This window comes from Oncorhynchus mykiss, chromosome 13, assembly GCF_013265735.2.
Source record: "Oncorhynchus mykiss isolate Arlee chromosome 13, USDA_OmykA_1.1, whole genome shotgun sequence".
NCBI lineage: Eukaryota > Metazoa > Chordata > Actinopteri > Salmoniformes > Salmonidae > Oncorhynchus > Oncorhynchus mykiss.
This window is the reverse complement of record NC_048577.1, coordinates 527,754-671,932: the sequence shown is the minus strand read 5'-3', so window position 1 is coordinate 671,932 and position 144,179 is coordinate 527,754. Positions and strand designations below refer to the sequence as shown.

The 144,179-nt window shown below is 43.3% G+C and overlaps 8 protein-coding genes, 1 long non-coding RNA gene and 1 pseudogene across 12 annotated transcripts in view; all 10 read left to right on the top strand.

Moving 5' to 3' along the window:
• Nucleotides 1-9,429: 9,429 nt before the first annotated feature.
• On the top strand, nt 9,430-10,860 carry LOC118938492 (zinc finger protein 239-like; the record flags this gene model as incomplete). Its single annotated transcript, XM_036942531.1, has 1 exon — nt 9,430-10,860. A coding segment is annotated over one exon (1,173 nt), but the record flags the coding sequence as incomplete, so codon positions are not given.
• A 16,059-nt stretch (nt 10,861-26,919) lies between these two features.
• LOC110511980 (zinc finger protein 239) lies at nt 26,920-33,680 on the top strand. Of its 2 annotated transcripts, XM_036939819.1 has the most exons (3): nt 26,920-27,554; nt 31,736-32,410; nt 33,603-33,680. In XM_036939819.1, the coding sequence occupies exons 1-3, from the start codon at nt 27,212-27,214 to the stop codon at nt 33,611-33,613; spliced, it is 1,029 nt and encodes a 342-aa protein (XP_036795714.1). In that variant the 5' UTR covers nt 26,920-27,211; the 3' UTR covers nt 33,614-33,680. The 2 variants fall into 2 exon arrangements, with proteins under 2 accessions (XP_036795714.1, XP_021448305.2); XM_021592630.2 differs by lacking the exon at nt 33,603-33,680 and having other exon boundaries at nt 26,926-27,554; nt 31,736-32,715.
• Nucleotides 33,681-34,118: 438 nt separating this feature from the next.
• On the top strand, nt 34,119-34,584 carry LOC118938531. The gene is made up of 2 exons (XR_005035753.1): nt 34,119-34,230; nt 34,469-34,584. It is a non-coding gene; the product is annotated as an uncharacterized LOC118938531 (long non-coding RNA).
• A 2,069-nt stretch (nt 34,585-36,653) lies between these two features.
• Nucleotides 36,654-43,954, top strand: LOC118938113 (gastrula zinc finger protein XlCGF17.1-like). Its single transcript, XM_036939818.1, has 2 exons — nt 36,654-37,184; nt 42,153-43,954. The coding sequence occupies exons 1-2, from the start codon at nt 36,884-36,886 to the stop codon at nt 42,902-42,904; spliced, it is 1,053 nt and encodes a 350-aa protein (XP_036795713.1). The 5' UTR covers nt 36,654-36,883; the 3' UTR covers nt 42,905-43,954.
• A 4,586-nt stretch (nt 43,955-48,540) lies between these two features.
• On the top strand, nt 48,541-57,570 carry LOC110511977 (gastrula zinc finger protein XlCGF57.1). 3 transcript variants are annotated; one of them, XM_036939817.1, is made up of 3 exons: nt 48,541-49,241; nt 55,166-55,264; nt 57,006-57,570. In XM_036939817.1, coding segments are annotated over exons 1-3 (300 nt in total). In that variant the 5' UTR covers nt 48,541-49,042; the 3' UTR covers nt 57,008-57,570. The 3 variants fall into 3 exon arrangements, with proteins under 3 accessions (XP_036795712.1, XP_036795710.1, XP_036795711.1); XM_036939816.1 differs by lacking the exon at nt 57,006-57,570 and adding an exon at nt 50,753-51,574 and having other exon boundaries at nt 49,183-49,241; nt 55,166-56,996; XM_036939815.1 differs by lacking the exon at nt 57,006-57,570 and having other exon boundaries at nt 48,547-49,241; nt 55,166-56,996.
• Nucleotides 57,571-64,704: 7,134 nt separating this feature from the next.
• On the top strand, nt 64,705-79,670 carry LOC110511976 (annotated as a pseudogene).
• A 1,860-nt stretch (nt 79,671-81,530) lies between these two features.
• Nucleotides 81,531-99,729, top strand: LOC118938112 (oocyte zinc finger protein XlCOF6-like). Its single transcript, XM_036939814.1, has 2 exons — nt 81,531-82,377; nt 97,631-99,729. Exons 1-2 carry the CDS (start codon nt 81,987-81,989, stop codon nt 99,319-99,321), a joined length of 2,082 nt encoding a protein of 693 aa, XP_036795709.1. The 5' UTR covers nt 81,531-81,986; the 3' UTR covers nt 99,322-99,729.
• A 7,323-nt stretch (nt 99,730-107,052) lies between these two features.
• Nucleotides 107,053-114,339, top strand: LOC118938111 (zinc finger protein 501-like). Its single transcript, XM_036939813.1, has 2 exons — nt 107,053-107,645; nt 111,713-114,339. Exons 1-2 carry the CDS (start codon nt 107,312-107,314, stop codon nt 112,804-112,806), a joined length of 1,428 nt encoding a protein of 475 aa, XP_036795708.1. The 5' UTR covers nt 107,053-107,311; the 3' UTR covers nt 112,807-114,339.
• A 6,927-nt stretch (nt 114,340-121,266) lies between these two features.
• On the top strand, nt 121,267-138,248 carry LOC110513237. The gene is made up of 9 exons (XM_036942530.1): nt 121,267-121,420; nt 129,626-129,795; nt 130,740-130,830; nt 131,128-131,958; nt 134,448-134,622; nt 134,955-135,223; nt 136,628-136,794; nt 136,901-137,149; nt 137,282-138,248. Exons 1-9 carry the CDS (start codon nt 121,267-121,269, stop codon nt 137,600-137,602), a joined length of 2,427 nt encoding a protein of 808 aa, XP_036798425.1. The 3' UTR covers nt 137,603-138,248.
• Nucleotides 138,249-143,201: 4,953 nt separating this feature from the next.
• The window catches only part of LOC118938110 (zinc finger protein 883-like), a 12,857-nt gene continuing 11,879 nt past the window's right edge, over nt 143,202-144,179 (top strand). Inside the window, exon 1 of the mRNA XM_036939812.1 lies at nt 143,202-143,816. Within this exon, the coding sequence (XP_036795707.1) occupies nt 143,450-143,816 (367 nt within the window). The 5' untranslated portion in view covers nt 143,202-143,449. The remainder of the gene's footprint in view (nt 143,817-144,179) is intronic.

Genomic DNA, 144,179 nt, shown 5'->3' with positions numbered 1-144,179 from the left:
GAGTCAATGTGGAGGCTATATGCAAGGGGTACCGGTACAGAGTCAATGTGGAGGCTATATACAGGGGGTACCGGTACAGAGTCAATGTGGAGGCTATATACAGGGGGTACCGGTACAGAGTCAATGTGGAGGCTATATACAGGGGGTACCGGTACAGAGTCAATGTGGAGGCTATATACAGGGGGTACCGGTACAGAGTCAGTGTGGAGGCTATATGCAAGGGGTACCGGTACAGAGTCAATGTGGAGGCTATATACAGGGGGTACCGGTACAGAGTCAATGTGGAGGCTATATACAGGGGGTACCAGTACAGAGTCAGTGTGGAGGCTATATGCAAGGGGTACCGGTACAGAGTCAATGTGGAGGCTATATACAGGGGGTACCGGTACAGAGTCAATGTGGAGGCTATATACAGGGGGTACCGGTACAGAGTCAATGTGGAGGCTACATACAGGGGGTACCGGTACAGAGTCAATGTGGAGGCTCTATACAGGGGGTACCAGTACAGAGTCAATGTGGAGGCTATATACAGGAGGTACCGGTACAGAGTCAATGTGGAGGCTATAACAGGGGGTACCGGTACAGAGTCAATGTGGAGGCTATATACAGGGTATTACGGTACAGAGTCAATGTGGAGGCTATATACAGGGTATTACGGTACAGAGTCAATGTGGAGGCTATATACAGGGTATTACGGTACAGAGTCAATGTGGAGGCTATATACAGGGTATTACGGTACAGAGTCAATGTGGAGGCTACATACAGGGGGTACCAGTACAGAGTCAATGTGGAGGCTATATACAGGGGGTACCAGTACAGAGTCAATGTGGAGGCTATATACAGGGGGTACCAGTACAGAGTCAATGTGGAGGCTATATACAGGGGGTACCGGTACAGAGTCAATGTGGAGGCTATATACAGGGGGTACCGGTACAGAGTCAGTGTGGAGGCTATATGCAAGGGGTACCGGTACAGAGTCAATGTGGAGGCTATATACAGGGGGTACCGGTACAGAGTCAATGTGGAGGCTATATACAGGGGGTACCAGTACAGAGTCAATGTGGAGGCTACATACAGGGGGTACCAGTACAGAGTCAATGTGGAGGCTATATACAGGGGGTACCGGTACAGAGTCAATGTGGAGGCTATATACAGGGGGTACCGGTACAGAGTCAATGTGGAGGCTACATACAGGGGGTACCGGTACAGAGTCAATGTGGAGGCTCTATACAGGGGGTACCAGTACAGAGTCAATGTGGAGGCTATATACAGGAGGTACCGGTACAGAGTCAATGTGGAGGCTATAACAGGGGGTACCGGTACAGAGTCAATGTGGAGGCTATATACAGGGTATTACGGTACAGAGTCAATGTGGAGGCTATATACAGGGTATTACGGTACAGAGTCAATGTGGAGGCTATATACAGGGTATTACGGTACAGAGTCAATGTGGAGGCTATATACAGGGTATTACGGTACAGAGTCAATGTGGAGGCTACATACAGGGGGTACCAGTACAGAGTCAATGTGGAGGCTATATACAGGGGGTACCAGTACAGAGTCAATGTGGAGGCTATATACAGGGGGTACCAGTACAGAGTCAATGTGGAGGCTATATACAGGGGGTACCGGTACAGAGTCAATGTGGAGGCTATATACAGGGGGTACCAGTACAGAGTCAATGTGGAGGCTATATACAGGGGGTACCAGTACAGAGTCAATGTGGAGGCTATATACAGGGGGTACCAGTACAGAGTCAATGTGGAGGCTATATACAGGGGGTACCGGTACAGAGTCAATGTGGAGGCTATATACAGGGGGTACCGGTACAGAGTCAATGTGGAGGCTATATACAGGGGGTACCAGTACAGAGTCAATGTGGAGGCTATATACAGGGGGTACCAGTACAGAGTCAATGTGGAGGCTATATACAGGGGGTACCAGTACAGAGTCAATGTGGAGGCTATATACAGGGGGTACCAGTACAGAGTCAATGTGGAGGCTATATACAGGGGGTACCAGTACAGAGTCAATGTGGAGGCTATATACAGGGGGTACAGAGTCAATGTGGAGGCTATATACAGGGAGTACCAGTACAGAGTCAATGTGGAGGCTATATACAGGGGGTACCGGTACAGAGTCAATGTGGAGGCTATATACAGGGGGTTCCAGTACAGAGTCAATGTGGAGGCTATATGCAAGGGGTACCGGTACAGAGTCAATGTGGAGGCTATATACAGGAGGTACCGGTACAGAGTCAATGTGGAGGCTATAACAGGGGGTACCGGTACAGAGTCAATGTGGAGGCTATATACAGGGTATTACGGTACAGAGTCAATGTGGAGGCTATATACAGGGTATTACGGTACAGAGTCAATGTGGAGGCTATATACAGGGTATTACGGTACAGAGTCAATGTGGAGGCTATATACAGGGTATTACGGTACAGAGTCAATGTGGAGGCTACATACAGGGGGTACCAGTACAGAGTCAATGTGGAGGCTATATACAGGGGGTACCAGTACAGAGTCAATGTGGAGGCTATATACAGGGGGTACCAGTACAGAGTCAATGTGGAGGCTATATACAGGGGGTACCGGTACAGAGTCAATGTGGAGGCTATATACAGGGGGTACCAGTACAGAGTCAATGTGGAGGCTATATACAGGGGGTACCAGTACAGAGTCAATGTGGAGGCTATATACAGGGGGTACCAGTACAGAGTCAATGTGGAGGCTATATACAGGGGGTACCGGTACAGAGTCAATGTGGAGGCTATATACAGGGGGTACCGGTACAGAGTCAATGTGGAGGCTATATACAGGGGGTACCAGTACAGAGTCAATGTGGAGGCTATATACAGGGGGTACCAGTACAGAGTCAATGTGGAGGCTATATACAGGGGGTACCAGTACAGAGTCAATGTGGAGGCTATATACAGGGGGTACCAGTACAGAGTCAATGTGGAGGCTATATACAGGGGGTACCAGTACAGAGTCAATGTGGAGGCTATATACAGGGGGTACAGAGTCAATGTGGAGGCTATATACAGGGAGTACCAGTACAGAGTCAATGTGGAGGCTATATACAGGGGGTACCGGTACAGAGTCAATGTGGAGGCTATATACAGGGGGTTCCAGTACAGAGTCAATGTGGAGGCTATATACAGGGGGTACCAGTACAGAGTCAATGTGGAGGCTATATACAGGGGGTACCAGTACAGAGTCAATGTGGAGGCTATATACAGGGGGTACCAGTACAGAGTCAATGTGGAGGCTATATACAGGGGGTACCAGTACAGAGTCAATGTGGAGGCTATATACAGGGGGTACCAGTACAGAGTCAATGTGGAGGCTATATACAGGGGGTACCAGTACAGAGTCAATGTGGAGGCTATATACAGGGGGTACAGAGTCAATGTGGAGGCTATATACAGGGAGTACCAGTACAGAGTCAATGTGGAGGCTATATACAGGGGGTACCGGTACAGAGTCAATGTGGAGGCTATATACAGGGGGTACCGGTACAGAGTCAATGTGGAGGCTATATACAGGGGGTACCGGTACAGAGTCAATGTGGAAGCTATATACAGGGGGTACCAGTACAGAGTCAATGTGGAGGCTATATACAGGGGGTACCAGTACAGAGTCAATGTGGAGGCTATATACAGGGGGTACTGGTACAGAGTCAACGTGGAGGCTATATACAGGGGGTACCGGTACAGAGTCAATGTGGAGGCTATATACAGGGGGTACTGGTACAGAGTCAATGTGGAGGCTATATACAGGGGTACCAGTACAGAGTCAATGTGGAGGCTATATACAGGGGGTACCAGTACAGAGTCAATGTGGAGGCTATATACAGGGGTACCAGTACAGAGTCAATGTGGAGGCTATATACAGGGGGTACCGGTACAGAGTCAATGTGGAGGCTATATACAGGGGGTACCAGTACAGAGTCAATGTGGAGGCTATATACAGGGGGTACCAGTACAGAGTCAATGTGGAGGCTATATACAGGGGGTACCAGTACAGAGTCAATGTGGAGGCTATATACAGGGGGTACCAGTACAGAGTCAATGTGGAGGCTATATACAGGGGGTACCAGTACAGAGTCAATGTGGAGGCTATATACAGGGGGTACCAGTACAGAGTCAATGTGGAGGCTATATACAGGGGGTACTGGTACAGAGTCAATGTGGAGGCTATATACAGGGGGTACCGGTACAGAGTCAATGTGGAGGCTATATACAGGGGGTACCAGTACAGAGTCAATGTGGAGGCTATATACAGGGGGTACCGGTACAGAGTCAATGTGGAGGCTATATACAGGGGGTACCAGTACAGAGTCAATGTGGAGGCTATATACAGGGGGTACCGGTACAGAGTCAATGTGGAGGCTATATACAGGGGGTACCAGTACAGAGTCAATGTGGAGGCTATATACAGGGGGTACCGGTACAGAGTCAATGTGGAGACTATATACAGGGTATTACGGTACAGAGTCAATGTGGAGTCTATATACAGGGGGTACCGGTACAGAGTCAATGTGGAGGCTATATACAGGGGGGGTACCAGTACAGAGTCAATGTGCTGGGGCACCGGTTAGTCGAGGTAATATGTACATGTAGGTAGAGATACAGTGACTATGCAATAATAAACTGAGAGTAGCAGCAGTGTAGAGGGGGGGGGTCAATATAAATAGTCTGGGTAGCCATCTGATTAGCTGTTCAGGAGTCTTACGGAGGTCCTAGATGGCAGGAAGCTTGGCCCCAGTGATGTACTGGGCCATTCGTACCACTCTCTGTAGTGCTGTACTAAACCCTAAACTGTCATTGTCAAAACATGTTGATACAAGATGGTGAGAAGTCTGTCCATATTAAAGCTCTGCTTTGCCTTCTTAACAATACTGTCAACCAGGCAGGTCCTACAGGCCTTTGTTTTTGTCGCACCTGGACTACTGTTCAGTCGTGTGGTCAGGTGCCACAAAAAAAGGAATTTCAATTGGCTCAGAACAGAGCAGCACGGCTCTTAAATGTAGACAGAGAGCTAACATTAATAATATGCATGTCAATCTCTCCTGCCTCAAAGTGGAGGAGAGATTGACTTCATCACAACTTGTATTTATGAGAGGTATTGACATGTTGAATGCACCAAGCTGTCTGTCTGAACTACTAGCACACAGCTCAGAGACACCAATTCATACCCTACAATACATGCCACCAGTGGTCTCTTCACAATCCCCAAGTCCAGAACAGACTATGGGAGGCACACAGTACTACATAGAGCCATGACTACATGGAACTCCATTCCACAGTACTACATAGAGCCATGACTACATGGAACTCCATTCCACAGTACTACATAGAGCCATGACTACATGGAACTCTATTCCACAGTACTACATAGAGCCATGACTACATGGAACTCCATTCCACAGTACTACATAGAGCCATGACTACATGGAACTCCATTCCACAGTACTACATAGAGCCATGACTACATGGAACTCTATTCCACAGTACTACAATAGAGCCATGACTACATGGAACTCTATTCCACAGTACTACATAGAGCCATGACTACATGGAACTCCATTCCACAGTACTACAATAGAGCCATGACTACATGGAACTCCATTCCACAGTACTACATAGAGACATGACTACATGGAACTCCATTCCACAGTACTACATAGAGCCATGACTACATGGAACTCCATTCCACAGTACTACATAGAGCCATGACTACATGGAACTCCATTCCACAGTACTACATAGAGCCATGACTACATGGAACTCTATTCCACAGTACTACAATAGAGCCATGACTACATGGAACTCCATTCCACAGTACTACATAGAGCCATGACTACATGGAACTCCATTCCACAGTACTACAATAGAGCCATGACTACATGGAACTCTATTCCACAGTACTACAATAGAGCCATGACTACATGGAACTCCATTCCACAGTACTACATAGAGCCATGACTACATGGAACTCCATTCCACAGTACTACAATAGAGCCATGACTACATGGAACTCCATTCCACAGTACTACAATAGAGCCATGACTACATGGAACTCCATTCCACAGTACTACATAGAGCCATGACTACATGGAACTCCATTCCACAGTACTACATAGAGCCATGACTACATGGAACTCCATTCCACAGTACTACATAGAGCCATGACTACATGGAACTCCATTCCACAGTACTACATAGAGCCATGACTACATGGAACTCCATTCCACAGTGCTACATAGAGCCATGACTACATGGAACTCCATTCCACAGTACTACATAGAGCCATGACTACATGGAACTCCATTCCACAGTACTACAATAGAGCCATGACTACATGGAACTCCATTCCACAGTACTACAATAGAGCCATGACTACATGGAACTCCATTCCACAGTACTACATAGAGCCATGACTACATGGAACTCCATTCCACAGTACTACAATAGAGCCATGACTACATGGAACTCCATTCCACAGTACTACAATAGAGCCATGACTACATGGAACTCCATTCCACAGTGCTACATAGAGCCATGACTACATGGAACTCCATTCCACAGTACTACAATAGAGCCATGACTACATGGAACTCCATTCCACAGTACTACATAGAGCCATGACTACATGGAACTCTATTCCACAGTACTACATAGAGCCATGACTACATGGAACTCCATTCCACAGTACTACATAGAGCCATGACTACATGGAACTCCATTCCACAGTACTACATAGAGCCATGACTACATGGAACTCTATTCCACAGTACTACAATAGAGCCATGACTACATGGAACTCTATTCCACAGTACTACATAGAGCCATGACTACATGGAACTCCATTCCACAGTACTACAATAGAGCCATGACTACATGGAACTCCATTCCACAGTACTACATAGAGACATGACTACATGGAACTCCATTCCACAGTACTACATAGAGCCATGACTACATGGAACTCCATTCCACAGTACTACATAGAGCCATGACTACATGGAACTCCATTCCACAGTACTACATAGAGCCATGACTACATGGAACTCTATTCCACAGTACTACAATAGAGCCATGACTACATGGAACTCCATTCCACAGTACTACATAGAGCCATGACTACATGGAACTCCATTCCACAGTACTACAATAGAGCCATGACTACATGGAACTCTATTCCACAGTACTACAATAGAGCCATGACTACATGGAACTCCATTCCACAGTACTACATAGAGCCATGACTACATGGAACTCCATTCCACAGTACTACAATAGAGCCATGACTACATGGAACTCCATTCCACAGTACTACAATAGAGCCATGACTACATGGAACTCCATTCCACAGTACTACATAGAGCCATGACTACATGGAACTCCATTCCACAGTACTACATAGAGCCATGACTACATGGAACTCCATTCCACAGTACTACATAGAGCCATGACTACATGGAACTCCATTCCACAGTACTACATAGAGCCATGACTACATGGAACTCCATTCCACAGTGCTACATAGAGCCATGACTACATGGAACTCCATTCCACAGTACTACATAGAGCCATGACTACATGGAACTCCATTCCACAGTACTACAATAGAGCCATGACTACATGGAACTCCATTCCATATCAAGTAACTGATGGAAGCAGTAACATTTGATTTAAGCAAACAGCTAGAATACACCTTCTGGAACAGCGGGGCTGTTAAGAGACACAAACATAAACGCACCATAACATACGCACTATACACACAAATACACATGGATTTTGTGTATATAGATAAGTGGTAGAGTAGAAGCCTGAGGGCTTAACACTTAATGTGTTGTGAAATCTGTTATGTATTGTAATGTTGTTTTTTTAAATGTATTAACTCCCTTAATTTAGCTGGACCCCAGGAAGAGTAGCTGCTGCCTTGGCAGGAACTAATGGGGATCCATAATGAACCCCAGGAAGAGTAGCTGCTGGCTTGGCAGGAACTAATGGGGATCCATAATAAACCCCAGGAAGAGTAGCTGCTACCTTGACAGGAACTAATGGGGATCCATAATAAACCCCAGGAAGAGTAGTTGCTGCCTTGGCAGGAACTGATGGGGATTCATAATAAACCCCAGGAAGAGTAGCTGCTGCCTTGACAGGAACTAATGGGGATTCATAATAAACCCCAGGAAGAGTAGCTGCTGCCTTGGCAGGAACTAATGGGGATCCATAATAAACCCCAGGAAGAGTAGCTGCTGCCTTGGCAGGAACTGATGGGGATCCATAAATACAAATTGTCCCCTTTATTCGTAGAAAGTCCTATTTATATAATAAAGTCCAAAAATAGACCCTTCCTGGATCACCCCTTTAAATTTGCTTTTAAAGGGGCGTTCTACAGATTTGACGGGTCAAAGTTCATAAGGTCAGGAAGTCTGATCCTGTATTATTGACTAATTGATCCATATTTCCTGTGGTTTTATTGTCTGTGGTTTTTATTGGCTGTGGTTTTATTTCCTCTGGTTTTATTGGCTGTGGTTTTTATTGGCTGTGGTTATATTGGCTGTGGTTTTATTTCCTGTGGTTTTATTGGCTGTGGTTTTATTGGCTGTGGTTTTATTGGCTGTGGTTTTATTGGCTGTGGTTTTATTTTCTGTGGTTTTATTGGCTGTGGTTTTATTGGCTGTGGTTTTTATTGGCTGTGGTTTTATTTCCTCTGGTTTTATTGGCTGTGGTTTTTATTGGCTGTGGATTTTATTGGCTGTGGTTTTTATTGGCTGTGGTTTTATTTCCTCTGGTTTTATTGGCTGTGGTTTTATTGGTTGTGGTTTTATTGGCTGTGGTTTTTATAGGCTGTGTTTTTATTGGCTGTGGTTTTATTGGCTGTGGTTTTATTGGCTGTGGTTTTATTGTCTGTGGTTTTATTTCCTCTGGTTTTATTGGCTGTGGTTTTTATTGGCTGTGGTTTTTATTGGCTATGGTTTTATTGGCTGTGGTTTTTATTTCCCGTGGTTTTATTGGCTGTGGTTTTATTTCCTCTGGTTTTATTGGCTGTGGTTTTATTGGCTGTGGTTTTATTGGCTGTGGTTTTATTTCCTCTGGTTTTATTGGCTGTGGTTTTATTGGCTGTGGTTTTATTGGCTGTGGTTTTTATTGGCTGTGGTTTACCTGATAATCAGTAAAGCTGATAATAAAATAATACCATTAATAATATTGGTGATCTAAAGTCGTCTGGATCGCTGCTGAAGGTTTCAACAACTTTAATAACTTATTGTCAGACTGACATCTACTTTACTCCTGTGAAAAATGAAGACAAAATCTGACTATTGTTCTTCACTTGACCATCTTATTGTTAGAAGACAATTGTCAAAAAAAGGTTTGTAAAAGCATTTAAACATTCACTACATTGACTGTCTGACTTTGTCGTTCACACAGGAGAGAGACGTGACTGTCGTGGATCCTCTGGGGAGCCTCAACAACATCGTGATGCTGACGAGGCTGAGAAGAGTCTCTCCAGATCAGAACACCTCAAGAAACCCCAGCGGAGATCCACAGGGAAGAAACCTCACCACTGCTCTGACTGTGGGAAGAGTTTCACCTCTTCAACAGAACTTAAAATACACCACAGAATCCATACAGGAGAGAAACCTTATAGCTGCACTGACTGTTTGAAGAGATTTTCTCAACTAGGGAACCTGACAAAACACCAGTTGACACACACAGGAGAGAAGCATCACCACTGCTCTGACTGTGAGAGGGCCTTTTCAACATCACAGCGTTTAAAGCTGCACCAGCGAACACACACTGGAGAGAAGCCTTACCACTGCTCAGACTGTGGGAAAAGCTTAACCTCCTCAAGTGAACTGATTATACACCAGAGAACACATACAGGAGAAAGGCCTTATGGCTGTGATCAATGCGGGAAGCGATTCACTCAGTCATCAAACCTGACTGTACACAAGAGAATACACACTGGAGAGAAGCCTTATCGCTGCACCAACTGTGGAATGAGCTTTACTACCTCAAGCTATCTGATAACACACCGGAGAACACATACAGGAGAGAAACCTTATAGCTGTGATCAATGTGGGAAGAGTTTTACTCAGCCAAGTCACCTGATTGTACACCAGAGAATACACACGGGAGAAAAACCTTACCACTGCTCTGACTGTGGGAAGGGTTTTGTTAGATCATCACATTTAAAATCTCACCAGAGAACACACACAGGAGAGAAGCCTCACCACTGCTCTGAATGTGGGAAGCGTTTTGCTTTATTAGACATACTGATAGTACATCAGAGAACCCACACTGGTGAAAAGCCTTACCACTGCCCAGACTGTGGGAAGAGATGTACTACCTCAAGTAACCTGATATCACACAAGAGAACCCACACTGGAGAGAAACCTTACCACTGCTCTGACTGCGGGACGAGTTGTTCTACCTCAAGCAACCTGGCAGTACACCAGAGAACACACACAGGAGAGAAGCCTTATGGCTGTGATCAGTGTGACAAGAGATACTCTCATTCAAGTTCTCTGATTAAACATCAGAAAATACACTCAGGAGATCCACAGAGTGTAGAATGATCTCCAACACCAGACCTGGGTAGTAGAACACAGAGTGTAGAATGATCTCCAACACCAGACCTGGGTAGTAGAACACAGAGTGTGGAATGATCTCCAACACCAGACCTGGATAGTAGAACACAGAGTGTAGAATGAGCTCCAACACCAGACCTGGGTAGTAGAACACAGAGTGTAGAATGAGCTCCAACAGCAGTCCTGGGTAGTAGAACACAGAGTGTAGAATGACCTCCAACACCAGACCTGGGTAGTAGAACACAGAGTGTGGAATGACCTCCAACACCAGACCTGGGTAGTAGAACACAGAGTGTAGAATGATCTCCAACACCAGACCTGGGTAGTAGAACACAGAGTGTAGAATGATCTCCAACACCAGACCTGGGTAGTAGAACACAGAGTGTGGAATGATCTCCAACACCAGACCTGGGTAGTAGAACACAGAGTGTAGAATGATCTCCAACACCAGACCTGGGTAGTAGAACACAGAGTGTAGAATGACCTCCAACACCAGACCTGGGTAGTAGAACACAGAGTGTAGAATGATCTCCAACACCAGACCTGGGTAGTAGAACACAGAGTGTAGAATGACCTCCAACACCAGACCTGGGTAGTAGAACACAGAGTGTGGAATGATCTCCAACACCAGACCTGGGTAGTAGAACACAGAGTGTGGAATGATCTCCAACACCAGACCTGGGTAGTAGAACACAGAGTGTGGAATGATCTCCAACACCAGACCTGGGTAGTAGAACACAGAGTGTAGAATGATCTCCAACACCAGACCTGGGTAGTAGAACACAGAGTGTGGAATGATCTCCAACACCAGACCTGGGTAGGAGAGGCCACTCTGTGTTCTATCTTGTAAAAAAACATATTTAGGAAGCTGTGGAAATTCATTTATTAATGTTAATATTCATTAAAACACGTGTATTCTCTTATACACCTTAATACTTAATATTTTCAAATTATAACATAAAAATAATAAAAAATATAAAAATGTTTAAAGTATAGTTTTTTTTTTAAAGTACTTTACCTAACAAGCAAAATACTTAAAATACATGTAATTATGTTAAATTATGTTAAATATATGGAATTATGTTAAATACATGTAATTATGTTAAATATATGGAATTATGTTAAATACATGTAATTTTGTCCTTGGAAACATTTAACTGAACTACTGGTGAATACCATTCATTCCTCTGGATGACGTCACGGTATCCAGGAGTTTAATATATAAACATTTAACTGAACTACTGGTGAATACCATTCATTCCTCTGGATGACGTCACGGTATCCAGGGTTTAATATATAAACATTTAACTGAACTACTGGTGAATACCATTCATTCCTCTGGATGACGTCACGGTATCCAGGAGTTTAATATATAAACATTTAACTGAACTACTGGTGAATACCATTCATTCCTCTGGATGACGTCACGGTATCCAGGAGTTTAATATATAAACATTTAACTGAACTACTGGTGAATACCATTCATTCCTCTGGATGACGTCACGGTATCCAGGAGTTTAATATATAAACATTTAACTGAACTACTGGTGAATACCATTCATTCCTCTGGATGACGTCACGGTATCCAGGAGTTTAATATATAAACATTTAACTGAACTACTGGTGAATACCATTCATTCCTCTGGATGACGTCACGGTATCCAGGAGTTTAATATATAAACATTTAACTGAACTACTGGTGAATACCATTCATTCCTCTGGATGACGTCACGGTATCCAGGAGTTTAATATATAAACATTTAACTGAACTACTGGTGAATACCATTCATTCCTCTGGATGACGTCACGGTATCCAGGAGTTTAATATATAAACATTTAACTGAACTACTGGTGAATACCATTCATTCCTCTGGATGACGTCACGGTATCCAGGAGTTTAATATATAAACATTTAACTGAACTACTGGTGAATACCATTCATTCCTCTGGATGACGTCACGGTATCCAGGAGTTTAATATATAAACATTTAACTGAACTACTGGTGAATACCATTCATTCCTCTGGATGACGTCACGGTATCCAGGAGTTTAATATATAAACATTTAACTGAACTACTGGTGAATACCATTCATTCCTCTGGATGACGTCACGGTATCCAGGGTTTAATGTATAAACTGTTGGTCCTCAGTCTCATGGTACAGCGTAAAGTATTCACCCCCCATGGCATTTTTCCTATTTTGTTGCATTACAACCTGTAATTTAAATTGATTTTTATTTGGATTTCATGTAATGGACATAGACACAAAATAGTCCAAATTGGTGAAGTGAAATGAAACAATATATTTATTTCAAAAAATTATTTCAAAAAAATATAAAAACTGAATAGTGGTGTGTGCATATGTATTCAGCCCTTTGCTATGAAGCCCCTAAATAAGATCTGGTGCAACCAGTTACCTTCAGAAGTCACATAATTAGTTATATTATACACAGGTAGACTTTATTTAAGTGTCACATGATCTCAGTGTATATACATACACCTGTTCTGAAAGGCCCCAGAGTCTGCAACACCACCAAGCAAGCGACACCATGAAGATAAAGGAGCTCTCCCAACAGGTCAGGGACAAAGTTGTGGAGAAGTACAGATCAGGGTTGGGTTATAAAAAATATCAGAAACTTTGAACATCCCATTATTATTATTATTAAAAAATGTAAAGAATATGGAACCACAACAAACCTGCCAAGAGAGGGCCGCCCACCAAAACTCACGGACCAGTTAAGGAGGGCATTAATCAGAGAGGCAACAAAGAGACCAAAGATAACCCTGAAGGAGCTGCAAAGCTCCACAGCGGAGATTGGAGTATCTGTCCGTAGGACCACTTTAAGCCGTACACTCCCCAGAGCTGGGCTTTATGGAAGAGTGTCCAGAAAAAAGCAATTTCTTAAAGAAAAAAGTAAGCAATCATGTTTGGTGTTTGCCAAAGGGCATGTGGGAAACTCCCAAAACATATGGAAGAAGGTACTCTGGTCAGATGAGACTAAAATTGGGCTTTTTGGCCATCAAGGAAAACGCTATGTCTGGCGCAAACCCAACACCTCTCATCACCCCAAGAACACCATCCCAGTGAAGCATGGTGGAGGCAGCATCATGCTGTGGGGATGTTTTTCATCGGCAGGGACTGGGAAACTGGTCAGAATTGAAGGAATGATGGATGGCGCTAAATACAGGGTAATTCTTGAGGGGAAACCTGTTTCAATCTTCCGGAGATTTGAGACTGGACGGAGGTTCACCTTCCAGCAGGACAATGACCCTAGGCATACTGCTAAAGCAACACTTGAGTGGTTTAAGGGGAAACATTTAAATGTATTGGAATGGCCTAGTCAAAGCCCAGACCTCAATCCAATTGAGAATATGTGGTATTGCCTAAAGAAGGTGGCTCTACAAAGTATTGACTTTTGGGGGGGGGGGGGGGGGGGGGGGGGTGAATAGTTATGCACGCTCAAGTCTTCAGTTGTTTTGCCTTATTTCTTGTTTGTTTCACAATAAAAAATATTTAGAATCTTCAAAGTGGTAGGCATGTTGTGTTAATCAAGTGATACAATCCCCCCCAAAAATCTATTTTAATTCCAGGTTGGAAGGCAACAAAATAGGGAAAATGCCGAGGGGGGTGAATACCTTCGCAAGCCACTGTAGCTTGCATCTTATTTCATGACTGACAACTGAATAATGTTGAATGTTTCTATCAATGTTTCATTTGTTTTTCATCAATAAACTGATTGATTTATAGATTCATGATTTTTTTCGGGGGGGGGGGGGTGAAATCGACCTCACGTCTTGTTGGGGGGAGGGGGGGGAATATATGCAATGGTGTTTTTATCAGGTCTCATTAGTTGACCTTTTCTGTCTCTGTTCACTGGTAAAACACTTTTTTCCACTTTTAGAGAGAGGGTGGACCTACTCGCTGTGAGTCATTGCTCTGGATAAGAGCATCTGCAGGAAGAGGTTAGATTGAGGACTATGTGGTAAATGGGGGAGGGGAGATGAGAAACAGGAAGAGGTTCGATTGAGGCCTATATGGTAAATGGGGGAGGGGAGATGAGAAACAGGAAGAGGTTAGATTGAGGACTTGATGGTAAATGTGGGAGATGAGAAACAGGAAGAGGTTAGATTGATGTGAATGATTACCATCAAGTTGAAAAATGTTATCAATTTCCCTTTCAGGCTAAAAAAACGAAAGGAGGGTGGATGGTCAGGGTGGGGGGTCAGGGTGGATGGTCAGGGTGGGTGGTCAGGGTGCATGGTCAGGGTCAGGGTGGGTGGTCAGGGTGGATGGTCAGGGTGGGTGGTCAGGGTGGATGGTCAGGGTGGTCAGGGTGGATGGTTAGGGTGGATGGTCAGGGTGGGTGGTCAGGGTGGGTGGTCAGGGTTGTTGATCAGGGTTGATTGTCAGGGTGGTTGGTCAGGATGAATGGTCAGGGTCAGGGTGTTTGGTCAGGGTGTTTGGTCAGAGTGGTCAGGGTGGATGGTCAGGGTGGTTGATCAGGGTGGATGGTCAGGGTCAGGGTGGTCAGGGTGGATGGTCAGGGTGGGTGGTCAGGGTGGGTGGTCAGGGTGGGTGGTCAGGGTGGATGGTCAGGGTGTTTGGTCAGAGTGGTCAGGGTGGATGGTCAGGGTGGTTGGTCAGGGTGGATGGTCAGGGTCAGGGTGGGTGGTCAGGGTGTTTGATCAGAGTGGTCAGGGTGGATGGTCAGGGTGGATGGTCAGGGTCAGGGTGGGTGGTCAGGGTGTTTGGTCAGAGTGGTTGGTCAGGGTGGATGGTTAGAGTGGTCAGGGTGGATGTTCACGGTGGTTGGTCAGGGTGGTTGGTCAGGGTCAGGGTGGTCAGGGTGGTTGGTCAGGATGAATGGTCAGGGTCAGGGTGTTTGGTCAGGGTGTTTGGTCAGAGTGGTCAGGGTGGATGGTCAGGGTGGTTGATCAGGGTGGATGGTCAGGGTCAGGGTGGTCAGGGTGGATGGTCAGGGTGGGTGGTCAGGGTGGGTGGTCAGGGTGGGTGGTCAGGGTGGATGGTCAGGGTGTTTGGTCAGAGTGGTCAGGGTGGATGGTCAGGGTGGTTGGTCAGGGTGGATGGTCAGGGTCAGGGTGGGTGGTCAGGGTGTTTGATCAGAGTGGTCAGGGTGGATGGTCAGGGTGGATGGTCAGGGTCAGGGTGGGTGGTCAGGGTGTTTGGTCAGAGTGGTTGGTCAGGGTGGATGGTTAGAGTGGTCAGGGTGGATGTTCACGGTGGTTGGTCAGGGTGGTTGGTCAGGGTGGATGGTCAGGGTGGGTGGTCAGGGTGGGTGGTCAGGGTGGATGGTCAGGGTGGGTGGTCAGGGTGGATGGTCAGGGTGGTCAGGGTGGATGGTTAGGGTGGATGGTTAGGGTGGATGGTCAGGGTGGGTGGTCAGGGTGGATGGTCAGGGTGGGTGGTCAGGGTGTTTGGTCAGGGTGGATGGTCAGGGTGGTTGGTCAGGGTGGATGGTCAGGGTCAGGGTGGGTGGTCAGGGTGGATGGTCAGGGTGGAAGGTCAGGGTGGATGGTCAGGGTGGTTGATCAGGGTGGATGGTCAGGGTGGTAGGTCAGGGTGGAGGGTCAGGGTGGTTGATCAGGTTGGATGGTCAGGGTGGTAGATCAGGGTGGATGGTCAGGGTGGTTGATCAGGGTGGACGGTCAGGGTGGTTGATCAGGGTGGACGGTCAGGGTGGATGGTCAGGGTGGTTGGTCAGGGTGGATGGTCAGGGTAAGGATGGAAGGTCAGGGTGGATGGTCAGGGTGGTTGGTCAGGGTGGATGGTCAGGGTGGATGGTCAGGGTGGATGGTCAGGGTGGGTGGTCAGGGTTGATGGTCAGGGTGGATGGTCAGGGTGGTTGGTCAGAGTGGTCAGGGTGGATGGTCAGGGTGGATGGTCAGGGATGTTGGTCAGGGTGGATGGTCAGGGTCAGGGTGGATGGTCAGAGTGGTCAGGGTGGATGGTCAGGGTGGTTGGTCAGGGTGGATGGTCAGGGTGGATGGTCAGGGTGGTCAGGGTGGATGGTTAGGGTGGATGGTCAGGGTGGGTGGTCAGGGTGGTCAGGGTGTTTGGTCAGAGTGGTCAGGGTGGATGGTCAGGGTGGTTGATCAGGGTGGATGGTCAGGGTGGTTGGTCAGAGTGGTCAGGGTGGATGGTCAGGGTGGATGGTCAAGGATGTTGGTCAGGGTCAGGGTGGGTGGTCAGGGTGGATGGTCAGGGTGGGTGGTCAGGGTGGATGGTCAGGGTGGGTGGTCAGGGTGGATGGTCAGGGTGGTCAAGGTGGATGGTTAGGGTGGATGGTCAGGGTGGGTGGTCAGGGTGGTCAGGGTGGATGGTCAGGGTGTTTGGTCAGAGTGGTCAGGGTGGATGGTCAGGGTGGTTGATCAGGGTGGATGGTTAGGGTGGATGGTCAGGGTGGGTATTCAGGGTGGTCAGGGTGGGTGGTCAGGGTGGGTGGTCAGGGTGGATGGTCAGGGTGGGTGGTCAGGGTGGATGGTCAGGGTGGGTGCTCAGGGTGGGTGGTCAGGGTGGATGGTCAGGGTGGTCAGGGTGGATGGTTAGGGTGGATGGTCAGGGTGGGTATTCAGGGTGGTCAGGGTGGGTGGTCAGGGTGGGTGGTCAGGGTTGTTGATCAGGGTTGATTGTCAGAATGAATGGTCAGGGTCAGGGTGTTTGGTCAGGGTGTTTGGTCAGAGTGGTCAGGGTGGATGGTCAGGTGTTTCGTCAGGGTGGATGGTCAGGGTGGTTGATCAGGGTGGATGGTCAGGGTCAGGGTGGGTGGTCAGGGTGGATGGTCAGGGTGGTCAGGGTGGATGGTCAGGGTGGTCAGGGTGGATGGTCAGGGTGGGTGGTCAGGGTGGATGGTCAGGGTGGGTGGTCAGGGTGGGTGGTCAGGGTGGATGGTCAGGGTGTTTGGTCAGAGTGGTCAGGGTGGATGGTCAGGGTGGATGGTCAGGGTGGGTGGTCTGGGTGTTTGGTCAGAGTGGTCAGGGTGGATGGTCAGGGTGGTTGGTCAGGGTGGATGGTTAGAGTGGTCAGGGTGGATGTTCACGGTGGTTGGTCAGGGTGGTTGGTCAGGGTGGATGGTCAGGGTGGATGGTCAGGGTGGGTGGTCAGGGTGGGTGGTCAGGGTGGATGGTCAGGGTGTTTGGTCAGGGTGGATGGTCAGGGTCAGGGTGGGTGGTCAGGGTGGATGGTCAGGGTGGATGGTCAGGGTGGTTGATCAGGGTGGATGGTCAGGGTGGTAGGTCAGGGTGGAGGGTCAAGGTGGTTGATCAGGTTGGATGGTCAGGGTGGTAGATCAGGGTGGATGGTCAGGGTGGTTGATCAGGGTGGACGGTCAGGGTGGTTGATCAGGGTGGACGGTCAGGGTGGATTGTCAGGGTGGTTGGTCAGGGTGGATGGTCAGGGTCAGGATGGAAGGTCAGGGTGGATGGTCAGGGTGGTTGGTCAGGGTGGATGGTCAGGGTCGATGGTCAGGGTGGATGGTCAGGGTGGGTGGTCAGGGTTGATGGTCAGGGTGGATGGTCAGGGTGGTTGGTCAGAGTGGTCAGGGTGGATGGTCAGGGTGGATGGTCAGGGATGTTGGTCAGGGTGGATGGTCAGGGTCAGGGTGGATGGTCAGAGTGGTCAGGGTGGATGGTCAGGGTTGTCAGGGTGGATGGTCAGGGTGGGTGGTCAGGGTTGATGGTCAGGGTGGATGGTCAGGGTGGGTGGTCAGGGTTGATGGTCAGGGTGGATGGTCAGGGTGGTTGGTCAGAGTGGTCAGGGTGGATGGTCAGGGTGGATGGTCAAGGATGTTGGTCAGGGTCAGGGTGGGTGGTCAGGGTGGATGGTCAGGGTGGGTGGTCAGGGTGAATGGTCAGGGTGGGTGGTCAGGGTGGGTGGTCAGGGTGGATGGTCAGGGTGGTCAGGTGGATGGTTAGGGTGGATGGTCAGGGTGGGTGGTCAGGGTGGTCAGGGTGGATGGTCAGGGTGTTTGGTCAGAGTGGTCAGGGTGGATGGTCAGGGTGGTTGATCAGGGTGGATGGTCAGGGTGGATGGTCAGGGTGGGTGGTCAGGGTGCATGGTCAGGGTCAGGGTGGGTGGTCAGGGTGGATGGTCAGGGTGGGTGGTCAGGGTGGATGGTCAGGGTGGGTGCTCAGGGTGGGTGGTCAGGGTGGATGGTCAGGGTGGTCAGGGTGGATGGTTAGGGTGGATGGTCAGGGTGGGTATTCAGGGTGGTCAGGGTGGGTGGTCAGGGTGGGTGGTCAGGATGAATGGTCAGGGTCAGGGTGTTTGGTCAGGGTGTTTGGTCAGAGTGGTCAGGGTGGATGGTCAGGTGTTTGGTCAGGGTGGATGGTCAGGGTGGTTGATCAGGGTGGATGGTCAGGGTCAGGGTGGGTGGTCAGGGTGGATGGTCAGAGTGGTCAGGGTGGATGGTCAGGGTGGTCAGGGTGGATGGTCAGGGTGGGTGGTCAGGGTGGATGGTCAGGGTGGGTGGTCAGGGTGGGTGGTCAGGGTGGATGGTCAGGATGTTTGGTCAGAGTGGTCAGGGTGGATGGTCAGGGTGGTTGGTCAGGGTGGATGGTCAGGGTCAGGGTGGGTGGTCAGGGTGTTTGGTCAGAGTGGTCAGGGTGGATGGTCAGGGTGGTTGGTCAGGGTGGATGGTCAGGGTAGATGGTCAGGGTGGAGGGTCAGGGTGGGTGGTCAGGGTGGATGGTCAGGGTGTTTGGTCAGAGTGGTCAGGGTGGATGGTCAGGGTGGTTGGTCAGGGTGGATGGTCAGTGTCAGGGTGGGTGGTCAGGGTGGATGGTCAGGGTGGAAGGTCAGGGTGGATGGTCAGGGTGGTTGATCAGGGTGGATGGTCAGGGTGGTAGGTCAGGGTGGAGGGTCAGGGTGGTTGATCAGGTTGGATGGTCAGGGTGGTAGGTCAGGGTGGATGGTCAGGGTGGATGGTCAGGGTGGTTGATCAGGGTGGATGGTCAGGGTGGTTGATCAGGGTGGATGGTCAGGGTGGATGGTCAGGGTGGTTGGTCAGGGTGGATGGTCAGGGTCAGGATGGAAGGTCAGGGTGGATGGTCAGGGTGGTTGGTCAGGGTGAATGGTCAGGGTCGATGGTCAGGGTGGATGGTCAGGGTGGTTGGTCAGAGTGGTCAGGGTGGATGGTCAGGGATGTTGGTCAGGGTGGTTGGTCAGGGTCAGGTTGGATGGTCAGGGTGGATGGTCAGGGTGTTTGGTCAGAGTGGTCAGGGTGGATGGTCAGGGTGGATGGTCAGGGTGGTTGGTCAGGGTGGTTGGTCAGGGTGGATGGTCAGGGTGGATGGTCAGGGTGGTTGGTCAGGGTGGATGGTCAGGGTCAGGATGGAAGGTCAGGGTGGATGGTCATGGTGGGTGGTCAGGGTGGATGGTCAGGGTCGATGGTCAGGGTGGCTGGTCAGGGTGGATGGTCAGGGTGGGTGGTCAGGGTCGATGGTCAGGGTGGATGGTCAGGGTGGATGGTCAGGGTGGTTGGTCAGGGTGGATGGTCAGGGTCGATGGTCAGGGTGGATGGTCAGGGTGGATGGTCAGGATGGGTGGTCAGGGTGTGTGGTCAGGGTGGGTGGTCAGGGTTGATGGTCAGGGATGTTGGTCAGGGTGGTTGGTCAGGGTCAGGTTGGCTGGTCAGGGTGGATGGTCAGGGTGTTTGGTCAGAGTGGTCAGGGTGGATGGTCAGGGTGGTTGATCAGGGTGGATGGTCAGGGTGGATGGTCAGGGTGGTTGGTCAGGCTGGATGGTCAGGGTCAGGATGGAAGGTCAGGGTGGATGGTCAGGGTGGTTGGTCAGGGTGGATGGTCAGGGTCGATGGTCAGGGTGGATGGTCAGGGTGGATGGTCAGGGTGGGTGGTCAGGGTTGATGGTCAGGGTGGATGGTCAGGGTGGTTGGTCAGAGTGGTCAGGGTGGATGGTCAGGGTGGATGGTCAGGGATGTTGGTCAGGGTGGTTGGTCAGGGTCAGGTTGGATGGTCAGGGTGGATGGTCAGGGTGTTTGGTCAGAGTGGTCAGGGTGGATGGTCAGGGTGGTTGGTCAGGATGGCTGGTCAGGGTGGGTGGTCAGGGTGGATGGTCAGGGTGCGTGGTCAGGGTTGATGGTCAGGGTGGATGGTCAGGGTGGTTGGTCAGAGTGGTCAGGGTGGATGGTCAGGGTCAGGGTGGGTGGTCAGGGTGGATGGTCAGGGTGGGTGGTCAGGGTGGATGGTCAGGGTGGATGGTCAGGGTGTTTGGTCAGAGTGGTCAGGGTGGGTAGGCATGTAACGTGAACGTCTAGCAACCCAAAGGTTACGTGTTTGAATCTCATCATGGGGTCCCTAAGAGGAAACGAGGAACTGGAGAGGAACGACTGAGTTCGTTTCCAGATGTGAATTTACAGTGGGTGGAGAAGAAATCATGTTACAGGAGAACGTTTGTGTAAAAGCAACACAAGACCGTACAATCTATTTTCTTCGGAGGAAACCACTCTTTATGACCTCACCTCTCTAGAACCTCTTTATGACCTCACCGCTCTAGAACCTCTTTATGACCACATCTCTCTAGAACCTCTTTATGACCTCACGTCTCTAGAACTTATTTTGACCTCACCTCTCTAGAACCTCTCTTGAACCTCTTCATGACCTCACCTCTCTAGAACCTCTTTATGACCTCACCTCTCTAGAACCTCTCTTGAACCTCTTTATGACCTCACCTCTCTAGAACCTCTCTTGCGCTACATCATTCTTTATCAGAAATATTTTTTCATTTGACCAAAAAAACATTTTTCTCCTTCATTAATAAATGGATAGCAGCACCTTACTGCTGGGTCTGAATAGTGTGTCTGTGAGGCTGGTAGACTGCAGGAAAACACTGAGGCTGAGTGGAACTATAAGAAGAGGAGGGAGATTTGACACAAAAGTAAGTTCTGTAGTTTAGTTTGAACAAAATAAAATAGTTCTTCCCCCTGGTGTCTGTTCCCCAGGACAACCTGCTGAGTCCTGTTACGTTGACAATTAAGACACCGTTGCCCCTAGAGCACACAAATAACTATACCTACCTTGGCCTAAACATCAACACCACAGATAACTTATAAGGGCAAGTAGAGATACTGGGGTGCAGTAACAGTATGGGGATGAGGTAGTTGGATGGGCTATTTACAGATGGGCTATGTACAGGTGCAGTGACCTGTGAGCTGTTCTGACAGCTGGTGCTTAAAGATATAATCTACAGTGGGGCAAAAAAGTATTTAGTCAGCCACCAATTGTGCCAGTTCTCACACTTAAAAAGATGAGAGAGGCCTGTAATTTTCATCATAAATGCACTTCCACTATGACAGACAAAATGAATAAAAAAAATCAAGAAAATCACATTGTAGGATTTTTAATGAATTTATTTGCAAATTATGGTGTTAAATAGATATTTGGTCACCTACAAACAAGCAAGACTTCTGGCTCTCACAGACATGTAACTTCTTCTTTAAGAGGCTCCACTGTCCTCCACTCGTTACATGTCTTAATGGCACCTGTTTGAACTTGTTATCAGTATAAAAGACACCTGTCCACAACCTCAAACAGTCACACTCCAAACTCCACTATGGCCAAGACCAAAGAGCTTTCAAAGGACACCAGAAACAAAATGGTAGACCTGCACCAGGCTGGGAAGACTGAATCTGCAATAGGTAAGCAGCTTAGTTTGAAGAAATCAACTGTGGGAGCAATTATTAGGAAATGGAAGACATACAAGACCACTGATAATCTCCCTCGATCTGGGGCTCCACGCAAGATCTCACCCCTCAAAATGATCACAAGAACGGTGAGCAAAAATCCCAGAACCACACGGGGGGGACCTAGTGAATGACCTGCAGATGGCTGGGACCAAAGTAACAAAGCCTAGCATCAGTAACACACTACGCCGCCAGGGACTCAAGTCCTGCAGTGCCAGACGTGTCCCCCTGCTTAAGCCAGTACATGCCCGTCTGAAGTTTGCTAGAGAGCATTCGGATGATCCAGAAGAAGATTGGGAGAATGTCATATGGTCATATGAAACCAAAATATAACTTTTTGGTAAAAACTCAACTCGTCTTGTTTGGAGGACAAAGAATGCTGAGTTGCATCCAAAGAACACCATACCTACTGTGAAGCATGGGGGTGGAAACATCATGCTTTGGGGCTGTTTTTCTGCAAAGGGACCAAGACGACTGATCCGTGTAAAGGAAAGAATGAATGGGGCCATGTATCGTGAGATTTTGAGCGAAAACCTCCTTCCATCAGCAAGGGCATTGAAGATGAAACGTGGCTGGGTCTTTCAGCATGACAATGATCCCAAACACACCGCCCGAGTGGCTAGTATTGAGTATTGAGATAAACTTTTGTTATTGACCAAATACTTATTTTCCACCATAATTTGCAAATAAATTCATTAAGAATCCTACAATGTGATTTTCTGGATTTTCTAATTTTGTCTGTCATAGTTGAAGTGTACCTATGATGAAAATTACAGGCCTCTCTCATCTTTTTAAGTGGGAGAACTTGCACAATTGGTGGCTGACTAAATACTTTTTTGCCCCACTGTATATATATATAAAGACTTCTGTAAGGGCAAGACCCAGATGCAGATGGTTCGAGTCTGATATTTATTATAATCCAAGAGATCATAACCAGGTCACAGTCCAGGAGGTACAGAGTGGCAGGCAGGCTCGAGGTCAGGACAGAGTCCAGGAGGTACAGAGTGGCAGGCAGGCTCGAGGTCAGGACAGGCAAGAGATCATAACCAGGTCAGAGTCCAGGAGGTACAGAGTGGCAGGCAGGCTCAAGGTCAGGCAGACAGGTTCAGTGTCAAGGCAGGCAAGGGTCAAAAGTAGGAGAACTAGAAAAACAGCAATAAGGAAAAACAGGCACACGGAAAACCACGCTGGTTGACAAGACAAGACGAACAGTCAAACAGGGAACACAGGAATAAGTCCTCAGGGACTAATGTGAAAAACAGGTGATACCTGTGACATCACAGAGCCTTCACCTACAGAGAGAGGTGACATCACAGAGCCTTCACCTACAGAGAGATTAACCTGGAGAAGAGTCCCCCCAGCCAGCTGGTTCTAGTGCTCTGTTCACAAACACAAACAGACTCCACAGAGCCCTCACCTAAAGAGAGATGAACCTGGAGAAGAGTCCCCTCAGCCAGCTGGTTCTAGTGCTCTGTTCACAAACACAAACAGACTCCATAGAGCCCTCACCTACAGAGAGATTAACCTGGAGAAGAGTCCTCTACAGAGAGAGGTGACATCACAGAGCCCTCACCTACAGAGAGATGAACCTGGAGAAGAGTCCTCTACAGAGAGAGGTGACATCACAGAGTCCTCTACAGAGAGAGGTGACATCACAGAGTCCTCTACAGAGAGAGGTGACATCACAGAGTCCTCTACTTAGAGAGGTGACATCACAGAGCCCTCTACAGAGAGAGGTGACATCACAGAGCCCCAGGATAGCAGCACATTTAGACCCAACCAAATTATGAGAAAGCGACAAAGATAACTATTTGACACATTGGAAAGAATTAACCAAAAAAGGAAATGTGGTTATTATTTGTCCCTAAACAGAGAGCACACAATTAAGAAAATGTAAAGAAATGAAGGAAATTCTTGACTATGTGCCCACTGCCCACAAACTGAGGTGGAAACCGAGCTGCACTTCCTAAACCACATTAGAGATACATATTTCCCACAAATCACAGTCCCACAAAGATTTTTTTATTAATTTTATTAATCAAACATTGATGAACTCCCATATCTATTAGGTGAAATACCACAGTGTGAAATCACAGCAGCAAGATGTATGGCCCGTTGCCATGAGAACAAGGCAACCAGTGGAGAACAAACAACATTGTAAATACCACCTATATGTATATGTGTATTTATCTACCTACTATTCGTACTACAACTATCGGCACATTGCTAAAACACTGGTAATATAACACTTGACATGTCTTTTGTATTTTTTAAACCTTTTTGAGTATAATAATATTTTTGATGTTGATGTTTTTGTGTCTTCTCTATTTTGTTTATTGGAGAGGAGAGGATGAGACAGCAATAGACAGAGAGAGAGAGAGAAAGTGGTATAGATACAGAGAGGCTGAGAGTGAGTCAGACGGGAAATATATATATATATAAATAGAGAGAGAGAGACATTAGGCAGATTCTGATTGACTCATATATATGTATATATATAGAGAGAGAGACATTAGGCAGATTCTGATTGACTCATATATATGTATATATATAGAGAGACATTAGGTAGATTCTGATTGACTCATATATATATATATAGAGACATTAAGCAGATTCTGATTGACTCATATATATATATATATATAGAGAGAGAGAGACATTAGGCAGATTCTGATTGACTCATATATATGTATATATATAGAGAGAGAGACATTAGGCAGATTCTGATTGACTCATATATATGTATATATATAGAGAGACATTAGGTAGATTCTGATTGACTCATATATATATATAGAGAGACATTAAGCAGATTCTGATTGACTCATATATATATATATATATAGAGAGAGAGAGACATTAGGCAGATTCTGATTGACTCATATATATATATATATATATATAGAGAGAGACATTAGGCAGATTCTGATTGACTCATATATATATAGAGAGAGAGACATTAAGCAGATTCTGATTGACTCATATATATATAGAGAGAGAGACATTAGGTAGATTCTGATTGACTCATATATATATAGAGAGAGAGACATTAAGCAGATTCTGATTGACTCATATATATATATAGAGAGAGAGACATTAGGCAGATTCTGATTGACTCATATATATATAGAGAGAGAGACATTAGGCAGATTCTGATTGACTCATATATATATAGAGAGAGAGACATTAGGTAGATTCTGATTGACTCATATATATATAGAGAGAGAGACATTAGGTAGATTCTGATTGACTCATATATATATAGAGAGAGAGACATTAGGCAGATTCTGATTGACTCATATATATATAGAGAGAGAGACATTAGGCAGATTCTGATTGACTCATATATATATATAGAGAGAGAGACATTAGGCAGATTCTGATTGACTCATATATATATAGAGAGAGAGACATTAGGCAGATTCTGATTGACTCATATATATATATAGAGAGAGAGAGACATTAGGCAGATTCTGATTGACTCATATATATATATATATATATATATATATATAGAGAGAGAGACATTAGGCAGATTCTGATTGACTCATATATATATAGAGAGAGAGACATTAAGCAGATTCTGATTGACTCATATATATATAGAGAGAGAGACATTAGGTAGATTCTGATTGACTCATATATATATAGAGAGAGAGACATTAAGCAGATTCTGATTGACTCATATATATATAGAGAGAGAGACATTAGGCAGATTCTGATTGACTCATATATATAGAGAGAGAGAGACATTAGGCAGATTCTGATTGACTCATATATATATAGAGAGAGAGACATTAGGTAGATTCTGATTGACTCATATATATATAGAGAGAGAGACATTAGGTAGATTCTGATTGACTCATATATATATAGAGAGAGAGACATTAGGCAGATTCTGATTGACTCATATATATATAGAGAGAGAGACATTAGGCAGATTCTGATTGACTCATATATATATAGAGAGAGAGAGACATTAGGCAGATTCTGATTGACTCATATATATATAGAGAGAGAGACATTAGGCAGATTCTGATTGACTCATATATATATAGAGAGAGAGAGACATTAGGCAGATTCTGATTGACTCATATATATATATATATATATATATATATATATAGAGAGAGAGACATTAGGCAGATTCTGATTGACTCATATATATATATAGAGAGAGACATTAAGCAGATTCTGATTGACTCATATATATATAGAGAGAGAGACATTAAGCAGATTCTGATTGACTCATATATATAGAGAGAGAGAGACATTAGGCAGATTCTGATTGACTCATATATATATAGAGAGAGAGAGACATTAAGCAGATTCTGATTGACTCATATATATATATAGAGAGAGACATTAGGCAGATTCTGATTGACTCATATATATATATATATAGAGCAGATTCTCAGCCTAAATGTTTCAAATTATCACTTTGTATTAGCATTAATCAATGCATGGTTCCCTTTATGTACGTTTCATATAGTGTTATAATATTATCATTGAAATATATATACATTTTATTTAAACAAATCGTTAAAAGTGATTCACTTTTTGCCTCTAAATAAAATAAAATGTTTCCCCTCAACTGCGTTACCCAGATGGCTGCTGACTGTGACGTGTTATTTAGTGGACGGAACTCTTCTTTTTCTTTCTTTTTTAACACAACAACAGCTCGTCAGCCATCTCGGAAACCAAAAATAGCTGAAACATTAAAGCTCTCTTTACGCTTTCTGGTATATTAGCCACGGTGGTTGGACACATTTATGTCATCTAGTTAGTTATCCCAATTAATTAAATATTTACGTTGTTGTTTTTGGTCAGCTAGCTGGCTGGTTAAGTTAGCACTAGCATAGCTAGCTAACATCTCCGACCATGAGGTCACTAAGCTACTCTCCTGTTAAAGAAGTGAAAGAGGAGGAGGAAGAGGAGGCTGTTACAGTCAAACAAGAAGAGGAAGACGTTTCAGTGAAAGAAGAGGAAGACGCGTTCAGAGTGAAAGAGGAGGAGGAGGATGTTCCAGTAAAAGAAGAGGATGAAGAGATGGACATTTCAGTGAAAGAAGAGGAAGAAGCGTTCCGAGTGAAAAAGGAGGATGATGTTAAGGTGAAGGAGGAAGAGAATGAGGAGGATACCGTTTTTGTAATGAAGGAGGAAGGAGAGATAACTGTCATATTGGAGGAGGAAGAGGAGGAGATTGGGGATCTGATTAACACCAGTAAGTATTGTCCTAACAGTAGCGCACACTATGAATGCCTCATGAGCTTTAGTTCAACTGTCATAGCCCATCAGAAACCCCAAATATAAGCCTATTTTACTCTGTAAACTAATTAAATGTAAACCAACACTGTATAGCCTCAACGTGGTTAAAGCTATAATGTTGATATCATGGATGGTTTGCATCCATAGGTCTGTCTATGAATTTGAGAGCGGTTACTTAAGTGATAATGCCCACGAAGCTGGTGTTTGTTGTATATTGGCACGGGTGTTGTTCGTCTGGGCCGGCAAACCGTGCCAATATATCCAACAAAACACCGGCTTCAATGGGAATTATCAGGTTTATACAACGGGTTACCAACATATTCAAATAATGATTGACATATTTTCATTAAAAACGTAATTTTGATTAATTTATTCATACTATTTCATCCTTCCACAATTATATAGTCCAGACACAAATCTAGGGTTGCTATAGACGCGACCCAGTCATTAGTTCTTTTTGTTCCATATCTATAGACGCGACCCAGTCGTTCGTTCTTTTTGTTCTATATCTATAGACGCGACCCAGTCGTTAGTTCTTTTTGTTCCATATCTATAGACGCGACCCAGTCGTTAGTTATTTTTGTTCTATATCTATAGACGCGACCCAGTCGTTAGTTATTTTTGTTCTATATCTATAGACGCAACCCAGTCGTTCGTTCTTTTTGTTCTATATCTATAGACGCGACCCAGTCGTTAGTTCTTTTTGTTCTATATCTATAGACGCGACCCAGTCGTTAGTTCTTTTTGTTCTATATCTATAGACGCGACCCAGTCGTTCGTTCTTTTTGTTCTATATCTATAGACGCGACCCAGTCGTTCATTCTTTTTGTTCCATATCTATAGACGCGAACCAGTCGTTCGTTCTTTTTGTTCTATATCTATAGACGCGAACCAGTCGTTCGTTCTAAATGTTCCATTGCCATACTGACTGGTAGCGTTCTTATCCCTCGCTTGCTATCTAGCCAACTACGGCTAATTTACAGTCACGTCAAACAGTACAGCCAGGCAGAATAACAGCAAAGTAGCTGCATTTGTTTAAGCTGTTTTCTAGTAACATTTAACATTTATCCATAACAATGAGATCATGAGGCACGATTTCGCCTGGAATAGAAAATACAAATTCAATTTTTCAATTTACATTGAAAATGGTTATTACGGAAATGTAAATTGAAAAAGGTCTAACGAAACAAAGTGCATTTTGTTTGCAGTCTTTCCAGCTTCAGTTAGCCATAGTTGACCATGCTATATATGATGCCAGGCTGATTCATGATTTCGACTGGATGAGAAACGCTACCTGCCTCTCTCGTCCAGACCCCTACACAAACAATGTTGCAAATGTCAGCGAGACAGACAGCAAGGTTTATACAAATCTCCATTGTTGAAAACTAAATGTTAGTCTAAAAGACATGTGAGATAATGTCTAGATGCTTTTTATAGTGAAGATCAAGTCTATAAATTGCCTGGCTGGGCTGACGACACAGTGGATTGCGCAGTCAGATGGAACAGAGTACATTTTCATTTTAATGTTATAGATTTAGCCGGTGGTAACTTGTGGAATAGACACCAGCTGGAATGCGGTTTTAACCAATCAGCATTCAGGATTAGACCCACCTGTTGTATACATTTCTCCACCCCCATTCTTCAGTTTATTAGCAAGACGCTTTATCGTTTCAGCTGCAGATTCCTATCCAAGATTTAATCAGCAACAAAATGGCCACTCTGATGCAAGGAATGTCCAGAATATTTTGGTGTCTCATTCCCAATGCTGGTGAAAACACTTATGTCGTGCTCCATGTTGGATCTTATATCTCTAGTAATGAGACAGTTATCCTCCATGTTGGATCTAATATCTCTTGTAATAAGACAGGGATCCTCCATGTTGGATCTAATATCTCTAGTAATAAGACAGTTATCCTCCATGTTGGATCTAATATCTCTAGTAACAAGACAGTTATCCTCCATGTTGGATCTAATATCTCTAGTAATGAGACAGTTATCCTCCATGTTGGATCTAATATCTCTAGCAATAAGACACTTATCCTCCATGTTGGATCTAATCTCTCTAGTAATGAGACATTTTTCCTCCATGTTGGATCTAATATCTCTAGTAATGAGACAGTTATCCTCCATGTTGGATCTAATATCTCTAGTAATGAGACAGTTATCCTCCATGTTGGATCTAATATCTCTAGTAATGAGACACTTATCCTCCATGTTGGATCTAATATCCCTAGTAGTAAGACACTTATCCTCCATGTTGGATCTAATATCTTTAGCAATAAGACACTTATCCTCCATGTTGGATCTAATATCTTTAGCAATAAGACAGTTATCCTCCATGTTGGATCTAATATCTCTAGTAATGAGACAGTTATCCTCCATGTTGGATCTAATATCTCTAGTAATGAGACAGTTATCCTCCATGTTGGATCTAATATCTCTAGTAATGAGACAGTTATCCTCCATGTTGGATCTAATATCTAATAATAAGACACTTATCCTCCATGTTGGATCTAATATCTCTAGTAATGAGACAGTTATCCTCCATGTTGGATCTAATATCTCTAGTAATGAGACAGGTATACTCCATGTTGGATCTAATATATTTAGCAATAAGACAGTTATCCTCCATGTTGGATCTAATATCTTTAGCAATAAGACAGTTATCCTCCAGGTTGGATCTAATATCTCTAGTAATGAGACATTTATCCTCCATGTTGGATCTAATATCTCTAGTAATGAGACAGTTATCCTCCATGTTGGATCTAATATCTCTAGTAATGAGACAGTTATCCTCCATGTTGGATCTAATATCTCTAGTAATGAGACAGTTATCCTCCATGTTGGATCTAATATCTTTAGCAATAAGACAGTTATCCTCCATGTTGGATCTAATATCTCTAGTAATGAGACAGTTGTCCTCCATGTTGGATCTAATATCTCTAGTAATGAGACAGTTATCCTCCATGTTGGATCTAATATCTCTAGTAATGAGACAGTTATCCTCCATGTTGGATCTAATATCTAATAATAAGACACTTATCCTCCATGTTGGATCTAATATCTCTAGTAATGAGACACTTATCCTCCATGTTGGATCTAATATCTCTAGTAATGAGACAGTTATCCTCCATGTTGGATCTAATATCTCTAGTAATGAGACAGTTATCCTCCATGTTGGATCTAATATCTCTAGTAATGAGACAGTTATCCTCCATGTTGGATCTAATATCTCTAGTAATGAGACAGTTATCCTCCATGTTGGATCTAATATCTTTAGCAGTAAGACAGTTATCCTCCATGTTGGATCTAATATCTTTAGCAATAAGACAGTTATCCTCCATGTTGGATCTAATATCTCTAGTAATGAGACAGTTATCCTCCATGTTGGATCTAATATCTCTAGTAATAAGACAGTTATCCTCCATGTTGGATCTAATATCTCTAGTAATGAGACAGTTATCCTCCATGTTGGATCTAATCTCTCTAGTAATGAGACAATTATCCTCCATGTTGGATCTAATATCTCTAGTAATGAGACAGTTATCCTCCATGTTGGATCTAATCTCTCTAGTAATGAGACAGTTATCCTCCATGTTGGATCTAATATCTCTAGTAATGAGACAGTTATCCTCCATGTTGGATCTAATATCTCTAGTAATGAGACAGTTATCCTCCATGTTGGATCTAATATCTCTAGTAATGAGACAGTTATCCTCCATGTTGGATCTAATATCTCTAGTAATGAGACAGTTCTCCTCCATGTTGGATCTAATATCTCTAGTAATAAGACAGTTATCCTCCATGTTGGATCTAATATCTCTAGTAATGAGACAGGTATCCTCCATGTTGGATCTAATATCTCTAGTAATAAGACACTTATCCTCCATGTTGGATCTAATATCTTTAGCAATAAGACAGTTATCCTCCATGTTGGATCTAATATCTCTAGTAATGAGACAGTTATCCTCCATGTTGGATCTAATATCTTTAGCAATAAGACAGTTATGCTACTGTACGACTGGAGTTTAACAGCGGTGCCTAAAGACTCCATCTTTCATGTTTTTTCTTCAGAGATGCCTTATTAAAACAGGAGACTGAGGTCACGAGTTAACCGTCTGACTGTCGTTCACACAGGAGAGACACGTGACCGTCGTGGATCCTCTGGGGAGCCTCAACGACATCACGATGCTGACGAGGCAGAGGAGAGTCTCTCCGCATCAGCGCACCTCAAGAAACACCAGCGGAGACCCAAAACGAAAACTCACTGCTGCTCCGACTGTGGGAAAGGTTACAAATATTCATCAGCTCTTAAAAAACACCAGAGGTTCCACACCGGAGAGAAAATATACCACTGCTCAGACTGTGGGAGGAGGTTTACTTCCTCAGTCGGAATGCAATTACATCAGAGAACCCACACTGGAGAGAAACCGTACCACTGCTCAGATTGCGGGATGGGTTTTACTACCTCATGTAGACTGATATCACATCAGAGAATCCACACGGGAGAGAAACCATACATCTGCTCTGACTGTGGGATGAGTTTTACAACCTCCGGTGGAATGATATCACACCAGAGAGTACACACTGAGAAGACTTTTGCTGCCCGGACAGCCCTGGCTACTCACAAACGAATCCACACTAGGGAGAAACCGTTTCACTGCTCCGACTGTGGAATGAGCTATATTACCTTCAGCGGCCTGAAAACACACCAGGCTAAACATACCGGAGAGAAACCGTATAGCTGTGATGTGTGTGGGGATAGTTTTTCTCTCTCCACAACCCTATCTATTCATAAACGAATACACACAGGTGAGAAACCTTACCACTGCCTTGACTGTGGAATTAGCTTTTCTGCCTCAAGTGGCCTGAGAAGACACCAGAGAAAACATACAGGAGAGAAGCCTTATAGCTGTGATCAGTGTGGGAAGGGTTTTCTTCGATCAGACTCCCTGGCAAAACACAAGGCAAGAGCCACAGAGTGTGGAATGATCTCCAACACCAGACCTGGGTAGTAGAACACAGAGTGTAGAATGATCTCCAACACCAGACCTGGGTAGTAGAACACAGAGTGTAGAATGATCTCCCAACACCAGACCTGGGTAGTAGAACACAGAGTGTAGAATGATCTCCAACACCAGACCTGGGTAGTAGAACACAGAGTGTAGAATGATCTCCAACACCAGACCTGGGTAGTAGAACACAGAGTGTAGAATGATCTCCAACACCAGACCTGGGTAGTAGAACACAGAGTGTAGAATGATCTCCCAACACCAGACCTGGGTAGTAGAACACAGAGTGTAGAATGATCTCCAACACCAGACCTGGGTAGTAGAACACAGAGTGTAGAATGATCTCCAATACTAGACCAGGGTAGTAGAACACAGAGTGTAGAATGATCTCCAATACTAGACCAGGGTAGTAGAACACAGAGTGTAGAATGATCTCCAATACTAGACCTGGGTAGTAGAACACAGAGTGTAGAATGATCTCCAATACTAGACCAGGGTAGTAGAACACAGAGTGTGTAGAATGATCTCCAACACCAGACCAGGGTAGTAGAACACAGAGTGTGGAATGATCTATGTGTGATACCTTTTGATGTGGTAGTGTGTGTGTTCAACTTGTATTTAAAAATCCTACCACTTTTGATTGATCGAATGTCAAATGATCACAATTTTAATTTTGTAAAAAATGATGGAACATTTTATAGAAAATGTTATAGATGGAGCATCAGGACAATAAATGTGATGTTTTGGTGTAGTTGAGAGACCCTAGAAGTTTTCACATTCCGGATGGTGCTGCGTATAAACAGAAAAAATGAGTTTCTAATATCATGTAGCCTCGACTCCAGGTTTCACTGACGTTGCTCTCCAAAAGCCTGAGCAAGTTCATGTTGGAAAAGTAGGTATGAAAGCATCCTGATTACCTGTGTGCTGCTGGCTGATTGGCTGAGAGTATATGCCATTTTTCCAAATCAACCATCATTTCCATCCCTCTTCAGAAACAGAGTAAGTTAAGAAAACCCATTTCAGTCTTCTGGGACCCTGGCCCTGGGACCCTAACCCTGGGACCCTAACCCCTTTCCCTGGGACCCTAACCCCTTTCCCTGGGACCCTTTCCCTGGGACCCTAACCCTGGGACCCTAACCCTGGGACCCTGACCCCGGGACCCTAACCCTGGCCCTGGCACCCTAACCCTGGCACCCTGACCCTGGCACCCTGACCCTGGGACCCTAACCCTGGGACCCTGACCCTGGGACCCTGACCCTGGGACCCTGACACCCTAACTCTGGGACCCTGGGACCCTAACCCTGGGACCCTAACCCCTTTCCCTGGGACCCTAACCCTGGGACCCTGACCCTGGGATTGAGTCTTACTTTCCAGTGGGGACAACGACACACATGTTAATGCCAAACGCACACCAGAATGTCTTTCCAAGAAGTGTTGTGTGTTCCTGACTGGTCCAGTCTCAGTCCTGATTTATATCTACCTGAAATATATATATATATAATATATATCTGAAAATCAGAGACATGGTGTTGGATTCTGGGTAAACATCGGAACATTGTTATACGTGTAAGTGAATAAAGGAGTGGAAGAGAGACTGGGTTTTTATGTCCGAGGTTAATGGTTCTCTGTAGAAAGACAGATGCTAGCCTAGCTGGGTAAGTTAGCTTGTTAGACTAGCTGGGTAATGGCTGTGGAATGTGTTGGGTGGACTGGAGGAGATCGCAGGATTGCTATAGGGGAAGCGGATGGACATCTGTGGATTAGGCGACAGAAGGGTTGAGGTCAGGTCAGATCCCCTGAAGGGAGTAATAAGGGTTGTGTCCTCTTACCCTCTTCCTGTCGAACCATAAGATGTAAGGATTGGAGAGGAGTGTCCCAAGTGGTGTGTATATACTGGTGATGGTGGAAACATGTTGTTGTCTGAATTACAGCTGTAACGACCCTTTGGGGAAGAATTAAACTTGCTTAAGCTTCCCTAGTGTCCGTGAGTTATTTACTCTGAAAAATTAGAACCTAACAGATGGTTTGAATATTCCAGTCCATCAATGATTCCCAATCAAAATTTACTACGCTTCAGCAATTGTCACAAAAAAAATGAATATATGAGTTGTGCAAGTTTGGTAAAGTCTTATTCAAAACCCAACCAACCAAATAAGAGACCCAGAAAACCTAAGCTTATGCCAGTGTGGCTATCAAGAATGATGCAGTGACGAAAAGATTATCAGAGGGATTTTCAGGCTGAACTAATGGTGAGTCCATTTCGACGACAGCTGAGAAGTGATGCGATACCATAGATTATTTTTCCCTTCACAACAAAACAGAAGATTCGTAACATTAGTTAGCTTGCTAGCCTAGCTGGGTAAGTTAGCTTGCTAGCCTAGCTGGGTAAGTTAGCTAGCCTGGCTGGGTAAGTTAGCTTGCTAGCCTGGCTGGGTAAGTTAGATTGCTAGCCTAGCTGGGTAAATTAGCTTGCTAGCCTAGCTGGGTAAGTTAGCTTGCTAGCCTGGCTGGGTATTTAGATTGCTAGCCTAGCTGGGTAAGTTAGCTTGCTAGCCTAGCTGGGTAAATTAGCTTGCTAGCCTAGCTGGGTAAGTTAGCTTGCTAGCCTAGCTGGGTAAATTAGCTTGCTAGCCTAGCTGGGTAAGTTAGCTTGCTAGCCTAGCTGGGTAAATTAGCTTGCTAGCCTAGCTGGGTAAGTTAGCTTGCTAGCCTAGCTGGGTAAGTTAGCTTGCTAGCCTAGCTGGTTCTGTATTAAACTCTGATTGCCATTAGCTAAATCATATAGATATTTACACATTGTTAATCAATTTCACTTACGCCACGGTACTGGTAGTCACTGCTAGACTGGTAGCAGCTACCTTCAGCAGAGTAAACATGTTTGTTCATTCTATCTTTGACTGACGTTAGCTAACGTAAGCTAGCTACTGTTAGCCATCTATTCCACCCTCGTCTGGAAAACACTCCGTTACTAAACATATAATTGTCTCTATAGCTACCTCACACTGTGTGTTGGTAGTGATGGGTTCTGACTTAGAAACTTGAAACATCCTTAATCATGTCACATGGTCGTCCCTACTGCCTCTGATCTGACAGACTCACTAAACACAAATGATTTGTTTGTAAATTATGTCTGAGTGTCTGAGTGTGCCCCTGGCTAGCCGCCTGGCTATCGTTAATTAAAATAAAGATGGGGCCATCTGGTTTGTTTAATATAAGGCATTTTAAAGGATTTATATTTTACATTTGAACAATTCCAGTTACTTTTGATTCTTAAGTATATTTCAAACCAAATACTTTTAGAATTTTACTCGAGTAGTATTTTACTGGGTGACTTTCACTTTTACTTGAGTCATTTTCTAGTACTTTTTCCACCACTGTCAAAATATTTGTGGCCCGTTGCCATGAGAACAGGGCAACCAGTGGAACACAAACAACATTGTAAATACCACGTATATTTATTTGTTTATTTATTTACATACTATTCGTACTACATCTATTTGCACATTGCTAAAACACTGGTAATATAACACTTGAAATGTATTTGAGATGTTTCCATTTGTTGTTTGGGTTGTTTTTTTATTTTTTTATTTTTTATTTATTTTATTTCACCTTTATTTAACCAGGTAGGCTAGTTGAGAACAAGTTCTCATTTGCAACTGCGACCTGGCCAAGATAAAGCATAGCAGTGTGAACAGACAACACAGAGTTACACATGGAGTAAACAAGTCAATAATACAGTAGAAAAAAGGAGAGTCTATATACATTGTGTGCAAAGAGGCATATTGTCATCTCAATTTTGTTTCCATGGCAATAAAGTCCATTTGAAATTAATTCCCTTTATGTACGTTTCATATAATGTTATAATATTATGATTGAAATCAAATAAAAACAATCGTTAAAAAGTGATTCACTTTTTGCATCAAATTTTAAATAAACATTTTACTCAACTGCGTTACCCACTCCAGTCAGCAGATGGCGGTCTGGGAATTTAAGGCGATGCTGTTGGTGTGACGTATAATCTAGTGGACGGAACTCTTCTTTCAACAGCAGCAACAGCTCGTCAGACACCTCGGTAGCTTGCTAGACAAATTAGCCGAACCAATATAGCTCTTTCGACGCTTTGGTGTATATTAGCCACTGTGTTTTAAACACACTTCTGTCGTCTAGTTAGTTATCCGATGTAATTTCATATTTACGTTGTTATTGGTAAGCTAGCTGGCTGGTTAAGTTAGCTTTAGCCTAGCTAGCTAACTGTTAGCTAACATCACCGACCATGAGCTCCCTAAACTACTCTCCTGTTGGAGAAGAGGAGGTCTGCTGGACGGAGAAAGAGGGTCGGTGGCTGAACATTGTCGTGAAAGAGGAGGAGGAAGAGGAGGATGTCACAGTAACAAAAGTAGAGGAAGTGGAGGATGTTACAGTAAAACAAGAAGTAGAGTGTGAGGATGTTACAGTGAAAGAAGAGGAAGACGTGTTCAGAGTGAAAGAGGAAGATATTACAGTAAAAGAAGAGGAGGGAGAGATAACTGTCATATTGGAAGAAGAAGAAGAGGTTGGAGAACTGATTAACACCAGTAAGTAACGTCTTAATAACAGAAGCACACACTATGAATGCCTCATGCTCCTGGTACCTACTACAATACCCCGTTTGAAGGCACTTAAATCTTCACCCACCCTCTGAATAGGCACACATACACAATCCATGTCTCAGTTGTCTCAAGGCTTTAAAAAAACGTATTTTAACCTGTCTCTTCCTTTTCCTCTACACTGATTTTGAAGTGGATTTTAACAAGTGACATCAATGAGGGTCAGTCTGTCCTGGTAAGAGACGGTGTTTCCTGATGTTTTGCAAACTCCGTGTATATGAGGCGTTTATCAGTTATATTCTTCAAGAATCAGTTGCTATATATGGATCTTTCTATAACGTCGAGTGCCAGCGAGGATTTCCTGTGGTGGACATCTTGTTACGGCTGTTTAATAAGTCATGAATAATAATGTCCCATTTTGTCATGTGGTTATAATAAGATATAAAGTAGGGATGATATTTCAGAATCGGACAATATTATTAACTAAAAATGCCAACATCGGTATCGGCCCAACGTCTAGTTTATTAAAGCCGATGTGCAAAACCGATGTCAAAGCTGACGTGTATCGAAGGTTACATGACGTAATGACGCCACGTAAAATGTACACGGTCAACACAGCATTCCTAATCTAGCCCACAATGTCTGCTGTGTGGATCTAGCGGTCATTTGAAAGAGTAAGAACATTTCAGCGAGACAACACAAAGGCGAAATACATTAACGCCAAGATAATGGAATTCATTGCCCTTGACAATCAACCGTTCTCCGTCGTGGAGGATGTTGGCTTTCGCCGACTGGTCGAGCACCGGTACACACAGATGTAAATTCCCTACCGGAGTTACACAGTATTAGCGTCACTGCTATTAGCTTCACAACATACTATGGAACGCCGTTTGGGTCTTTGCGTGTCAAAAAAGATACGCGTCAAATAACACTATTCGACGTGTTAAATAAGCTTTTAATTTAACGCGTCAAATAAGCTTCTATTCCCTCGCCCTTTATTTCATGTTTAAAAATCGGTGTCCGAAAATACAGATTACCGATTTGTTATGAAAACTTGAAATCGGCCCTAATTAATTGGCCATTCTGATTCTGATTAATCGGTCAATCTCTACTCCAGTATCCCTGTACATTGTTAATATGGTACTGACCCTGTATATAGTCACCTTACCCCTATACATATCTACCCCCATCACTCCAGTGCCCCTGTCCCCTTCCCCCTATACATATCTACCTCCATCACTCCAGTATCCCTGTCCCCTTATCCCTATACATATCTACCTCCATCACTCCAGTATCCCTGTCTCCTTCCCCCTATACATATCTACCTCCATCACTCCAGTATCCCTGTCCCCTTATCCCTATACATATCTACCTCCATCACTCCAGTATCCCTGTCTCCTTCCCCCTATACATATCTACCTCCATCACTCCAGTATCCCTGTCCCCTTACCCCTCTACATATCTACCTCCATCACTCCAGTATCCCTGTACATTGTTAATATGGTACTGACCCTGTATATAGTCAGTCTCCTTACCCCTATACATATCTACCGCCATCACTCCAGTATCCCTGTCCCCTTCCCCCTATACATATCTACCTCCATCACTCCAGTATCCCTGTACATTGTTAATATGGTACTGACCCTGTATATAGTCAGTCTCCTTCCCCCTATACATATCTACCTCCATCACTCCAGTATCCCTGTCCCCTTACCCCTATACATATCTACCTCCATCACTCCAGTATCCCTGTCACCTTCCCCCTATACATATCTACCTCCATCACTCCAGTATCCCTGTCCCCTTCCCCCTATACATATCTACCTCCATCACTCCAGTATCCCTGTCCCCTTATCCCTATACATATCTACCTCCATCACTCCAGTATCCCTGTCCCCTTCCCCCTATACATATCTACCTCCATCACTCCAGTATCCCTGTCTCCTTCCCCCTATACATATCTACCTCATCACTCCAGTATCCCTGTCTCCTTCCCCCTATACATATCTACCTCCATCACTCCAGTATCCCTGTACATTGTTAATATGGTACTGACCCTGTATATAGTATGATTAGTATGTTTTTGTTCTACATTGTTATTGATTACATTATTGATTATTGTATTGTTATTGATTATTGTTATTGATTATTGTTATTGATGACATTATTGATTATTGTATTGTTATTGATTATTGTATTGTTATTGATTATTGTTATTGATTACATTATTGATTATTGTATTGTTATTGATTATTGTTATTGATTATTGTTATTGATTACATTATTGACTATTGTATTGTTATTGATTATTGTTAATGATCATTGTTATTGATTACATTATTGATTATTGCATTGTTATTGATTATTGTATTGTTATTGATTATTGCATTGTTATTGATTATTGTTAATGATCATTGTTATTGATTACATTATTGATTATTGCATTGTTATTGATTATTGCATTGTTATTGATTATTGATTATTGTTATTGATTATTACATTGTTATTGAATATTACATAGTTATTGATTATTGTTATTGATTATTACATTGTTATTGAATATCACATTGTTGATTATTGTTGTTTATTATTACATTGTTATTGATTATGCATTGATTTGCAACGATGACATAAACATTATATTAAGCAGGACATTCAAATAAGCCTTACAATTGGGGCGACAGGTAGCCTCGTGTTTAGAGTGTTGGTCCAGTGACCGAAAGGTTGCTAGATCGAAATCCCCAAGCTGACAAGGTAAAAAATCTGTCGTTCTGCCCCTGAACAAGGCAGTTAACCCACTGTTCCCCGGTAGGCCGTTGTTGTAAATAAGAATTTGTTCTTAACGGACTTGCCTAGTAAAATAAAGGTTAAATAAATCAATAAAATATTATCCAAAAGTAATGTGAAATGCACTTATAAGCAACCTGTAAATGGAGGCTATTTTTGCTGTCAGTCTATGAGAACTCCCCTGAGTTTCCCCCACGGTGGTGAATTAGTGAATAGACACAGAGCTTAATGTGAGTTTCCTTCAGTAGCATCCTGATCTTGCACTGTAATATTCAGAATACATTGTGAATTAATAGATAATGCACTGTGAATTGGTAGATAATGCACTGCAAATTAGTAGATAATGCACTGCGAATTAGTAGATAATGCACTGCGAATTAGCAGATAATGCACTGTGAAAATGCAGATATAAACTCATCAATAAAACAAGCGTCCTCACTGTCAACTGCGTTTATTTTCAGAAAACAACAAAATAAATTAATATTTTTATGAACATAACAAGATTCAACAACTGAGACATAAACTGAACAGTTTCCACAGACATGTGACTAACAGAAATTGAATAATGTGTCCCTGAACAAAGGGGGGGGGGTCAAAATCAAAAGTAGCAGTCAGTGTGGCCACCAGCTGCATTAAGTACTGCAGTGCATCTCCTCCTCATGGACTCCCCCTAGCCCTCACCCTCCGATCCAACAGGTCCCAGGCGTGCTCAATGGGATTGCGATCCGGGCTCTTCGCTGGCCATGGCAGAACACTGACAGAACCTGTCTTGCAGGAAATCACTCACAGAACGAGCATTATGGGTGGCGGCATTGTAATGCTGGAGGGTCACGTCAGGATGAGCCTGCAAGAAGGGTACCACATGAGGGAGGAGGATGTCTTCCCTGTAACGCACAGCGTTGAGATTGCCTGCAATGACAACAAGCTCAGTCCAATAATGCTGTGACACACCGCCCCAGACCATGACGGACCCTCTACCTCCAAATTGATCTTGCTCCAGAGTACAGGCCTCGGTGTAATGCTCATTCCTTCGACAATAAACGCGACTCGTCACTGGCAAAAAGTGGGTGGGTTTGTGCCCATAGGCGACGTCGTTGCCGGTGATGTCTGGTGAGGACCTGCCTTAACAGGCTTACAAGACCTCAGTCCAGCCTCTCTCAGACTATTACGGACAGTCTGAGCACTGATGGAGGGATTGTGCGTTCCTGGTGTAACTCGGGCAGTTGTTGTTGCCATCCTGTACCTGTCCCGCAGGTGTGATGTTCGGATGTACCGATCCTGTGCAGGTGTTGTTACACGTGGTCTGCCACTGCGAGGACGATCAGCTGCCCGTCCTGTCTCCCTGTAGCGCTGTCTTAGGCGTCTCACAGTACGGACATTGCAATTTATTGCCCTGGCCACATCTGCAGTCCTCATGCCCCCTTGCAGCATGTCTAAGGCACAATCATGCAGATGAGCAGGGACCCTGGGCATCTTTCTTTTGGTGTTTTTTAGAGTCAGTAGAATGGCCTCTTTAGTGTCCTAAGTTTTCATAACTGTGACCTTACTTGCCTGCTGTCTGTAAGCTGAAGCTGTTAGTGTCTTAATTAATGACCGTTCCACAGGTGCATGTTCATTAATTGTTTATGGTTCATTGAACAAGCATGGGAAACGGTGTTTAAACCCTTTACAATGAAGATCTGTGAAGTTATTTGGATTTTTACTTATTATCTTTAAAAAAAAGGGACATTTTATTTTTTTGCTGCGTTTACTACATCCGTAACTAGCGGTTTCCTCATTAGCAGGGAGGAGTTTCTACAACCGAATTGTACATCGTGCCGCAATTTTAGCTTAACACAGAAAGGAGCCTACATTGGTGACCAAAAGTAATCTGGTACACTGCTTAGGATTTCAACAACTTTAATAACTTATTTCTCAATTTCTAGTTACCACTAACTACAATCATCAACTTTACTACTAAGTGGTATTTTTTTTCTAACAAAATATATTATAGCTCGACTCATATTAAGACAATTGTCAAATAAGTTTGTAAAAGCATTTAAACATTATTTTCAGACGTCAGTTGTTGTACAACATCTTGCTCTGGGCATAAACTTTTACCTCAAATAAACAGTGGATTTCTGCTGTTGTGGGCCTTTAACCATCTGTCTGACTTTGTTGTTCACACAGGAGAGAGACAAGACTATCGTGGATCCTCTGGGGAGCCTCAACAACATCATGATCCTGACGAGGCAGAGAAGAGTCTCTCCACATCAGAACTCCTCAAGAAACCCCAGCAGAGACCCACAGGGAAGAAATATCACCACTGCCCGGACTGTGGGAAGAGTTACTCAAGATCAGATTCACTAAAAGTACACCTGAGAATTCATACAGGAGAGAAACCTCACTGCTGCTCTGACTGTGGGAAGAGATTTACATCTTCAGCAGACCTTAAAAGACATGAGAGAATCCATACAGGAGAAAAACCTTATAGCTGTAATCAATGTGGGAAGAGTTTCACAACATCTAGCCAGCTGACTATACACCAGAGAACACACACAGGAGAGAAGCCTTACCACTGCTCTGACTGTGGAAAGCGTTTTCTTAAGTCAGGACATTTAAAATCACACCAGAGAACACACACAGTAGAGAAACCTTATAGCTGTGATCAATGTGGGAAGAGTTTTACTCACTCAAGCTGCCTGATAGTACACCAGAGAACACACACAGGAGAGAAACCTTATAGCTGTGATCAGTGTGAGAAGAGTTTTGTTACTTCTAGCCGTCTGACTATACACCGGAGAACACACACAGGAGAGAAACCTTATGGCTGTGATCAATGTGGGAAGAGTTTTGTTACATCTAGCAGTTTGATTATACACCAGCGGACACACAGGAGAGAAATCAATGTGGCAAGAGATACTCTGGTAAAAAATCTCTGATTAACTATCAGAAAATACAGCCTCCCGAGTGGCGCAGTGGTCTAAGGCATCGTAGTGCTAGCTGTGCCACTAGAGATCCCGGTTCGAGGCTCTGGGCTGGTGGAATAGTTTCCCAGTGTGGAAAGAGGGTTCAGTCAGTTAGGGAACCTAATTGTGGAAAGACATTTTCTAGGACACAGGACCTAGACAATATAGATGCTGTGTTCTGACAAGTTTTTGACTGAGAATGTTGTTGATGCCTGAAAACACATGAGAGGGAACACACAGTAGAAAAACCTTTCCAATGTTCCACTATGATAATGTTGATGCCATGTGAAATCATGTTTGTATGAAAATCTTACTAAAACAAAAATAGGCCTAGTTGAGTTTTTTCCTCTTGAGACATGATCATGTCTGAAATCAGATTAACATTTAAAAAATGTGTATTTTATTTTGATTATGGATTTGATTGAATACAAGTATGAACCCTTTAGATGTTAATGATATGATTTGGAAAGTTGTAGATTTTATTAAATAGATTTAATAAAATGTGTAGTAGTCACGATATACACCCCCAGAGGGCCACGTCGTGACAGTGTAATCGTCACGATATACACCCCCAAAGGGCCACGTCGTGACAGTGTACTAGTCACGATATACACCCCAAAGGGCCACGTCGTGACAGTGTACTAGTCACGATATACACCCCAAAGGGCCACGTCGTGACAGTGTACTAGTCACGATATACACCCCAAAGGGCCACGTCGTGACAGTGTACTAGTCACAATATACACCCCAAAGGGCCACGTCGTGACAGTGTACTAGTCTTCAAACTAAAGGTGTATGAAAATGTCATGACGACGTTCTGATAACATTGATACGAGTTGTTGACATGAAGAAGATTCACTTGCTGCCTCATCGATCTTCCCTAATGTATTAATCCACCCTGTCAGAGGAAGAAAACAGGTGCTGATTGTAAAAAGCATTTGATTGATGCAACATTTATTTTTGCTGAATAAAAATCAAATGTGTAACGGCACTAGTACACGTTCATTACAGTGCATTATAGGGGAGGTGGTTGCTGTATACAGTGCATTATGGGGGAGGTGGTTGCCGTATACAGTGCATTATGGGGGAGGTGGTTGCTGTATACAGTGCATTATGGGGGAGGTGGTTGCTGTATACAGTGCATTATGGGGGAGGTGGTTGCAGTATACAGTGCATTATGGGGGAGGTGGTTGCTGTGTGCAGTGCATTATGGGGGAGGTGGTTGCTGTGTACAGTGCATTATGGGGGAGGTGGTTGCTGTGTACAGTGCATTATGGGGGAGGTGGTTGCCGTGTACAGTGCATTATGGGGGAGGTGGTTGCCGTGTACAGTGTATTATGGGGGAGGTGGTTGCTGTGTACAGTGCATTATGGGGGAGGTGGTTGCTGTGTACAGTGCATTATGGGGGAGAAGGTTGCCGTATACAGTGCATTATGGGGGAGGTGGTTGCTGTGTACAGTGCATTATGGAGGAGGTGGTTGCTGTGTACAGTGCATTATGGGGGAGGTGGTTGCCGTGTACAGCGCATTATGGGGGAGGTGGTTGCCGTGTACAGTGCATTATGGGGGAGGTGGTTGCTGTATATAGTGCATTAGGGGGGAGGTGGTTGCCGTGTACAGTGCATTATGGGGGATGTGGTTGCTGTGTACAGTGCATTATGGGGGAGGTGGTTGCTGTGTACAGTGCATTATGGGGGAGGTGGTTGCTGTGTACAGTGCATTATGGGGGAGGTGGTTGCTGTGTACAGTGCATTATAGGAGAGGTGGTTGCTGTGTACAGTGCATTATAGGAGAGGTGGTTGCTGTGTACAGTGCATTATGGGAGAGGTGGTTGCTGTGTACAGTGCATTATAGGAGAGGTGGTTGCTGTGTACAGTGCATTATAGGAGAGGTGGTTGCTGTGTACAGTGCATTATGGGAGAGGTGGTTGCTGTATACAGTGCATTATGGGAGAGGTGGTTGCTGTGTACAGTGCATTATGGGAGAGGTGGTTGCTGTGTACAGTGCATTATGGGAGAGGTGGTTGCTGTGTACAGTGCATTATAGGAGAGGTGGTTGCTGTGTACAGTGCATTATGGGGGAGGTGGTTGCTGTGTACAGTGCATTATAGGAGAGGTGGTTGCTGTATACAGTGCATTATAGGAGAGGTGGTTGCTGTGTACAGTGCATTATGGGGGAGGTGGTTGCTGTGTACAGTGCATTATAGGAGAGGTGGTTGCTGTATACAGTGCATTATGGGAGAGGTGGTTGCTGTATACAGTGCATTATAGGAGAGGTGGTTGCTGTGTACAGTGCATTATAGGAGAGGTGGTTGCTGTGTACAGTGCATTATAGGAGAGGTGGTTGCAGGGCATTTGGAAATTATTCAGACCCTTTGAGTTTTCCTACATTTTGTTATGTTACAGCCGTTTTCTAAAATCGATTCAATTGTTTTTGTCCATCATCAACCTACACACAATACCCCATAATGACATCACAATACCCCATAATGACATCACAATACCCCATAATGACATCACAATACCCCATAATGACATCACAATAATCCATAATGACATCACAATAACCCATAATGACATCATCACAATACCCCATAATGACAAAGCGATAACAGGTTTTTAGAAATGTTAGCACATTTATTAAAAACAGAAATACCTTATTTACATAAGTATTCAGACCCTTTGCTATGAGACTAAATTGAGCTCAGGTGCATCCTGTATCCACTGATCATCGTTGAGATGTTTCTACAACTTGATTGGAGTCCACCTGTGGTAAATTCAATTGATTGGACATGATTTGGAAAGGCACACACCTGTCTGTATAACGTCCCACAGGTAACCAAGCCACAAGGTCAAATGTAGAGGTCTGTAGAGCTCTGAGACAGGATTATGTCAGGGCACAGATCTGGGGAAGGGTACAAAAACATTTCTGCAGCATTGAAGGTCCCCAAGAACACAGTGGCCTCCATCATTCTTGAATGGAACCACCAAGACTCTTCCTTGACCTCGCCGCCCGGCCAAACTGAGCAATTGTTGGAGAGGGGCCTTGGTCAGGGAGGTGACCAAGAACACGATGGTCACTCTGACAGAGCTCTAGTTCTTCTGTGGAGATGGGAGAACCTTCCAGAAGGACAACCATCTCTGCAGCACTCCCTATAAATCAGGCCTTTATGGTAGAGTCGTCAGTCAAAAGCCACTCCTCAGTAAAAGGCACATCACACCATAATGAATACTTTGTATCCCTCGTTTACTCAAGTGATTCCTTTATTTTGGTAGTTACCAGTATGCCTTACAGTCCGGAAGGCTGTAGTTTGGGCAGCATGTCGCTGCCTGTGATTTCTTAACCCCGCCCTGTGGACACGTTAAAGTATGTTTTGACATTGGGGTATTTATCAAAATGTCTTGTCAAAAGGAAAGCAACAATATCATAATTTTATACTTAAATTTTAGGAATATACATTAAAAAATCCTAACATTAATGTCCAATTGAATTGTACTTAATCAAGTAAAAACCCGCTGAACAAAAGACCTGCTGATATTGATTTATTTTGATGACATCATCAGAAATCATCCAAACGGGTTTTCCCTGTCTCCTGATAATACTCATTCTCCCCTTTACATCAGTAAGGGATCATCAACGAGGGGCCATGCATTCTACGGAAAATAAGGAACGACGAGGGGCTATGCATTCTACGGAAAATAAGGAACAACCAGGAGCTATGCATTCAGACAGAAGCGGGCAGATCGGCTGTACCGACTTCAGAAGAGTCTCCTGACAATTGTTTGTCTCATCGTCTGACTAACACTTCTCTACCTCTGCCGCCTTTCACCGCAGATGCGGAAGTGGGACATATCAAATGCAAAAAAACAACAACATATATGTATCTTAAATTTACAGATTTATTAAGCTAATTAGATTTCCGGGTGCGGACATCGACTTTAGGGATTTTACAGGGGGAGGTTGTGCTTCGGTGCTGAGTAAGGACAGCCGGCGACGAAATCCGGAAGTGAAAGGGGAATTTGAGAAACCAGATAAGATAGTGGGGTTTCTAGATGTGCTGCCATCTCCCCGGCTTTGGAACAGACCATACTGTTTTTTTGTCGCTTGTTCTTGGACATACCAATTAATTTGCTACGTTTTATTAGTGTTTGTAACCAGAACTCGTTCCCCATTTATACGGAATTAATCAGACTCAAATCTACGGTGATCAACCTGAATCCGAATATAGCCTAGTTGTTCTTCCTGTCCAGTTTGTCGCCCAGTGCAACGTGGATAGTATCCATTTCCGGGTCAAAAACAACAAATAACACAATACATTTATAATCAAGACGATAACGTTTTATGGTTGGAAATACAGTGTTTATTTTTTAAGAATCTAGACGTTGAGCCAGCAACTAATAGGCAGACCGGTTGCTGAGTAACCGGATACCAACATGTTCCGTGGAGATAAAGTCATCCTTCCAATATTTGCATAATCGTTGTTATTAATATATATAAATATATATAGTAATAACATGTTAATAACATATAACATATATATTAATAACAACGATTATGAAAATAGTAGAACATTTGAGGTGCCGGTACTCAGCTCTGGTGAGCTCCTGTCCAAGTTAAGCACGGGGGTAAAGGGGGAGTTATCTGGACCTAATTTATTTATGACAGAAAATTGTATTTTGGGGTTCCACTCACCATTTCCAATGAGATTGGTAACGTATAACTTGTGTGCAGTGTTCAGTGCCACTTTGTATGCAGTGTGTTGATATACCAGGGACTGGGGATGCAGTTAGGTTTGTATGCAGTCTGGTGATATACCAGGGCCTGGGGATGCAGTTAGGTTTGTATGCAGTCTGGTGATATACCAGGGCCTGGGGATGCAGTTAGGTTTGTATGCAGTCTGGTGATATACCAGGGACTGGGGATTCAGTTAGGTTTGTATGCAGTCTGGTGATATACCAGGGACTGGGGATTCAGTTAGGTTTGTATGCAGTCTGGTGATATACCAGGGCCTGGGGATGTAGTTAGGTTTGTATGCAGTGTGTTGATATACCAGGGACTGGGGATGCAGTTAGGTTTGTATGCAGTCTGGTGATATACCAGGGCCTGGGGATGCAGTTAGGTTTGTATGCAGTCTGGTGATATACCAGGGCCTGGGAATGCAGTTAGGTTTGTATTCAGTCTGGTGATATACCAGGGCCTGGGGATGCAGTTAGGTTTGTATGCAGTCTGGTGATATACCAGGGACTGGGGATTCAGTTAGGTTTGTATGCAGTCTGGTGATATACCAGGGCCTGGGAATGTAGTTAGGTTTGTATGCAGTGTGTTGATATACCAGGGACTGGGGATGCAGTTAGGTTTGTATGCAGTCTGGTGATATACCAGGGCCTGGGGATGTAGTTAGGTTTGTTTTCCTCCATCATCATTCACCACTCATTTTAAATCAGCACCAATCAATCAACACATGCTTTCCTTTGTACGTCTCAATACAATAATATATTAACGAATTAAATTAAATGATCCACGTTTTGTATGGAAATAAAAAAATAAAAAAAACTTATCTCAACTGCGTTGACCACTCCAGTCAGCAGATGGCGATGTGCGTCTTTTAGGTTCAGGCGACGCTGCCAGAGTGTGACGTATAATCTAGTGGACGGGTCGCGTCATCAACATGAACAGTTCAGCCACCTCGGTAGCTTACTAGCCAACAGAGCCGAAATATTGGAGCTCTTTAGAAGCTTTTAGAAGGTAGTGGGAACGGCTTTCTGGCGTATATATGTGTTTTAAACACCTTTATGTCGTCTAGCTGTTACCCCGTTTAATTTCATATTGACGTTGTTAGACATCTAGCTAGCTGGTTAAGTTAGCAATAAGACTAAGCTAGTCGCTGATGCTAGTTAGGTAGCAAGCTAACACCCCATGACAGGAGGTCACTAAGTTAACTCTCCTCCTGTTAAAGAAGAGGGGGTCTGCTGGACGGAGAAAGACACTCGAGAAAGAAGAGAAGGCTGTCACAGTAATTAAAAACAAGTAGAGGGTGAGGATGTTACAATAAAAGAGGAAGAGGTTACAGTGAAAGAAGAGGAAGACGCTTTCAGAGTGAAAGAGGAGGAGGATGTTGGCTACCTTGAAAGAAGAAGAGGAGGAAGAGAAAGAGGAGGATGCAGTTTTTGGAATGAAGGAGGAAGGAGACATGACTGTTACAGTGAAAGAAGAGGAAGACGTTTTTGGAGTGAAGGAGGAAGATGAGGAGGAGATTACTGTCACATTGGAGGAGGATGAAGAAGAGAAGACTGGAGAACTGATTAACACCAGTAAATACAGTGAGTACTATCTTATAAAACAGGGACATTGATCTGATTAACACCAGTAAATACAGTGAGTACTATATTATAAAACAGGGACATTGATCTGATTAACACCAGTAAATACAGTGAGTACTATCTTATAAAACAGGGACATTGATCTGATTAACACCAGTAAGTACAGTGAGCACTATCTTATAAAACAGGGACATTGATCTGATTAACACCAGTAAGTACAGTGAGTACTATCTTATAAAACAGGGACACCAACTCTGCAGTTGTTGAACTAGTGTGTGATTTTAATTCTACACTTGGATATGTAGGAATTGGAAAAAGCTAACGTTAATGGTTCAAATGCTTCATTAGATTTTTTCACAACATTTTAAAACTTTGCTGAATATGAATATGAAATATAATGATAATAAATAAATAATATGAATCTTCGTAGTGCTTCGCTCAGTCTCTATACTCGACATCACAGCAAAGTCATTATATATATATTTTAAAACATGATTAAATATCAATGGTGTTATTATTAGCCCCTTCGTTTGTTGTTGTTGTTGTAAGTTAGACAGATTGATCTGACTGAAATTGTCACGTTCGTTGATGAGACCAAGGGATAAGTATACATTCTTCTTTTAATGAAGGAAAAACACTAAACGAACGTGAAGCTACATAACACAAGTGCTGACAGGCAACATAGACAATAACAACCCCAAAAATAACCAAGGAATATGGCTACCTAAATATCGTTCCCAATCAGAGACAACGATAAACAGCTGCCTCTGATTGAGAACCAATCTAGGCAACCATAGACATATAATCACCTAGACTAGAAAATCTCTAGACATACAAAAACCCCTAGACAATACAAAACCCCCTAGACAATACAAAACCCCCTAGACAATACAAAACCCCCTAGACAATACAAAACCCCCTATACAATACAAAACCCCCTAGACAATACAAAACCCCCTAGACAATACAAAACCCCCTAGACAATACAAAACCCCCTAGACAATACAAAACCCCCTAGACAATACAAAAACCCCCTAGACAATACAAAACCCCCTAGACAATACAAAACCCCCTAGACAATACAAAACCCCCTAGACAATACAAAACCCCCTAGACAATACAAAACCCCCTAGACAATACAAAACCCCCTAGACACTACAAAAACTAAACCAACCACCCTCGTCACACCCTGACCTAACCAACATAATAAAGAAAACAAAGATAACTAAGGTCAGGGCGTGACAGAAATATCTTATGATATCATGTATTACAGCCAACTCTGATTTCAAATGATGAAGAGGACAGAATCAAGACAAGGAAGGATAATTTTGATCTGGAATGTTCTAAAATAAAACAAGGCAGGAGAACAGGTTGTAATTGATATTGATATAAAACAGGTTGCAATTGATATTGATGGTAGAAGTGGAGATCAGTTGATGAATTGCCTGGCAGGGCTGTGGGACAGTGGAGATTAGGGATAATTCAAATGGAACTCTTCACAGCCATTACCCAGGGATCATCATGAAGAACTAACAGCATTACCCAGGGATCATCATGAAGAACTAACAGCTATTACCCAGGGATTATCATGAAGAACTAACAGCCATTACCCAGGGATCATCATGAAGAACTAACAGCCATTACCCAGGGATCATCATGAAGAACTAACAGCCATTACCCAGGGATCATCATGAAGAACTAACAGCCATTACCCAGGGATTATCATGAAGAACTAACAGCCATTACCCAGGGATCATCATGAAGAACTAACAGCCATTACCCAGGGATCATCATGAAGAACTAACAGCCATTACCCAGGGATTATCATGAAGAACTAACAGCCATTACCCAGGGATCATCATGAAGAACTAACAGCCATTACCCAGGGATCATCATGAAGAACTAACAGCTATTACCCAGGGATCATCATGAAGAACTAACAGCCATTACCCAGGGATCATCATGAAGAACTAACAGCCATTACCCAGGGATTATCATGAAGAACTAACAGCCATTACCCAGGGATCATCATGAAGAACTAACAGCCATTACCCAGGGATCATCATGAAGAACTAACAGCCATTTCCCAGGGATCATCATGAAGAACTAACAGCCATTACCCAGGGATCATCATGAAGAACTAACAGCCATTACCCAGGGATTATCATGAAGAACTAACAGCCATTACCCAGGGATCATCATGAAGAACTAACAGCCATTACCCAGGGATCATCATGAAGAACTAACAGCCATTACCCAGGGATCATCATGAAGAACTAACAGCCATTTCCCAGGGATCATCATGTGCAAGTGCTGGTTAAGGAGTTGAGTTTCAATTTATTTATTTTTTTTGGGGGGGGGGGGGTAGAGGTGAGGAGGAGGATTATTTAAGATGCTGTTTAAGATGTTTCTGATGTTTTGTGAAGATGGGCAAGGTCTCTGTTGTCCTAGCTTCAGGGGGAAGCGTGTCTCATCATTGGGGTGCCATGACAGAGAAGAGCTTGGACTGGGCTGAGCGGAATCCACACTCCCGTTAGGGTGGGAGGGCCAAGAGACCTGAGGTTGCAGAGCAGAGTGCTCCGGTTGGGGTGTAGGGTTTGAGCATAGCCTGAAAGTAAGGAGGGGCAGTTCCTCTTGCTGCTCTGTAGGCAAGTATTATTACCTGCGCTACTTCCTGTGTGAGGTAAGGTCGTAATCTACAGTTGTTGTAGACCACGACCCTGCAGGAGCGAGTCACTGATTTTACGTTTGCAGAGAACGTCAGGGTGTTGTCAAAGGGTCACGCCAACGTTCTTTGCACTCTGGGAGGAAGACACCGTGTCAACCGTGATGGAGAAGTCTATGAGCGGGCAGGCCTTTCCCTGGAGGAAGAGCAGCTCTGACTTCTCAAGGTTGAGTTTGAGGTGGCCGACATCCAAGTTTCCAGGCACGCAGAGATACATGTCTTTATCTGGGTGTCAGAAGGGGGGAAGGAGAAAAGTAGTTGAGTTTCATCCTCATAGCAGTGATAGGAGAGAACATGTGAGGATATGACAGAGCTGAGTGACTTGGTGTATAGACAGAAGAAGAAAGGGCCTAGAAGCAAGCCCTGGGGGACACCAGTAGCGAGAGTACGTAGTGCAGACACAGATCCTCTGAACGTCACCTGGTATGAGTGGCCTGTCAGGTAGGATTCAAGAGTGTTTCAGAGCCTGAGACGCCCAGTCCTGAGAGAATGGAGAGGAGGATCTGATAGAGCCTGAGACACCCAGTCCTGAGAGGATGGAGAGGAGGATCTGATAGAGACTGAGACACTCAGTCCTGAGAGGATGGAGCGGAGGATCTGATAGAGACTGAGACGCCCAGCCCTAAGAGGACGGAGAGGAGGATCTGATGATTCATAGCGTTGAAAGCAGCAGATAGATCTAGGAGGATGAGAACAGAGAGAGAGTCAACTGCTTTGGTAGTCTCCAGGACACAGAGATGAGCAGTCTCGGTTTATTGACCCGCCTTGCCGTCTGACTGGTTAGAGTCAAGAAGATCGTTCTCGGAGAGAGGATAAAGAAAAAGTTGATCAGTGACAGAACGCTCAAGTGCTTTGGAAAGAAAAGAAAGAAGGGATAGCTGTCTGTAGTTTTTTAACGTCAGATGACTCAAGTTTTTGGTTTCTTGAGGAGGGGGAGCGACTCGGGCCATTTTGAAGTCGGAGGGGACGCGGCCAGTGTTCAGGGATGAGTTGAGGAGGGAAGTGAGGAATGGGAGAAGGTCTCCAGAGCTGGTCTGTAGAAGGGAGGAGGGGATGGGGTCAAGCGGGCAGGTTTTTGGGCAGCCAGATCTCAGTAGTCGCAGGATTTAAAGGGGAGAAAGAGGTCAAGGCGTAGGGTAGTTCTGTGTGAGTGAGACCAGTGGACTCAACAAGCTGAGTGGATGAGACCAGTGGACTCAATAGGCTGAGTGGTGGGGCCAGTGGACTCAATAGGCTGAGTGGATGAGACCAGTAGACTCAATAGGCTTAGTGGATGAGACCACTGGACTCAATAGGCTGAGTGGATGAGACCAGTGGACTCAATAGGCTGAGTGGATGAGACCAGTGGACTCAATAGGCTGAGTGGATGAGACCAGTGGACTCAATAGGCTGAGTGGATGAGACCAGTGGACTCAATAGGCTGAGTGGATGAGACCAGTGGACTCAATAGGCTGAGTGGATGAGACCAGTAAACTCAATAGGCTGAGTGGATGAGATCAGTGGACTCAATAGGCTGAGTGGATGAGACCAGTGGACTCAACAGGCTGAGTGGATGAGACCAGTGGACTCAATAGGCTGAGTGGATGAGACCAGTAAACTCAATAGGCTGAGTGGATGAGACCAGTGGACTCAACAGGCTGAGCGGATGAGTAGTGGATGTTGTCAAAGTGGTTGAGAGAGAGAGAGTTTGCGGTGGTGCATGACCATCTGGGTACGGGCTGAGTGGTTAGGGGTTGGAGGAAAGAGAGACCGAAAAGGAAACAAAGTAGTGATTAGAGACCTGGAGGGGGGATGCAGTGAGATTAGTAGGAGAACAGCCTCTAGTAAAGATGAGGTCCAGCATATTGCCTGTCTTGTGAGTGGGAGGTGACTGTGAAAGTGGGAGGAGACCTTAAAGTGGGAGGGGACTGGGAAAGTGGGAGGGGACTGGGAAAGTGGGAGGGGACTGGGAAAGGGTGTGGTCAAAAGAGACAAGTAGGGGAATGAGAGAGTTGGAAATAAATTAATTGAAGGCAGACGTCGGGAGGTTGAAGTCAAAGAGCGGTGAGCCATCGACAGGAAATTAGCTTATCAAGGTCTCAAGATCATTGAGGAACTCTCCAAGGGCACCTGGTAGATGGCAATGTTAAGCTTGAGTGGAAAAGGGACAGCATGGAATTCAAATGTGGAGATGGACAGGTGAGGGAGAGGGATAAAAGAGAAAATATCCACTTAGGAGAAATGTGTAGCCCTGTACCACCACCGCGATGACCAGTAGCAGTGTTCTCTGGGGTCATCCATGTCTCCATCAGGGCCAAAATGTCAAGGGACTGTAGGGCAGCATATAGGCTGAGATTAACTCAGTGTTCTTGAACAGCAGATCCGCAGTTCCAAACAATGCCAGAAATCCGGAATTCCACGCAGGGAACACTAAACCAGAGATCCGGAATTCCACGCAGGGAACACTAAACCAGAGATCCGGAATTCCACGCAGGGAACACTAAACCAGAGATCCGGAATTCCACGCAGGGAACACCAATCAACTACCGGCAATCAACAGAATCAACCAATCAACTACCGGCAATCAACAGAATCAATCAATCAACTACCGGCAATCAACAGAATCAATCAATCAACTACCGGCAATCAACAGAATCAATCAATCAACTACCGGCAATCAACAGAATCAATCAATCAACTACCGGCAATCAACAAAATCAATCAATCAACTACCAGCAATCAACAGAATCAATCAACTACCGGCAATCAACAAAATCAATCAATCAACTACCGGCAATCAACAGAATCAATCAACTACCGGCAATCAACAAAATCAATCAATCAACTACCGGCAATCAACAGAATCAATCAACTACCGGCAATCAACAAAATCAATCAATCAACTACCGGCAATCAACAAAATCAAAATGTACAGTTGAGACGATGTTGAGACGATCTAGTCCGGAGTAAACAATTTTATGTTGAGACGATCTAGTCCAGAGTAAACAGTTTTATGTTGAGACGATCTAGTCCGGAGTAAACAGTTTTATGTTGAGACGATCTAGTCCGGAGTAAACAGTTTTATGTTGAGACGATCTAGTCCGGAGTAAACAGTTTTATATTGAGACGATCTAGTCCGGAGTAAACAGTTTTATAATTTGGAGCTTTAATTTAGGTCTCTCTGTTTAACCAAATACTCTGTCTTTGGCAGGAGAGAGACCAGACTCTCACTCTGACAGCAGGAAGAGTCCTTCAGAGGAACCAGACTCAGAGACGCCCAAACCAGCGAGACGACACCCCTGCTCCCAGTGTAATAAGAGTTTTAAGTGGTTATGGAAGCTGAAAGAGCATGACAGAACACACACAGGAGAAAAGCCTTACCACTGCTCTCAGTGTGGAAAAGGTTTTACCAACTTAGGGAACCTAAAAAAACATACAAAATTACACACAGGAGAGAAGCCTTTCCAATGCTCCCAGTGTGGGAAGGGTTTTACACGGTTAGGGAACCTGAAGGACCATAAAAGAGTACACACAGGAGAGAAGCCTTTCCAATGCTCCCAGTGTGGAAATGGTTTTACTCAGTTAGGGAACCTGAAAAGGCATGAGAGAATGCACACAGGAGAGAGAACTTTCCAATGTTCCCAGTGTGGAAAGAGTTTCACACGGTTATGGAGCCTGAAAGAACATAAAATAGTTCACACAGGAGAGAAGCCTTTCCAATGTTCCCAGTGTGGAAAGGGTTTTATTCTGTTAGGGAACTTGAAAAAGCATGAGCGAACACACACAGGAGAGAAGCCTTTCCAATGTTCCCAGTGTGGAAAGAGTTTTACACGGCTAGGGAGCCTGAAAGCTCATGAAAGGATACACACAGGGGAGACATCTTACCATTGCTCTCTGTGTGGAAAGAAATTTACCAAGTTAAAGAACCTAAAAAAACATATAAAATTACACACAGGAGAGAAACCTTTCCAATGCACCCAATGTGGAAAGAGTTTTACACGGTTAGGAAACCTGAAGGATCATAAAAGAATACACACAGGAGAGAAGCCTTTCCAATGTTCCCAGTGTGGAAAGAGTTTTACACGGTTAGGGAACCTGAAGGACCATCAAATAATGCACACAGGAGAGAAGCCTTTCCAATGTTCCCAGTGTGGAAGTGGTTTTACCCAGTTAGGAAACTTGAAAAGGCATGAGAGAACCCACACAGGACAGAGAACTTTCCAATGTTCCATGTGTGGAAAGAGTTTTGCACAGTTAGGGAGTCTGAAAGAACATAACATAGTACACACAGGAGAGAAGCCTTTCCAATGCACCCAATGTGGAAAGGTTTTTACCCTGTTAGGGAACTTGAAAAAGCATGAGAGAATACACACAGGAGAGAAGCCGTTCCAATGTTCCCAGTGTGGAAATAGTTTTAAAAGTTTAGGGAGCCTGAAGGAGCATGAAAGAACACACACAGGGGAGACATCTTACCATTGCTCTATGTGTGGAAAAGATTTTACCAAGTTAGGGAACCTAAAAAAACATATACAATTACACACAGGAGAGAAACCTTTCCAATGCTCCCAATGTGGAAAGGGTTTTACACGGTTAGGGAATCTGAAGGACCATAAATTAATACACACAGGCGAGAAGCCTTTCCAATGCTCCCAGTGTGGAAAGGGTTTTACCCAGATAGGGAACCTGAAAAGGCATGAGAGAACCCACACAGTCTTAACAATGACCCCAGGAGTTGGAACCAGTTCAGAAAACAGAACAGAAAACCGCAAAAAAATGTGTTTTATTGAGGAACAGAAACAGAACCGGGAAAGAAAGTGATCTCTTGCGTTCTGGAACAGAAGCATTATTTTAATAGTATGGTAACCGGTTAATAACGTTCTTTTAAAGTAACTGTCCTGTGAAAATCTAACTTTTTAAAGTTAATCCTCTCCTAACTCATATCCAAATAATGTTGTTGACTCGTCCGATTCTCGTATTTGAGGCCAAAGCATAAATTACAGATGAAAAAAAAAAAAAAAAAACTATTTTTAAAAATTACTATTTCCTCATAGAACATCTCCCTGAGGAGGATGAACTGGCCAATCCACGGTCTTGAGGAGAATGAGCTGGCCAATCCACGGTCTACTCGTGTTATTTTTTGTGTGACCGGTATACGCCCACACCATTCTATTAGGAAGGCGTTCTTAATGTTTTGTCCACTCTGTGTTCCTCTGCATGATGTATTGGTAGGAGCAGTATAGACCTAGTCTGTTCATTATATACATCTACATGATGTATTGGTACACCATGTAGGAGCAGTATAGACCTAGTCTGGTCATTATATACATCTACATGATGTATTGGTACACCACATAGGAGCAGTATAGACCTAGTCTGTTCATTATATATTTGTTAATCCGATCTGTTTGTTTGACTGAATTAATTATATTTATTATTAATTAAATATCAAATTAATAAGACGTTGCCTTAAATGCAGATGTGTAGGAGATGTTTGTTTTAAATCATTAGAAATCTGCACTAATCAATCAATCACACGCTTCTCTTTATATGTCTCAATGTAATATTGTTAGCTAATGAATTAAATGAATGAAAAATAAACTTTTTTGTTGTTGTCAACTTCCGGGTCAGTAGCATCAGTCAAACCTTACACACACACAGACACAGACACAGACAGACAGACAGACTGATATACTATCTCTGATAAGCAGGAAAGTGCTAAGAATATATATATATATTAATTATTAATATATGTAGCCTTAGAAATAAGGTTCATGAAATCAATAACTTGTTAACATCGGATAACGTTCATATACTGGCCACCTCTGAAACTCACTTAGATATTTACTTTGATACAGCAGGAGCAATACAGGGATATAACATCTACAGAAAAGACAGGAATGCCAATGGGGGAGGTGTTGCTGTTTACAATGGGGGAGGTGTTGCTGTTTACAATGGGGGAGGTGTTGCTGTTTACAATGGGGGAGGTGTTGCTGTTTACAATGGGGGAGGTGTTGCTGTATACAATGGGGGAGGTGTTGCTGTTTACAATGGGGGATGTGTTGCTGTTTACAATGGGGGAGGTGTTGCTGTTTACAATGGGGGAGGTGTTGCTGTTTACAATGGGGGAGGAGGTGCTGTTTACAATGGGGGAGGTGTTGCTGTTTACAATGGGGGAGTTGTTGCTGTTTACAATGGGGGAGATGTTGCTGTTTACAATGGGGGAGGTGTTGCTGTATACAATGGGGGAGGTGTTGCTGTATGTTCAGAGCCATATTCCTGCTTAGAGAAGATCTCACATTAAATACTGTTGAAGTAATATGACTAGAGGTTCATCAGTTTAGAGAGGATCTCACATTAAATACTGTTGAATTGCTGTGGTTGCAAGTTCACCTGCCTCATATAAAGCCTCTTTTGCTAAAGGTCTATATGGGATATATAGATATACAGTGGGGCAAAAAGTATTTAGTCAGCCACCAATTGTGCAAGTTCTCCAACTTAAAAAGATGAGAGAGGCCTGTAATTTTCATCATAGGTACACTTCAACTATGACAGACAAAATGAGAGAGAAAAAATCCAAAAAATAACATTGTAGGATTTTTAATGAATTTATTTGCAAATTATGGTGGAAAATAAGTATTTGGTCACGTACAAACAAGCAACATTTCTGGCTCTCACAGACCTGTAACTTCTTCTTTAAGAGGCTCCTCTGTCCTCCACTCGTTACCTGTATTCATGGCATCTGTTTGAACTTGTTATCAGTATAAAAGACACCTGTCCACAGCCTCAAACAGTCACACTCCAAACTCCACTATGACCAAGACCAAAGAGCTGTCAAAGGACACCAGAAACAAAATTGTAGACCTGCACCAGGCTGGGAAGACTGAATCTGCAATAGGTAAGCAGCTTGGTTTGAAGAAATCAACTGTGGGAGCAATTATTAGGAAATGGAGGACATACAAGACAACTGATAATCTCCCTCGATCTGGGGCTCCTCGCAAGATCTCACACCGTGGAGTCAAAATTATCACAAGAACGGTGAGCAAAAATCCCAGAACCACACGGGGGGACTTAGTGAATGACCTGCAGAGAGCTGGGACCAAAGTAACAAAGCCTACCACCAGTAACACACTACACCGCCATGGACTCAAATCCTGCAGTGCCAGACGTGTCCCCATGCTTAAGCCAGTACATGTCCAGGCCCGTCTGAAGTTTGCTAGAGAGCATTTGGATGATCCAGAAGTAGATTGGGAGAATATCATATGGTCATATGAAACCAAAATATAACTTTTTGGTAAAAACTCAACTCGTCATGTTTGGAGGACAAAGAATGCTGAGTTGCATCCAAAAAACACCATACCTACTGTGAAGCATGGGGGTGGAAACATCATGCTTTGGGGCTGTTTTTCTGCAAAGGGACCAGGACGACTGATCCGTGTAAAGGAAAGAATGAATGAAGCCATGTATCGTGAAATTTTGAGTGAAAACCTCCTTCCATCAGCAAGGGCATTGAAGATGAAACGTGGCTGGGTCTTTCAGCATGACAATGATCCCAAACACAACGCCCGGGCAATGAAGGAGTGGCTTCGTAAGAAGCATTTCAAGGTCCTGGAGTGGCCTAGCCAGTCTCCAGATCTCAACCCCATAGAAAATCTTTGGAGGAAGCTGAAAGTCCGTGTTGCCCAGTAACAGCCCCAAAACATCATTGCTCTAGAGGAGATCTGCATGGAGGAATGGGCCAAAATACCAGCAACAGTGTGTGAAAACCTTGTGAAGACTTACAGAAAACGTTTGACTTCTGTCATTGCCAACAAAGGGTATATAACAAAGTATTGAGAGAAACTTTTGTTATTGACCAAATACTTATTTTCTGCCATAATTTGCAAATAAATTCATTAAAAATCCTACAATGTGATTTTCTGGATTTTTTTTCTCTAATTTTGTCTGTCATAGTTGAAGTGTACCTATGATGAAAATTACAGGCCTCTCTCATCTTTTTAAGTTGGAGAACTTGCACAATTGGTGGCTGACTAAATACTTTTTTGCCCCACTGTACATATACTCCTGCGTTGTCTTGGCTCTGCGTTTAGGTCGTTGTCCTGTTGGAAGGTGAACCTTCGCCTCCAGTCTGAGGTCCTGAGCTCTCTGGAGCAGGTTTTCATCAAGGATCTATCTGTACTTTGCTTCATTCATCTTTCCCTAGATCCTGACTAGTATCCCAGTCCCTGCCGCTGAAAAACATCCCAACAGCATGATGCTGCCACCACCGTGCTTCACCGTAGGGATGGTGCCAGGTTTCCTCAAGATGTGAAGTTTAGCATTCAGGCCAAAGAGTTGGTTTCATCAGACCAGAGAATCTTATATTTCATGGTCTGAGAATCCTTTAGTGCCTTTTGGCAAACTTCAAGCGGGCTGTCATGTGCCTTTTACTGAGGAGTGGCTTCTGTCTGGCCACTCTACCAAAAACGCTCTGATTGGTGGAGTGCTGCAGAGATGGTTGTACTTCTGGAAGGTTCTCCTGTCTCCACAGAGGAACTCTGGAGCTCTGTCAGAGTGACCTTCAGGGTCTTGGTCATCTCCCTGACCAAGGCCCTTCTCCCCCGATTTCTCAGTTTGGCCGAGCGGCCTCTAGGAAGAGTCTTGGTTTGTTCCAAACTTATTCCCTTTAAGAATGACAGGGGCCGACCTGCAGTGCTGCGGACATGTTTTGGTACCCTTCCCCAGATCTGTGCCTCAACAAAATCCTGTCTCTGAGCTCTACGGACAATTCCTTGGACTTCATGGCTTGGTTTTTGCTCTGACATGAACTGTCAACTGTGGGACCTTATTTAGACAGGTTTACCAGTCCACTCCTTTGCATGGCCTGATGCCCCTAATCTGGGTAACAGTCTCTTTAGGTAACAGTCCACTCCTTGTCATTACCAAAGAGACTGGCCTTTCAGCGATCTCAACTATGAGAGTATACGTGCCTACATACAGATTGTAACATGTAATAATCAACTAACAACTGTTAAGTCAATTCCGCAATAGAGTGAATATTGGAAGAACCGAGCTGCAACAGGAACCGGAAGTGCTGACTGCTAAAGGAACAGAGTGGAGGATTTTAAGGGGACATTTTTGGTACAAACTAAAGGAACATTTCTTTGGAAGACTGTTGTGGAGGGAGAAGAGTAGATAGACACAATGTGTAGCTACAACACAGACTGCTATGGAAGGTTGAGTTAAAAGCTATAGCATGTAGCTATAACGCAGACTGCTATGGGAGGTTGAGTTAAAAGCTATAGCATGTAGCTATAACACAGACTGCTATGGAAGGTTGAGTTAAAAGCTATAGCGTGTAGCTACAACAGACTGCTATGGAGGGTTGAGTTAAAAGGTAGAGAATGAAGCTACAGGACAGACTGCTATGGAGGGTTGAGTTAATGCTAGCATGTAGCTACAACACAGACCTCTATGGAAGGTTGCATGAAAAGCTATAGCATGTAGCTACAACACAGACTGCTATGGAAGGTTGAGTTAAAGCTAGGATGTAGCTACAACAAAGACTGCTATGGAAGGTTGAGTTAAAAGTTATAGCATGTAGCTACAACACTGACTGCTATGGAAGGTTGAGTTAAAAGCTATATAATGTAGCTACAACACAGACTGCTATGGAAGGTTGAGTGAAAGCTAGCATGTAGCTACAACACAGACTGCTCGAGAAGGTTGAGTTAAAAGCTATATAATGTAGCTAAAACACAGACTGCTATGGAAGGTTAAGTTAAAAGCTATATAATGTAGCTACAACACAGACTGCTATGGAAGGTTGAGTTAATGCTAGCATGTAGCTACAACACAGACTGCTATGGAAGGTTGAGTTAATGCTAGCATGTAGCTACAACACAGACTGCTATGGAAGGTTGAGTTAAAAGCTAGAGAATGTAGCTACAACACAGACTGCTAAGGAAGGTTGCGTTAAAAGCTATAGCATGTAGCTACAACACAGACTACTATGGAAGGTTGAGTTAATGCTAGGATGTAACTACAACACAGACTGCTATGGAAGGTTGAGTTAAAAGCTATAGCATGTAGCTACAACACAGACTGATATGGAAGGTTGAGTTAAAAGCTATTGAATGTGTAGCTACAACACAGACTGCTATGGAAGGTTGAGTTAAAAGCTATTGAATGTAGCTACAACACAGACTGCTATGGCAGGTTGAGTGAAAGCTAGGATGTAGCTACCTGTAGAATGACTAGCTAGTGTCGTCCAGGGGATGGATTGGAATGGAAAGTAAGAGGTTGGATATTGTGATGGCATGTTGTTAAAATTGCTTAATTGTTTTGTTGGTTGGTTCAGCGTTGTAATTAGTTGATATTGGTAGATAACTAGCTAATGAACTAACTGTAGCTAGCTATATGGTAACAGCAGCTAGCTAAACTAGCTAGCTAGCTAGATTACATTCAATTTGGCTCCATTGTGGCTAGTTAACTCTGTCTCACTAACGCTAGCTAGCTAGCTGTTTTAGATGCTAACCAGACAGGCCATCTTTTCTTTTCTAGCTAAACTAGGTAGCTAGCTATATAGTGTGAGTGTGGCCCAGCGTCTTTCCCGGCCCATCCCTGTGACCAGCGTCCTCTGGAATCAGCCATGGGTTTACACATCACTGGGACATTGTTATTGCATTATCATTAACAGACAGGTTTACACATCACTGGGATATTGTTATTGCATTATCATTAACAGACAGATATACACATCACTGGGATATTGTTATTGCATTATCATTAACAGACAGGTTTACACATCACTGGGACATTGTAATTACATTATCGTTAACAGGGTGGCAGGTAGCCTCATGGTTAGAGCAGGTAGCCTAGCGGTTAGAGCAGGTAGCCTAGCGGTTAGAGCAGGTAGCCTCGTGGTTAGAGCAGGTAGCCTCGTGGTTAGAGCAGGTAGCCTCGTGGTTAGAGCAGGTAGCCTAGTGGTTAGAGCAGGTAGCCTAGTGGTTAGAGCAGGTAGCCTAGTGGTTAGAGCAGGTAGCCTCGTGGTTAGAGCAGGTAGCCTAGTGGTTAGAGCAGGTAGCCTAGTGGTTAGAGCAGGTAGCCTAGCGGTTAGAGCATTGGACTGGTAAACCCGAAAGGTTGAATCCCCGAGCTGACAAAGTAAAAAATCTGTCGTTCTGCCCCTGAACAGGGCAGTTAAGCCACTGTTCCTAAGCCACAATCGTAAATAAGAATTTGTTTTTAAGTCAAATCAAATTCAAATAAAATGTATTTATATAGCCCTTCGTACATCAGCTGATATCTCAAAGTGCTGTACAGAAACCCAGCCTAAAACCCCAAACAGCAAGCAATGCAGGTGTAGAAGCACAGTGGCTAGGAAAAACTCCCTAGAAAGGCCGGAACCTAGGAAGAAACCTTGAGAGGAACCAGGCTCTGAGGGGTGGCTAGGAAAAACTCCCTAGAAAGGCCGGAACCTAGGAAGAAACCTAGAGAGGAACCAGGCTATGAGGGGTGGCTAGGAAAAACTCCCTAGAAAGGCCGGAACCTAGGAAGAAACCTAGAGAGGAACCAGGCTATGTGGGGTGGCCAGTCCTCTTCTGGCTGTGCCGGGTGGAGATTATAACAGAACATGGCCAAGATGTTCAAATGTTCATAAATGACCAGCAGGGTCAAATAATAATAATCACAGTCGTTGTCGAGGGTGGAGCAAGTCAGCACCTCAGGAGTAAATGTCAGTTGGCTTTTCATAGCCGGATTAACTGACTTGACATAAATAAAGGTTAAAAAAGTATTTATTTTTAAAACAAACATTACAGACTGTTTGTTGTTCCTGCATCGACTGATCACATCCGATATTATTCGGTGTGAACCTCTTTCCAGTGAAATCAACAGTGTCTTTCCAACCTCCAATGATTGACGTTTGTTTCTCCTGTGGTAAAATGGCCGTCATGACGAACTCAGGGGAGGGGGGGGGGGGGGGGGGGGGGATTTTCCATCTTCTTTGAAGCCACCTGTTCTTATGATGTCATCCTCACATCAGATGGCAGTGTATTAATTTGCTGCTACACAGATTACAGACACACAATCAGTCTGTTCATTTAGATGGAACATCTAAAGGTTTTGTACTGAATAATCAGATGTGAGGTAAAATAAAGGTTAAATAAAGGTAAAATAAAAAACCTGTCTGTTAATGTAATTACAATGTCTCAGTGATGTGTAAACCTGTCTGTTAATTGATCATGTAATTACAATGTCTCAGTGATGATGCAATCTCTATTGCACTCCACACTGCCCTTTCTCACCTGGACAAAATGACCAACTATGTTGAGAATGCTGTTCATTGACTACAGCTCAGCGTTCAACACCATAGTGCCCTCAAAGCTCATCACGAAGTTAATAAGGACCCCGGGACTAAACACCTCCCTCAACAACTGGATCCTGGACTTCCTGACGGGCTGCCTCCGGTACAGTAGGGGGCGGTGTTTCCACCTCGGTCCGTTGCGATCCGCCGAGAAAAACTAAAAGAAGAACAACAACAACAGCCATCTCAGCCATCTCGGTAGCTTGCTCGTCAACATAGCGGAAACATTCAAGCTCTTAAAGACTCTTTCTGGTATTTTAGGCACTGTGTTTTGATCACATTTCTGTCGTTTAGCTAATTATCTCATTTAATTTCCTATTTACGTTTTTGTTGTTATTATTTAGCTGACGTGGCTGGTTAAGTTAGCATTAGCATAGTTAGCTAACTGTTAGCTATCATCCTTGACCATGAGTTCACCAAGCTACTCTCCTCCTGATGAAGAGGAGGGGGTCTGCTGGACGGAGAAAGAGGGTCTGTGGCTGAATGTTGTCGTGAAAGAGGAAGAGGAAGAAGAGGATGTCACAGTAACAAAAGTAGAGGAAGAGGAGGCTGTTACAGTAAAACAAGAAGTAGAGGGTGAGGATGTTACAGTGAAAGAAGAGAAAGATGTTTTCAGAGTGAAAGAAGAGGAGGAAGAGGAGGATGTGACTGTGAAAGAAGAGGAGGAAGAGAAAGAGGATGATGCAGTTTTTGGAGTGAAGGAGGAGAAAGAGGAGGGGGAGATGACTGTCACATTGAAAGATGAGGAGACAGGAGATCTGATTAACACCAGTAAGTACTGTCTTAAAAACAGGGGCATTTACTCCGCAGTTCTTGAACTGATGTGACAAATGCTATGAAAAGTACCCAGATTTTTAATTGATAAGAAATAGTCATTTCATATCCACAAAATTTGTCACATGCGCCGAATACAACAATACCATGTGTAACCTATGTGAAACGGCTAGCTTAGTTAGCGGTGCGCGCTAAATAGCGGTTCAATCGGTGACGTCACTTGCTCTGAGACCTTGAAGTACTGGTTCCCCCTTGCTCTGCAAGGGCCGAGGCTTTTGTGGAGCGATGGGTAACGATGCTTCGTGGATGACTGTTGTTGATGTATGCAGAGAGTCCCTGGTTCGCGGGCGAGGGGACGGTAAAAAGTCATACTGTTACACATGAAATGCTTACTTACATTAATTAACCAACATTGAATTTGACCTTTATTTAAGTCAGTTTTAAGTCAGTTAAGAACACATTCTTATTTACAATTACGGCCTAGCTGCCTTGTTCAGGGGCAGAATGACAGACTTTTAACTTGTCAGCTCAGGGATTCGATCCACCAACCGTTCGTTTACTAAGCCTAGTGGTTAGAGCGTCGGACATCTGCCACCCCAATACATTACAGTTCAAGAAGAGTTAAGAAAATATGTAGCAAATAAGCTTAAGTAAAAAGTACAGGGGGTACCGCTATCGAGTCAGTGTGGAGGCTATATACCGGGGGTACCGCTATCGAGTCAGTGTGGAGGCTATATACAGGGGGTACCGCTATCGAGTCAGTGTGGAGGCTATATACAGGGGGTACCGGTATCGAGTCAGTGTGGAGGCTATATACAGGGGGTACCGCTATCGAGTCAGTGTGGAGGCTATATACAGGGGGTACCGCTATCGAGTCAGTGTGGAGGCTATATACAGGGGGTACCGGTACAGAGTCAATGTGGAGGCTATATACAGGGGGTACCGAGTCAATGTGGAGGCTATATACAGGGAGTACCGAGTCAATGTGGAGGCTATATACAGGGGGTACCGATTCAATGTGGAGGCTATATACAGGGGGTACCGGTACAGAGTCAATGTGGAGGCTATATACAGGGGGTACTGGTACAGAGTCAATGTGGAGGCTATATACAGGGGGTACCGGTACAGAGTCAATGTGGAGGCTATATACAGGGGGTACCGGTACAGAGTCAATGTTGAGGCTATATACAGGGGGTACCGAGTCAATGTGGAGGCTATATACAGGGTATTACGGTACAGAGTCAATGTGGAGGCTATATACAGGGGGTACCGGTATCGAGTCAGTGTGGAGGCTATATACAGGGGGTACCGGTACAGAGTCAATGTGGAGGCTATATACAGGGGCTACCGAGTCAATGTGGAGGCTATATACAGGGGGTACCGAGTCAATGTGGAGGCTATATACAGGGTGTTACGGTACAGAGTCAATGTGGAGGCTATATACAGGGTATTACGGTACAGAGTCAATGTGGAGGCTATATACAGGGTATTACGGTACCAGTTAAGTCAGTTAAGAACACATTCTTATTTACAATTACGGCCTAGCTGCCTTGTTCAGGGGCAGAATGACAGACTTTTAACTTGTCAGCTCAGGGATTCGATCCACCAACCGTTCGTTTACTAAGCCTAGTGGTTAGAGCGTCGGACATCTGCCACCCCAATACATTACAGTTCAAGAAGAGTTAAGAAAATATGTAGCAAATAAGCTTAAGTAAAAAGTACAGGGGGTACCGCTATCGAGTCAGTGTGGAGGCTATATACCGGGGGTACCGCTATCGAGTCAGTGTGGAGGCTATATACAGGGGGTACCGCTATCGAGTCAGTGTGGAGGCTATATACAGGGGGTACCGGTATCGAGTCAGTGTGGAGGCTATATACAGGGGGTACCGCTATCGAGTCAGTGTGGAGGCTATATACAGGGGGTACCGCTATCGAGTCAGTGTGGAGGCTATATACAGGGGGTACCGGTACAGAGTCAATGTGGAGGCTATATACAGGGGGTACCGAGTCAATGTGGAGGCTATATACAGGGAGTACCGAGTCAATGTGGAGGCTATATACAGGGGGTACCGATTCAATGTGGAGGCTATATACAGGGGGTACCGGTACAGAGTCAATGTGGAGGCTATATACAGGGGGTACTGGTACAGAGTCAATGTGGAGGCTATATACAGGGGGTACCGGTACAGAGTCAATGTGGAGGCTATATACAGGGGGTACCGGTACAGAGTCAATGTTGAGGCTATATACAGGGGGTACCGAGTCAATGTGGAGGCTATATACAGGGTATTACGGTACAGAGTCAATGTGGAGGCTATATACAGGGGGTACCGGTATCGAGTCAGTGTGGAGGCTATATACAGGGGGTACCGGTACAGAGTCAATGTGGAGGCTATATACAGGGGCTACCGAGTCAATGTGGAGGCTATATACAGGGGGTACCGAGTCAATGTGGAGGCTATATACAGGGTGTTACGGTACAGAGTCAATGTGGAGGCTATATACAGGGTATTACGGTACAGAGTCAATGTGGAGGCTATATACAGGGTATTACGGTACAGAGCCAATGTGGAGGCTATATACAGGGTATTACGGTACAGAGCCAATGTGGAGGCTTTATACAGGGGGTACCGGTACAGAGTCAATGTGGAGGCTATATACAGGGGCTACCGAGTCAATGTGGAGGCTATATACAGGGGGTACCGGTACAGAGTCAATGTGGAGGCTATATACAGGGGGTACTGGTACAGAGTCAATGTGGAGGCTATATACAGGGGGTACCGGTACAGAGTCAATGTGGAGGCTATATACAGGGGCTACCGAGTCAATGTGGAGGCTATATACAGGGTGTTACGGTACAGAGTCAATGTGGAGGCTATATACAGGGGGTACAGGTTAGTTGAGGTAATTTGTACATGTAGGTAGGGGTGAAGTGACTATGCATAGATAGATAATAAACAACAATTAGCAGCAGTGTACAAAACAAATGGAGGATGGGGGGGGGGGGGGGGGGTCAATGTAAATAGTCCGGTGGCCATTTGATTCATTGTTCAGGAGTCTTATGGGTTGGGGGTAGAAGCTGTTGAGGAGCCTTTTGGACTTGGCGCTCCAGCACAGCTCGCCGTGTGGTAGCAGAGAGAAATCAGTCTATGACTTGGGTGACTGGAGTTTCTTTAAAAAATGTTTGGCCTTCCTCTGACACCTCCTGGTATATTGTTCCATTTTACATTAAGAACGATCCCACATCTAGAAAAGGCACTGAAAACATTTGAAAAAAGGTTGTTTTATCTTGACGGTAAAACCTCAACACCAAAGGTTTTTTTTCAGCTTTGAAATAGTTCCCACTAAAGAAGACAATCACAACTCTATCAATAACCTTATAATAGAACAGCTGATTGCGCAGGGTAGCCTAGTGGTTAGAGCATTGGGCTAGAAACCGAAAGGTTGCATGTTCGAATCCCATAGCTGACAAGGTACAAATCTGTCGTTCTGCCCCTGAACAAGGCAGAACCGGTACAGAGAAAGAGGGTCTGAACAAAATATTCCCCTGAACAAGGCAGAACGACAGATTTGTTCCAAGGTCGTCATTGAAAATAATAATTTGTTCTTAACTGACTTGCCTCGTGAAATAAATAAAACCTCTTATGTGTATGCCAACCAGATGTGCTTAATTTGACTCCGAAGAGGGAAGTGGCCATGGGCTTCTTAAAGTGGCCATAATGGGCTTCTTAAAGTGGCTATATGTGGGCTTCTTAAAGTGGCCATACGTGGGCTTCTTAAGTTACGCTGTGTAAACAGTTTTCACAGTTATGAGTTAGCACAATAGATTCGCTTCTAACAGAGCGTGAATTGATTCAGAACACCAAGTCAGTTCTCTCATTAACCTGGCTCTTCAATAAAGAGTCATTTTGAATTGATTCAGAACACCAACATCAATGCTGTCATTAACTCTGCTCTTCAATAAAGAGTCATTTTGAATTGATTTCCGAACACCAACATCAATAATGAGTCATTTTGAATTGATTCAGAACACTAACATCAATACTGTCATTAACCTGACTCTTCAATAAAGAGTCACCTTTAATTGATTCAGAACACCGTCAGTTCTCTCATTAACCTGGCTCTTCAATAAAGAGTCATTTTGAATTGATTCAAAACACCAAGTCAGTTCTCTCATTAACCTGGCTCTTCAATAAAGAGTCACCATGAATTGATTCAGAACACCAAGTCAGTTCTCTCATTAACCTGGCTCTTCAATAAAGAGTCATTTTGAATTGATTCAGAACACCAAGTCAGTTCTCTCATTAACCTGGCTCTTCAATAATTATGACTTAGTTTAAAATATCATCAGCTGATCCAGGAAGTAATTTTCTGAATGACATTTAAGTGATGTTGTGATACAGCACGACATGCAACAACAGCCAAAGTGCTGGAAAAACTGTGTTCACAAAGACACGTTGGCCCTAATATCCCTACATTGATGTTCCTCATATGTTATTGTCTGATTGATTTACAGGAGGGTCTGATTGATTTACAGCAGGGTCTGATTGATTTACAGCAGGGTCTGATTGATTTACAGCAGAGTCTGGTTGATTTACAGTAGGGTCTGGTTGATTTACAGTAGGGTCTGGTTGATTTACAGCAGGGTCTAGTCTGGTTGATTTACAGTAGGGTCTGGTTGATTTACAGTAGGGTCTGATTGATTTACAGCAGAGTCTGGTTGATTTACAGTAGGGTCTGGTTGATTTACAGTAGGGTCTGGTTGATTTACAGCAGGGTCTAGTCTGGTTGATTTACAGTAGGGTCTGGTTGATTTACAGTAGGGTCTAGTCTGGTTGATTTACAGCAGGGTATAGTCTGGTTGATTTACAGTAGGGTCTGGTTGATTTACAGCAGGGTCTGGTTGATTTACAGCAGGGTCTAGTCTGGTTGATTTACAGCAGGGTCTAGTCTGGTTGATTTACAGCAGGGTCTAGTCTGGTTGATTTACAGCAGGGTCTAGTCTGGTTGATTTACAGCAGGGTCTAGTCTGGTTGATTTACAGCAGGGTCTAGTCTGGTTGATTTACAGCAGGGTCTAGTCTGGTTGATTTACAGCAGGGTCTAGTCTGGTTGATTTACAGCAGGGTCTAGTCTGGTTGATTTACAGCAGAGTCTAGTCTGGTTGATTTACAGCAGGGTCTAGTCTGGTTGATTTACAGCAGGGTCTAGTCTGGTTGATTTACAGCAGGGTCTAGTCTGGTTGATTTACAGCAGGGTCTAGTCTGGTTGATTTACAGCAGGGTCTAGTCTGGTTGTACAGCAGGGTCTAGTCTGGTTGATTTACAGCAGGGTCTAGTCTGGTTGATTTACAGCAGGGTCTAGTCTGGTTGATTTACAGCAGGGTCTAGTCTGGTTGATTTACAGCAGAGTCTGGTTGATTTACATCAGGGTCTAGTCTGGTTGATTTACAGCAGGGTCTAGTCTGGTTGATTTACAGCAGAGTCTGGTTGATTTACAGCAGGGTCTGGTTGATTTACAGCAGGGTCTAGTCTGGTTGATTTACAGCAGGGTCTAGTCTGGTTGATTTACAGCAGGGTCTAGTCTGGTTGATTTACAGCAGGGTCTAGTCTGGTTGATTTACAGTAGGGTCTGGTTGATTTACAGCAGGGTCTAGTCTGGTTGATTTACAGCAGTGTCTGGTTGATTTACAGCATGGTCTAGTCTGGTTGATTTACAGCAGGGTCTAGTCTGGTTGATTTACAGCAGGGTCTAGTCTGGTTGATTTACAGCAGGGTCTAGTCTGGTTGATTTACAGTAGGGTCTGGTTGATTTACAGCAGGGTCTAGTCTGGTTGATTTACAGCAGTGTCTGGTTGATTTACAGCAGGGTCTAGTCTGGTTGATTTACAGTAGGGTCTGGTTGATTTACAGTAGGGTCTAGTCTGGTTGATTTGCTAAACGACTAATCTGTACCTCCGCACATTGACTCTGTACTGGTACCCCATGTATATAGCCTCCACATTGACTCTGTACTGGTACCCCCTGTATATAGCCTCCACATTGACTCTGTACTGGTACCCCCTGTATATAGCCTCCACATTGACTCTGTACCGGTACCCCCTGTATATAGCCTCCACATTGACTCTGTACCGGTACCCCCTGTATATAGCCTCCACATTGACTCTGTACCGGTACCCCCTGTATATAGCCTCCACGTTGACTCTGTACCGGTACCCCCTGTATATAGCCTCCACATTGACTCTGTACCGGTACCCCCTGTATATAGCCTCCACATTGACTCTGTACCGGTACCCCCTGTATATAGCCTCCACATTGACTCTGTACCGGTACCCCCTGTATATAGCCTCCACATTGACTCTGTACCGGTACCCCCTGTATATAGCCTCCACATTGACTCTGTACCGGTACCCCCTGTATATAGCCTCCACATTGACTCTGTACCGGTACCCCCTGTATATAGCCTCCACATTGACTCTGTACCGGTACCCCCTGTATATAGCCTCCACATTGACTCTGTACCAGTACCCCCTGTATATAGCCTCCACATTGACTCTGTACCGGTACCCCCTGTATATAGCCTCCACGTTGACTCTGTACCGGTACCCCCCTGTATATAGCCTCCACATTGACTCGGTACCGGTACCCCCTGCATAAAGCCTCCACATTGACTCTGTACTGGTACCCCCTGTATATAGCCTCCACATTGACTCTGTACCGGTACCCCCTGTATATAGCCTCCACATTGACTCTGTACCGGTACCCTCTGTATATAGTCTCCACATTGACTCTGTACCGGTACCCCCTGTATATAGCCTCCACATTGACTCTGTACCAGTACCCCCTGTATATAACCTCCACATTGACTCGGTACCGGTACCTCCTGTATATAGCCTCCACATTGACTCTGTACCGTAATACAGGGCTGGTCAGTCAGCATTTCACCGTGAGGTCTACTACACCTGTTGTATTCATCATTTCACTGTGAGGTCTACTACAACTGTTGTATTCAGCATTTCACTGTGAGGTCTACTACACCTGTTGTATTCAGCATTTCACTGTGAGGTCTACTACACCTGTTGTATTCAGCATTTCACTGTGAGGTCTACTACACCTGTTGTATTCAGCATTTCACTGTGAGGTCTACTACACCTGTTGTATTCAGCATTTCACTGTGAGGTCTACTACACCTGTTGTAGTCAGCATTTCACTGTGAGGTCTACTACACCTGTTGTATTCAGCATTTCACTGTGAGGTCTACTACACCTGTTGTATTCAGCATTTCACTGTCAGGTCTACTACACCTGTTGTATTCAGCATTTCACTGTCAGGTCTACTACACCTGTTGTATTCAGCATTTCACTGTGAGGTCTACTACACCTGTTGTATTCAGCATTTCACTGTGAGGTCTACTACACCTGTTGTATTCAGCATTTCACTGTGAGGTCTACTACACCTGTTGTATTCAGCATTTCACTGTGAGGTCTACTACACCTGTTGTATTCATCATGTGACAAATAACATTTGATTTGATTTACAGCAGGTCTAGTTAGATTTAACTGAGAAAGCATCAAGGTAATGTGTTTTCAAATGTTTCTGTGTCAGTTTGGACACACAGAGATACTTTGCTCATAATGTGTAGAGAACTGTTCCTTGATGGATAGGCTATTATACAACACACAGAGATATTTTCCTTTATTCAGGACATTTAGAATGACAACACATTACAGAGTAGCCTAGTGGGATTATTCACAAAATTATCTGGTGATCAGGTTATGAAATGTCATGACAAAGACATTTTAGTTTCCATGTTTCACCTGAAATATTAAATGATTTATAGTCCTCGGTCTGTTGTAAGGGTCCTACTGTAGGTCTGTGTTGTAAGTTATGGGTTCTACAGTAGGTCTGTGTTGTAAGTTAGGGATCCTACAGTAGGTCTATGTTGTATGTTATGGGTCCTACAGTAGGTCTGTGTTGTAAGGGTCCTACTGTAGGTCTGTGTTGTAAGTTATGGGTCCTACAGTAGGTATATGTTGTATGTTATGGGTCCTACAGTAGGTCTATGTTGTATGTTATGGGTCCTACAGTAGGTCTATGTTGTATGTTATGGGTCCTACAGTAGGTCTATGTTGTATGTTATGGGTCCTACAGTAGGTCTATGTTGTTGCGGTTAGGTGAAGTCATGGGTCCTACAGTAGGTCTATGTTGTTAGGTGAATTTATGGGTCCTACAGTAGGTCTATGTTGTCATCTGAGACCATTCAACAGTCTAGATTTACCAGGTTATTACTGCTAAACAATAAACCGTTTTTGTTGTTTTGATTATTTCTTACATTCTCTAAGAGACTATTTGGTTGTGATAATTGCAAAATATGTATTTTGGATGCAGCAGTTGTTAGCTTAAATGCTAATGCTAGGCTGGAAGCGTAGCTGTTAGCTAGAATGCTAAAGCTTATTGACATAGGCTGGTAGCAAAGCTGTTAGCTTGAATGCTAATGCTAGGCTGTTAGCAAAGCCGTTAGCTAGAATGCTAACGCGTATTGACATAGGCTGGTAGCAAAGAGGTTAGCTTGAATGCTAATGCTAGGCTGTTAGCAAAGCTGTTAGCTGGAATGCTAACGCTTATTGACATAGACTGGTAGCAAAGCTGTTAGCTGGAATGCTAACGCTTATTGACATAGGCTGGTAGCATAGCTGTTAGCTAGAATGCTAACGCTTATTGACATAGACTTGTAGCAAAGCTGTTAGCTAGAATGTTAATGCTAGGCTGGTGGCAAAGCTGTTAGCTGAAATGCTAACGCTTATTGACATAGACTGGTAGCAAAGCTGTTAGCTAGAATGCTAATGCTAGGCTAGTAGCAAAGCTGTTAGCTGGAATGCTAGCGCTTATTGACATAGACTGGTTGCAAAGCTAGCCAAAGAGCTTTTTACTGGTTGAAATTAAAGTTGTTGTTTTTTAAGTATAAAGCAGTTGATTTGAAACAATGGCACAAACAAGCCTTTACAATTATAATCCAAAAGTAGTGTGAAATTCACTCACAAGCAACCTGTAAATGGAGGCTATTTTTGCTGTCAGTCTATGAGAACTCCCCTGGGTTTTCCCCCACGGTGGTGAATTAGTACCTATGGTTTTTACAGCTGTGTTAACTAGAATCATCCACTACACTACTGTGAGAAAGAAATCAAGACAATATGGCTGTTTTTGCTCACTTGAATGTCCTTAAGACAGTTTTCAAGTAAGTTTGTAAAAGCATTTTTAAACATTTCATTACAGACTTAAATTGTTATAAAACATCACGGGCAATCACCTTTTACCTCAAATAAACAGTGGATTACCGCTGTTGTGGGCCTTTAATCATCTGTCTGACTTTGTTGTTCACACAGGAGAGAGACGGGACTATAGTGGATCCTCTGGGGATCCTCAACAACCTCATGATGCTGACGAGGCAGAGCAGAGTCTCTCCGCATCGGAACAACCCAAGAAACACCAGCGGAGAATCACAGGAAAGACACCTCACTGCTGCGCTGACTGTGGGAAGAGTTACTCAAGATCAGATTCACTAAAACTACACCAGAGAATTCACACAGATGATAAATCTCACTGCTGCTCTGACTGTGGGAAGAGACTTACCTCTTCGGCAGACCTTATAAGACACCAGAGAATCCATACAGGAGAGAAACCGTATAGCTGTGATCAGTGTGGGAAGAGTTTTAATGTTCCAAGCAGCCTGAAAACACACCAGAGAATTCACACAGGAGAGAAACCTTATAACTGCTCTCAATGTGGGAAGAGTTTTTCTTCATCAAGCCGCCTGACTACACACCAGAGAATACACACAGGAGAGAATCCTTATATCTGTGATCAATGTGGGATGAATTTTACTACATCTAGCCAGCTGACTTTACACCAGAGAACACACACAGGAGATAAGCCTTATAGCTGTAATCAATGTGGGAAGAGTTTTGCTCACTCACGCAGCATGACAGCACACCTGAGAATACACACTGGAGAGAAACCTCACTGTTGCTCTGACTGTGGGAAGGGATTCCACTCTTCAGCAGACCTTAAAATACATCACAGAATCCATACAGGAGAGAAACCTTATAGCTGCTCTGACTGTGGGAAGAGCTTTTCAAAATCATCTACATTACAATCACACCAGAGAATTCACACCGGAGAGAAACCTTATAGCTGCCCTGACTGTGGGAAGACCTTTTCAAAATCATCTACATTACAATCACACCAGAGAATTCACACTGGAGAGAAACCTTATAGCTGTTTTCAATGTGGGAAGAGTTTTACTGAATCTAGACGGCTAACTACACACCAGAGAACACACACCGGAGTGAAACCTTACCACTGCTCTGACTGTGGAAAGAGATTTGTTTCGTCAGGACATTTAAAATCACACCAGAGAACACACACAGGAGAGAAGCCTTATAGCTGTGATCAATGTGGGAAGAGCTTTACTCACTCAAGCAGCCTGACTATACACCAGAGAAAACACACAGGAGAGAAACCTTATAGCTGTGATCAATGTGTGAAGAGTTTTGTTACATCTAGCCAGCTGACTATACATCAGAGAACACACACAGGAGAGAAATCTCATAGCTGTGATCAATGTGGGAAGTGTTTTGTTACATCTAGCCGTTTGACAATACACCAGAGAACACACACAGGAGAGAAACCTTACAGCTGTGATCAATGTGGGAAGAGTTTTGTTACATCTAGCAGTCTGACTATACACCAGAGAACACACACAGGAGAGAAACCTTACAGATGTGCTCAATGTGGGAAGTGTTTTACTACATCGAGCCATCTGACTATACACCAGAGAACACACACAGGACAGAATCCTTATAGTTGAAATCAATCTGGGAAGAATTTTGCTCAGCCAAACTAGCTGATATCACACCAGAGAACACGCACAGGAAATAAATATTGTAGCTGTGATCAATGTGACAAGAGATACTCTGGTAAAAAGATATCTGATTAAACATCAGAAAATACATGAAGGAGTTGTTTCACGATATCAATTAATTAATGTCACAATGTAGAATGTTGTAGAAGGGGTATTTTAATGATGTCATAATGTAGAATGTTGTAGAAGGGGTATTTTAATGATGTCATAATGTAGAATGTTGTAGAAGGCGTATTTTAATTGTCATAATGTAGAATGTTGTAGATGGGGTATTTTAATGATGTCATAATGTAGAATGTGTATTTTAATGATGTCATAATGTAGAATGTTGTAGTAGGAGTATTTTAGTTAATCATGTCACAATGTAAAATATATATTGAGTGAGAGATCCTTCCTTCCGGGTCTTTGTCCACTACTTAGTACACAAAACCTACAGACAAGAACAGTATCCTACACGCTTCAAGTGCGCATCCCACATTTCTGAGGGATTTCCGTTCACACAATTTCTGAGACTGAAGCTCTTGTGTGTCGTAGTAAAACAGAGGCTGAAAATGAAGAGGAAGTTTGAGGCTCATCGCCCCCTCCCCTAACGAATGGCTTGATGATGTTCTCAGTAGAAATGTAGAAGGAGTTTGAGGCTCATCGCCCCCTCCCCTAACGAATGGCTTGATGATGTTCTCAGTAGAAATGTAGAAGGAGTTTGAGGCTCATCGCCCCCTCCCCTAACGAATGGCTTGATGATGTTCTCAGTAGAAATGTAGAATTAGTTTGAGGCTCATCCCCCCCCTAAAGAATGGCCTGATGATGCTCTCAGTAGAAATGTAGGAGTTTGAGGCTCACCCCCCCCCCCCCCCCCCCCCCCCCCCCAAAGGCTCATCCTCATCTTGAAGAGACGTCGCTCTAGTCTTGATGAGACGTTGCTCTAGTCTTGATGCCATGTCATCCCTCTAGTCTCGATGCGACGTCCTCCCTCTAATGTTAGTTGACAGATAAGAACACGAGACTTTAAGGAGAAATTACCCAACATCCCCTATTGCATGTCATTTCTCAGAGGCCCTGTCTCCTCCATGTCCTTCTGCTCTATACAGTAGATAAACCTTCAGGTAGGGGTGGTTCTCAGAGGCCCGTCTCCTCCATGTCCTTCTGTTCTATACAGTAGATAAACCTTCAGGTAGGGGTGGTTCTCAGAGGCCCTGTCTCCTCCATGTCCTGTTCTATACAGTAGATAAACCTTCAGTTAGGGGTGGTTCTCAGAGGCCCGTCTCCTCCATGTCCTTCTGTTCAGCAGATAAACCTTCACGTAGGGTTGGTCATCTTGAACTTAGTCTTCTCCACCCAGAATGCAGGTGGATGTTCTATTTAAAAACTCTCCACCCATCAGGCGTGAATGAAGAATTGTTATTTGAGTGTTTTCTGTAAGTGCCTGTTGCCTGTTATTGGTGTTCCATACCTCCCTCTAGTGGTGCCTCTAGCTCCCTACTCTTACCATCCTGTTTTATTTATTCTGAGGAAACGTTCCCATGAATAAGCAATAAATGTTTCTCTGTCTGCTTTTCCATACCTCCCTCTAGTGGTGCCTCTAGCTCCCTACTCCTACCATCCTGTTTTATTTATTCTGAGGAAACGTTCCCATGAATAAGCAATAAATGTTTCTCTGTCTGCTTTTCCATACCTCCCTCTAGTGGTGCCTCTAGCTCCCTACTCCTACCATCCTGTTTTATTTATTCTGAGGAAACGTTCCCATGTATAAGCAATAAATGTTTCTCTGTCTGCTTTTCCATACCTCCCTCTAGTGGTGCCTCTAGCTCCCTACTCCTACCATCCTGTTGTATTTATTCTGAGGAAACGTTCCCATGAATAAGCAATAAATGTTTCTCTGTCTGCTTTTCCATACCTCCCTCTAGTGGTGCCTCTAGCTCCCTACTCCTACCATCCTGTTTTATTTATTCTGAGGAAACGTTCCCATGTATAAGCAATAAATGTTTCTCTGTCTGCTTTTCCATACCTCCCTCTAGTGGTGCCTCTAGCTCCCTACTCCTACCATCTTGTTGTATTTATTCTGAGGAAACGTTCCCATGTAAAAGCAATACATGTTTCTCTGTCTGCTTTTCCATACCTCCCTCTAGTGGTGCCTCTAGCTCCCTACTCCTACCATCCTGTTTTATTTATTCTGAGGAAACGTTCCCATGTAAAAGCAATACATGTTTCTCTGTCTGCTTTTCCATACCTCCCTCTAGTGGTGCCTCTAGCTCCCTACTCCTACCATCCTGTTGTATTTATTCTGAGGAAACGTTCCCATGTAAAAGCAATACATGTTTCTCTGTCTGCTTTTCCATACCTCCCTCTAGTGGTGCCTCTAGCTCCCTACTCCTACCATCCTGTTTTATTTATTCTGAGGAAACGTTCCCATGTAAAAGCAATACATGTTTCTCTGTCTGCTTTTCCATACCTCCCTCTAGTGGTGCCTCTAGCTCCCTACTCCTACCATCCTGTTGTATTTATTCTGAGGAAACGTTCCCATGTAAAAGCAATAAATGTTTCTCTGTCCGCTTTTCTTTATTTGGTATATAATGTAGAGCATGCATTCTGTTGTACTAGGTACTGATTTATAGATGTTCTGATGCGTTTTCTTGGCACCATCATGTGACGTAATTATAATTTAAATAGAAGCCTGGGTTCTATTCACAGTGATGATGGCATGAGATCATGTGACATGTAATTATCATTTAAATAGAAGCCTGGGTTCTATTCACAGTGATGATGGCATGAGATCATGTGACATGTAATTATCATTTAAATAGAAGCCTGGGTTCTATTCACAGTGATGATGGCATGAGATCATGTGACATGTAATTATCACTGAAATTAGAAGCCTGGGTTCTATTCACACTGACGATGGCCTGAGATCATGTGACATGTAATTATCATTTAAATAGAAGCCTGGGTTCTATTCACACTGACGATGGCCTGAGATCATGTGACATGTAATTATCACTGAAAATAGAAGCCTGGGTTCTATTCACACTGACGATGGCCTGAGATCATGTGACATGTAATTATCACTGAAATTAGAAGCCTGGTGCCCATTCACACTGACGATGGCCTGAGATCATGTGACATGTAATTATCATTGAAATAGAAGCCTGGGTTCTATTCACAGTGATGATGGCATGAGCTCATGTGACATGTAATTATCACTGAAATAGAAGCCTGGGGCCTATTCACACTGACGATGGCCTGAGATCATGTGACGTAATTATCATTTAAATAGAAGCCTGGGTTCTATTCACACTGACGATGGCCTGAGATCATGTGACATGTAATTATCACTGAAAATAGAAGCCTGGGTTCTATTCACACTGACGATGGCCTGAGATCATGTGACATGTAATTATCACTGAAATTAGAAGCCTGGTGCCCATTCACACTGACGATGGCCTGAGATCATGTGACATGTAATTATCACTGAAAATAGAAGCCTGGGTTCTATTCACACTGACGATGGCCTGAGATCATGTGACATGTAATTATCATTGAAATAGAAGCCTGGGTTCTATTCACACTGACGATGGCCTGAGGACCAAACTGTTCTTTTGTTTTCACCTTTTATTTGGGCACTTTCTTGTATTATTATATATTCTTTGGGCAGTTTCAATAAACATCTCTGGTGCAAAGTCAGATGGCTAGATCTTTATTTGACCGTTTAGGATCTTTGTTGTGACAGGGTCTCTATCTCTCCCAACAATGTCGAATTAAAGAGTTACTATTGATGTGATTTAAGAAAAAGTGTTGCGTTCCACTGACCGCGTGACCCACTTGAATCAAAATGCAACACTTCAAAATGTGGCGATCTGTTTTCTACGAGTTGTCCTCTAACCAGGGATGTACACATTATGCCCAGATTCCGTGTGGTTTTTGAGCTGTTAGTTTTAACAGGACGTGTTAGTTTTAACAGGACGTGCAACCTCATCTCGCTCCTCTCGGCACGATTGATTTCAACACGACATCGATGTGAGTGATGACAAATAAATGTTGCGTTCCTTTATTTTAGCGACCGGTATCAGTGAGTTATGGCCTCGTGTCAAAACAACAGCGTTTTTGGTGCTTGGGCAGTTAATAATATATACAAGCAATATGGATCCTATTGTGTTTGTGTAGATAGCACATTTTATATTTAGGATTTCAATATATCACAGACTGTTTCTGCATATTGGTTATTGATTTGGACACGTTAAAACTGTTTTGACGTTGGGGCTATCCCATCTAGCAACATGTCATTGGACAGAGGACTTTGCCCGGCGTCCAAAATACGTCCGATTTTGGTTAAAAATACTTATTTTTCAGGTTGTTTCAACGACTTGAAAACAACTTGATTTAAATGTACGGTCTATGAACAATTTGGTTAACAATCCTACATCACTCCAGTATTTCTTGACAACACTCATGTGCTAATTGTGTTTATTCCACTACTGAAGAAGCATGACTCAAATCACCTCATATTTCAAACATTCAGCCTGACAAAATATACATGTTTTATTATTCCATGCCTCACCATTAAGTGAAGTATTGCCAATAAATATTAACAAAGTAGTGGTACATTTGGTTTTGATATTTCATATTTACAATTCATGTAACATTTAGTAATAATTATTGTTTATGAAACAAACAGACTTTTGTTGTTGTTCATCTATATTGTTTACAAATATGGGGGGGGGGGGGGGGGGGGTGTAATAAACTGGTATTATAAATACAGAGTTCTGGTCAGTATCAGAATGGGGGGGGGGGGGGGGGGTATAATAAACTGGTATTATAAATACAGAGTTCTGGTCAGTATCAGAATGGGGGGGGGGGGTGTATAATAAACTGGTATTATAAATACAGAGTTCTGGTCAGTATCAGAATGGGGGGGGGGGGGGGGGTATAATAAACTGGTATTATAAATACAGAGTTCTGGTCAGTATCAGAATGGGGGGGGGGGGGGGGGGTATAATAAACTGGTATTATAAATACAGAGTTCTGGTCAGTATCAGAATGGGGGGGTGTATAATAAACTGGTATTATAAATACAGAGTTCTGGTCAGTATCAGAATGGGGGGGGTGTATAATAAACTGGTATTATAAATACAGAGTTCTGGTCAGTATCAGAATGGGGGGGGGGGGGGGGGTGGTATAATAAACTGGTATTATAAATACAGAGTTCTGGTCAGTATCAGAATGAGGGGGGGGGGGGGGGGTATAATAAACTGGTATTATAAATACAGAGTTCTGGTCAGTATCAGAATGAGGGGGGGGGGCTGGAGATACAGTTAGGTTTGTACAGTGTGATGATATACCAGGGCCTGGAGCTGCAGTTAGGATTGTTTTGCACTATCATCTCACTCATTTCAAATCAGCACCAATCAATCAAACACACACGCTTTTCCTTTGTACGTCTAAATACAATAATATTATTTCATGAAAAAACATGACATAATTTTTTATTTTTTTATCGAAATAAAATAAAACTTCTCTCAATTGCGTTTCTCACTCCAGTCAGCAGATGGCGATGTGCGTCTTTCAGGCGACTCTGCCGGAGGCTGACGTATAATCTAGTGGACGGAGCGCGTCATCAACATGAACGGTTCAGCCACCTCGGGAGCTTACTAGCCAACAGGGCCGAAATATTGGAGCTCTTTAGAAGCTTTCTGGCGTATATATAAGCCACTGTTGTTTTAAAACACACATTTTTTGTTGTTGTCATCAAGCTGTTATTACATTTAATATAATATTTAACGTTGTTAGATTCTCTAGCTAGCTGGTTAACTTAGCAGTAGGACTAGGCTAACGCTAACTAGCTAGCTTGCTAACATCATCGACCATAAAGTCACAAAGCTACTCTCCCCCAGTTGCTAAATAAGAGGTCTGCTAGACGGAGAAAGAGGGTTTCGGGGAGGAAGAGGAGGCTGTTACAGTGAAAGGAGAAGAGGAAGACGCTTTCAGAGTGAAAGAGGAGGAGGATGTTGACTACTGTGAAAGAAGAGGAGGAGAAGGAAGAGAAAGAGGAGGCTGCAGTTTTTGGAATAAAGGAGGGGGAGAAGACTGTCACAGTGAAAAAAGAGGAAGACGTTTTTGGAGAGAAGGAGGAAGAGGAGGGGGAGATGACTGTTACAGTGAAAGAAGAGGAAGACGTTTTTGGAGAGAAGGAGGAAGAGGAGAGGGAGATGACTGTTACAGTGAAAGAAGAGGAAGACGTTTTTGGAGAGAAGGAGGAAGAGGAGGGGGAGATGACTGTTACAGTGAAAGAAGAGGAAGACGTTTTTGGAGGGAAGGAAGAGGGGGAGATTACTGTCACATTGGAGGACGAAGAAGAACAGAAGACTGGAGATCTGATTAACACCAGTAATTACAGTGAGTACTATCTTATAAAACAGGGACATTGATCTGATTAACACCAGTAAATACATTGAGTACTATCTTATAAAACAGGGACATTGATCTGATTAACACCAGTAAATACAGTGAGTACTATCTTATAAAACAGGGACATTGATCTGATTAACACCAGTAATTACAGTGAGTACTATCTTATAAAACAGGGACATTGATCTGATTAACACCAGTAAATACAGTGAGTACTATCTTATAAAACAGGGACATTGATCTGATTAACACCAGTAAATACAGTGAGTACTATATTATAAAACAGGGACATTGATCTGATTAACACCAGTAAATACAGTGAGTACTATCTTATAAAACAGGGACATTGATCTGATTAACACCAGTAAATACAGTGAGTACTATCTTATAAAACAGGGACATTGATCTGATTAACACCAGTAATTACAGTGAGTACTATCTTATAAAACAGGGACATTGATCTGATTAACACCAGTAAATACAGTGAGTACTATATTATAAAACAGGGACATTGATCTGATTAACACCAGTAAATACAGTGAGTACTATATTATAAAACAGGGACATTGATCTGATTAACACCAGTAAATACAGTGAGTACTATATTATAAAACAGGGACATTGATCTGATTAACACCAGTAAATACAGTGAGTACTATATTATAAAACAGGGACATTGATCTGATTAACACCAGTAAATACAGTGAGTACTATCTTATAAAACAGGGACATTGATCTGATTAACACCAGTAAATACAGTGAGTACTGTCTTATAAAACAGGGACATTGATCTGATTAACACCAGGGACACAAACTCTGAAGTTGTTGAACTAACGTGTGATTTTAAAAGGATATTACACTCTTGGATATGTTGTTCTGTACAGTCGGAATTGGGGAAAAAGCTACAAAAGAGTCAACAAAACGTTAATGGATAAGATGCCTTTATTTATTTTTAAACCGTCTCTGAAAATCTCTGTAGTGCTTTTTGCTCTGTCTCTGTACTCGACATCCCATGAGAGAAAAGTTATTATTTAAAAAAAAACATAATTAATTAACATGATTAAATATCAAATCGGGTTAGTGTTAGGTCCGTCGTTGTTCAGTTATAAGACTGATCTGATTTTAAATATCTATGATACCATATCATATTACAGCCAACTCATGTCTGATTTCAAATGATGAAGAGGACAGAATTGAGACGAGGAAGAATCATTGTGATCTGGAACGTTCTGTTAGTTAATGTTGTAACACACTAAGGGCTGTTCTTAAGGACGATGTGATCTGGAACGTTCTGTTAGTTAATGTTCTAAGGGCTGTTCTTAAGGATGACGTGGAGAGGAGTGATCTGGAACGTTCTGTTAGTTAATGTTCTAAGGGCTGTTCTTAAGGATGACGTGGAGAGGAGTGATCTGGAATGTTCTGTTAATGAACATGGGTTTGACTGTCTTCTTTCTTTATAAAACAGTTATATATATATATACTGCTAAAAAAAATAAAGGGAACACTTAAACAACACAATGTAACTCCAAGTCAATCACACTTCTGTAAAATCAAACTGTCCACTTAGGAAGCAACACTGATTGACAATAAATGTCACATGCTGTTGTGCAAATGGAATAGACAACAGATGGAAATTATAGGTAATTAGCAAGACACCCCCAATAAAGGAGTGGTTCTGCAGGTGGGGACCACAGACCACTTCTCAGTTCCTATGCTTCCTGGCTGATGTTTTGGTCACTTTTGAATGCTGGTGGTGCTTTCACTCTAGTGGTAGCATGAGACGGAGTCTACAACCCACACAAGTGGCTCAGGTAGTGCAGCTCATCCAGGATGGCACATCAATGCGAGCTGTGGCAAGAAGGTTTGCTGTGTCTGTCAGCGTAGTGTCCAGAGCATGGAGGCGCTACCAGGAGACAGGCCAGTACATCAGGAGACGTGGAGAAAGCCGTAGGAGAGCAACAACCCAGCTGCAGGACTGCTACCTCCACCTTTGTGCAAGGAGGAGCACTGCCAGAGCCCTGCAAAATGACCTCCAGCATGCCACAAATGTGCATGTCAGAAACAGACTCCATGAGTGTGGAATGAGAGCCCGATGTCCACAGGTGGGGGTTGTGCTTACAGCCCAACACCGTGCAGGACGTTTAGCATTTGCCAGAGAATACCAAGATTGGCAAATTCGCCACTGGCGCCCTGTCCTCTTCACAGATGAAAGCAGGTTCACACTGAGCACGTGACAGAGTCTGGAGACGCCGTGGAGAACGTTCTGCTGCCTGCAACATCCTCCAGCATGACCGGTTTGGCGGTGGGTCAGTCATGGTGTGGGGTGGCATTTCTTTGGGAGGCCGCACAGCCCTCCATGTGCTCGCCAGAGGTAGCCTGACTGCCATTAGGTACCGAGATGAGATCCTCAGACCCCTTGTGAGACCATATGCTGGTGCGGTTGGCCCTGGGTTCCTCCTAATGCAAGACAACGCTAGACCTCATGTGGCTGGAGTGTGTCAGCAGTTCCTGCAAGAGGAAGGCATTGATGCTATGGACTGGCCTGCCCGTTCCCCAGACCTGAATCCAATTGAGCACATCTGGGACATCATGTCTCGCTCCATCCACCAACGCCACGTTGCACCACAGACTGTCCAGGAGTTGGCGGATGCTTTAGTCCAAGTCTGGGAGGAGATCCCTCAGGAGACCATCCGCCACCTCATCAGGAGCATGCCCAGGCGTTGTAGGGAGGTCATACAGGCACGCGGAGGCCACACACACTACTGAGCCTCATTTTGACTTGTTTTAAGGACATTACATCAAAGCTGGATCAGCCTGTAGTGTGGCACTTTAATTTTGAGTGTGACTCCAAATCCAGACCTCTATGGGTTGATACATTTGATTTCCATTGATCATTTTAGTGTGATTTTGTTGTCAGCACATTCAACTATGTAAAGAAAAAAGTATTTAATAAGAATATTTAATTCATTCAGATCTAGGATGTGTTATTTTAGTGTTCCCTTTATTTTTTTTTGAGCAGTGTATATATCTTTTTTTTTTTTTTTTTAAAGATGAACAACATATTTCCATTAATCTTTATTGAGTAAATACATTTTATTTATCCTTCTATGACCGGTGTAGATTGCGTTGCGTTTTGATCGCGGCCAACAGATGGACAAGGGGACGTTGCTTCAGAGGCAGTTGGAACCCGGTCGTGAAATTTGCTGCTGTGCACTTTAGGACACGCAGCCAGATTCCCTTACTAGAGACACACATTATATATATATATATATATATATTATAACACCCAGCCAGATTCCTCCTCCTAGAGACACACATTTTATATATATATATATTATAACACCCAGCCAGATTCCTCCTCCTAGAGACACACATTATATATATATATATATATATATATTATAACACCCAGACAGATTCCTCCTCCTAGAGACACACATTATATATATATATATATTATAACACCCAGCCAGATTCCTCCTCCTAGAGACACACATTATATATATATATATATATATATATATATATATATATATTATAACATCCAGACAGATTCTCTTACTAGAGACACACATTATATATATATATATATTATAACACCCAGCCAGATTCCTCCTCCTAGAGACACACATTATATATATATATATATATTATAACACCCAGACAGATTCCTCCTCCTAGAGACACACATTATATATATATATATATATTATAACACCCAGACAGATTCCTCCTCCTAGAGACACACATTATATATATATATATATATATATATATTATAACACCCAGCCAGATTCCTCCTCCTAGAGACACACATTATATATATATATATTATAACACCCAGCCAGATTCCTCCTCCTAGAGACACACATTATATATATATATATATTATAACACCCAGCCAGATTCCCTTACTAGAGACACACATTATATATATATATATTATAACACCCAGACAGATTCCCTTCCTAGAGACACACATTATATATATATATATTATAACACCCAGACAGATTCCCTTCCTAGAGACACACATTATATATATATATATATATATTATAACACCCAGACAGATTCCCTTCCTAGAGACACACATTATATATATATATATATTATAACACCCAGACAGATTCCCTTACTAGAGACACACATTATATATATATATATTATAACACCCAGCCAGATTCCTCCTCCTAGAGACACACATTATATATATATATATATATTATAACACCCAGACAGATTCCCTTCCTAGAGACACACATTATATATATATATATATATATATATATATATATATATATATTATAACACCCAGACAGGGTCGGAAACTTTCCGGTAAATGTTCCATTGGAAGTTGAGCCCGGGAATTTGACTTAAATTCATCAAAAAAGTTAGCTTATAACGGTGGACCTTTTTTGTGGGATACACATAAGGTAATTCTAGGTCTTGTGGCATATTTTGCTAAAACTATCCCCAATTTCAATGGAATTGCAACCCTCTGCATGCACAGTGCATTCTTCCATCACATTTTCAGCTGATTCTCAAGATATTGCACACTAATGAGATAATATTGAGCCCACACTACTACACTGTCTGAGCCAAGGACTACATGCTTTCTGGTAAGTTTTGATTACAATACTGGGTGGGGTGAATATATTCTGACGACGACCGCTGAGCACCACCCGAACAGGCAAGAGAGCCAACTTCGGCGGAAGTCCTGACACACTGCAGCTAATGTAGAAGGAAAAACTGTGTACATTTGCAAATACTCTGCCAAATCATATGTAAAGAATGCAACAAAGATGCAGAATCATCTGGACAAGTGCATGAAGTTCCCTCAGCGCTCACAACAAGCAACCTCTGACAAAAGTCCCTCTACTTCTATTCGAGGTGAAAATGAAGAATCAGACACCTTATCGATAGTCAACAGCTCATGGTCCTCCTGGAATCAGAAGTATTTTTGACTCAATGGAGGAACATAATCAGAGAAATGCTGATGAATGTCCTGCTCGAGCTGTGTACGCAACTGGTTCACCTCTGATGCTCACAGGCAATGTGTATTGGAAGATATTTTTGAATGTTCTTCGCCCAGCATACACCCCTCCAACCAGACATGCTTTATCTACTCATTTGCTGAATGTAGAGTTCAACAGAGTTCAAGTGAAGGTCAAGCAAGCACAGACACAAGGGACAACAGACACACCGGTCTCTACATTGCAGATGAGCTGAAGGCAGTCATCAATGACCTTGGACCAAAGAAGGTATTTTACACTGGCGACAGACAATGCTGCGAACATGAAGGCTGCTTGGTCTAAAGTGGAGGAGTCCAACCCTCACATCACACCCATTGGCTGCGCTGCTCATGGCATTGAATATGCTCCTCAATGACATCATGGCACTGAAAACAAGGGATACACTCTACAAGAGAGCCAAGGAAATGGTTAGGTATGTGAAGGGTCATCAAGTTATAGCAGCAATCTACCTCACCAAGCAAAGTGAGAAGAATAAGAGCACCACATTGAAGCTGCCCATCAACACCCGTTGGGGTGGTGTTGTCACCATGTTTGACAGTCTCCTGGAGGGGAAGGAGTCTCTCCAAGAAATGGCCATATCACAGTCTGCCGATATGGACAACCCCATCAAGAGGATACTCCTGGATTATGTATTTTGGGAGAGAGTGGTAAGCAGCCTGAAACTCCTGAAACGTATAGCAGTAGCCAAATGCACGGATTGAGGGAGACAATGCCATCCTGTCTGATGTTCAGACTCTGCTTGCAGATGTAAGAGAAGAAATCCTTACTGCCCTGCCCACTTCGCTGTTGCTCCAAGCAGAGGAAACTACAGTTCTGAAATACATCAAAAAGTGTGAAGACTTCTGCCTGAAGCCCAAACACGTCACAGTGTACATGTTGGACCCCAAGTATGCTGGCAAGAGCATCCTGTCAGGTGCAGAGACCAACAATGCCTACGGTGTCATCACTACCGTGTCTCACCACCTTGCCCTGGATGAGAGCAAGGTTCTTGGCAGTCTGGCGAAGTTCACTTCCAAGGAAGGTCTTTGGGATGGAGATGCAATATGGCAGTCGTGCCAACATATCTCATCAGCCACCTGGTGGACGGGACTTTGTGGATCTGAGGCTCTTTCCCCTGTTGCCTCCATCATCCTCCAAATCCCACCAACATCAGCCCCCACAGAGCCCCCACAGAGCGCAACTGGTCCTTGTTTGGGAACACACACACCAAACCATGCAACAGGCTGACCAATACAATGGTTGAAAAATGTGTGGCCATCCGGGCAAATTTGAGGCTTTTTGAGCCTGACAACGAGCCATCCTCAACAAGGTTGGAAAGTGACAGTGAAGATGAGGCCTCAGAGTCTGATGTTCAAGAGGTGGACATTGAGGAGGTCCAGGGAGAAGACATGGAAGCCTGAGAGAAAAACAAACAAAGCTTTAGTTTCTAGACTATCATTTTACAGATGTATGTTGAAAATGTTTTTGGGAGATGCGATGGATCATTGGGGATCATTCAAAATTCCCTTTCCTTTGATGTTCAGTGAAATCATTCCATGTGATTCCAAGAACACAGGATGAGATGTTACTATCCTTTGTGCACTTCCAAGAGTTCATGAACAGTGAGCCTGGTGAAATTTGGGGAGCGCATCGTCAGTAGTGTACCTTTGCTTCCTAAGAGTCAACTCATTTAATAAAAGTTAAATTCGGAACTAAATTGTTTTTATTTATTTATATTGGAAGGATTTAATAGTTTGTAATTATGTCTACTTATGATAAAGGTAAAAGGTTTATGTTTCCGTCTCCGTATAATATGATATATATATAATATATATATAATATAACATGGTAAATATATCTAATGCAAAAAACATCTACATTTAAATGGTACAGTGCCTTTCAAAAGTATTCATCCCCCTTGGCGTTTTTCCTATTTCGTTGCATTACAACCTGTAATTTAAATGGATTTTTATTTGGATTTCATGTAATGGACATACACAAAATAGTCCAAATTGGTGAAGTGAAATAAAAAAAATAACATGTTTTGAAATTAAATACATTTTTAAAAATACAGAAAAGTAGTGCATGCATATGTTATGCACCCCCAAAGTGACATCATGAAGACCAAGGAGCTCTCCAAACAGGTCAAGGACAAAGTTGTGGATAGGAACAGAATAAGGTTGGTTTATAAAAAATATACAAAACTTTGAACATCCCACGGAGCACCATTAAATCCATTATTGTAAAAAGAAAAGAGTATGGCACCACAACAAACCTTCCAAGAGAGTGCCGCTCACCAAAACTCACAGACCAGGCAAGGAGGGCATTAATTAGAGAGGCAACAAAGAGACCAAAGATAACCCTGAAGGATCTGCAAAGTTCCACAGCGGAGATTGGGGTATCTGTCCATAGGACCACTTTAAGCCGTACACTCCACAGAGCTGGGCTTTACGGAAGAGTGGCCAGAAAAAAGCCATCGCTTAAAGCAGAAAATAAGCAAACACTTTTGGAGTTCACCAAAAGGCATGTGGGAGACTCCCCAAACATATGGAAGAAGGTACTCTGGTCAGATGAGTCTAAAATTGTGCTTTTTGGCCATCAAGGAAAACGCTATGTCTGGCGCAAACCCAACACCTCTCATCACCCCAAGAACACCATCCCCACAGTGAAGCATAGTGGTGGCAGCATCATGCTGATGTTTTTCATCAGCAGGGTCTGGGAAACTGGTCAGGATTGAAGGAATGATGGATGGCGCTAAATACAGGGTAATTCTTGAGGGGAAACCTGTTTCAGTCTTCCAGAGATTTGAGACTGAGACTGAGGTTCACCTTCCAGCAGGACAATGACCCTAAGCATACTGCTAAAGCAACACTCGAGTGGTTTAATGGGAAACATTTACATGTCTTGGAATGGCCTAGTCAAAGCCCAGACCTCAATCCAATTGACAATCTGTGGTATGACTTAAAGATTTCTGTACACCATCTGAACCCATCCAACTTGAAGGAGCTGGAGCAGTTTTGCCTTGAAGAATGGGAAAAAAATCCCAGTGGCTAGATGTGCCAAGCTTATAGAGACATACCCCAAGAGACTTGCAGCTGTAATTGCTGCAAAAGCTGGCTCTACAAAGTATTGACTTTGGGGGGGGGGGGTGAATAGTTATGCACACTCAAGTTTATTTTTTTGTGTTATTTCTTGTTTGTTTCACAATAAAAAATATTTTGCATCTTCAAAGTGGTAGGGGTGTTGTGTAACTCAAATGATACAAACCCCCCCAAAAAAATCAATTTTAATGTCAGGTTGTAAGGCAACAAAATAGGAAAAATGCCAAGGGTGTGAATACTTTCGCAAAGCCACTGTAACGGTTGTCTTCGTCGTCTCACGACGAGTATGAAATATCGGACCAATGTGGTATGTGTTCATGATGTTTTATTACTGAACACTGAAATACAAAACAACAACGTGAAAAAACCAAAACAGTCCTGAAAGGTGCAGAAAACACTAAACAGAAAATAATCACCCACAAACACAGGTGGTAACAGGCTACCTAAGTATGATTCTCAATCAGAGACAACGAACGACACCTGCCTCTGATTGAGAACCATACTAGGCCAAACACGGAGAAAATATAACATAGAAAAAAAGAACATAGACAATCCACCCCAACTCACGCCCTGACCAACCTAACACAAAGACATAACAAAGAACATAGACAACCCAACTCACGCCCTGACCAACCTAACACAAAGACATAACAAAGAACATAGACAGCCCAACTCACGCCCTGACCAACCTAACACAAAGACATAAAACAGAACATAGACAACCCAACTCACGCCCTGACCAACCTAACACAAAGACATAAAACAGAACATAGACAACCCAACTCACGCCCTGACCAACCTAACACAAAGACATAAAACAGAACATAGACAACCCAACTCACGCCCTGACCAACCTAACACAAAGACATAAAACAGAACATAGACAACCCACCTCACGCCCTGACCAACCTAACACAAAGACATAAAACAGAACATAGACAACCCAACTCACGCCCTGACCAACCTAACACAAAGAGATAACAAAGAACATAGACAACCCAACTCACGCCCTGACCAACCTAACACAAAGACATAAAACAGAACATAGACAACCCAACTCACGCCCTGACCAACCTAACACAAAGAGATAACAAAGAACATAGACAACCCAACTCACGCCCTGACCAACCTAACACAAAGACATAAAAAGAACATAGACAACCCAACTCACACCCAGACCAACCTAACACAAAGACATAACAAAGAACATAGACAACCCAACTCACGCCCAGACCAACCAACACAGACATAAAACAGAACATAGACAACCCAACTCACGCCCTGACCAACCTAACACAAAGACTTAACAAAGAACATAGACAACCCAGCTCACGCCCTGACCAACCTAACACAAAGACATAAAACAGAACATAGACAACCCAACTCACGCCCTGACCAACCTAACACAAAGACATAAAACAGAACATAGACAACCCAACTCACGCCCTGACCAACCTAACACAAAGACATAAAACAGAACATAGACAACCCAACTCACGCCCTGACCAACCTAACACAAAGACTTAACAAAGAACATAGACAACCCAACTCACGCCCTGACCAACCTAACACAAAGACATAAAAAGAACATAGACAACCCAACCCAACTCACACCCTGACCAACCTAACACAAAGACATAAAACAGAACATAGACAACTCAACTCACGCCCTGACCAACCTAACACAAAGACATAAAACAGAACATAGACAACCCAACTCACGCCCTGACCAACCTAACACAAAGACATAAAACAGAACATAGACAACCCAACTCACGCCCTGACCAACCTAACACAAAGACATAAAACAGAACATAGACAACCCAACTCACGCCCTGACCAACCTAACACAAAGACATAAAACAGAACATAGACAACCCAACTCACGCCCTGACCAACCTAACACAAAGACATAAAACAGAACATAGACAACCCAACTCACGCCCTGACCAACCTAACACAAAGACATAAAACAGAACATAGACAACCCAACTCACGCCCTGACCAACCTAACACAAAGACATAAAACAGAACATAGACAACCCAACTCACGCCCTGACCAACCTAACACAAAGACATAAAACAGAACATAGACAACCCAACTCACGCCCTGACCAACCTAACACAAAGACATAAAACAGAACATAGACAACCCAACTCACGCCCTGACTAACCTAACACAAAGACATAAAACAGAACATAGACATCCCACCCCAACTCACGCCCTGACCAACCTAACACAAAGACATAAAACAGAACATAGACAACCCAACTCACGCCCTGACTAACCTAACACAAAGACATAAAACAGAACATAGACAACCCAACTCACGCCCTGACCAACCTAACACAAAGACATAAAACAGAACATAGACAACCCAACTCACGCCCTGACCAACCAACACAAAGACATAAAACAGAACATAGACAACCCAACTCACGCCCTGACCAACCTAACACAAAGACATAAAACAGAACATAGACAACCCAACTCACGCCCTGACCAACCTAACACAAAGACATAAAACAGAACATAGACAACCCAACTCACGCCCTGACCAACCTAACACAAAGACATAAAACAGAACATAGACAACCCAACTCACGCCCTGACCAACCTAACACAAAGACATAAAACAGAACATAGACAACCCAACTCACGCCCTGACCAACCTAACACAAAGACATAAAACAGAACATAGACAACCCAACTCACGCCCTGACCAACCTAACACAAAGACATAAAACAGAACATAGACAACCCAACCCAACTCACACCCTGACCAACCTAACACAAAGACATAAAACAGAACATAGACAACCCAACTCACGCCCTGACCAACCAACACAAAGACATAAAAAAGAACATAGACAACCCAACTCACGCCCTGACCAACCTAACACAAAGACATAAAACAGAACATAGACAACCCAACTCACGCCCTGACCAACCTAACACAAAGACATAAAACAGAACATAGACAACCCAACTCACGCCCTGACCAACCTAACACAAAGACATAAAACAGAACATAGACAACCCAACTCACGCCTTGACCAACCTAACACAAAGACATAAAACAGAACATAGACAACCCAACTCACGCCCTGACCAACCTAACACAAAGACATAAAACAGAACATAGACAACCCAACTCACGCCCTGACCAACCTAACACAAAGACATAAAACAGAACATAGACAACCCAACTCACACCCTGACCAACCCAACACAAAGACATAAAAAAAGAGGTCAGAACGTGACAGCCACTGTATTAATATACATTTGCATATATTCCCGTTAATTCCCATATATTCGGAAAGTTTCCACCTCTGAATATTCACCAAAATGTGCAACCCTAGGTATGTGTCTTTCCATATCATGTCCAATCAATTGAAATGACCACAGGTGGACTCCAATCAAGTTGTAGAAACTTCTCAAGGATGATCAATGGAAACAGGATGAATCTGAGCTCAATTTCAAAGTATCATCGCAAAGGGTCTGAATAATTATGTAAATAAGGTATTTCTGCTTTTTATTTGTAATAAATGTGCAAAAATGTTTAAAAAAAAACTGTTTTTGCTTTGTCATTTTGAGGTTTTGCGTTTAGATTGCTAAGGATTTTTATTTATTAAATCAATTTTAGAATAAGGCTGTAACGTAACAAAATGTGAATGGGTCTGAATACTTTCCGAAGGCACTGTATATCGAGGCTCTTCAATGTGTCGAAAGCATTCCACAGGGTTGCTGCCCCATGAATGCTTCCCACAGCTGTGTCAATTTGTCTGGATGTCCTTTTGGTGGTGGACCATTCTTGATAAACACAGGAAACTGTTGAGTTTTAAAAAACCCTGCAGCGTTGCAGTTCTTGACACGAGCCGGTGTGCTTTTCACCTACTTCCGTACCCCGTTCAAAGACACTGAAGTATTGTGTCTTGCACATTCACCCTCTGAATGGCACACATACACAATCCATGTCTCTGTTGTCTCAAGGCTTAAAAATCCTTCTTTAACCGGTCTCCTTCCCTTCATCTACACTGATGATATTGATGGTAGAACAGGTTGTAATTGATATAAAACAGGCTGTAATTGATATAAAACAGGCTGTAATTGATATAAAACAGGCTGTAATTGATATTGGTGGTAGAACAGGTTGTAATTGATATTGGTGGTAGAACAGGTTGTAATTGATATTGGTGGTAGAACAGGTTGTAATTGATATTGGTGGTAGAACAGGTTGTAATTGATATTGGTGGTAGAGCAGGTTGTAATTGATATTGGTGGTAGAACAGGTTGTAATTGATATTGGTGGTAGAACAGGTTGTAATTGATATTGGTGGTAGAACAGGTTGTAATTGATATTGGTGGTAGAACAGGTTGTAATTGATATTGGTGGTAGAACAGGTTGTAATTGATATTGGTGGTAGAACAGGTTGTAATTGATATTGGTGGTAGAACAGGTTGTAATTGATATTGGTGGTAGAACAGGTTGTAATTGATATTGGTGGTAGAACAGGTTGTAATTGATATTGGTGGTAGAACAGGTTGTAATTGATATTGGTGGTAGAACAGGTTGTAATTGATATTGGTGGTAGAACAGGTTGTAATTGATATTGGTGGTAGAACAGGTTGTAATTGATGTTGGTGGTAGAACAGGTTGTAATTGATATTGGTGGTAGAACAGGTTGTAATTGATATTGGTGGTAGAACAGGTTGTAATTGATATTGGTGGTAGAACAGGTTGTAATTGATATAAAACAGGTTGTAATTGATATAAAACAGGCTGTAATTGATATTGGTGGTAGAACAGGTTGTAATTGATATAAAACAGGCTGTAATTGATATTGATGGTAGAACAGGTTGTAATTGATATTGGTGGTAGAACAGGTTGTAATTGATATTGGTGGTAGAACAGGTTGTAATTGATATTGGTGGTAGAACAGGTTGTAATTGATATTGGTGGTAGAACAGGTTGTAATTGATGTTGGTGGTAGAACAGGTTGTAATTGATATTGGTGGTAGAACAGGTTGTAATTGATATTGGTGGTAGAACAGGTTGTAATTGATATTGGTGGTAGAACAGGTTGTAATTGATATAAAACAGGTTGTAATTGATATAAAACAGGCTGTAATTGATATTGGTGGTAGAACAGGTTGTAATTGATATAAAACAGGTTGTAATTGATATAAAACAGGCTGTAATTGATATTGGTGGTAGAACAGGTTGTAATTGATATAAAACAGGTTGTAATTGATATTGGTGGTAGAACAGGTTGTAATTGATATTGGTGGTAGAACAGGTTGTAATTGATATTGGTGGTAGAACAGGTTGTAATTGATATAAAACAGGTTGTAATTGATATTGGTGGTAGAACAGGTTGTAATTGATATTGGTGGTAGAGCAGGTTGTAATTGATATTGGTGGTAGAACAGGTTGTAATTGATATTGGTGGTAGAACAGGTTGTAATTGATATTGGTGGTAGAACAGGTTGTAATTGATATTGGTGGTAGAACAGGTTGTAATTGATATTGGTGGTAGAACAGGTTGTAATTGATATAAAACAGGCTGTAATTGATATTGGTGGTAGAACAGGTTGTAATTGATATTGGTGGTAGAACAGGTTGTAATTGATATTGGTGGTAGAACAGGTTGTAATTGATATAAAACAGGCTGTAATTGATATTGGTGGTAGAACAGGTTGTAATTGATATTGGTGGTAGAACAGGTTGTAATTGATATTGGTGGTAGAACAGGTTGTAATTGATATTGGTGGTAGAACAGGTTGTAATTGATATTGGTGGTAGAACAGGTTGTAATTGATATTGGTGGTAGAACAGGTTGTAATTGATATTGGTGGTAGAACAGGTTGTAATTGATATTGGTGGTAGAGCAGGTTGTAATTGATATTGGTGGTAGAACAGGTTGTAATTGATATTGGTGGTAGAACAGGTTGTAATTGATATTGGTGGTAGAACAGGTTGTAATTGATATTGGTGGTAGAACAGGTTGTAATTGATGTTGGTGGAAGAACAGGTTGTAATTGATATTGGTGGTAGAGCAGGTTGTAATTGATGTTGATGGTAAAACAGGTTGTATTTCATATTGGTATATATATATAGACACCAATATATATATATAAATATATATATATATATATATATATATATATATATATATATATATATATATATATATATATATATATTGGTGTCTATATAAATAATGAGGGTAAAAAGTGTCCAATATTAAATCATCACAATAAGTTCTAGCCACATTCTATTTTACAGACAAAATGGTTCTAACAGTTGCAGAGGTTTATTTATTCAAATCCCTTCTGTTGCAAACCAAATGCTGGACTAGAAGCACAGGGTAATTATGTCTAGATTTTTTTTGACCAGTGGAGATTAGTTTATAAATTGCCTGGCAGGGCTGTGGGACAGTTGAGATTAGTTTATAAGTTGCCTGGCTAGGCTGTGGGACAGTGGAGGTTAGTTTATAAATTACCTGGCTTGGCTGTGGGACAGTGGAGATGAGTTTATAAATTGCCTGGCTGGGCTGTGGGACAGTGGAGATAAGTTTATAAATTGCCTGGCAGGGCTGTGGGACTGTGGAGATTAGTTTATGACTTGCCTGGCTAGGCTGTGGGACAGTGGAGATTAGTTTATAAATTGCCTGGCTGGGCTGTGGGACAGTGGAAATTTGTTTCTACATTTCCTGGCTGGGCTGTGGGACAGTGCAGATGAGTTTATAAATTGCCTGGCAGGGCTGTGGGACAGTGGAGATTAGTTTATGACTTGCCTGGCTGGGCTGTGGGACAGTGGAGATTCGTTTATAAATTGCCTGGCTGGGCTGTGGGACAGTGGAGATTTGTTTCTACATTTCCTGGCAGGGCTGTGGGACAGTGAATGTGTAGGGGTAATTCAAATGGAACTGTTAACAGGCATTTCCCATTAATTATCTTGAATAACTAAAGCAATCAACCAATCAGCATCCAGGATTCAAATTTGCTATTTTATAATGAGTGATCTAGTCTGGATTAAACCTCAATCTTAAAGTTTTATCATGTGGAGCTTTAATTTAGATCTCTCTGTTTAACCAAATACTCTTGTTTGTCTTTGGCAGGAGAGAGACCGGACTCTCACTCTGACAGCAGGAAGAGTCCTTCAGGGGAACCAGACCCAGAGACGCCCAAACCAGTGAGACGACATCACTGGTCCCAGTGTAAAAAGAGTTTTAAGTGGTTATGGAAGCTGAAAAGTCATGATAGAACAGACACAGGTGGGAAGACTTCACAATGTTCCCAATGTGGAAAGAGTTTTACCCGGTTAGGGAACCTGAAAAGGCATGAGAGAATACACACAGGAGAGAAACCTTTCCAATGTGCCCAATGTGGAAAGAGTTTTACACGGTTAGGGAGCCTGAAAGAACATAAAATAATACACACAGGAGAGAAGCCTTTCCAATGCTCCCGGTGTGGAAAGGGCTTTAGGTGGTTAGGGAACCTGAAAAAGCATGAGAGAACACACACAGGAGAGAAACCGTTCCAATGCTCCCAGTGTGGAAAGAGTTTTCCACAGTTAGGGAGCTTGAAGGAGCATGAAAGGACACACACAGGGGAGACATCTTACCATTGCTCCCTGTGTGGAAAGGATTTTACCAAGCTAAGGAACCTAATAAAACATACAGAATTACACACAGGAGAGAAGCCTTTCCAATGCTCCCAGTGTGGGAAGGGTTTTACACGGTTAGGGAACCTGAAGGATCACAAAAGAGTACACACAGGAGAGAAGCCTTACCAATGTTCCCAGTGTGGAAAGAGTTTTACACGGTTACGGAGCCTGAACGAACATAAATTAATACACACAGGAGAGAAGCGTTTCCAATGTTCTCAGTGTGGAAAGGGTTTTACCCTGTTAGGGAGCCTGAAAAAGCATGAGAGAACACACACAGGAGAAAAGCCGTTCCAATGCTCCCATTGTGGAAAGAGTTTTACACAATTGGGGAGCTTGAAGGTGCATGAAAGGGCACACACAGGGGAGACATCTTACCATTGCTCTCTGTGTGGAAAGAATTTTACCAAGTTAGGGAACCTAAAAAAACATAAACAATTACACACAGGAGAGAAACCTTTCCAATGCTCCCAGTGTGGGAAGGGTTTTACACGGTTAGGGAACCTGAAGGATCATAAAAGAGTACACACAGGAGAGAAGCCTTTCCAATGTTCGCAGTGTGGAAAGAATTTTACATGGTTAGGAAACCTGAAAAAGCATGAGAGAACACACACAGGAGAGAAGCCATTCCAATGCTCCAAGTGTGGAAATAGTTTTAAAAGGTTAGGGAGCCTGAAGGAGCATGAAAGGACACACACATGGGAGACAGCTTACCATTGTTCTATGTGTGGAAAGAATTTTACCAAGTTAGGGAACCTAAACAAACATGAAAAATTACACACAGGAAAGAAGACTTTCCAATGCACCCAGTGTGGGAAGGGTTTTACACGGTTAGGGAACCTGAAGGATCATAAAAGAACACACACAAGAGAGAAGCCTTTCCAATGTTCCCAGTGTGGAAAGGGTTTTACCCAGATAGGGAACCTGAAAAGGCATGAGAAAATACACACAGGAGAAAAATCTTTCCATTGTCCGCAGTGTGGAAAGGATTTTACCCAGTTGGTGAACCTGAAAAGGCACGAGAGAACACACACAGTTTTAACAACGACCCCAGGAGTTGGAAACAGTTCGAAGAACAGAACAGAAAACCGCGTGAGAACAGAAACAACGAAGAAACAGAAACAGAACCGGGAAAGAAAGTGATCAGCTTTGAAACAGAACAGAACCTTTATTTTAAAAGTAAAGTATTAATAACGTCATTTTACAGTAACTTGTCCAGTGAAAATCTTCTTTAAAAAGTTAACATTCTGTTAACTCATCGACATAATGTTGAGACATGCTATACTCATATTTGTGGCCAAAGCATAAATTGACACTTCAAAAACCCTCAAACTTGTATCTCAAACAGACTGTTTAAAAAAAATACTATTTCCTCATAGAACACGTTATCTCCCTGCGGAGGATGAGCTGGACAATCTGTTGTTGGGGTACAACCCACACCATTCTGTTGTTGGGGTACGACCCACACCATTGTGTTATTGGGGTACGACCCACACCATTCTGTTGTTGGGGTACGACCCACACCATTCTGTTGTTGGGATATGCCCACACCATTCTGTTGTTGGGGTACGACCCACACCGTTCTGTTGTTGGGGTACGACCCACACCATTCTGTTGTTGGGGTACGACCCACACCATTCTGTTGTTGGGGTACGACCCACACCATTCTGTTGTTGGGGTACGACCCACACCATTCTGTTGTTGGGATATGCCCACACCATTCTGTTGTTGGGGTACGACCCACACCATTCTGTTGTTGGGGTACGACCCACACCATTCTGTTGTTGGGGTACGACCCACACTATTCTGTTGTTGGGGTACGACCACACCATTCTGTTGTTGGGGTACGACCCACACTATTCTGTTGTTGGGGTACGCCCACACCATTCTGTTGTTGGGGTCACTAGAGATCCTGGTTCTAGTCCAGGTTCTGTCTCCGTGGTAGCTGTGTCACTAGAGATCCTGGTTCTAGTCCAGGCTCTGTCTCAGTGCTAGCTGTGTCACTAGAGATCCTGGTTCTAGTCCAGGCATGCCACTAGAGATCCTGGTTCTAGTCCAGGTTCTGCCTCAGTGATTCGGGAACACTATTCTGTTGTTGGGGTACGCCCACACCATTCTGTTGTTGGGGTCACTAGAGATCCTGGTTCTAGTCCAGGTTCTGTCTCCGTGGTAGCTGTGTCACTAGAGATCCTGGTTCTAGTCCAGGCTCTGTCTCAGTGCTAGCTGTGTCACTAGAGATCCTGGTTCTAGTCCAGGCTCTGTCTCAGTGCTAGCTGTGTCACTAGAGATCCTGGTTCTAGTCCAGGCTCTGTCTCAGTGGTAGCTGTGTCACTAGAGATCCTGGTTCTAGTCCAGGCGTGCCTCTAGAGATCCTGGTTCTAGTCCAGGTTCTGCCTCAGTGCTAGCTCTGTCACTAGAGATCCTGGTTCTAGTCCAGGTTCTGTCTCAGTGCTAGCTGTGCCATTAGAGATCCTGGTTCTAGTCCAGGTTATGTCTCAGTGCTAGCTGTGTCACTAGAGATCCTGCTTCTAGTCCAGGTTCTGTCTCAGTGCTAGCTGTGTCACTAGAGATCCTGGTTCTAGTCCAGGCTCGCATTCGTCCACGACCGGGAGACCAATGAGGTGGTGCACAATTGGCCCAGCATCGTCCGGGTTAGGGGAGGGTTTGGCCCAGCATCGTCCGGGTTAGGGGAGGGTTTGGCCTAGCATCGTCTGGGTTAGGGGAGGGTTTGGCCCAGCATCGTCCGGGTTAGGGGAGGGTTTGGCCCAGCATCGTCCGGGTTAGGGGAGGGTTTGGCCCAGCATTGTCCGATTTAGGGGAGGTTTTGGCCCAGCATCGTCCGATTTAGGGGAGGTTTTGGCCCAGCATCGTCCAATTTAGGGGAGGTTTTGGCCCAGCATCGTCTGGGTTAAGGGAGGGTTTGGCTCCGCATCGTCCGGGTTAGTGGAGAGTTTGGCCCAGCATCGCCGGGATAGGGGAGGGTTTGGCCGGCAGGGATGTTGTTGTCCCATCGTGAACTAGCGACTCCTGTGGCGGGCCGGGCACAATGCACGCTGACACGGTCGCCAGGTGTACAGTGTTAACTCCACCACATTGGTGCGGCTGGCTTCCGGGTTAAGCGGGCATTGTGTCAAGAAGCAGTACGGCTTGGTTGGGTTGGGTTTCGGAGGACGCACGGCTCTCGACCTTTGCCTCTCCCGAGTCTGTACTGGAGTTGCAGCGATGGTACAAGACTGTAACTACCAATTGGATACAACGAAATTGTGGAGAATTTTCTTATTTTTTTAAATGGAATAAAATAAAAATATATATAGTTTTTAAAGCCAACAAAGGGCAAAGCCCTAATTCTCACTCAGAACTCTCCCAGCTGAAAATGTTTTCCATTGTGTTTTGAGTATCTGCCCCTCCCACAGACGCATCATAGCTGTAGCCCCTCCCCTCAAAAGCATCATAGCTGTAGCCCCTCCCCCTCAGAAGCATCATAGCTGTAGCCCCTCCCCACCAGAGGCATAAACTACTGTACTGACGTTTTCAAGTTTGATTCAGAAGATAGAGAGATTTTTAATTAGAGAAGAAGGGATTCACTTTTTCAATGATACTATAGTTATCACGTTTCACATTGGATTTATTAACTACAGAAAGGTAAGATGTGTTTTTAATGCTGATGTCACTGAACACACACTGAAGTTCAACGTTCCTCCATAGAAGCCTCCTCCTCCGTAGGTATAATTCTGTGGGTCTAATTCAGATAATGATACGCTACAACAAGATGCCCAGCTCTTCAAGTCAAGCCTGCTCCTCCCTCTCTTGCTCTCTCCGCCCACAAAATGTATGTGGCTTCTTGCGCTCTACACTTGTCTGTCCATCACGCATGTAAATAACTAGCTTGCCCACTCCCATAGCAAGCTGCTCTGTCCACACTGATTGGTGCGGAATGAAAGGAGTTCTGGTTCTAGAATTTTGATTCCAACCCCTGGGGTGTATTCATTATAAAACGGGGAGGGGCTTATCAGAATTTGTCCAATAGAAAATCCGCCCAAAATTGCAAAATGTTCCCGAATCAGCAAATGTTTTACCCAGTTAGGAAATCTGAAAACACATCAGAGGGAACACACAGGAGAAAAACCTTTCCAATGTTCCCAGTGTGGAAAGCATTTTACCCAGTTAGGGAACCTGAAAACACATCAGAGGGAGCACACAGGGGAAGACCTTCCACATTTTCCAGGATGTGTTCTGGACCTACAATAAGATCATAAAGGGGGGGGCTGTGTTCTGACGTGTGTGACTGAGAATTTGTGTTTTTGTTGATGTCGCATGAAATCATGTTTGTATGAAATATTACCACAAAAAAAAAATAGGCCTACTTGAGTTTTTATTCCTCTCGAGACGAGACATTTTAAAACGTGTATTTTATTTTGATTATGGATTTGGATTGATTGAATAGAAATATGAACCCTTTAGATGTTAAAGATTTGATTTGGAAAGTTGTAGATTTTATTAAATAGATTTGAATGAATGTGTATTTCTTGTTTCTAACTTTGAAAATAACTCGTCAATTTAGTCGTTTTGTTTCATTTAATTAATTTGTGTTGTCGTGTCTGTGACTATCATTAAATGTGAAGACTTATTTATCAAATCAGTTCTCTGTGTGTAATTACTGATTAAACTAATCATGTAAACTTGAATTAACTAGGAAGTCGAGGCACCACGGGAAGATTTTGTTTATAGAATGTCAATTTCCCGAATATAACTCTTCAGATATTTTTATATATTATCAAAAACAGTCGCTTATTGTTATGAATTAATTGTTATTATTACCTCATCAGTTGTCATTACTGAACGTCGCAAACCCTTGGATATCTGCACGAAACCCTAGCCTAAATCATGAATCAGCGATATACAAATTGGCTTAATTATTTATTTACTAACTAACTAAATAATCACACAGAATGACATAACAGACAAACAGTGTATATTTGGATTACTACATGATACAATGACAAAAGTCCCTAGTGGACGAAGCCGGTATGATGGCTTGGTAGACAAAGGAAAGGGGTGGGGACTGAGAAAGAGCGGGAAAGACAACATGGATTCACTACACACAGAGGATAATTGTACTCATGGACATGCTAATACTTTGCACGTGAACAGCCGCTCATTCTGAAAGAAATTGCGATGTACATATTTACGCTTTTATGTCGTCGTTGTTGTCTCTCCGTTGAAAACACTTGATCGTCCTGTAGAGTTCATCAGAGTCTCTGGTTAACTTTCCCAGAAGTCACAATGTCTTTCGTGGTTGTAGGCGGTTAGAATGGGTACTTCAGAGTACCATTCAGAAATGTTCTCATAGGTTAGATGCTTCGGCGGTTGTCGGTATTCTAGTTCTAGGTTCACGTCATTTCTAGCTTCAGACTAGTAATGTGTTTTATCTAGAATTTGCTCCTTCTGTAGTTTTTTTATTTCTTTTTATTTTACCTTTATTTAGCTAGGCAAGTCAGTTGAGAACAAATTCTTATTTTCAATGACGGCCTAGGAACAGTGGGTTAACTGCCTGTTCAGGGGCAGAACGACAGATTCGTACCTTCTCAGCTCGGGGATTTGAACTTGCAACCTTCCGGTTACTAGTCCAACGCTCTAGCCGCCCCTAGCCTAGTGATCAATAGTCTCAGTGATCGATAGTGATTGATAGTCTCAGTTTAAACCTTTCCAGCTGTGTAGCGAAAACTACAGCTGTATGGTCTAATGGTCTATAGAATTGTAGCCATTCCAACGTGGGGACTCTGTCCCGGCGTTCTCTGACTTAATGTAGGAAGTGGATTTTATACTCTGTGGAAAAAAAGGGCGGTTCTATGACGCCTGATGTAAAGTCTAGACTCACGGGGGGGTGTGGCCACTGACCAGTGGAACTTTATAACTAAACAAGTATCTCGTTTAGAAGGCCAACATGACATTACATCTTCTCACAAATAGTTTCATATTAAATCATATTTTTTTACACAACATTCAGGTAGAAAACTAATAACTGAGAAATGTACACTTCCAAAGCTATAGTTATTCTGTACTACCCTTCTTCCTGATGTCACAAAATAAAACAACTTTGACATGACTGTTCTTTAAATACCCACGGACCGCATTCTCCCACATTCTCAAAATTAGAAATATTGTTTAATTTTTCAACCTTGGGAAATATAAGTTAGGTTTATTCCCCCTCTCTTTCTGCATGACCAGGGGGAGAGGGTCTGACCAGGGGGAGAGAGTCTGACCAGGGGGAGAGAGTCTGACCAGGGGGAGAGAGTCTGACCAGGGGGAGAGAGTAGGGGGAGAGAGTCTGACCAGGGGGAGAGGGTCTGACCAGGGGAGAGAGTCTGACCAGGGGGAGAGGGTCTGACCAGGGGGAGAGAGTCTGACCAGGGGGAGAGAGTCTGACCAGGGGGAGAGAGTCTGACCAGGGGGAGAGGGTCTGACCAGGGGGAGAGGGTCTGACCAGGGGGAGAGAGTCTCTGCCAGGGGGAGAGGGGTGGGGAGCCACGATATACACCCCAAAGGACCACGTCGTGACCCCCCCCAGAATGAGAGGGGTGGGGAGCCACGATATACACCCCAAAGGACCACGTCGTGACCCCCCCCCAGAATGAGAGAGCGGTGGGGAGCCACGATATACACCCCAAAGGACCACGTCGTGACCCCCCCCAGAATGAGAGAGCGGTGGGGAGCTACGATATACACCCCAAAGGACCACGTCGTGACCCCCCCCAGAATGAGAGAGCGGTGGGGAGCCACGATATACACCCCAAAGGACCACGTCGTGACCCCCCCCCCCCAGAATGAGAGAGCGGTGGGGAGCCACGATATACACCCCAAAGGACCACGTCGTGACCCCCCCCAGAATGAGAGAGCGGTGGGGAGCCACGATATACACCCCAAAGGACCACGTCGTGACCCCCCCCCCCAGAATGAGAGAGCGGTGGGGAGCCACGATATACACCCCAAAGGACCACGTCGTGACCCCCCCCAGAATGAGAGAGCGGTGGGGAGCCACGATATACACCCCAAAGGACCACGTCGTGACCCCCCCCAGAATGAGAGAGCGGTTGGGAGCCACGATATACACCCCAAAGGACCACGTCGTGACCCCCCCCCCAGAATGAGAGAGCGGTGGGGAGCCACGATATACACCCCAAAGGACCACGTCGTGACCCCCCCCCCCCAGAATGAGAGAGCGGTGGGGAGCCACGATATACACCCCAAAGGACCACGTCGTGACCCCCCCCCCAGAATGAGAGAGCGGTGGGGAGCCACGATATACACCCCAAAGGACCATGTCGTGACCCCCCCCCCCCCAGAATGAGAGCGGTGGGGAGCCACGATATACACCCCAAAGGACCACGTCGTGACCCCCCCCCCAGAATGAGAGCGGTGGGGAGCCACGATATACACCCCAAAGGACCACGTCGTGACCCCCCCCCCCAGAATGAGAGCGGTGGGGAGCGACGATATACACCCCAAAGGACCACGTCGTGACCCCCCCCCCAGAATGAGAGCGGTGGGGAGCCACGATATACACCCCAAAGGACCACGTCGTGACCCCCCCCCCAGAATGAGAGCGGTGGGGAGCCACGATATACACCCCAAAGGACCACGTCGTGACCCCCCCCAGAATGAGAGGGCGGTGGGGAGCCACGATATACACCCCAAAGGACCACGTCGTGACCCCCCCCCCCAGAATGAGAGCGGTGGGGAGCCACGATATACACCCCAAAGGACCACGTCGTGACCCCCCCAGAATGAGAGGGTGGTGGGGAGCCACGATATACACCCCAAAGGACCACGTCGTGACCCCCCCCAGAATGAGAGGGGTGGGGAGCCACGATATACACCCCAAAGGACCACGTCGTGACCCCCCCCAGAATGAGAGGGCGGTGGGGAGCCACGATATACACCCCAAAGGACCACGTCGTGACCCCCCCCCCCCCCCCTCAGAATGAGAGCGGTGGGGAGCCACGATATACAAATAAAAATCAAATGTGGAACGCCGCTAGGACACGTTCATTATATACACTGAATTTACAAAACGTTATGAACACCTGCTCTTTCCATGACACAGCCCACCTACACAAGCTACTTTATATTCGTAAAATATTCCAATCAGATTCCACCATACCCATTAGTATACCGTGTATTCAGAAAGTATTCAGCTAACATTGATTCAATCGTTTTTTTCCCTCATCAATCTATACACAATACCCTATAATGACATCACAATACCCCATAATGATATCACAATACCCCATAATGACATCACAATACCCCATAATGATATCACAATACACCATAATGATGTCACAATACCCCATAATGACAAAGCAAAAACAGGTTTTTATATAAAAATAAATAAATCCAATATCACATTTACACGGTATACAGACCTTTACTCAGTACTTTGTTGAAGCAACTTTGGCAGCGATTACAGCCTTGAGTCTTCATGGGTATGAGGCTTCAAGCTTGGCACACCTGTATTTGGGGAGTTTCTCCAATTCTCTGCAGATCCCATTCTTCTCTGAAGAGTGTCTGGGCCACTCAAGGGCATTCAGAGACTTGTCCCGATTTCCCCTCTGCTTTATCAAGGGTGTCAATAACTGTAGGTGTTTATTTTTGATCATATCTATTTATTGTATCTGAACTAATCAATCAACACTTGTTGCTCTTTGTATGTGTTGATATAATATTCATATTTAATGGAGAGGAAAAAAATGTTTCCCTGAACTGCTTTATAATATTATAATTCAATGAAGAAAATAAAAAGTTTTCCCTCCTCAACTGCGTTTCCTCCCTCCAGACAGCAGATGGCGATATGTGTCTTTCAGGCGATGTTTCCACTGTGACGTATAATCTAGTGGACGGAACGCTTCTTCAACAACTGCAGCCACCTCGGTAGCTCGCCAGACAACAACGTCGGAACATTCAAGTTCTTTAGACAATTTCCTGGTTTAATTTGCAACTATGTTTTAAACATACTTCTGTGTGAAAGAACTAGTTATCCCATTTAATTTCGTATTGGCGTTGTTGCTGTTAGCTGTCTGGTTAAGTTAGCACTAGTCTAGTCGCTAATGCTAATGAGCTAACATCCCCGACCATGAGTTTACTAAGCTACACTGAGAATTGCTTGACGGAGAAAGGAAATCTCATGGGAGAGGAGACTGTTACCGTCAAGAAAGAAGTAGAAGGTGAGGCTGTTACAGTGAAAGAAGGGGAAGAGTCTTTCAGCGTGAAAGAGGAGGAGGATGTTACAGTGAAGGAAGAGGAAGATACAGTTTTTGTAATGAAGGAGGAGGATGGGGAGATGACTGTCACAGTGAAAGAGGAGGAAGACGTTTTTGGAGTGAAGGAGGAAGAGGGGGAGATTACTGTCACATTAGAGGAGGACGAAGAAGAGAAGACTGGAGAACTGATTAACACCAGTAAATACAGTGAGTACTATCTTATAAAACAGGGACATTGATCTGATTAACACCAGTAAGGACAAACTCTGCAGTTAGTGAAATAATGTGTGGTTTTAAAAGACAATTCTACACTTGAATATGTTGTTCTGTAGGTATTGTTATACGTCCTCCAGTGATTTTTTTGTTGTTGTAACGTTTCCTGTTGAAAAGCTTTATATAAACGTAAATACAGTAAATGACAAACACAAATAAAACACGAGCAAAATGAGTTACAACTTAAAGGAGTTGGTCTGATGAGAAATGGTGATGTCAATCTTCATTTGCTTGAGGAACAAATAGAGGAACTTGTGTTATGTCACGACTTACCTGGACCACCTGTTGAGATGTGTCATGACTTACCTGGACCACCTGTTGAGATGTGTCACGACTTACCTGGACCACCTGTTGAGATGTGCCATGACTTACCTGGACCACCTGTTGAGATGTCATGACTTACCTGGACCACCTGTTGAGATGTGCCATGACTTACCTGGACCACCTGTTGAGATGTCATGACTTACCTGGACCCCCTGTTGAGATGTGTCACGACTTACCTGGACCACCTGTTGAGATGTGTCATGACTTACCTGGACCACCTGTTGAGATGTGTCATGACTTACCTGGACCACCTGTTGAGATGTGTCATGACTTACCTGGACCACCTGTTGAGATGTGTCATGTCATGACTTACCTGGACACCTGTTGAGATGTGTCATGTCATGACTTACCTGGACGACCTGTTGAGATGTGTCATGTCATGACTTACCTGGACCACCTGTTGAGAAGTGCCATGACTTACCTGGACCACCAGTTGAGATGTGTCACGACTTACCTGGACCACCTGTTGAGATGTGTCATGTCATGACTTACCTGGACCACCTGTTGAGAAGTGCCATGACTTACCTGGACCACCAGTTGAGATGTCATGACTTACCTGGACCACCTGTTGAGATGTCACGACTTACCTGGAACACCTGTTGAGATGTCACGACTTACCTGGACCACCTGCTGAGATGTGTCATGTCCTGACTTACCTGGACCACCTGCTGAGATGTGTCATGTCATGACTTACCTGGACCACCTGTTGAGATGTCATGACTTACCTGGACCACCTGTTGAGATGTGCCATGACTTACCTGGACCACCTGTTGAGATGTGCCATGACTTACCTGGACCACCTGTTGAAATGTGCCATGACTTACCTGGACCACCTGTTGAGATGTGTCACGACTTACCTGGACCACCTGTTGAGATGTCATGACTTACCTGGACCACCTGTTGAGATGTGCCATGACTTACCTGGACCACCTGTTGAGATGTGCCATGACTTACCTGGACCACCTGTTGAGATGTGCCATGACTTACCTGGACCACCTGTTGAGATGTGCCACGACTTACCTGGACCACCTGTTGAGATGTGTCACGACTTACCTGGACCACCTGTTGAGATGTGTCACGACTTACCTGGACCACCTGTTGAGATGTGTCATGACTTACCTGGACCACCTGTTGAGATGTGGCATGACATGACTTACCTGGACCACCTGTTGAGATGTGCCATGACTTACCTGGACCACCTGTTGAGATGTGTCACGACTTACCTGGACCACCTGTTGAGATGTGTCACGACTTACCTGGACCACCTGTTGAGATGTGTCATGACACGACTTACCTGGACCACCTGTTGAGATGTGTCATGACACGACTTACCTGGACCACCTGTTGAGATGTGTCATGACATGACTTACCTGGACTACCTGTTGAGATGTGTCATGACATGACTTACCAGGACACCTGTTGAGATGTGCCTTGTGTTCAGTAAATCAGGTGTTAAAGGAGACTACCGCTATAAAGCTTCCATGAGTTTGATCCACCAACAAAACGTTAATGGATTAAAAGCTTCCCAATATATATATTCACAACATTTTTAAGGGCGATTCCATGTAAAAGTCCAACTGAGCACATATAAAGTTAGTCATTTTCAAATGAAACCACATGCATCGTTATCCTTAAGAACTATATGTTGGAGTTCAGGCAAGATTAAATAGGACATTGCATAATCTTATATTTGTCTAAATTAAACTGGTTAACTTTTTTTATATACAGTACCTGCCAAAAGTTTGGACACACCTGTTAATTGAAATGCATTCCAGGTGACTACCTCATGAAGCTGGTTGAGAGAATGCCAAGTGTGCAATTTTTTTGATTTGTTTAACACTTGTTTTGGTTACTATATGATTCAATATGTGTTATTTCATAGTTTTGATGTCTTCACTAGTTTTCTACAATGTAGAAAATAGTAAAAATAAAGAAAAACCCTTTAATGAGGAGGTGTTCTAAAACGGTTGACCGGTAGTGTATTTACAACAAATATATAAATTCAAAGAAAGAAGGTCACCCATTGGTAGATGGGTTTAACAACAACAAGAAGCAGACATTTAATATCCCTTTGAGCTTGAGGTGAAGTTATTAATTATTTGACTGTATTGAAATGTTTTTGTAATAATACAAGTTTTAAATTTGCTTGATGAGTAGTGAGTGAATTTAGGGTGGCAGCACATATATTCCAAGTGATTTCAATGAGTTTTTCTCCATTCTGATTGGTTTATACTGTTCAATTCAACTTCAACCCCCCCCCCCCCCCCAAACAGTCATCATGTTAAACAATTCCTGCATTTGAGATCATTTCCACACCGCCACGTAGGGCTGCTCGATATGGGCAAGAAATCTGGGCCTTATTTTTAACCACATCTTGCAATTTGACTTGCGATTTAGAGCAAAACACTTGGGTTAACGGTTGGAATCATGGGACTAGAATGTTTATTCTAAATATACAGTTAGAATATAACAGTGGGGACTTTGAATACGTTGACATGACAACAAATGAAAATCCCAGGGAGGTTGTGACAGGGTAGGAACTAATGTGTGGATAGGTGTTTCCTAGGGGGACCCTATAATCTTTGGCAACATTGAATGTTTTCGCTTAGCTTCTTCATGTAGCTTCTTCATGTAGCTTCTTCATGTAGCTTCTTCATGTAGCTTCTTCATGTCGCTTCTTCATGTCGCTTCTTCATGTCGCTTCTTCATGTCGCTTCTTCATGTCGCTTCTTCTTGTCGCTTCTTCATGTCGCTTCTTCTTGCTTTGCGTTGTACCTCTTTTAATTTAGAAGACACTGTTGCACGAACAACATGCTGATTTAGGTCTACACCATCACTGGTGTTATCAGGCTGTATAGCTAATTATAATAACTTCCGTATCATTTGCACTCACTGTATATAGACTTTTTGTTTTCTTTTGTTTTACTGTATTATTGACTGTATGTTTGTTTATTCCATGTGTAACTCTGTGTTGTTGTTTGTTTATTCCATGTGTAACTCTGTGTCGTTGTTTGTGGTCTCACTGCTTTGCTTTATCTTGGCCAGGTCGCAGTTGTAAATGAGAACTTGTTACCTAAGTTAAGCCAGCCTGGTTAAATAAAGGTGAAATAAATAACATTACGCTTGCTCTTACTCAGTACATTTATTAGCTAAGTTAGCATTAGTTACCATTAGCATTAGCGGCTAACAAGATTGAGGAACAACTTGCTAATAAAAGACAAACTAGCTGTTTGCAGATGCAAGAAACACAAGCTAATAGTGTAATTAATAAATAGCCTGGCTGGGCTGTGGGACAGTGGAGATTCGTTTATAAATTGCCTGGCAGGGCAGTGGGACAGTGGAGATTAGTTTATAAATTGCCTGGCTGGACAGTGGAGATTAGTTTATAAATTGCCTGGCTGGGCTGTGGGACAGTGGAGATTAGTTTATAAATTGCCTGGCTTGGCCTTGGGACAGTGGTTGTATAGGGATAATTCAAATATAATTGTTAACCGGCATTACCCAGGGATCATCATGAATAACTAACGGCTATTAACCAATCAGTATCCACAATCCAAATGTACTGTTTTATAATGAGGGATCTAGTCTCTAGATTAAACCTCATAGGAAGACAGTTTTTATCATGAGGAGGATTCATTCAGGTCTCTGTTTAACCAAATACTATTTGTTTTTGGCAGGAAAGAGACCAGCCTCTCACTCTGACAGCAGGAAGAGTCCTTCAGGGGAACCAGGCCCAGAGACTCCCAAACCAGCGAGACGACATCACTGCTCCCTGTGTAAAATGAGTTTTAAGTGGTCATGGAAGCTGAAAGAGCATAAAAGGACACACGTAGGAGAAAAGCCATTCCAATGCTCCCAGTGTGGAAAGAGTTTTACTTTGTTAGGGAGCCTGAACAAACATAAGAGAATACACACAGGAGAAAAGCCTTATCACTGCTCCCAATGTGGAAATAATTTTATGTGGTTAGGGAGCCTGAACAAACATAAGCGAATACACTCGGGAGAGAAGCCTTTCCCCTGTTCCCATTGTGGAAAGAATTTTAGGTTGTTAGATACCCTGAAGGAGCACGAGAGGACACACACAGGGGAAAAACCTTACCATTGCTCCCAGTGTGGAAATAGTTTTTCCCAGTTAGGGAACCTAAACAAACACAAAAAAATACACTCTGGAGAGAAACCGTACCCCTGTTCCCATTGTGGAAAGAATTTTAGGTTGTTAGATAATCTGAAAGAGCATGAGAGAACACACACAGGGGAGAAACCTTACCAATGCTCCCAGTGTGGAAAGGATTTTACCCAGTTAGGAAACCTAAAAAAGCATGAGATAATCCACTCTAGAGATAAGCCTTACCACTGCGCCCATTGTGAAAAGAGATTTACCCAGTTAGGGAGCCTGAACAAACATAAGAGAATACACTCTGGAGAGAAGCCTTACCCTTGTTCCCATTGTGGGAAGAATTTTAGGTTGTTAGATAATCTGAAGGAGCATGAGAGGACACACACAGGGGAGAAACCTTACCATTGCGCCCAGTGTGGAAAGGATTTTACCAAGTTAGGGAACCTAAAAGAGCATGAGAGGACACACACAGGGGAGAAGCCTTATCACTGCTCCCATTGTGGAAAGAGTTTTATCCAGCTAGGGAACCTGAATAAACATAAGAGAATACACTCTGGAGAGAAGCCTTACCCCTGTTCCCAGTGTGGAAAGAGTTTTACCCAGTTGGGGAACTTAAACAAACATAAGAGAATACACTCTGCAGAGAAGCCTTAACATTGTTCCAAGTTAGGGAACCTGAAAAGGCATGAGAACATAAACACAGTTTGGATAGAGTTTTAGTTCGGGAACCTAATTGTGGAAAGACATTTTCCCGGACAGAGAATCTGAAATCACATGAGAGCATAGACAAGACTAGTGTTCTGACTTATGTTTTTGAGTGTTGTTTTTATCAAATCCCCCCCCCCCCCCCCCCTCCCCCTAAATAGTCCTACTTTAGTTTTTTCCTCTTGAGACATGATTACAATTACAATAAAGTTACAATTTAAAATGTGTATTTTATTTTTATTTTGGATTGATTGAATAGAAATATGAACCCTCAGATGTTAATGATATGATTTGGAAAGTTGTCAAATGTAATTATTAAATGGAGGACTATAAAACGTATCTGTAAGCCACCATTTTAAAACAGGTTCTCTGGCAGAAAATGCGTATCAGCTAATTACAATCGGGGATTTACTAGCAGGCTAAATTGAAGCGGTTCTCATCAGATAACATGGCACACGTTACAGCCCTATGCTTGTGTTGGTTGCAGGAGCAGTACGCTGCTGTTTCCTGCTTGTGTTGGTTACAGGAGCAGTTCTCATCAGATAACATGGCACACGTTACAGCCCTATGCTTGTGTTGGTTGCAGGAGCAGTACGCTGCTGCTTGTGTTGGTTACAGGAGCAGTTCTCATCAGATAACATGGCACACGTTACAGCCCTATGCTTGTGTTGGTTGCAGGAGCAGTACGCTGCTGCTTGTGTTGGTTACAGGAGCAGTTCTCATCAGATAACATGGCACACGTTACAGCCCTATGCTTGTGTTGGTTGCAGGAGCAGTACGCTGCTGTTTCCTGCTCGGCAAATATCTCAGAAAAAGTACAAATGTGAGCCCACAACCCAAATGTATCACATAAGAAGTAGATGGCGTATCTCACAATCGATTGTCCGTCCCGAATTTAGTGTGTTCACTGTGACAAAGTTGATTATTTTCATAGCTTTGTGATATTCCACACAGTTGAGACTGCAATACTGCCATCTGTAGGATGATGAGACTGCAATACCGCCATCTGTAGGGTGATAATGAGACTGCAATACTGCCATCTGTAGGGTGATAATGAGACTGCAATACTGCCATCTGTAGGGTGATAATGAGACTGCAATAGTGCCATCTGTAGGGTGATAATGAGGCTGCAATACTGCCATCTGTAGGGTGATAATGAGACTGAAATACTGCCATCGGTAGGATGATAATGACACTGCCATCTGTAGGATGATAATGAGACTGCAATACTGCCATCAGTAGGATGATAATGACACTGCCATCGGTAGGATGATAATGACACTGCCATCTGTAGGATGATAATGAGACTGCAATACTGCCATCAGTAGGATGATAATGACACTGCCATCGGTAGGATGATAATGACACTGCCATCTGTAGGATGATAAATGAGACTGCCATCTGTAGGATGATAATGAGAGTTAAACCTGTAAACATACCATATTCTAAACATTGGGTTTTAGGCTGGGTTTCTGTACAGCACTTTGAGATATCAGCTGATGTAAGAAGGGCTTTATAAATAAATACATTGGATTTTAATTATTTCCACAATATGGATATTAGGCCATATCAACGTTGTCGGTCCTACATTTAGGTGTTCCTGTAATATAGTCTATTCAATATGGTTATTAGGCAATAGCACTGTGTTTGTGTTCAAGGCTGAAGAAAGAGGTAGTTCCTTATTCAATTCACTCTTCAGTAAATTTAGGATTTTAATTTCCTGATCAGCATTTTGTGCCGGAGAACCTGTTTTTAAAATGGAAACGGTTGCTTATGATCGAAAGCATGGACCCAGTTTGTATTTCTTAATTATAACCTTCATGAATTTAGTATTTTGGTTTCATTGAGTTAATTTGTGCACCAGGGCTCTATTCAGTCTTTACAGCTGAAGCGTTACAGGTTCCGCTATAAAAATATAAAAGGTCATTTCGGATTGAGCCGACACGTGCAGGGTTTACCTTGAATGCATTGCCTTTACATTTCAATCACGCTGTAAAGCTGAACTTGGGCCTAGTGGATTCAATAGAGCCCTTAGTCTTCAAGCTAAAGTTGTATAAAAATGTGATAACGTAGTTCTGATAACGATAAGTTGCTGACAAAAAAAACTATTTCCTAGCTACTTCATGAATGTTTCCCATCGGTATTATTAAACCATTTCCCAGCTACTTCATGAATGTTTCCCATCTGTATTATTAAAACATTTCCTAGCTACTTCATGAATGTTTCCCATCGGTATTATTAAACCATTTCCCAGCTACTTCATGAATGTTTCCCATCGGTATTATTAAAACATTTCCTAGCTACTTCATGAATGTTTCCCATCTGTATTATTAAAACATTTCCTAGCTACTTCATGAATGTTTCCCATCGGTATTATTAAACCATTTCCCAGCTACTTCATGAATGTTCCCATCGGTATTATTAAACCATTTCCCAGCTACTTCATGAATGTTCCCATCGGTATTATTAAAACATTTCCTAGCTACTTCATGAATGTTTCCCATCGGTATTATTAAACCATTTCCCAGCTACTTCATGAATGTTCCCATCGGTATTATTAAACCATTTCCCAGCTACTTCATGAATGTTTCCCATCGGTATTATTAAAACATTTCCTAGCTACTTCATGAATGTTTCCCATCGGTATTATTAAACCATTTCCCAGCTACTTCATGAATGTTCCCATCGGTATTATTAAAACATTTCCTAGCTACTTCATGAATGTTTTCCATCAGTATTATTAAAACATTTCCCATCTACTTCATGAATGTTCCCATCGGTATTATTAAAACATTTCCTAGCTACTTCATGAATGTACCCATCAGTATTATTTAAAAAATTCTTAGCTACTTCATGAATGTTCCCATTGGTGTTATTAAAACATTTCCTAGCTACTTTATGAATGTTCCCATCAGTGTTATTAAAACATTTCCCAGCTACTTCATGAATGTTTCCCATTTGTATTATTAAACCATTTCCTAGCTACTTCATGAATGTACCCATCAGTATTATTAAAACATTTCCCAGCTACTTCATGAATGTTCCATCGGCATTATTAAAACATTTCCGAGCTTCTTCATGAATGTACCCATCTGTATTATTAAAACATTTCCTTGCTACTTCATGAATGAATGTCAGAAAAAAAAACACAGATGCTGATTTGTAATAATAATTTGATTAATGCAAAATTTTTGTATCTGAATAAAGATTAAATTAATATTTTTGAACTATGTTAGCCACTAGTGAACATTCATTATCTACATCTATGTACTTACAGAAATTAGTTATTCTGAATGGAGGACTGGAAGTTAGATAACAATGTGTCAGTCAGGACAGGTCTGAGTGGGTGAATGGAGGGCTAGTAGGTAGGTAACAACGTGTCAGGACAGGTCTGAGTGGGTGAATGGAGGGCTAGAAGGTAGATAACAACGTGTCAGGACAGGTCTGAGTGGGTGAATGGAGGGCTAGAAGGTAGATAACAACGTGTCAGGACAGGTCTGAGTGGGTGAATGGAGGGCTAGAAGGTAGATAACAACGTGTCAGGACAGGTCTGAGTGAGTGAATGGAGGACTGGAAGGTAGATAACAACGTGTCAGGACAGGTCTGAGTGGGTGAATGGAGGACTGGAAGGTAGACAACGTGTCAGGACAGGTCTGAGTCGGTGAATGGAGGACTGGAAGGTAGATAACAACATGTCAGGACAGGTCTGAGTGGGTGAATGGAGGACTGGAAGGTAGACAACGTGTCAGGACAGGTCTGAGTGGGTGAATGGAGGACTGGAAGGTAGACAACGTGTCAGGACAGGTCTGAGTCGGTGAATGGAGGACTGGAAGGTAGATAACAACATGTCAGGACAGGTCTGAGTCGGTGAATGGAGGACTGGAAGGTAGATAACAACATGTCAGGACAGGTCTGAGTGGGTGAATGGAGGACTGGAAGGTAGATAACAACATGTCAGGACAGGTCTGAGTGGGTGAATGGAGGACTGGAAGGTAGATAACAACGTGTCAGGACAGGTCTGAGTGGGTGAATGGAGGACTGGAAGGTAGACAACGTGTCAGGACAGGTCTGAGTCGGTGAATGGAGGACTGGAAGGTAGATAACAACATGTCAGGACAGGTCTGAGTCGGTGAATGGAGGACTGGAAGGTAGATAACAACATGTCAGGACAGGTCTGAGTGGGTGAATGGAGGGCTAGAAGGTAGACAACGTGTCAGGACAGGTCTGAGTCGGTGAATGGAGGGCTAGAAGGTAGATAACAACGTGTCAGGACAGGTCTGAGTGGGTGAATGGAGGGCTAGAAGGTAGATAACAACATGTCAGGACAGGTCTGAGTGGGTGAATGGAGGACTGGAAGGTAGATAACAACGTGTCAGGACAGGTCTGAGTGGGTGAATGGAGGACTGGAAGGTAGACAACGTGTCAGGACAGGTCTGAGTCGGTGAATGGAGGACTGGAAGGTAGATAACAACATGTCAGGACAGGTCTGAGTCGGTGAATGGAGGACTGGAAGGTAGATAACAACGTGTCAGGACAGGTCTGAGTGGGTGAATGGAGGACTGGAAGGTAGACAACGTGTCAGGACAGGTCTGAGTCGGTGAATGGAGGACTGGAAGGTAGATAACAACATGTCAGGACAGGTCTGAGTCGGTGAATGGAGGACTGGAAGGTAGATAACAACATGTCAGGACAGGTCTGAGTGGGTGAATGGAGGGCTAGAAGGTAGACAACGTGTCAGGACAGGTCTGAGTCGGTGAATGGAGGACTGGAAGGTAGATAACAACGTGTCAGGACAGGTCTGAGTGGGTGAATGGAGGGATAGAAGGTAGATAACAACGTGTCAGGACAGGTCTGAGTGGGTGAATGGAGGACTGGAAGGTAACAACGTGTCAGGACAGGTCTGAGTGGGTGAATGGAGGACTAGTAGGTAGATAACAACGTGTCAGGACAGGTCTGAGTGGGTGAATGGAGGGCTAGAAGGTAGACAACGTGTCAGGACAGGTCTGAGTCGGTGAATGGAGGACTGGAAGGTAGGTAACAACGTGTCAGGACAGGTCTGAGTCGGTGAATGGAGGGCTAGAAGGTAGATAACAACGTGTCAGGACAGGTCTGAGTGGGTGAATGGAGGACTGGAAGGTAACAACGTGTCAGGACAGGTCTGAGTGGGTGAATGGAGGACTAGTAGGTAGATAACAACGTGTCAGGACAGGTCTGAGTGGGTGAATGGAGGGCTAGAAGGTAGACAACGTGTCAGGACAGGTCTGAGTCGGTGAATGGAGGACTGGAAGGTAGATAACAACGTGTCAGGACAGGTCTGAGTGGGTGAATGGAGGGCTAGTAGGTAGATAACAACGTGTCAGGACAGGTCTGAGTGGGTGAATGGAGGACTGGAAGGTAGATAACAACGTGTCAGGACAGGTCTGAGTGGGTGAATGGAGGACTGGAAGGTAGATAACAACGTGTCAGTCAGGACAGGTCTGAGTGGGTGAATGGAGGACTGGAAGGTAGATAACAACGTGTCAGGACAGGTCTGAGTGAGTGAATGGAGGACTAGAAGGTAGATAACAACGTGTCAGGACAGGTCTGAGTGGGTGAATGGAGGACTGGAAGGTAGGTAACAACGTGTCAGGACAGGTCTGAGTGGGTGAATGGAGGGCTGGAAGGTAGATAACAACGTGTCAGGACAGGTCTGAGTGGGTGAATGGAGGACTGGAAGGTAGATAACAACGTGTCAGGACAGGTCTGAGTGGGTGAATGGAGGACTAGAAGGTAGATAACAACGTGTCAGGACAGGTCTGAGTGGGTGAATGGAGGACTGGAAGGTAGGTAACAACGTGTCAGTCAGGACAGGTCTGAGTGGGTGAATGGAGGGCTAGAAGGTAGGTAACAACGTGTCAGGACAGGTCTGAGTGGGTGAATGGAGGACTAGAAGGTAGATAACAACGTGTCAGTCAGGACAGGTCTGAGTGGGTGAATGGAGGACTAGTAGGTAGATAACAACGTGTCAGGACAGGTCTGAGTGGGTGAATGGAGGGCTGGAAGGTAGATAACAACGTGTCAGTCAGGACAGGTCTGAGTGGTTGAATGGAGGACTAGAAGGTATGTAACAACGTGTCAGGACAGGTCTGAGGTGGTGAATGGAGGACTGGAAGGTAGATAACAACGTGTCAGGACAGGTCTGAGTGGGTGAATGGAGGACTGGAAGGTAGATAACAACGTGTCAGGACAGGTCTGAGTGGGTGAATGGAGGACTAGAAGGTAGACAACGTGTCAGTCAGGACAGGTCTGAGTGGGTGAATGGAGGACTAGAAGGTAGATAACGTGTCAGTCAGGACAGGTCTGAGTGGGTGAATGGAAGGCTAGTAGGTAGATAACAACGTGTCAGGACAGGTCTGAGTGGGTGAATGGAGGACTGGAAGGTAGATAACAACGTGTCAGGACAGGTCTGAGTGGGTGAATGGAGGGCTAGAAGGTAGATAACAACGTGTCAGGACAGGTCTGAGTGGGTGAATGGAGGGCTAGAAGGTAGATAACAACGTGTCAGGACAGGTCTGAGTGGGTGAATGGAGGACTGGAAGGTAGATAACAACGTGTCAGGACAGGTCTGAGTGGGTGAATGGAGGACTGGAAGGTAGATAACAACGTGTCAGTCAGGACAGGTCTGAGTGGGTGAATGGAGGGCTGGAAGGTAGATAACAACGTGTCAGTCAGGACAGGTCTGAGTGGGTGAATGGAGGACTGGAAGGTAGATAACAACGTGTCAGGACAGGTCTGAGTGGGTGAATGGAGGACTAGAAGGTAGATAACAACGTGTCAGGACAGGTCTGAGTGGGTGAATGGAGGACTAGAAGGTAGATAACAACGTGTCAGGACAGGTCTGAGTGGGTGAATGGAGGGCTAGAAGGTAGATAACAACGTGTCAGGACAGGTCTGAGTGGGTGAATGGAGGGCTAGAAGGTAGATAACAACGTGTCAGGACAGGTCTGAGTGGGTGAATGGAGGACTAGAAGGTAGATAACAACGTGTCAGGACAGGTCTGAGTGGGTGAATGGAGGACTGGAAGGTAGGTAACAACGTGTCAGGACAGGTCTGAGTGGGTGAATGGAGGACTGGAAGGTAGGTAACAACGTGTCAGGACAGGTCTGAGTGGGTGAATGGAGGACTAGAAGGTAGATAACAACGTGTCAGGACAGGTCTGAATGGACTGTATACAGCCACATCTATGTATTGTTACACTATATAGAAGCAGTATCGACCAAGCTGATCATTTGTATATTATATTTAACTGAATAAGATATTGCCTTAAATGGGAAAGGAAACACGTTAGGAAATAAATATAAGCAAAGAGAGATATTCAATCCACTAATAATAAACATGTGCATTTAACATAAAAAAAAAACATCTCTATATTTGGGGCGGCAGGGTAGCCTAGTGGTTAGAGCGTTGGACTAGTAACCGGAAGGTTGTGAGTTCAAACCCCCGAGCTGACAAGGTACAAATCTGTCGTTCTGCCCCTGAACAGGCAGTTAACCCACTGTTCCCAGGCCGTCATTGAAAATAAGAATTTGTTCTTAACTGACTTGCCTGGTTAAATAAAGGTAAAAAAAAAAAAATAAATAAAAAAAATATTTAGTATTTTGATCGTCGACAAGGTTTATTTCAGATATGGTCAGCGCCATGTTAAATTGCCATAGTAACAACTGGCAGGAATCAGCAGATTGTGGTGTTGAGTTTTCACACGGAGAGTGAATCGAAGAGAGTGAGGTTAGGTGGTAGACAACGAAGATGGCAACAATACGTAGTAATTCAAACATGAACTGTATAGCGCCAGGCTGTATGAATTGGCTCCAAACAAAATCCCCGTCGGCTGCTCAAGGACCCACAACGTTTGAAGAAGTGGCTCCATGTATGTCCTGAAGAGGAAGGAAGTGCCAGCTCTAGTTAGCAGGATGTGCAGACAGCACTTCGTGGAGGAAGACTTAGCGACGAAGGGCACTTTCGATGCGGCAACCGGGAGTTTCCGATTGGAAAGGAGTCATAGGCCTACTTTGAAACCCTCTGCTGGCGCCTACATTTTAAATGTCGGGGGTTATGGACCGATCAACATCACTATCTTCAGAGTCAAGCAAAAGCGACTGAACGGAGGAGGCGAAGAGAGCTCACTAAAGAGCTCACGACCATCCGTATACAACCGAGTCCTGCCTCAATACGCCACAGACGGAGCTGGCGCAGAGTGAGATGCAGAGTGAGATCAGTGAGACGCAGAGTGAGATCAGTGAGACGCAGAGTGAGACGCAGTGAGATCAGTGAGACGCAGTGAGATCAGTGAGACGCAGAGTGAGACGCAGTGAGATCAGTGAGACGCAGTGAGATCAGTGAGACGCAGAGTGAGACGCAGTGAGATCATTGATGCAGAGTGAGATCAGTGAGACGCAGAGTGAGATCAGTGAGACGCAGAGTGAGATCAGTGAAACGCAGAGTGAGATCAGTGAGACGCAGAGTGAGATCAGTGAGACGCAGAGTGAGATCAGTGAGACGCAGAGTGAGATCAGTGAGACGCAGAGTGAGATCAGTGAAGACCATATCTCACTGTATGAGCATGAGAGCTCAGAATCACAATCATCACAGAGCCGATATACTATCGATCACTTTGGGGAAGCAGGCTGGTGTTCCCTGATATGGAGGAGCAGGCTGGTGTTCCCTGATATGGAGGAGCAGGCTGGTGTACCCTGATATGGAGGAGCAGGCTGGTGTTCCCTGATATGGAGGAGCAGGCTGGTGTTCCCTGATATGGAGGAGAAGGCTGGTGTTCCCAGATATGGTGGAGGAGATGGCTGGTGTTCCCAGATATGGTGGAGGAGATGGCTGGTGTTCCCAGATATGGAGGAGGAGATGTCTGGTGTTCCCAGATATGGAGGAGGAGAAGGCTTGTGTTGACTTGTCCTGTTGTTCTACCTGTTTCAACAGATGTGTTGACTTGTCCTGTTGTTCTACCTGTTTCAACAGATGTGTTGACTTGTCCTGTTGTTCTACCTGTTTCAACAGATGTGTTGACTTGTCCTGTTGTTCTACCTGTTTCAACAGATGTGTTGACTTGTCCTGTTGTTCTACCTGTTTCAACAGATGTGTTGACTTGTCATGTTGTTCTACCTGTTTCAACAGATGTGTTGACTTGTCCTGTTGTTCTACCTGTTTCAACAGATGTGTTGACTTGTCCTGGTCATCTTGTTCTACCTGTTTCAACAGATGTGTTGACTTGTCCTGGTCATCTTGTTTTACCTGTTTCAACAGATGTGTTGACTTGTCCTGTTATTCTACCTGTTTCAACAGATGTGTTGACTTGTCCTGTTGTTCTACCTGTTTCAACAGATGTGTTGACTTGTCCTGGTCATGTTGTTCTACCTGTTTCAACAGATGTGTTGACTTGTCCTGTTGTTCTACCTGTTTCAACAGATGTGTTGACTTGTCATGTTGTTCTACCTGTTTCAACAGATGTGTTGACTTGTCCTGATCATGTTGTTCTACCTGTTTCAACAGATGTGTTGACTTGTCATGTTGTTCTACCTGTTTCAACAGATGTGTTGACTTGTCCTGTTGTTCTACCTGTTTCAACAGATGTGTTGACTTGTCCTGTTGTTCTACCTGTTTCAACAGATGTGTTGACTTGTCCTGTTGTTCTACCTGTTTCAACAGATGTGTTGACTTGTCCTGTTGTTCTACCTGTTTCAACATATGTGTTGACTTGTCCTGTTGTTCTACCTGTTTCAACAGATGTGTTGACTTGTCCTGTTGTTCTACCTGTTTCAACAGATGTGTTGACTTGTCCTGTTGTTCTACCTGTTTCAACATATGTGTTGACTTGTCCTGTTGTTCTACCTGTTTCAACAGATGTGTTGACTTGTCCTGTTGTTCTACCTGTTTCAACAGATGTGTTGACTTGTCCTGGTCATGTTGTTCTACCTGTTTCAACATATGTGTTGACTTGTCCTGTTGTTCTACCTGTTTCAACAGATGTGTTGACTTGTCCTGTTGTTCTACCTGTTTCAACAGATGTGTTGACTTGTCCTGATCATGTTGTTCTACCTGTTTCAACAGATGTGTTGACTTGTCCTGTTGTTCTACCTGTTTCAACAGATGTGTTGACTTGTCCTGGTCATGTTGTTCTACCTGTTTCAACAGATGTGTTGACTTGTCCTGTTGTTCTACCTGTTTCAACAGATGTGTTCGCTTGTCCTGTTGTTCTACCTGTTTCAACAGAAGTGTTGACTTGTCCTGTTGTTCTACCTGTTTCAACAGATGTGTTGACTTGTCCTGTTGTTCTACCTGTTTCAACAGATGTGTTGACTTGTCCTGTTGTTCTACCTGTTTCAACAGATGTGTTGACTTGTCCTGTTGTTCTACCTGTTTCAACAGATGTGTTGACTTGTCCTGTTGTTCTACCTGTTTCAACAGATGTGTTGACTTGTCATGTTGTCTTACCCGTGATCATGTTTGTTTTTGACTCTCTCTCTCTCAATCTATGAATGCTCTGCTATGAAAAGCCAACTGACATTTGCTCCCGAGGCGTTGAACTGCTGCACCCTCTATCGTTATTATTTTGATGTCAAATACATTTGATTGATTGTTTGCTGTGCTGGATGCTGTGTTTTCACTAACTGTCTGAGTGATGGGACATTTGTGTCGTATCTGTAGCATATTTTGGTGTGTATTTCATCTGCATCTTTAAACCTCTTAAAGTGCCAATCAGCAGGAGAAACAATACGTCTCCTTGCTCCTCTTTCGGTAAAAAGCTGAGGGCTGGAGAAATGTAACCACTCTCAAATTCATAGACAGAGCTATAGAGGCAAGGACTGACCAATAGAGGCAAGGACTGACCAATAGAGGCAAGGACTGACCAATAGAGGTAAGGACTGACCAATAGAGGCAAGGACTGACCAATAGAGGCAAGGACTGACCAATAGAGGCAAGGACTGACCATCCATGAGATCAACATTCTAATCCTGTTTCTAGGATCTGTTTCCACAACCATGTAGCCAGTTCGCTTTGGATAAAAGGCATCTGCTAAATGGTATATATTATTAAAAGCCTACTTTGACTTTGACAACTAGCTGTCCAGTGTAGGTACCCTTCATTTCCACTAGATGGCAGCCAAAGTTAGTTGAAGTCACTACTCTAGCGACAGAGACACGGGATTAGTGCGCGTTGAAAGTAGTCTGGTCTCCAAAGCCAAGTTTATCTGGTTACGCTTGAACCTGTTGTTATAGTGGACAAGCTAACTAATACTATTTTTTTTACATAAGGCGCAGGCATTAGGTCTATGTCTTGAAAAAAAATACAGCAGGCTAGATTTACTAAATGAACTGTTTTTTATTCAAACTCAAAGCCACTATGTTAAATTCCTTTGATACTGGGTATTGCGCGCTTCATAGATGAGACTATACGCAGGGATGACGCGCCGTATACCTCCTTCTCCGATAAACTGCCAGCCAGTACGCTCTGCAAACAAAATCACAACACAAAAGTTAGTCTGATACCGAAACTAAATCACAATGTATGTATAATGAGCACGACCCATTATTTGGTTATAATTAGATTTTATTAATTATGATGCTGTCTGCGATTCCAACTCCGGTCGTCGAATCAAAAAGGTTGACTGTGTTACCAGGACGACAAACAGCACTGGTGACAATGTTTTTGCGGTTGTAGTGAAATACTTGTGAAAAACAACTTTCTATTTCTGTATTCAAATATGTAGCCGTTTGGAACCAGAGGACGATGCCCATCCACCAACGTAGAAATAGAAACAGAACACCTCTTCTTAGACTAGCTTTCAATGAGAATGACAGATCTATAACACATAGAACAGATTTACCTCTTCTTAGACTAGCTTTCAATGAGAATGACAGATCTATAACACATAGAACAGATCTACCTCTTCTTAGACTGGCTTTCAATGAGAATGACAGATCTATAACACATAGAACAGATTTACCTCTTCTTAGACTGGCTTTCAATGAGAATGACAGATCTATAACACATAGAACAGATTTACCTCTTATTAGACTGGCTTTCAATGAGAATGACAGATCTATAACACATAGAACAGATTTACCTCTTCTTAGACTAGCTTTCAATGAGAATGACAGATCTATAACACATAGAACAGATCTACCTCTTCTTAGACTGGCTTTCAATGAGAATGACAGATCTATAACACATAGAACAGATTTACCTCTTCTTAGACTGGCTTTCAATGAGAATGACAGATCTATAACACATAGAACAGATTTACCTCTTCTTAGACTGGCTTTCAATGAGAATGACAGATCTATAACACATAGAACAGATTTACCTCTTCTTAGACTGGCTTTCAATGAGAATGACAGATCTATAACACATAGAACAGATCTACCTCTTCTTAGACTGGCGTTCAATGAGAATGACAGATCTATAACACATAGAACAGATTTACCTCTTCTTAGACTGGCTTTCAATGAGAATGACAGATCTATAACACATAGAACAGATTTACCTCTTCTTAGACTGGCTTTCAATGAGAATGACAGATCTATAACACATAGAACAGATTTACCTCTTCTTAGACTGGCTTTCAATGAGAATGACAGATCTATAACACATAGAACAGATTTACCTCTTCTTAGACTAGCTTTCAATGAGAATGACAGATCTATAACACATAGAACAGATTTACCTCTTCTTAGACTAGCTTTCAATGAGAATGACAGATCTATAACACATAGAACAGATCTACCTCTTCTTAGACTGGCTTTCAATGAGAATGACAGATCTATAACACATAGAACAGATTTACCTCTTCTTAGACTAGCTTTCAATGAGAATGACAGATCTATAACACATAGAACAGATCTACCTCTTCTTAGACTGGCGTTCAATGAGAATGACAGATCTATAACACATAGAACAGATCTACCTCTTCTTAGACTGGCTTTCAATGAGAATGACAGATCTATAACACATAGAACAGATCTACCTCTTCTTAGACTGGCTTTCAATGAGAATGACAGATCTATATCACATAGAACAGATTTACCTCTTCTTAGACTGGCTTTCAATGAGAATGACAGATCTATAACACATAGAACAGATCTACCTCTTCTTAGACTGGCTTTCAATGAGAATGACAGATCTATAACACATAGAACAGATCTACCTCTTCTTAGACTGGCTTTCAATGAGAATGACAGATCTATAACACATAGAACAGATCTACCTCTTCTTAGACTGGCTTTCAATGAGAATGACAGATCTATAACACATAGAACAGATCTACCTCTTCTTAGACTGGCTTTCAATGAGAATGACAGATCTATAACACATAGAACAGATTTACCTCTTCTTAGACTGGCTTTCAATGAGAATTACATATCTATAACACATAGAACAGATTTACCTCTTCTTAGACTGGCTTTCAATGAGAATGACAGATCTATAACACATAGAACAGATTTACCTCTTCTTAGACTGGCTTTCAATGAGAATGACAGATCTATAACACATAGAACAGATCTACCTCTTCTTAGACTGGCTTTCAATGAGAATGACAGATCTATAACACATAGAACAGATCTACCTCTTCTTAGACTGGCTTTCAATGTGAATGACAGATCTATAACACATAGAACAGATCTACCTCTTCTTAGACTGGCTTTCAATGAGAATGACAGATCTATAACACATAGAACAGATTTACCTCTTCTTAGACTGGCTTTCAATGAGAATGACAGATCTATAACACATAGAACAGATCTACCTCTTCTTAGACTGGCTTTCAATGAGAATGACAGATCTATAACACATAGAACAGATTTACCTCTTCTTAGACTGGCTTTCAATGAGAATGACAGATCTATAACACATAGAACAGATCTACCTCTTCTTAGACTGGCTTTCAATGAGAATGACAGATCTATAACACATAGAACAGATTTACCTCTTCTTAGACTGGCTTTCAATGAGAATGACAGATCTATAACACATAGAACAGATCTACCTCTTCTTAGACTGGCTTTCAATGAGAATGACAGATCTATAACACATAGAACAGATCTACCTCTTCTTAGACTGGCTTTCAATGAGAATGACAGATCTATAACACATAGAACAGATCTACCTCTTCTTAGACTGGCGTTCAATGAGAATGACAGATCTATAACACATAGAACAGATCTACCTCTTCTTAGACTGGCTTTCAATGAGAATGACAGATCTATAACACATAGAACAGATCTACCTCTTCTTAGACTGGCGTTCAATGAGAATGACAGATCTATAACACATAGAACAGATCTACCTCTTCTTAGACTGGCTTTCAATGAGAATGACAGATCTATAACACATAGAACAGATCTACCTCTTCTTAGACTGGCGTTCAATGAGAATGACAGATCTATAACACATAGAACAGATTTACCTCTTCTTAGACTAGCTTTCAATGAGAATGACAGATCTATAACACATAGAACAGATTTACCTCTTCTTAGACTGGCTTTCAATGAGAATGACAGATCTATAACACATAGAACAGATCTACCTCTTCTTAGACTGGCTTTCAATGAGAATGACAGATCTATAACACATAGAACAGATCTACCTCTTCTTAGACTGGCGTTCAATGAGAATGACAGATCTATAACACATAGAACAGATCTACCTCTTCTTAGACTGGCTTTCAATGAGAATGACAGATCTATAACACATAGAACAGATCTACCTCTTCTTAGACTGGCTTTCAATGAGAATGACAGATCTATATCACATAGAACAGATTTACCTCTTCTTAGACTGGCTTTCAATGAGAATGACAGATCTATAACACATAGAACAGATCTACCTCTTCTTAGACTGGCTTTCAATGAGAATGACAGATCTATAACACATAGAACAGATCTACCTCTTCTTAGACTGGCTTTCAATGAGAATGACAGATCTATAACACATAGAACAGATCTACCTCTTCTTAGATTGGCTTTCAATGAGAATGACAGATCTATAACACATAGAACAGATCTACCTCTTCTTAGACTGGCTTTCAATGAGAATGACAGATCTATAACACATAGAACAGATTTACCTCTTCTTAGACTGGCTTTCAATGAGAATTACATATCTATAACACATAGAACAGATTTACCTCTTCTTAGACTGGCTTTCAATGAGAATGACAGATCTATAACACATAGAACAGATTTACCTCTTCTTAGACTGGCTTTCAATGAGAATGACAGATCTATAACACATAGAACAGATCTACCTCTTCTTAGACTGGCTTTCAATGAGAATGACAGATCTATAACACATAGAACAGATCTACCTCTTCTTAGACTGGCTTTCAATGTGAATGACAGATCTATAACACATAGAACAGATCTACCTCTTCTTAGACTGGCTTTCAATGAGAATGACAGATCTATAACACATAGAACAGATTTACCTCTTCTTAGACTGGCTTTCAATGAGAATGACAGATCTATAACACATAGAACAGATCTACCTCTTCTTAGACTGGCTTTCAATGAGAATGACAGATCTATAACACATAGAACAGATTTACCTCTTCTTAGACTGGCTTTCAATGAGAATGACAGATCTATAACACATAGAACAGATCTACCTCTTCTTAGACTGGCTTTCAATGAGAATGACAGATCTATAACACATAGAACAGATTTACCTCTTCTTAGACTGGCTTTCAATGAGAATGACAGATCTATAACACATAGAACAGATCTACCTCTTCTTAGACTGGCTTTCAATGAGAATGACAGATCTATAACACATAGAACAGATCTACCTCTTCTTAGACTGGCTTTCAATGAGAATGACAGATCTATAACACATAGAACAGATCTACCTCTTCTTAGACTGGCGTTCAATGAGAATGACAGATCTATAACACATAGAACAGATCTACCTCTTCTTAGACTGGCTTTCAATGAGAATGACAGATCTATAACACATAGAACAGATCTACCTCTTCTTAGACTGGCGTTCAATGAGAATGACAGATCTATAACACATAGAACAGATCTACCTCTTCTTAGACTGGCTTTCAATGAGAATGACAGATCTATAACACATAGAACAGATCTACCTCTTCTTAGACTGGCGTTCAATGAGAATGACAGATCTATAACACATAGAACAGATTTACCTCTTCTTAGACTAGCTTTCAATGAGAATGACAGATCTATAACACATAGAACAGATTTACCTCTTCTTAGACTGGCTTTCAATGAGAATTACATATCTATAACACATATTTCTATGTGAATTTAATTGTTGCGACCAAAAAAAAAGTGCCATTCCAGCTTTGTCTTTCCTAAACTGCGTTTACCCCACTCCAGTCAGCAGATATGGCGGATGTGCGTCTGTGACGTATAATCTAGTGGACGAGGTGTTTCTCCACCGTCATCAACAACAGCCAGTCAGACTCCTCGGGAGGTTTTCTAGCCGAAACAAAACCGAAACATTAGAGCTCTTGAGACGCTTTCAGTGTATATTATTCACTGTGTTTTAAAACAAATTTCGGTCGTATAGATAGTTACCCCCCCCCCCCCCCCCGCCCATTTAATTTCATATATACGTTACTATTCAGCAAGCTGAATAGCTAAATTAGCCTAGCACTAGGCTAGTCGCACATGTTAACTAGCTATTTTACTTATTTCACCAGGTAGTTAGCTAACATCCCCGAACATGAGCTCACTAAACTTCTCTCCTCCTGTTAAAGAGGAGGAGGTCTGCTGGACGGAGAAAGAGGGTCTGTGGCTGAACCATGTCGTGAAAGAGGAGGAGGAAGAGGAGGCTGTTACAATACAACAACAAGTAGAGGGTGAGACTGTTGCCGTGAAAGAGGAAGAGAAAGACGTTTCAGTTAAAGACGAGGAAGACGAGTTCAGAGTGAAAGAGGAAGAGGAGGATGTTACGGTAAAAGAAGAGGAAGACGAGTTCAGAGTGACAGAGGAAGAGGAGGAGGTTACTGAGGAGGAAACGGAAGACGAGTTCAGAGTGACAGAGGAGGAGGTTACTGAGGAGGACGAGGAAGACGAGTTCAGAGTGACAGAGGAGGAGGTTACTGAGGAGGAAGAGGAAGTGGATGCACCATTGAGAGCATCCTGTCGGGCTGTATCACAGCTTGGTACGGCAACGGCCACAACTGCCAGAGGGAGGCGCGGTCTGCCCAACGCATCACCGGGGGCAAACTACCTGCCCTCCAGGACACCTACACCACCCGATGTCACAGGAAGGCCAAAAATATCACCAAGGACAACAGCCACCCGAGACACTGTCTGTTCACCCCGCTATCATCCAGAAGGCGAGGTCAGTACAGGTGCATCAAAGCTGAGAGACTGAAAAACAGCTTCTATCTCAAGGCCATTGGACTGTTAAATAGACATCACTAGCACATTAGAGGCTGCTGCCCTATAGGCACAGACTAGGAATCACTGGCCACTTTAAGGAATGGAACACTAGTCACTTTAATAATGTTTACATATCTGGCATTACTCATCTCATATGTACACACGGTATTCTATCCTATTCTACTGTATCTCAGTCTATGTATTACTCATCTCATATGTACACACGGTATTCTATCCTATTCTGCTGTATCTCAGTCTATGCTGCTCTGACATCGCTCGTCCAAATATTTATATATTCTTAATTCCGTTCCTTTAGATTGTGTGTATTGTTAGATATTACTTGTTAGATATTACTGCACTGTCAGAGCTAGAAACACAAGCATTTCACTACACCCGCAATAACATCTGCTGAACACCTGTATGTGACCAATAACATCTGCTGAACAGGTGTATGTGACAAATAACATGTGATTTGATTTATAGGATGCAGTGTTTGGAGTGAAGGAGGAGGAGGAGGGAGAGATAACTGGTACGTTGGTGGAAGAGGAGGAGACCGGAGACCTGATTAACTCCAGTATGTTCTGTTTTAAAACAGTTCTGGAACTAGAATAGATTCAACTCCAGGATGACAACAGAGGAGGAGTGTTTTAGTGGGAGGAGGAGTGTTTTAGTGGGAGGAGGAGTGTTTTAGTGGGAGGAGTGGAAGGCAGGGTTAAAGATGTTCTAGAGTGAGAAGGTGTGGTCTCAGGTGTTGTTTCTAAGCAACAACTAATCAGCCTGGAGCATTCTACTTGTTGGATCACTGATTGTGTGGTGTTTTTTATATTTTTTATGTATTGTTCTTTTGACTTCTTTTTTTTTTTCATACAAGAGAGAACTCCGGTGCGCTCTGCAGTGCGTTCCTGTCCGCTTTGCCCTAAGGTTGTGGTCGGCTTCAGTCAGCACCTGAGGCACACGCACAATGTGAGGAACACGGAGGAGAGGATCCTCCTTTGTAATTGGCAGTCGGGCCGTGTCAACATCAGGCAGGAGCCGTGCCCAGTGACAGGATGCTCCACCCATGTCAGCAGGCTGGACCGGCACATGGAGTCGCACACAGAGCTCGACAGATCGCAGAGGAGACGGGCTTTAGAGGAACTCAGGAGACGGCTGACCATGGAGCGGCTGGCCACGTTGAGGGCGTCCAACCCTGTCGTCCCGCTGGCCACCCATTTGGATATTGTGGAGTGGGAAACAAAGCAGGAAGAGGAGGACGACTCTTTAGATTCACTGCTGTCTCCTTTGGAAGAGGAGGAGGAGGACGTGAGCTGCGGAGATTATTCCTGCCACTGCCAGGTGCCCATCCTGAGGCTACGGAAAGCTTTGCAAGAGCGGGATGAGGCCCTGACCAAGAGAAGTGCGACCATCCAATCCGTTAGAGAGGACAACCTGAAGCTGACCTCGGAACTGAATAGAGCGAGGAAGAGGTATCAGCTACTGAAAAGGCAGAAGACGAGTGTCAGCGCGAGGTCGGCAAACGCAAGGTCAGCGAAGACGAGGTCAGCGAAGAGGTCCAGGTTTCAGACCGAGCCATCTCGTCCTGCGTCAGACACAGAACAAGAGGAGCTACAGCGGGACCAAGTCGTGGGTTCAGGAGCCCAGATAGAGGAGGCCACGGCGCTCAGATCTAGCAGCCAAACTCCCTTCCCGGGCTCTGCTCTGAGTAAGTACTGTCTTTAAATAGTATTTTGTATTTGAATAGCCTAAAGGCTTTTTGTTTTGCCTCACTGTGTTCACGTTGTAGAACAGGGTCCAGCTAATCACAGTTATAGTGCTTTCAGAAAGTATTCTCCCCTTGACTTATAGCACATTTTGTTGCTTCGTCTTGAATTCAAAATGGATGAAATTGATTTCTCTCTACAGACCCCCATTATGACAAAATCTAAACATTGTTTGTAGAAATGTTTGCAAATGTATTGAAAATTAAATACAGAAATATCTCATTTACTTAAGTATTCACACCCCTGAGTAAACACATTGTAGAAGCACCTTTGGCAGCGATTACAGCTGTGAGTTTTTCTGGGTGAGTCTCTAAAAGTTTTTCACACATGGATTGTGCAACATTTGCCCGTTATTCTTTTAAAAATTCTTAAAAGTTTTGTCAAATTGTTTGTTGATCATTGCTAGACAACCATTTTCAGGTCTTGCCATAGATTTAAGTCAAAACTGTAATCTTGGCCGCTCAGGAACATTCACTGTCTTCTTGATAAGCAACTCCAGTGTAGATTTGGCATTGTGTTTTAGGTTATTGTCCTGCAGAAAGGTGAATTCATCTCCCAGTGTCTGGTGGAAAGCAGACTGAACCAGGTTTTCCTCTAGGATTTTTGCCTGTGCTTAGTTCCATTCTGTTGATTTTTTTTATCCTGAAAAACTCTCCAGTCCTTAACAATGACAAGCATACCCATAACATGACGCAGCCACCACTATGCTTGAAAATATGGAGGAGTGGTACTCACACTTTTTTTTTACCCATCTACCAATAGGTGCCCTTCTTTACGAGGCATTGGAAAAAACCTCCCTTGTCTTTGTGGTTGAATCTGTGTTTGAAATGCACTGCTCGACTGAGGGACATTACAGATAATTGTATGTGTGAGGTACAGAGATGAGGTAGTCATTCAAAAAATAATTTGAAACACTATTATTACACACACAGTGAGTCCATGCTACTCATCTTATACCTGGTAAAATAAGGGTTAAATAAACTTAAGTGCATTTTTACTCCTCGGCGTACCATAACATAAGGGTTTGAAAACTTATTGACTCATCACATTTCAGCTTTTCATTTTTAATTCATTTGTAAAAACAAAATATGAAAAACGTAATTCCACTTTGACATTATGGAGTATCGTGTGAAGGCCAGTAACAAACATATCTATGTTTAATTCTTGTTAAATTCAAGCTGTGACACGAAAATATGTGGAAAAAGTTAAGCGGTGTGAAGGTCTTGTAACTTTAGGGTCACTTGTGTAGACTTCTGTAGGGCCCGTCCTCCGCTGTGTCTGGCCTGCTTCACTCCGCCCCAGACCCCACCCGTCCTCCGCTGTGTCTGGCCCGCTTCACTCCGCCCCAGACCCCACCCGTCCTCCGCTGTGTCTGGCCCGCTTCACTCCGCCCCAGACCCCACCCGTCCTCCGCTGTGTCTGGCCCGCTTCACTCCGCCCCAGACCCCACCCGTCCTCCGCTGTGTCTGGCCTGCTTCACTCCGCCCCAGACCCCACCCGTCCTCCGCTGTGTCTGGCCTGCTTCACTCCGCCCCAGACCCCACCCGTCCTCCGCTGTGTCTGGCCTGCTTCACTCCGCCCCAGACCCCACCCGTCCTCCGCTGTGTCTGGCCTGCTTCACTCTGCCCCAGACCCCACCCGTCCTCCGCTGTGTCTGGCCTGCTTCACTCCGCCCCAGACCCCACCCGTCCTCCGCTGTATCTGGCCTGCTTCACTCCACCCCAGACCCCACCCGTCCTCTGCTGTGTCTGGCCTGCTTCACTCTGCCCCAGACCCCACCCGTCCTCCGCTGTATCTGGCCTGCTTCACTCCGCCCCAGACCCCACCCGTCCTCTGCTGTGTCTGGCCTGCTTCACTCCTCCCCAGACCCCACCCGTCCTCCGCTGTGTCTGGCCTGCTTCACTCCGCCCCAGACCCCACCCACCCTGAGTTCCCTTTGAGTCCACTGCCCTGTCCTATTTGTCTGTCCTGACTGTGCAGGTGACTATTCAAGTCTGATTTGATTCATCTGAGGGAATAGAATCAAATGCTTCTTTGTCTTCAAATGATTTGTGTTTGAAACATATTAGAAAAACAGCCTGTCTGATTTATGTTGTGAGATCTGTCTTAAGTCCTAAATGTTGTGTCCTAAATGTTATGTGTCTTTGATTAGGTGTGTTTATAGAGGGGTTCGGGAAGACCTGTGAAGGCCCCAATCCATAATGTTATGTGTCTTGATTAGGTGTGTTTATAGAGGGGTTCGGGAAGACCTGTGAAGGCCCCAATCCATAATGTTATGTGTCTTTGATTAGGTGTGTTTATAGAGGGGTTCAGGAAGACCTGTGAAGGCCCCAATCCATAATGTTATGTGTCTTTGATTAGGTGTGTTTATAGAGGGGTTCGGGAAGACCTCTGAAGGCCCCAGTCTAAAATATTATGTTTCTATGATTAGGTGTGTTTATAGAGGGGTTCAGGAAGATCTGTGAAGGCCCCAGTCCAAACAATAAGCTGAAGCAAAATTGTGCCGTGAAGCTCAAGATGGTGCAACAATTTTTGAAGTTCATGGCGAAGGATGAGAAATATCCATCCCCTCTCAGTTTCCTGGCAGACCGGGACAACATGAGGAGGTGAGCAGAGATCTGTCTTTCTCTTTGGTCTCATCAGCGTTCATTAACAACACACTAATGGATGTTGTGGTGTGTGTGGGTGTGTGGGTGGGTGGGTGTGTGTGGGGCGGGGTGGGTGGGTGTGTGTTGTGTGTGGGTGGGTGTGTGTTGTGTGTGGGTGGGTGGGTGTGTGTGTGTCTGTGTGGTGTGTTGTGTTGTGTGTGTCTGTGTGGTGTGTTGTGTGTGTCTGTGTGGTGTGTTGTGTTGTGTGTGTGGTGTGCGTGTGGGGGTGTGTGTCTGGGGGGGTGGGTGGGTGGGTGTGTCTGTGTGGTATGTGTGTGTGTGTGTTTTAGATGGTTTCAGACCCTTCAGCAGAACAAGGCCGTCGCCATGGTCAACCACTACACCTCAACTATCGGTGCATTTCTCCAGTACTCCGAGGAGACCCCTCCGCCTGGCTGCCGGCTGACCAAAAACCACTGGAAGGAGATCAACCGGGCAATGAAGGAGATCAACAAGGCCGTGAAAGGAGCCGTCTCCAACAAGGAAGGCAAGGGGGTGTCTATAAAGAGCCTGCTGGAGTGCCAGTCTCTTGCCAAGGACAAGATCCCCCAAGTGCTGAGTAAGTTTTTCCTCAATCTGGGATGTCACTGTTATTCCACTCTTCTAGACGTCAGAGATGTTCACAGGACATTATGGAAGCTGTCTGTTATTATTATAGATGGTCACTGGACATTATGGAAGCTGTCTGTTATTATTATAGATGTTTACAGGACATTATGGAAGCTGTCTGTTATTATTATAGACGTCAGAGATGTTCACAGGACATTATGGAAGCTGTCTGTTATTATTATAGATGTTTACAGGACATTATGGAAGCTGTCTGTTATTATTATAGATGTTTACAGGACATTATGGAAGCTGTCTGTTATTATTATAGATGTATACAGGACATTATGGAAGCTGTCTGTTATTATTATAGATGTTTACAGGACATTATGGAAGCTGTCTGTTATTATTATAGATGTTTACAGGACATTATGGAAGCTGTCTGTTATTATTATAGATGTTTACAGGACATTATGGAAGCTGTCTGTTATTATTATAGATGTATACAGGACATTATGGAAGCTGTCTGTTATTATTATAGATGTTTACAGGACATTATGGAAGCTGTCTGTTATTATTATAGATGTTTACAGGACATTATGGAAGCTGTCTGTTATTATTATAGATGTTCACAGGACATTATGGAAGCTGTCTGTTATTATTATAGATGTCAGAGATGTTCACAGGACATTATGGAAGCTGTCTGTTATTATTATAGATGTCAGAGATGTTTACAGGACATTATGGAAGCTGTCTGTTATTATTATAGATGTTTACAGGACATTATGGAAGCTGTCTGTTATTATAGATGTTTACAGGACATTATGGAAGCTGTCTGTTATTATTATAGATGTTTACAGGACATTATGGAAGCTGTCTGTTATTATTATAGATGTATACAGGACATTATGGAAGCTGTCTGTTATTATTATAGATGTTTACAGGACATTATGGAAGCTGTCTGTTATTATTATAGATGTTTACAGGACATTATGGAAGCTGTATGTTATTATTAGAGATGTTTACAGGACATTATGGAAGCTGTCTGTTATTATTATAGATGTTTACAGGACATTATGGAAGCTGTCTGTTATTATTATAGATGTTTACAGGACATTATGGAAGCTGTCTGTTATTATTATAGATGTATACAGGACATTATGGAAGCTGTCTGTTATTATTATAGATGTCAGAGATGTTTACAGGACATTATGGAAGCTGTCTGTTATTATTATAGATGTTTACAGGACATTATGGAAGCTGTCTGTTATTATTATAGATGTTTACAGGACATTATGGAAGCTGTCTGTTATTATTATAGATGTTTACAGGACATTATGGAAGCTGTCTGTTATTATTATAGATGTTTACAGGACATTATGGAAGTTATCCTGTTTTTATTCTCATGTTCCCACAGAAACCTTGGCAGAAACAATGACACAGAGGAACCAGAACCGGTTTTACGGATTCCTGTGTGCCTATTTCACCTCCATGTACGGCCACAGCCCGGGCCTTTATAGAAACATGATGGTGAAGGAGGTGGAGGAGGTCCAGTGGGGCCTGTCTGGGACTTGTCTGATCAACGTAAGTCTATAACCAACCATACACCTGAACGTGGTTGGTTGGTTTTGGAAACGACTGCAGGCACCACAGCGTTAATGCCTGTTTTTTTTTGTCCATTTTCTAATAGGTGGGAAACGCAAAACAAATGCAAACCAGGATCCAGATGTCGCTGACCAAAGAGGAGTACTCTTGGTTTTCAGACTTCCTGAAATTCAAGCACTGCCTGCCAGGGGGAAAGAAAGCCCAGTACTTCTTTTTCAATTCCACCAACACTGAGATCAAGAACCTGCCCGTCTACCTGAGGGAGGCGTGGAAGGAGATGGGCCTGCCTGGAAGCCCTACCTTCACTGACCTGCGGACTTCCATCTTCAGTCATGTCAGTCAGATGGGGGGGGGGGGGGGGGGGGGTGTAAATTAAGAGATCCTACTCCCAACGGCTGCCCCGAAAACCATCAATGACTAAAATATAATATTTTATCTTTTATGTGTCTTGTTTGTGTTCTTACAGGTTAAAAACGTTGTCCCGAATGCCGACGGGGAAACGTTGTCCGACTTCGTGCGCCACGACAGCCGGACGGAAGCCAAACGTTACGCGGTGAATCCTTCCAACGCCGGTGAAACCAGCGCCTTCCTGGAGAAGGCGGTGAAGGGAGAAGATACCGCACCGCGGGCGCCGCAGAGAACCAGCCATCCACCTCCAGAAAGCAGGAGACGAGAGAGGACGTCTCCGAGCGGAGCACCACCCCTGAAGAGACCGAGGTGCAGTACTAGGAGTCTGGCACGTCCGCCGGGGAGGAGGAGCAGGAACGGACGGCCAGACAAAAAATAAGATATTCAGAGACAACGCATCAGATTACACTTGTACACCGTTTAACACTCAAGAACAAACAGATACTCGGGCATGGTGGTCTCCTCCAACTGAAGGGCATGGTGGTCTCCTATAACTGAAGAGCATGTTGCTGCTCGCCTCCCACTGTGTCAGGTTATGAAGCAGCTGAGGTCCATTTAAAGCCCCAAACAGACTCCAGGAGAAAGAAGGACGAGGAAAGACTTCTGACAGTCAGTTGGAAGAGGGGGGTTGACTTCTGACAGTCAGGTGGAAGAGGGGGGTTGACCTCTGACAGTCAGGTGGAAGAGGGAGGTTGACCTCTGACAGTCAGGTGGAAGAGGGGGGTTGACCTCTGACAGTCAGGTGGAAGGAGGGGAGCTGTCTTCTGAAGAATGTTCGACTTTCTCACATGTATACACACCACTCAGACACACTCAGACAGACACACCACTCAGGCACACTCAGACACCACACTCAGACACACCACTCAGACACCATTTTCAGACACCATACTCAGACACACCACTCAGACACACCACTCAGACACACCACTCAGACACACCACTCACACACCCATTATTAAAAGTCATTTAATGTCATTTCATTTGATTTCTCGTTTAGATTCAATAAAATATTGTTACTAGTTCTCCACTGTGTTTTCATTTCAGAGGTTGAATGTCAAACAAGATGGAGTGAAGTAACATAGGATCATATCTCAGGGAATGTCAAACAGGAAGGGAGATTTAAAACAGGATGGAGGGAAGTAACAGGATCATATCTCAGGGAATGTGAAACAGGATGGAGGGAAGTAACAGGATCATATCTCAGGGAATGTAAAACAGGATGGAGGGAAGTAACAGGATCATATCTCAGGGAATGTAAAACAGGATGGAGGGAAGTAACAGGATCATATATCAGGGAATGTCAAATAGGAAGGAAGATTTAAAACAGGATGGAGTGAAGTAACATAGGATCATATCTCAGGGAATGTCAAACAGGATGAAGTGAAGTAACAGGATCATATCTCAGGGAATGTCAAACAGGAAGGGAGATTTAAAACAGGAAGGAGTGAAGTAACAGGATCATATCTCAGGGAATGTCAAACAGGATGGAGTGAAGTAACAGGATCATATCTCAGGGAATGTCAAACAGGAAGGGAGATTTAAAACAGGAAGGAGTGAAGTAACAGGATCATATCTCAGGGAATGTCAAACAGGAAGGAGTGAAGTAACATAGGATCATATCTCAGGGAATGTCAAACAGGATGGAGTGAAGTAACACAGGATCATATCTCAGGGAATGTCAAACAGGATGGAGTGAAGTAACACAGGATCATATCTCAGGGAATGTCAAACAGGATGGAGTGAAGTAACATAGGATCATATCTCAGAGAATGTCAAACAGGAAGGGAGATTTAAAACTGGTTTGAGTGAAGTAACAGCAAATACGTTGAATGAGCAACTTCTGAGCATGTAGATCCTCACAAGGTTGACGAAATTACCTCATATCTTTCTGTCTAATATGGCTATTTACTGCTGTTGCTCTCATTAGAGGCTTTCTGTAAGTCGTTAGGCCTAAATGTCCTGTCCAAGTTTAGCTGGAATTTAGCCCCAAAGGATTTAAGAGGATTGGTTGACTACAGGCCTAACTGTCCTGTCCAAGTTTAGCTGGAATTTAGCCCCAAAGGATTTAAGAGGATTGGTTGACTACAGGCCTAACTGTCCTGTCCAAGTTTAGCTGGAATTTAGCCCCAAAGGATTTAAGAGGATTGGTTGACTACAGGCCTAACTGTACTCTCCAAGTTTAGCTGGAATTTAGCCCCAAAGGATTTAAGAGGATTGGTTGACTACAGGCCTAACTGTCCTCTCCAAGTTTTGTCACAAAAATATAAACACAACAATGTTGGTCCCATGTTTCATGAGCTGAAATAAAAGATCACCTAATTTTTTTCATACACACAAAAAAAGTTTTTTTTTTCTCTCAAATTTTGTTCAGCATTTCTCATTTGTCAAGATATTTCAACCACCTGACAGGTGTGGCATATCAAGAAGCTGATTAAACAGCATGATCATTACACAGGTGCACCTTGTGCTGGGGACAATAAAAAGCCACTCTAAAATGTGCAGTTTTGTGTCACGACACAATGCCACAGATGTCTTAAGTTTTGGGGGAGCGTACAATTGGCATGCTGACTGCAGGAATGTCAAACAGAGCTGTTGAATGTTCATTTCTCTACTATAAGCCACCCCCAATGTCTTTTTTGAGAATTTGGCAGTACGCCCAACCGGCTTCACAACCGCAGACCACGTGTAAACACGCCAGCCCCAGGACCTCCACATCCAGCTTCTTCACCTGCGGGAGGGGGTGCTGAGGAGTATTTCTGTATGTAATAAAGCTATTTTGTGGGGGGAAAACAATTTCTGATTGGCTGGGCCTGACTCACTAGTGGGTGGGCCTATACCCTCTCAGCCCCACCCATGGCTGTGCATCTGCCCAGTCATGTGAAATCCATAGATTAGGGTTTAATTCATTTGTTTCAATTGGTTGATTTTCTTCTATGAACTGTAACTCTGTAAAATCTTTGCAATTGTGTTGCGTTTATATTTTCGGTCAGTATAGTTAGGCTTAACTGTCGTCTCGAATTTTAGCTGGAATTTAGCGCCGAAAGTATTTAAGAAATGTGATTGGTTGACGATAGGCCTATGACTGATTTAGAGGTGTTGGGTTAAATGCGGAAGACATATTTTGGTTGAATCCATTCAGTTATGCAACTGATTTGAGTATCTCCCCCTTTTCCCTACTTCACGTTGTGCAGTTTGAGCTACTCCAGGAAGTGACGTTACAGACTAGCTCAGTGCTGCTCTCATTGAGGAACTCTTACTGAAGGCCGACCGGGGTACTGCAGGCTTCTATTAGAGACTAAATTATCATTAGAATTTCTGTGTCCGGTTTTAAAATAATCGGTTCTGGTGTATTAAAAGCAATTATTAGTAAAATAATTGTTTTCGAATTTGTATTTTATTTACACGAATATTTACCACGAAGATTGCATTTTGTTTCTTCCCATTCACTATCATTGGGGATCCTGTTTTCTGCCTGTTGAACCGATAGAAGGGGCGGTCGTTCCCCCTCGATTCATATTCACAGTCATTGGTTGGAATCGGCGGTTTGAACTTCCGTGGTTCAATAGAAGGGGCGGTCGTTCCCCCTCGATTCATATTTACAGTCATTGGTTGGAATCGGCGGTTTGAACTTCCGTGGTTCAATAGAAGGGGCGGTCGTTCCCCCTCGATTCATATTTACAGTCATTGGTTGGAATCGGCGGTTTGTGTTACAAAATAAAAGTCCCTCACGGAAAGGGATGTATACGGAGACAAATTGTGAAATCATGCCATATTTGGACTAGATAAAGCTAAACAAGTTTGGAATGTTGTTATATAAATTCAACAAAATACAACAATTAGTTCATTTGACCTTATATTGTATTTTATTTTTTAAATCAGTTGAAAACGCATTGTGGATGTATTAGACTTCAGAATTGAATTGACGGTATACTTCTATGTCACTGTACAGCCTTACCTGCAGTATGGGTTATATCAGTCTACTCAGTGACAACAACTGTGAAGTTTTTGTTTACCAATATGTCTGTATTGTGGGATTGTGGGAAATCCCCATCCCAGTCAGTCTATTGTGTGTATTGGACATTCATATTGCCCTGTACAGCCTTATTCATTTTGTTAAGGGGTGGATCAGCTTTAATAATGCAGATAGATTGTAGCTTCCATCCATGTAATTGTCTTCATCATTTCCAATCCCATATATATATAGTATAGTATATATATGTATATACTGGTATGTATATGACTGGTATGTATATACTGTATATATATATATATATATACAGTACCAGTCAAAAGTTTGGACACACCTACTCTTGCAATTGTTTTTCATTCCAGGGTTTTTTCTTTATTTTTTTTAATTTTTTACTATTTTCCACATTGTAAAATAATAGTGAAGACATCAAAAATATGAAATAACACACATGGAATCATGTAGTAACCAAAAAAAAATGGATAAACAAGATTCTTCAAAGTACCCACCCTTTTGCTTTGATGACAGCTTTGCACACTCTTGGCATTCTCTCAACCAGCTTCATAAGGTGGTCACCTGGAATGCATTTCAAAGAACAGGTGTGCCTTGTTAAAAGACCATTTGTGGAATTGATTTCCTTCTGAATGAGTTGGAGCCAATCAGTTGTGTTGTGACCAGGTAGGGGTGGTGTACAGAAGATATTTGATTCCATATGTGTTATTTCACAGTTTTGATCTCTTAACTATAATTTTGTAGAAAATGTAGAAAATAGTAAAAGTAAAGAAAACCCCTTGAATGAGTAGGTGTGTCCAAACCTTTGACTGGTACTGTATTAGTAATCAGTTTCATTCTTGCCTTGCAGTGTACACAGACGGTTCCAAGGATCCCATGAAATAGTTTACAGAAGCAGGTGTATTAATCTGATGGGACTGCATCAGTTTAGTGCAGTTTAAGATCAGGAGAGTCAGAACGTGAGGATTTATGGGTAGAAATAAATGACGCTGTTGATTGGCTTACAGAGATACGGTATTGATGTTCAGTTTTATTGGATTTCCGGGCTCTAACAGGAGTTAATGGACATTATATTGTAGAGATAAGTAGCGATCAAGAGCAGTGGAAAATAATACTGCAGGATACACAGGTGGAGTTGTGTTAAGAGAGGAAATTAAAACCTTCTGAAAAATAGGTTAGATCAGTGGCAGAGATAATGGGATGAAAGTAGTAAGAGCAACCAAAAAATGTTTTATGTTTTATAGGACATTTTTACATTTGAGTCATTTAATAAAGCAGACCGAGCGACTAACCGTAGTGAGTGCATTCGTTTTCCCCCCTGTTATGGTTGTAAAATGGCACAATGATGCCATCTGTTGGTAAATGTTCATTACTGCAACTCGTGGGCTTTACCGGTGTGCTCGAGATACCCGGTTGGGTTGTGATGTACTGAACAAGACTGGATACTCGCATCAATGCCTCTGTCTCGTCATTTAACATTCAACCCCCCCCCCCCCCCCCCCCCCCCCGATAGTGTGGTGATGGTAACAGAAGGGATGGAGTTATGTGATACGGGCGATAGGAATAAAATGAGGGTATTCCTCTTTGGAATTGATAGAGGAACAAGGGCACTGGAATGGGTGTAGAGGAAATGGGTTTGGGGAAATGTAACGATGTAAACAGGGAGAGGTTGTATGACAGGGTCGGAGATGTTTGGACTGGGAATGGGATTGGGTGGTGGTGATGGGAGACGTTTGGACTGGGAATAGAATTGGGTGGTGGTGATGGGAGACGTTTGGACTGGGAATAGGATTGGGTGGTGGTGATGGGAGACGTTTGGACTGGGAATTAGGATTAGGTTGTGGTGATGGGAGTAGTTTAGTTTGTAGGGAATTATTTGATTGAGTTAGATATACAGGGTCAGATAAGAGAAGATTATAGCGGTAGTGATAGGTCGTAACCGGACTCACACTCCAGTACAGTAGGGGGCGGTGTTTGCACCTCTCGGTCGGTTAAATACAAACTAAAAGAAGAAAGACAACAACAGCTGGTCAGCCATCTCCGTAGCTTGCTAACCAACATAGCGGAACCGCCCCATCTCTTTAGACGCTTTCTGGTATATGAGCCACTCTGTTTTGAACACATTTCTGTCGTTTAGCTAATTATCCCATTTAATTTCCTATTTACCTTGTTATTAGTCAGCTAGCTGGCTTGTTAAGTTAGCATTAGCCTAGCTAGCTAACTGTTAGCTAACATCCCCCGACCATGAGTTCACCAAGCTACTCTCCTCCTGATGAAGAGGAGGGGGTCTGCTGGACGGAGAAAGAGGGTCTGTGGCTGAATGTTGTCGTGAAAGAGGAGAAGGAAGAGGAGGATGTTACAGTAAAACAAGAAGTAGAGGAAGAGGAGGCTGTTACAATACAAAAACAAGTAGAGGGTGAGTCTGTTACAGTGAAAGAAGAAGAGAAAGACGTTTCAGTGAAAGAAGAGGAAGACCCGATCAGAGTGAAAGAAGAAGATGAGGATGTGACTGTAAAAGAAGAGGAGGTTGCAGTTTTTGGAGTGAAGGAGGAGAAAGAGGGAGAGATAACTGTCATATTGGAAGAGGAGTCAGGAGATCTGATTAACACCGGTAAGTACTGTCTTAAGGAAGACGAGTTCTATAATCTAGTGAGTTTTAGGAAGACGAGAGTTCTAGAATCTAGTGAGTTTTAGGAAGACGAGAGTTCTAGAATCTAGTGAGTTTTAGGAAGACGAGAGTTCTAGAAGCTAGTGAGTTTTAGGAAGACGAGTGTTCTAGAAGCTAGTGAGTTTTAGGAAGACGAGAGTTTTAGAAGCTAGTGAGTTTTAGGAAGACGAGAGTTCTAGAAGCTAGTGAGTTTTCGTATTCTAAAATAAATCTAATTAAAATGAATAAAAGATGAAGGATCTCAGATTGTTATAATGGGGATAAAGTACAGTACCTCCTAGAGGACAATTGACCAATAGACAAACA

What these genes read in the sequence shown, in the direction of transcription:
- LOC110513237 (XM_036942530.1), top strand. Translation starts at nt 121,267, where the DNA reads ATGCAGAGTGAGATCAGTGAGACGCAGAGTGAGATCAGTGAGACGCAG. An exon ending in CTTCCCGGGCTCTGCTCTGA is followed by an intron (nt 131,959 to 134,447) that starts GTAAGTACTGTC and finishes TTCTATGATTAG; the next exon opens with GTGTGTTTATAGAGGGGTTC. An exon ending in CTGGGACTTGTCTGATCAAC is followed by an intron (nt 136,795 to 136,900) that starts GTAAGTCTATAA and finishes ATTTTCTAATAG; the next exon opens with GTGGGAAACGCAAAACAAAT.
- LOC110511980 (XM_021592630.2), top strand. Translation starts at nt 27,212, where the DNA reads ATGAGGTCACTAAGCTACTCTCCTGTTAAAGAAGTGAAAGAGGAGGAG. An exon ending in TGGGGATCTGATTAACACCA is followed by an intron (nt 27,555 to 31,735) that starts GTAAGTATTGTC and finishes TCGTTCACACAG; the next exon opens with GAGAGACACGTGACCGTCGT.
- LOC110511977 (XM_036939815.1), top strand. Translation starts at nt 49,043, where the DNA reads ATGTTGGCTACCTTGAAAGAAGAAGAGGAGGAAGAGAAAGAGGAGGAT. An exon ending in TGGAGAACTGATTAACACCA is followed by an intron (nt 49,242 to 55,165) that starts GTAAATACAGTG and finishes TGTCTTTGGCAG; the next exon opens with GAGAGAGACCAGACTCTCAC.
- LOC118938111 (XM_036939813.1), top strand. Translation starts at nt 107,312, where the DNA reads ATGAGTTTACTAAGCTACACTGAGAATTGCTTGACGGAGAAAGGAAAT. An exon ending in GATTAACACCAGTAAATACA is followed by an intron (nt 107,646 to 111,712) that starts GTGAGTACTATC and finishes TGTTTTTGGCAG; the next exon opens with GAAAGAGACCAGCCTCTCAC.
- LOC118938112 (XM_036939814.1), top strand. Translation starts at nt 81,987, where the DNA reads ATGTTGACTACTGTGAAAGAAGAGGAGGAGAAGGAAGAGAAAGAGGAG. An exon ending in GATTAACACCAGTAATTACA is followed by an intron (nt 82,378 to 97,630) that starts GTGAGTACTATC and finishes TGTCTTTGGCAG; the next exon opens with GAGAGAGACCGGACTCTCAC.
- LOC118938113 (XM_036939818.1), top strand. Translation starts at nt 36,884, where the DNA reads ATGAGCTCCCTAAACTACTCTCCTGTTGGAGAAGAGGAGGTCTGCTGG. An exon ending in TGGAGAACTGATTAACACCA is followed by an intron (nt 37,185 to 42,152) that starts GTAAGTAACGTC and finishes TTGTTCACACAG; the next exon opens with GAGAGAGACAAGACTATCGT.